Genomic DNA, 104118 nt, shown 5'->3' with positions numbered 1-104118 from the left:
CACACGTGCATGCACGTCGCTATATAAGTGCAATAATCTTGAACGCAACGTTAAACCCTATTTCACCTCAACTCATCTTCGGAGCAGGACCACTGTCCATCTCGGGAGGATAGGGAGGCTGCAGGCTAGTTTTTTTTAGAGAGTGAGCAAACTGCCATAACGCTTCATCAGTAACTTGACAGATAACTACGACTGTTTTTGTTTTATCGGCTCTTATCGATAGAAATACACGACCTCTGACATTGTAAACTGGCATTCATTCTTTATCAGGGTCAGCTGGGCGTCTCGCTGATCTGTTAAAAATCCACCAACCGGGCCCGTAAGTACCGTTATAAAGATTGATCCGAATATGTAGATGAACATCATTGTTTGTTTGTTTACACAGAGGTATCGATTAAACGTTATTGTTCATATTGTCTGTAATTGCTGGCTCTGTAATTTGTATTATTTTACTCGTAGATTGTTATGACATGCGACCTTTAGAACGGCGTTTCAAACGTGCAACTGTCCAAATGGGCCAATTTCGTATTCTATCACAAATTCGGAAAACTACAAATGACAACAAATCAGATCTAATCTCGATTATCTAGTCCATTTATTTTCATTTAATTTGGACAAATCAGCAAGACCCTTTCGTTTCGGAAGTGATCCCACCATTTCAGTTGATCTGTCGAGTTTCTGTCGGCCTCGAGTCGTGACATTCAACTTCTTTATTTCAATGACTGCGACATTTCGATGAAGATGCTATCACCGTTATCAAGCAAGTGATGATAAACATCAATTATCCACATGTATACAACCTCCCTACTTCACATATCTGTGAGTCACTTGCCTGATAAGGGTGTGAGTATCTACACCGAGATGTCGCGGTCATTGTGATGAAGAGGCTATGCATAACAAAATATTCAAAGAAATAAAGCATGACAGCTTGACCAAAGCTAAATAAAGTAATCTCTGTTACAATTAACGACGGAAGTATACTTTGTTATCTTATAAAATTCAGTGAGCTCCTTCTGTATGAGTGAGTGAGTGAGTTTGGTTTTACGCCACTTATAGCAATATTCCAGCAATATCACGGCTTCACACATCGTACCCATGTCGGGAATCGAACCCGGGTCTTCTGCGTGACGAGCGAACGCTTTAACCACTAGGCTACCCGACTGCATCCCCCCCCCTCTGTATGAATAGGAATGTTGGTGGATATTTCTTATCTCTAAAGTTGAAAATGATTCGTTTTGACAAATAATTATAAGGTTTAAAGGATTGTTATTTTCTATAAATAACCAAAAATAACTTTTTCTTTGTGAATTGTTACCGGGGTTTGCATTTTGTGCGATATCCAAGTTTCCATGTCTCGCCAGATTGTTCCTGTTCATGTTATTTTCGGGTGACTAATAACTGTGTGTTCTCCACCTGGATCGATGCATGCTACAGCACGGCGTCTTACTTATGTTGTCAGCCGCCCGGCCACGTCCTACAGTATTCTCCACCATTCCTCCTTGGTCTGTGATAAAATATAGGAGTTTACGACTGTCGTAAATCTATGTTAAAGTATTGCTGTAGAGATGCGACCTCTGTGTCAAACAAAGCCATAGGAAGCTCATCTATACTCTTCTCATAACGGTGTCTGAAGTAGAGCGGACGAGCTAATTCCGCCATTCCTCCTTGATCAATGATAAAATATAGGGGTTTACGACTGTCGTAAATCTCAGTTAAAGTATTGTTGCAGAGATGCGACCTCTGTGTCAAACAGGAAGCTTATCTATACTCTACCCATAACGGTGTCTGTAGCAGTGCGGACGAGGTAATTGAAACACGCGTGAGATGTTATTACATTTTTTAAAATGTACATTTGAACATTATTTAGGGACTGGTATTTTAGTTAAGGTGTGTGTGTGTGTGTGTGTGTGTGTGTGTGTGTGTGTGTGTGTGGTCCGGTGAGATTGTGTATGTGTGAGGATTGGGGTGGGGCGGGTTTTGTTGTTATGAAAAAAATCACCAAAGTATACATCTAAAGTCCATGCGGGACTTTGTGTTTTCTCTACTTGCTTCATCCTCGATTATCCAGTGTATTTTATCATCATTCTGTTTTGAGGAGTACCCAGGACCCATTCGCCACTATGCTTAGAAAGGAAGTGACGTCACCAACTGCGTCGATCCTATATCTAGCTCAGTACAGCGTTTCTTTCGCTCGTGAGTTTTATATTTTGATTGGAGTCCTGACATTCGAATCGGGCTCACCATGAAGCTATGGTTGCGAATAGGGCCATAGTATACAATGAATAATTTAGGATACGCTTCATTGTCATTCTTCGTAAACATTTGGTAAGGGAGCGGACATTTATAACAGTGGTGGATGGGTCAGTGTTTTTTTATGCACTAATGTACTGAAAATAATGACCCTCCTCTAATGCTTGTCATATTTTCTCATGCAAAAGCAGTTTACATTTTATTATCAAATGCCAATTTTCTCATGACCCTCCCCAAATATGTATATTAATTTTTATAACCCTCCCATAATATTATACTGTCAGTTTATTGTTGACCCTCCCCGATTACCTCTTACACCTACAGTGCCGTAGCCAGCCAGGGGGGCAGGGGGAAGAGAGGGGTGGGTGTGTGTGTGTGTGTGTGTGTGTGTGTGGGTGTGTGTGTGTGTGTGGGGGGGGGGGGGGGGGGGGGGAGGGGAGTTAACTACGGCCTTGACCTACCTTACTTTTGGAATGACCGGAGCATGAAACACACACATATATTGCTGAGCCTTAGACGACATATACCACCTTATTGGACAGTCTGAGATAGAAGACACACAAAAAACATAAAAATCTTAAAAATATTTGATAAATATTTACTCATACCGTTTGGCTTTGCTTCTAGGTTCGCTCACATTACGAATTATCAACTAAAATAACATTCCAATCTGCGCACAATGGCAGGAAACCGGGCTCCGTCTTGTCATCTGTGGTTCGATGACCGGGAGAAAGGCGACATCCTGATGCACGACGTGCATGTGCCTGGTCATGGGGTCACTCGGTGCACATATTACTGCTGCATGCAGTGGAATGGGGGTCGCAATGGTTTGGGTTATTGTGGTATTCAAGAACACCCGAATGGACAGTGCTACATCTTCTCAATCTGGGATCCTACAACAACCAACGAGGCCATAGAACCGGTTTACAGACATCCAGGAACCAAGACGGAAAAGTTTGGCGGAGAAGGAACCGGTCTGAAGTCGATGAATTTCAGCATCGGATGGAAGCCAGACCAGTGGTACACATTGGTTGCTAGGAGATGGGACTACAAAGAACACACCTACTTCGGGTTTTGGGCTCGGGACCAGATTGCCAACACGTGGTTCCATCTCGTTTCCATGGATTTCCCTGTGTCGGAAATATACTTTGAGACACCCACCGTGTGCTTCATCGAAGACTGGATTGGCAATGGGGACAAATACAGACGCGTCAACTTCAAGAATGGCTACAAGAGAACGACCGATGGTGCCTGGCTGCCCTTCCAGAAGGCGACGTTCAATGTGCTCCAAGAAGATGCTTGTAGGTTATACAACCACAATTATGACGGGGGGATAGACTGTAATGACTTCTTCATGCAGACTGGCAAGGGGACCACACCTTCTCCTATTTTGGCCACCGACCGGAAGTTCTCATGTCAATCCGCTGCAAGGTCAGAACCATCGAATGACCCCATTTACTTCACAATAGAGGAAGTGACGTCAAAAGAGGTCACGTGGTCCGTCCCAGAATCCTCGACACCCCAGTTCTCCTACAGGGTTATCGTTGATGGTGTAGATGTAGCTCGTGAAGTTGATCCAGGCAAAAGAAGCTGCATCATTAACGCAACTTGCAGGTCAGAGGTGAAGGTCGTTTTAGAGGACATCATTGGGAGAAGGCGATCGTCGACTGTGCGGGTTGAGTGACATTAGCCATGTGCGAAAAAAACACACATATCACACCTATTACTCCAGTGCAATTCTCAAGAAGTGTCCCTATCGAGAAGGATCTTAGTTGTAACAAAACTGTCTGAGGGTCAATAAACATAAACCCCAGAGTTCCTCACACATTGCCGAGCTAGGCACAATACAGTCTCATATAACCATAAGATCCGAGAAGATCCGGGGTAGAATAGGTCTTCAGCAACCCATGCTTGCCATAAAGGCGACTATGCTTGTCGTAAGAGGCGACTAACGGGATCGGGTCGTCAGGTGTGCTGACTTGGTTGATGCATGTCATCGATCCCAATTGCGTGGATCAATGCTCATGATATTAATCACTGGTTTGTCTGGTCCCGACCCGATTATTTACAGGGTCTGTTAGCTCAATAGCACAGTCCTCACTGACGTATTGTACTAATCAGGAATAACGGATACTCCTCATCGGCGATGTAACGAAAGGTTAATCCTCTTCAATAGTGAGATGAGGTGAACTGGGGTTTAACGTCAACATTATTTAACTGATCAAGCCGCATCGAACAAAACTGAAAGTACACATTCAATTGTCACTATTTTTTAAAGAGGTGAGGTGAGGAGAGAAGAGGCTGGTTGGTGTTTAACGTCGCGTTTATGATTATTTCACTTGCATACCGACGTGCATGTACGCGTGTGTGCGGTTGTTTTTTAACTCGGTGTTTTGCGTGTGTGATTCAACATTACAAGAGTACAGTAACCATGGTCCAGACACACAGTGTATGAAAATATGGTGTAGAAGTTGATTTAAATTGACATGTGAACACACATATATAACACATAATCACTGCGGCTAACACAATGTATATGCTGCAATCAAATTCACACTTACTTAAACGACAGACACACCAGGAACCAAGAGGCAATAATTATTCTTGTTGCTGGCCACACAGAGACAGACACACATTTCCCCAACACTTTGGTAGGATTGGTTGGTTGGTTTATTGTTTAACGCTTGGTGCAGAATAGTTCATGCAAAACAAGAAACTGTCACACTGTCCTGGTGGGAGATGACACAGACTTGCTCGTCCTCCCTCTTCATCATGTTAAAATGGAAGCACTTGACTTGTCCGGCCACCAGAACTCAAGCCAGCTTCAAGAAGGAATTATGTGCATGAAGCAATCAACGCTGCTGCTTGGCAGTGATGTATGTGTGCATGTGCTCTTTTTACATACAATGCTTGACTGTGAAACCACTCCTCGACTGTTTGGCTTGGGAAAGGGTCTAGCATTGAAGAATAATTCCTTGTTCTGTGATCAGGCTAAAACGTTCAGCCAAACAGAAGAAACAGGGGATGAAAAAAAGGTCATCCCTAAAGCAGGTAAACATGCAATAGTGTCTTATATGGCGGATGTAAGCAGGAAGGACTGGATAGCTTATGATACAAACGGTTTTTGGGGAAGGTGACTAAGATCCTATCACACGTAGAGCCAAAAACACTGCCACCATCCTCTGCAGCCACAAGATACCAAAGACCCCGTGTCTTCTACGAGATAATAGAGTGAAAAGGGTTCAATATGAATCCATTGGAGCGGGGATGGCACATGATAGATGGACGTCCCTTGCCAATACAGACAGATCAGCCTGCAGCACCTTCAGCACTCCAGGACATCATCTGATGTTATTTAAAAAAAGACTGTAACACACGAAGATGCACTTGCTGGAAATATGGTCTCGCTTGCAGTGTGGGGAATACCATGGTACAAGCTGTACCAATAAACAGTTGCCAGACTTCTCAGAGGATGCCAGACCTGTTGAGACTTTCGAGGTACATGAACATAATGAGCTTGCAACGTCAAGCTACAGCATTCACTTTGACAGTTCAATTGTTCATCACGTACTAATGATCATGAAGCACACCATTGTGTAACTGAATGAGCACTTTTTAGATTTATATTAAAATACCCGTGAAGATCCGGGGTAGAATAGGTCACAGCAACCCATGCTTGCCGCAAGCGGCAACTTACAGGATCGGGTGGCCAAGCCAGCTGACTTGGTTGATGCATGCCATCGTATCCCAATTGCGTGGATCGTTACTCATGATGTCAATCACTGGATTATCTGGTTCTGACTCGATTATTTACAGACCGTCGTCATAAAGGTGGAATATTGCTGAATGCGGCTTACCCAAATGTGTCCTTACCCATATCTATGTTTGGATGCGAGCTCTGGTCAGATTTAAATAAAAAGGAATTAATTGCTCTGAACGTGCTCAGAGATTCTCTGTAAAACTTGTTCAAGGCCTACCTAAAACAACGCGAACAGATATCTGTAACGCTCTGATAGGTTACTATCCAATTGAATCTTACATCGATGCTAAAAAGTTGCTGTTTCTGGGACAACTGTGTAATAACCCAACACACTACCTCAGCAGAACATTGTTCACCACACGCTTATTCCTGCTAAGAAATGGATGTTCCAAAATGTCTCGTGGCTTTGTACCAAACATTGTTCAGATTCTACAGAAGTACAACATGTTTGAGCATCTAACAGCATTCATGGACACAGGGCAGTTTTGCAAACCATCACTCTGGAAGAAAAAGGTCAAGAAGCAAATCGAAGAACATCATGACTCGGAGTGGCAACAGCGTCTACAAACAGACCCGGACCTACACCATTTTTCAAAAATACACAACAAAATCAAACAAAGCATGGAAAGTTGCTAAGCATTGGCCCTTACTAAAGGACTCCTGCAAATTTGTTGTGGACATGTGCGCACTCTGGCGGCCAGGAAAAGTACATGGTCACTGCAAACGTTGTGACAAAGGTTATAATGATCTTCTGGTCCATATGATATGCCACTGCAGAGCATCAGAATTCATCAGGGATCGTATGTGGTGTGAAATTGTCAACTGTTGTCCAGTTGAATTGAGTGTTACCTTACACTCTATGTGTGTCGTTGACCTAGTGTGCAGTCTGTTGTCATGCACACCTCCTGTACAAGCGAGTGACGAAGACAATGAACTGTTTGCAAGAACTGTGATCCAGAACATACACAAACGATGTTTGACACTATATCCTGACCCCTAACCTAATCTTGTTATTTCTCTTGTTAATATCTGTATAACCGTAATGAATTGCATGTAACTCTCCTATGGAGGAATAAAGATGATAATAATGCTTGCCGAAAGCGGCCAGACCTGTTGAGACTTTCGAGGACATCATGGACATCCAGGACATCATCTGATGTTATTTCAAAAAAGACTGTAACACACGAAGATGCACTTGCTGGAAATATGGTCTTTCTTGCAGTGTGGGGAATACCATGGTACAAGCTGTACCAATAAACAGTTGCCAGACTTCTCAGAGGATGCCAGACCTGTTGAGACTTTCGAGGTACATGTACATAATGAGCCTGCAACGTCAAGCTACAGCATTCACTTTGACAGTTGTTCCATTGTTCATCACGTACTAATGATCATGAATCACACCATTGTGTAACTGAATGAGCAATTTTTAGATTTATATTAAAATACCCGTGAAGATCCGGGGTAGAATAGCTCACATCAACCCATGCTTGCCGCAAAGGGCGACTTACGGGATCGGGTGGCCAAGCCAGCTGACTTGGTTGATGCATGCCATCGTACCCCAATTGCGTGGATCGTTACTCATGATGTCAATCACTGGATTGTCTGGTTCTGACTCGACAATTTACAGACCGTCGTCATATAGGTGGAATACTGCTGAATGCGGCTTTAAACAAATAAACAAACAATCAAATATTGGTATGTGGTGATTATATTGGATTTCCGCAAATGAACTTCAAGGGAGATGACTCATCCACTACTTGTGAAAAAAATGGTTTGGATTAATTCTGAGAGGACCTCATGTGGACACTGTTTTTCGAACTGGTATTTATATTAATGAAAACAAGTGTTTTATTAGTGTTCATTCCAGTGTTTATTGTCATGGTAATAAGGAGATACAGAAAATAACAATCAATATTGATATATTAATTCGCCAAAACATGTCATTTACGAGATATGTTGTGGTTATATTGATTTATGCAAATGATTGAGTAGTCTACATGCATCCTTGGGTCTGTTTACCCCAATGTAGAAGTTCAAATTACTCAAGTATGTCATCAGAGACCAACAGTGTATTGATATTTCATGTCTATGCAGCAATCTCTTGGTGGCAATCTTGGAATTTTTGGCCGTTAGGGGGTAATGGTGACAGAGTTCATTATCTAAAAGTGCAAACTACACTTCAGTGAGTTTGTGTGCCAAGTAATAATCATGCATATAAGTCCTATTACGCTGAGTTAAAGGTGAGGTGAAGTGAAATGAGGTTTAACGTCGCGTCCAAGATTATTGCACTTATATAGCGACGTGAATGCACGTGTGTTTGTGTGTGTGTGTGTGTGTGTGGCTGCTTGTACTAGTCCGACCAGTCCTTGTTTTAGCCCCTTAATGCCGAGCGCCAGACAGGGTAACAATAAGTATAATCTTTTAACGTCTTTTGATATGACCCGGACAGGGATCGAACCCCGGACCTTCCTCTAGGCACAATACAGTCTCATATAACCATAAGATCCGAGAAGATCCGGGGTAGAATAGGTCTTCAGCAACCCATGCTTGCCATAAAGGCGACTATGCTTGTCGTAAGAGGCGACTAACGGGATCGGGTCGTCAGGTGTGCTGACTTGGTTGATGCATGTCATCGATCCCAATTGCGTGGATCAATGCTCATGATATTAATCACTGGTTTGTCTGGTCCCGACCCGATTATTTACAGGGTCTGTTAGCTCAATAGCACAGTCCTCACTGACGTATTGTACTAATCAGGAATAACGGATACTCCTCATCGGCGATGTAACGAAAGGTTAATCCTCTTCAATAGTGAGATGGGGTGAACTGGGGTTTAACGTCAACATTATTTAACTGATCAAGCCGCATCGAACAAAACTGAAAGTACACATTCAATTGTCACTATTTTTTAAAGAGGTGAGGTGAGGAGAGAAGAGGCTGGGTGGTGTTTAACGTCGCGTTTATGATTATTTCACTTGCATACCGACGTGCATGTACGCGTGTGTGCCGTTGTTTTTTAACTCGGTGTTTTGCGTGTGTGATTCAACATTACAAGAGTACAGTAACCATGGTCCAGACATGGTCCATGGTGTATGAAAATATGGTGTAGAAGTTGATTTAAATTGACATGTGAACACACATATATAACACATAATCACTGTGGCTAACACAATGTATATGCTGCAATCAAATTCACACTTACTTAAACGACAGACACACCAGGAACCAAGAGGCAATAATTATTCTTGTTGCTGGCCACACAGAGACAGACACACATTTCCCCAACACTTTGGTAGGATTGGTTGGTTGGTTTATTGTTTAACGCCGCACTCAGCAATATTCCAGCTATATGACGGCGGTCTGTAAATAATCCAGTCTGGATGTCGCTTGATAAAGGTGTTAGGATCTACACCGAAACGTCGCACTAATTGTAATAAAAAAGTTGTTCATCCATAGAACTCGTCTTACTTCATCACACCAACTTCTAAATGCCACTGAAAGAAGATCACTTGTACCTTTAACTACTCAGCCCTTCCGTCTTACATCCGCCATATAAAGACCCAAGATAATGTTCGCCCGTTTTGCATGTACAGAACTACACCCGAGTCTATCCAGATTGTCACCCAGATGGGCAATAAAGATTGTTTTTGCGTTGTTCAAGAATGCTTCTTCGATCGTATGACCATTTCCTCCGTGAAATAAACTGTCACACCAGTATAGTACAAGATCTACCAGCACTGTTCATGTATGAACTTTGAAGTCACCCACCATCATTGTCTGAATCCTCCTCCCTTGCACTGCAGGCCAGTAAGGTAACCCTTGATGATGTTATCTGGGACACCATTCAAGTGAAAGAACGAGTACCTTCAAATGTCCAGAACTTTCGTTGTGGTAGTGCTTTACTTCACCGGCTACTCTGACCATGTTACGCATGTTAACTATATACCATCTATATGTTGTACATACATATGCTGCTGCTAACATTGTCTTTAATGGCCACAATGATGATCTATCAACGAAAGATGCAACACAGGGGCCTGTTCTGGCAAGACAGATTATTTCACGGGGGAAATGGTTATTCAATCGTAGAAGGAAGAACTCTAGAACAAAGCAAAACACAAACGGCGCTTTATTGCCTGCCTGGGTGACAGACCAGGGAGAGCTTGGTGCAGAATAGTTCATGCAAAACAAGAAACTGTCACACTGTCCTGGTGGGAGATGACACAGACTTGCTCGTCCTCCCTCTTCATCATGTTAAAATGGAAGCACTTGACTTGTCCGGCCACCAGAACTCAAGCCAGCTTCAAGAAGGAATTATGTGCATGAAGCAATCAACGCTGCTGCTTGGCAGTGATGTATGTGTGCATGTGCTCTTTTTACATACAATGCGTGGCTGTGAAACCACTCCTCGACTGTTTGGCTTGGGAAAGGGTCTAGCATTGAAGAATAATTCCTTGTTCTGTGATCAGGCTAAAACGTTCAGCCAAACAGAAGAAACAGGAGATGAAAAAAAGGTCATCCCGGAAGCAGGTAAACATGCAATAGTGTCTTATATGGCGGATGTAAGAAGGAAGGACTGGATAGCTTATGATACAAACGATTTTTGGGGAAGGTGACGAAGATCCTATCACACGTAGAGCCAAAAACACTGCCACCATCCTCTGCAGCCACAAGATACCAAAGACCCCGTGTCTTCTACGAGATAATAGAGTGAAAAGGGTTCAATATGAATCCATTGGAGCGGGGATGGCACATGATAGATGGACGTCCCTTGCCAATACAGACAGATCAGCCTGCAGCACCTTCAGCACTCCAGGACATCATCTGATGTTATTTCAAAAAAGACTGTAACACACGAAGATTCACTTGCTGGAAATATGGTCTCGCTTGCAGTGTGGGGAATACCATGGTACAAGCTGTACCAATAAACAGTTGCCAGACTTCTCAGAGGATGCCAGACCTGTTGAGACTTTCGAGGTACATGAACATAATGAGCCTGCAACGTCAAGCTACAGCATTCACTTTGACAGTTCAATTGTTCATCACGTACTAATGATCATGAATCACACCATTGTGTAACTGAATGAGCACTTTTTAGATTTATATTAAAATACCCGTGAAGATCCGGGGTAGAATAGGTCACAGCAACCCATGCTTGCCGCAAGCGGCAACTTACAGGATCGGGTGGCCAAGCCAGCTGACTTGGTTGATGCATGCCATCGTATCCCAATTGCGTGGATCGTTACTCATGATGTCAATCACTGGATTATCTGGTTCTGACTCGATTATTTACAGACCGTCGTCATATAGGTGGAATATTGCTGAATGCGGCTTACCCAAATGTGTCCTTACCCATATCTATGTTTGGATGCGAGCTCTGGTCAGATTTAAATAAAAAGGAATTAATTGCTCTAGAACGTGCTCAGAGATTCTCTGTAAAACTTGTTCAAGGCCTACCTAAAACAACGCGAACAGATATCTGTAACGCTCTGATAGGTTACTATCCAATTGAATCTTACATCGATGCTAAAAAGTTGCTGTTTCTGGGACAACTGTGTAATAACCCAACACACTACCTCAGCAGAACATTGTTCACCACACGCTTATTCCTGCTAAGAAATGGATGTTCCAAAATGTCTCGTGGCTTTGTACCAAACATTGTTCAGATTCTACAGAAGTACAACATGTTTGAGCATCTAACAGCATTCATGGACACAGGGCAGTTTTGCAAACCATCACTCTGGAAGAAAAAGGTCAAGAAGCAAATCGAAGAACATCTTGACTCGGAGTGGCAACAGCGTCTACAAACAGACCCGGACCTACACCATTTTTTCAAAAATACACAACAAAATCAAACAAAGCATGGAAAGTTGCTAAGCATTGGCCCTTACTAAACGACTCCTGCAAATTTGTTGTGGACATGTGCGCACTCTGGCGTCCAGGCAAAGTACATGGTCACTGCAAACGTTGTGACAAAGGTTATAATGATCTTCTGGTCCATATGATATGCCACTGCAGAGCATCAGAATTCATCAGGGATCGTATGTGGTGTGAAATTGTCAACTGTTGTCCAGTTGAATTGAGTGTTACCTTACACTCTATGTGTGTCGTTGACCTAGTGTGCAGTCTGTTGTCATGCACACCTCCTGTACAAGCGAGTGAAGAAGACAATGAACTGTTTGCAAGAACTGTGATCCAGAACATACACAAACTGTGTTTGACACTATATCCTGACCCTTAACCTAATCTTCTTATTTCTCTTGTTAATATCTGTATAACCGTAATGAACTGCATGTAACTCTCCTATGGAGGAATAAAGATGATAATCTGGTTCTGACTCGATTATTTACAGACCGTCGTCATATAGGTGGAATATTGCTGAATGCGGCTTTAAACAAATAAACAAACAATCAAATATTGGTATGTGGTGATTATATTGGATTTCCGCAAATGAACTTCAAGGGAGATGATTCATCCACTACTTGTGAAAAAAATGGTTTGGATTAATTCTGAGAGGACCTCATGTGGACATTGTTTTTCCAACTGGTATTTATATTAATGAAAACAAGTGTTTTATTAGTGTTCATTCCAGTGTTTATTGTCATGGTAATAAGGAGATACAGAAAATAACAATCAATATTGATATATTAATTCGCCAAAACATGTCATTTACGAGATATGTTGTGGTTATATTGATTTATGCAAATGATTGAGTATTCTACATGCATCCTTGGGTCTGTTTACCCAAATGTAGAAGTTCAAGTTACTCAAGTATGTCATCAGAGACCAACAGTGTATTGATATTTCATGTCTATGCAGCAATCTCTGGGGGGCAATCTTGGAATTTTTGGCCGTTAGGGGGTAATGGTGACAGAGTTCATTATCTAAAAGTGCAAACTACACTTCAGTGAGTTTGTGTGCCAAGTAATATTCTTGCATATAAGTCCTATTACGCTGAGTTAAAGGTGAGGTGAAGTGAAATGGGGTTTAACGTCGCGTCCAAGATTAATTGTTGACCCATCCGAATGTTATTGTGACGAAAGATATGAATGACGTCTCACTACAAACAACGTCATAGCCGAAGATTGACGTCATTCGACAATTCTGACACTCGTTTCGTAAAATCAGTATGTTTGTTGGTTTGTTTGTTGTTTAACGCCGCACTCAGCAATATTCCAGCTATATGACGGCGGTCCGTAAATGATCGAGCCTGAAACAGTCAATCCAGTGATTGACATCATGAGCATCGATCCACTCAATTGGGATCGATGAAATGCATCAACCAAGTCAGCGAGCCTGACCACCCGATCTCGTTAGTCGCCTCTTACGACAAGCATAATCGCCTTTTACGGCACGCAAGGGTTGCTGAAAGTCAGTATGACACACACACGAGTGGAATAATCTCTATATATGGTCTTTGACCTGTTTATCTTCGACAGAAAGACAGAACACGGGGTCCTCGAGATCTGCAGAAGCGACCCTAATTCTGACTCACTTACTCACTTTTTCCTTCAAACAATGCAGTATGTCCTTTTATAACAATTTTTATATCTGCCCCAATGATAAAATACAGTTTATGAATGTTTTATCTGCTATGGACAACATATTGACGTACAACACCAGAAGTGCAATCTCAGACGTTGTAACGTGTGATGTTAGCAATTATTAGTGGTGTCCCATGTAAGTAGCGATGCCAGAGTTACCCCCCTTATACTGTCCGCGTTTGCTGACGAGTCATTAGCTACAAACACGGAAGCCGCAAACGTGATACGTGGACGGTAAGGTTTTACTTTGATTATGCGTGTACTTCACGTGTAACTCGACTCCCCGGCACGCAAGACGAAGAAATAACCTCCAATTTTAAATTTCTCTTAACAAACTGTCAGGGACATCCGCTATAACGTATCATCGCGAGTGTCAGAGATTTTACATGAGCTTCCTACAGTTGAACAGTGGTAAATTCTCGATGTACATATTTACACAGTTACTCGAAGATAGCGTAAAAAGTAGGGCTTGGACGGGTAACTCGTGTACCCGGGTCGGGTGGGTACTGATCCATGAGTAGGACCTGGGTACCCATAGGACTACCCGGACTCGTGTTTAGTTACGTGATTATATTGTTTAATGGCAAAAATTATCTAGAACCCTATGGTTACACTATAAGTGATAAATGTTCACATTTCTTTCTGACTTTACACACATTCCTTCTGACTTTATATGTTTGCATAATGATAAGACATCAGTCAACTTCAGTGTATGCATGACCAGATCGGTTTATACGTGTATCTAAATTATTTGGACAGGAGTACGGTCAAACGTTTCTCAATCGGACATTTTGTACCTTTCTCTTGATACCTACAGCGGGTACCCGGGTAGGGTCGGGTAGTATCGGGGTCGGTACCCGGGTAGTAAATTTGGACTCGTCCCAGCCCTAGTAAAAAGCATAATATATTCGTATCGAAAACATATCACACCCCTCTATACATATAGACTATATGTATAGAGGGGTGTGATTTTTTTACGTATATGTTATGCTCTTCACGCTATCATCGAGTTCTTGTGCATACATAGGACTTTTCTATGAGGCAAAATAAGACGTACAAGGTAAGGCAAGACACTGGCGTATACGTGTGTGATGACGTGGATAGCCCATCCCAGTATTGTTAATGTTGTTTGCATGCAGATATCGATCATTGTCACGTTTGATTACACAGCCTGAGCAAGGCTTTACACCTGAATAAACATTTCATGATATCTCTATTCTCATCAAACTGTTTATGTATATGTGTTTTGGGGCCGTTATAAAATATTCTAACGGTTTTCCATGTGACAACTTGATTTTCTACGGTGTGTGGTTTTACGAAATACATTTCCGTGTGAAATTCCATGTGAAAATTGGGCAACAGCGGTACCTGATATTCAACTGATAGAAATGTCAGTGAAATGAGGTGAAATGTTATTGTACTTGTACGGCTACATGCATGCATGCGTGCGTGCGTGCGTGCGTGCGTGCGTGTGTGTGTGTGTTGTTTTTTTACAGAGCTAGCCCACTGAGATACAATGTCGCAGTTAAACATGATTACCCCACTCAGACACAGTATACTGAAAGCACGTCATTGCTTGTTTTATCCCTTGAATGCCGATCGCTAGGAAGGTAACAACAATCACCATCTTTTAACCTTCTATGGGATGACGCGACCACGGACCTTCCACTCTCCGGGCTGACGCTCGGAGGCTCGGAGGCGGTGTTTTGTTGATTCACATTTATAGGGTAGCTAGTAACAAGTGGGTTCGTACTGAGTAAGTTTGGTAAATAACGGAAGTGAGCTTTTAACAGTATAATAGTTGTATCACCGTTTGTCATGCTTATTGTTACAAAAAACAGCAAAAGGGACGCAAGTCATCGAGCTTTACCTCTTTGGAGACATTAACGAGCACAGGTCATAATCGCGATGGTATCACGACCAACGAATCCTTGCAGAACTCTAAAGAAGCCACACTTTGAAATATGAATAACGAAACCGGGCCCAAACTGGCAATATGACGACCTAAACTGGTTACATGACACTAACTGGTTACATGACGACCTAAACTGGTTACATGACGACCGAAACGGGTTACATGAAGACCGAAACTGGTTACATGACGACACTTCCTGGTTACTTGACGACCTAAACTGGTTACATGACGACCGAAACTGGTTACATAACGACCGAAACTGGTTACATGACGACCAACATTGGTTACATGACGATCGACCGAAACTGGTTACAGGATGACTGAAACTGGTTATATGACGACCGAAACTGGTTACATGACGACCGAAACTGATTACATAACGACCGAAACTGGTTACATGACGACCAAAATTGGTTACATGATGACCGAAACTGGTTACATGACGACCGAAACTGGTTACAGGATGACTGAAACTGGTTATATGACGACCGAAACTGGTTACATGACGATCGATGAAACTTGTTACATGACGAACCAAAGTGGTTACATGACGATTCAAACTGGTTAAATGACGACCGAAACTGGTTACATGACGACCATTCTGATATTAAGACGATCCAAACTGATACGTAACATAACGACCTAAATTGGTAACATAACGACTGAAACTAATGACATAACTACCCAATATGGTAACATGACGTCCAACTGAGTCCTCGTGTTATCGGTTTGTTTTGTCATGTTGTCATGCTACCCGTTTGACATGACAAAACACACAGATAATCCGACAACAGCACGAAGACACTTCGCTCTCAATGTCCAAATTATTCCTCAGTCATTTAATTTATGTTGTTGCAGTAGATAGTTTGTTGTTTCTTGTTGTTTAACATGAAGATCTTGTCCAGCGCTTTCATGACGCAAATTTTACTCCAAATTCTTCGTTATTCCTATTGATTATATAATCCCCTAATTATGTAAGATTTATGACCACAAAAAACACGTTCTGAACCCATGAAAAGATAACACAAACGCCATATATCAGCCATTCTATTGCCCAGAGAATGATCAAAGGCAGAAGGTCATAAATTACTGCAAGATGTGTCGTCGCAGAATCTTGCTATTTGTCTGAGACACAAGTTACAAGTTCACAGTTGTTTTGTGATGTGTTTGTGTCCACAGTGAAGATATAACATCCGTTGACGTTGTCCTTTAATGAAGGTAGTAACTTACGATCAGTAATATCGCCTGGTAGTAACGTGGGAGGGAATAAATGTTCGATCGTAGGATGTTCCAGGACACGAGCGACCCAGTCGGGAGTGCTGGACCCGACCATCGTGATTACGTGAGTGAGTAGGTTGAAATTTAACGTCGCATCGGCATTATTTCAGCAATATAGCGACCATCAGGATTACGATATTAAGATTCGTCCCAATTAAGATCCTAGGTTTGTCCGAATCACCATGTCTCGGGAATTTCCCTACTACTACTACTACTACTACTACTACTACTACTACTATTACTACTACTACTACTACTACTACTACTACTACTACTACTACTACTACTGACCAGTGAAGATCCCGTGATGATATCCGGGGTAGAATAGGTCTTCAGCAGCCCATACTTGTCGTAAGAGGCGACTAACGGGATCTGCTGGTCAGGCTCGCTGACTCGGTTGATGCATGTCACCGTTTCTCAATTGCGTGGATTGATGCTCAATCACTTGATTATGTACGGACCGCCGTCATATAGGTGGAATATTGCTGAGTGCGGCGTTAAACAACAAACAAACAAACTACTACTACTGCTACTACTACGACTTTTTTGTTGTTGTTTAACGCCGCTCTCAGCAATATTCCAGCTATAAGGCGGCGGTCTGTAAAAAGTCTTGTCTTGACCAGACAATCCAGTGATTGATCTTGTGAGCAAAGATCCACGCCGTCGGGTATGATGACACGCAATCAACCCCGTCAGGGTAGTAGCCGGGTAGTAGCCTGACCACCCGGGTAGTAGCCTGACCACCCGGGTAGTAGTCTGACCACCCGGGTAGTAGCCTGACCACCCGGGTAGTAGCCTGACCACCCGGGTAGTAGCCTAGCCACCCGGGTAGTAGCCTGACCACCCGGGTAGTAGCCTGACCACCCGGGTAGTAGTCTGACCACCCGGGCAGTAGTCTGACCACCCGGGCAGTAGCCTGACCACCCGGGTAGTAGCCTGACCACCCGGGTAGTAGTCTGACCACCCGGGTAGTAGCCTGACCACCCGGGTAGTAGCCTAGCCACCCGGGTAGTAGCCTGACCACCCGGGTAGTAGCCTGACCACCCGGGTAGTAGTCTGACCACCCGGGTAGTAGTCTGACCACCCGGGTAGTTTGAGATCGCAAGAACAACGGGTATGGATCCAGGGGTTAGTGGAAGTGTAACCTGGAGACTAGAGGATGCGTACATGTCATATCTTTAGTCAATTTCTCTTGCATGGATTCAAGTTCATACCTTGATGTGATTGGGGTTAGCAGCACATATTAAACAGTATTTCAGTTATATCACGTCAGGTTGATGCGAGGAGAGTGAAGTGATGCAGGTATTTGGTGAAACCCAAGAGCACAGGTATCGTTCTGAAAAATGTCATTTACATTATCGGGGCGACTCTGGGATTCGAACCCACGGCCATAGTTGTATGGCACGCCTAAGGGGGCAAGTCTGCACAGCGAATTTGAGCGCTTTGCCGACCTGATCCCTACTTTGATGTGAACTTGAGATAGCATTGTCACGGTATCTTAGTTTAATGCTAGCTCCAAGGGCTGAAATTTGACAGTAATAACCACAGCTGTGTCATTTAGCGCTTCAATTGTACCAGCAGTACTTTTGAGCTTACACACATTGAATGTGAACCACACTATACCCCCCAGATATATTTTTGATGCTTTCTGCCCAGTTGACACGAGGTATTGAATCTCAGATCAGAGATTTATTGCTGCACATCTAACCGGTCTTCGAAGGAGAAGACATCTAGAACATAACATCGATGTTGTGTTGAATTTTAAAAGCTTTTGCACTGAAGTCGATACCAGCTGGCGCCAGTAGACGAGCGTGCTAATAGCACTGAGGCTGTCTGGAATACATACAGCTCCATTCCGGCCACGACGTGCGGGCTAACATTGGTGAGTAGACGCATCTTACACGTACTTCCTATATTTATTGTCTCAATATGTTGTTAGTTTTAGGGAAATACTACATCATATGGGCTTTGTTCTTTGGAGGTGAGGTGAAATTGGGTTTAACGTCGCGTCCAAGATTATTGCTCTTATAAAGCGCCGTGCATGCACGTGTGTGTGTGGCTGCTTGTACGAGTCCGGACTGATGCCGATTTATAGTGCTAGCTCACTGAGATACCATGCCGCAGTTTAACATGAATACCCCACTCAGACACAGTATACTGACTCCGAGCCGACCAGTCCTTGTTTAAGCCCCTTAATGCCGAGCGCCAGACAGGGTAACAACAAGTACTATCTTTTAACGTCTTTTGGTATGACGCGGTCGGGAATCGGACCACGGACCTTCCGCTCTCCGGGCGGACGCTCTACCACTAGACCACGGAGGCAGTCCTTGTTCTTTGGAAGTGGTTTGCGTTTTTAGGCTGCTTTGAACAGTATTTCAGTTACATCACGGCGTGGTAGCTTGGTGTGACAATGGTAACTCATAGAGACTCAGATAGTAGACATTCTACATTTTGATGAAATCAGCGAGCACAGGTGATGCTCACAATCCAGGGATCATAATCGGCACGGATCTGGTATACAAACCTACGGTCAAACCATCTTTGCACTTCGCAATTTAATAACATATTTCTGAATAATGTAATGGAAGGCGTTTACAAAATAATCGTGAAACGGGTGCTACGACACCCCGTGCAGAGTTGTGGCCCTTATCTGTGACAGGATCCATTCATGTTCTTTTGAAACCCAGATCGTCTCGGTTATACTCCTTGGTCGTCAGTATCATACATGTACGTGTTGGTTTCATCAGCATGTAACCGTCTCCGAAATGAGTTTCCCTCTCACGTTCTGGAATAGTATTCAAAGGTGCGTCAAATCGAATTCGCTAATCGTAAGACAGACGTTTTTGACCTCTCCGACACTGAATTAGTAAGAAGCAATAATTTCTCTCTGTACCTTAGGCGGTGGGGTAACCTAGTGGTTAAAGCGTTCGCTCGTCACGCCAAAGACCCGGGTTAGATTCCACATATGTGTACAATGTGTGAAGCCCATTACTGGTGTCCCCCGCCGTGATATTGCTGAAATATTGCTTAAAACGGCGTAAAACCATACAAACTCACTTACTCTCTCTGCACCTGAACTCATTCGCGCCGTTTTTGTTTCAGATCGTTCATAATTCATTGCAAAGAGGATCAGGTGACGATGGCAGGAAAGAGAGCTCCGTCCTGTCACCTGACTTTTGACGACCACAAGAAAGGTGACATCCTGATGCACGACGTGCACGTGCCCGGTCACGGGGTCACAATGTACACTTATTACTGCTGCATGCAGTGGAACCCATGTCTGAACGGCGGAGGGTACTGTGGGATCCAAGAGCATCCAAACGGTCGGTGCTACATCTTCTCCATCTGGGACCCACAGACAACAAAGGAAGCCATTACACACGTGTATAAACACCCTGGAACTAAGGTGGAAAACTTTGGTGGAGAGGGTACGGGATTGAAGTCCATGAACTTCGACATTGGCTGGAAAGAAGACCAATGGTTCACGCTGGTCACAAGAAGGTGGGACTTCAGAGGGCATTCGTACTTCGGGTTTTGGGTCCGGAACCATTCCTGCGACAAGTGGGAGCATGTGGTTACCATGGATTTCCCGGTTCCGGGTATCTGGTTCCAGACAAGGACGAAATCTTTCATTGAAGATTGGAGAGGCAATGGGGAAAAATACAGGCGAGTCCATTTTCAGAATGGATACAAGAGAGGAGAAGACCAAACCTGGCACCCCTTTGCCAATGCCAAGTTCCACGTCGTGCAGGAAAAGGCATGCGAAATGTACAACCACAACTACGACGGAGGGCGTCACTGTGACGGCTTCTTCATGCAGACGGGGTGCGGAACGACTCCGTGTGCGGAGCTGGTTCAATGTCGTGACGTCTGCGGGGGTAAAGTGGCAGCGCCAGAGCCCTGTAACGCTCCTATTTCTTTCACACTAGCAGCGACGAGAGACAAGGTCACGTGGGTTGTGCCCGATTCAGCTACACCACAGTTTGCATACACTATCATTGTTGACGGCAAAGAAGTAGCGAGTGATGTTGATCCCGAAATGAGGTCACGTGACATCACAATTCCTGGAAAAGAGGTCGAGGTCATCCTTGAGGACATTCTCGGAAGGAAAACATCCTCGAAGGCTTCTGTGAAGGAAAGGTCCTCTTCAGATGACTCGTAGTAACCCTTGTCACAGTTTAGGCCCACGGAGAATTAGTTTCTGGTAGAAGTAAAAATATTTCAGATTTTCAGTGGAGACAGGACAGTTCAGTTGATAACATCCGATTCCTTTGAATGAAACATTTCACCGTACGCTGACGTGCTGACGAATAGACTGTTTTTTAAAAATTAATATTTTACACGTGTTAAATCTAAATCTTTATTCAGTACTTGTGTAGACCTACAGCCCATGGTACATTTGAGGGTCGACAGAAGACAGTATGACCAAACGGTGATTCATTGCGTGATGTACAACCATGGCTGTATTTCTAATTAAAGATTTTTCTCGGTTTGGCGTTAGAATATTGAACTCAGATAACGTTAGATGGACATGGAACCTTTCTGGAATACACTGCTGTCGAATGTAACCATATGCGTTATAAATCAACAAGAAAAGATATTCGTCCTCCACATACACGTGTTATAGGTCTTCATTCTCAGGATGCTTCAGACAGGAACGTCTTATTTATGTTTCTTCAAATTTAAATAAATACACTGGTTAGTTCCCGAGTCCAGGCTTCATGTTTTATTCAATTTTGCACTGCTGTACTGTTTATGTGATAATGTCTACACAACCACTATGATTGTTGTGTACAACATCAATATCATCGACAAATGTTTTCCACAAACGTATACAGTAGGAATATGCACAGCTGTCCTTTTGTCGTGTATCGAGTATAGTTTTATGACACGACCAGTCCGTTGTTAACATTGGCAGGACATCAATAACCGAAACTTGCCATGATTACTGACACGGGGCTCTGTCCGATGTAATACAAGACATTTACAGATAAATTTAGGTCGCCATTCATAGATGTTAGTCGCATTTTGCCACCACTACATCGAGGGCTGAGCGGACACTGTTCTCGGCAGTTTCATTGTTTTGGTAGAATAGGTCTTCAGCAACCCATGCTTGTCACAAAAAGGCGACTTTGCTTATCGTACGAGACGACTAACAGGATCGGGTGGTCAGGCTCGCTGACTTGCTTGATGCATGTCATCGTATCCCAATGGTGTGGATCGATGCTCATGATGTCAATCACTGGATTGTTTGGTCCAGACTCGATTGTTTACAGACCGCCGTCATGTAGCTGGAATATTGCTGAGTGCGGCGTTAAATAATAAACAAACAAACAAACAAACACATGCTTGTCGTAAGAGCGACCACATCAGAGATCTATTGGTAACTATGATTTTTATGCGTGCTTTTAATCACCGGTTTGTCTAGTCCAGATGCGCATACATCCACCCACATTATTCAGTACATAAGCCAGAGAGTGAGTGGGTGAGTTTGACTTTACGCCGTTTGTAGCAATATTCCAGCAATATCACGGCGGTGGACACCAGAAATGGTCTTCACACAATGTACCCATGTGGGGAATCGAATCCAGGCCTTCGGCGTGACGGGGGAACGCTTTAACCACTGAGCTACCCCACCGCCCCGTGAAGCCAGAGAACAATTATAATAACTCCATGAAATGTTTCGTATAATTAATATACTGCATTTCTAAAGAACATATCGTAATGTATAGAACACGTTGTTTTGTTCAAGCTCTTATTCTTGTGCACATTTACCTTTTAACCTATGAAAAAAGAGAAAGGGAATCAAGATTTTATCTTCATATCTTATATCACACGTATGTGTACCAGTATGACCGGGCAGAAAAGGGTCTAGATTGCTGGGCACTGAAAGTTAAAAATCTGTTATTTTCCTTTGGATATGGTGAAATTTGGAATAGACAATCAGTTTCTGGTATCCATTCATTTATATCCGCTTTTAGAACAAGATGTATTGATATTGATAACCAGTGTCTCTTGGAATCTTTGGACAAATTATCTTCATTATATTTGTATAAAACAATTAAGCTATCAAATGAATATGAAAATTATTTAAGTGTTGTGAATATTGCTGCATTTAGGATTATTCTCTCACAGTTTCGCACGTCGAGCAGTGATCTTATAGTATCACAGGGTAGAAAGTTAGGTATTCCAAAGTGTGAAAGACTTTGTCCATTTTGTATCATTCCAAGTGTAGAAACAGAATACCATGTTTGTTTAGTTTGTCCGTTTTATGACGATCTTAGAAGAAAAATTCTGCCAAGTTATTATTATACATCTCCATCAGAGCATAAATGTAAAGTTTTATTTACCACCAGTAATGCTTTCACAATCAATAATCTTGCCAAGTTTACATTCTTTGCTCTTAAAATGAGGAGCAATTAGTTGTCCATTATATAAACTACTAATTCTACCACCATATGTATATGGTCTCAGATACCCTTGTACTGATTAGTATTGATATTACTACATGCACTTGTGGCGCAACATGTTTGAATGCTTGAATATATATATTGTAAAATGGGCCTGTGGCCTGATTTACTGAAATAAACCACTACTGCTTCATAGTCAAAAGGATATCATTCTGAAATTTGGATATTGTAGTGCAGTGCTAATATTGATTAAACTGATAATTGCTACATATTTACTCATACCGCTTGTCTTTGCTTGCAGAGTAGCTTACTCTACGAACTGGTCAACTGAAATCAACTGGTCAACTGAAAATACGTTTTAATCTGCGCACAATGGCCGGAAACCGGGCTCCGTCTTGTCATCTGTGGTTCGATGACCGGGAGAAAGGCGACATCCTGATGCACGACGTGCATGTGCCTGGCCATGGGGTCACTCAGTGCACATATTACTGCTGCATGCAGTGGAATGGGGGCCGCAATGGCGGAGGGTACTGTGGTATCCAAGAGCACCCGGATGGACAGTGCTACATCTTCTCAATCTGGGATCCTACAACAACCAACGAGGCCATAGAACCGGTTTACAGACATCCAGGAACCAAGACGGAAAAGTTTGGCGGAGAAGGAACCGGTCTGAAGTCGATGAATTTCAGCATCGGATGGAAGCCAGATCAGTGGTACACATTGGTTGCTAGGAGATGGGACTACAAAGGACACACCTACTTCGGGTTTTGGGCCCGGGACCAGATTGCCAACACGTGGTTCCATCTCGTTTCCATGGATTTCCCTGTGTCGGAAATATACTTTGAGACACCCACCGTGTGCTTCATCGAAGACTGGATTGGCAATGGGGACAAATACAGACGCGTCAACTTCAAGAATGGCTACAAGAGAACGCCCGATGGTGCCTGGCTGCCCTTCCAGAAGGCGACGTTCAATGTGCTCCAAGAAGATGCTTGTAGGTTATACAACGACAATTACGATGGTGGTATAGACTGTGATGACTTCTTCATGCAGACTGGCAAGGGGACCACACCCAATCCCATTTTGGCCACTGACAGGCAATTCCCACGTTCATCTGCAGCTGAATCAGAACCGTCCAATTGTACCACGGACTTTACAATACAGGAAGTGACGTCAAAGAAAGTCACGTGGTCCGTCCCAGAATCCTCGACACCTCAGTTTGCGTTCAGGGTTTCTGTTGATGGCGCGGAAATAATTCGTGATATTGATCCCGAAATAAGAAGTTGTAAAATTGTAGCCACTCGGAGGTCAGAGGTGAAAGTTATTTTGGAGGACATTCTTGGGCGGGAGGTCACGCGGACTGCACGGGTTGAACGTAGATGTGGTTGCTGTGTATGTATGTAGGCTGGATATGACAATGCATATATGTATATATGAACGGTTCGGTTATCGACGGCGTATTTGTGTTGGGTTGATTGTTCAAAATGTTTTACGAGAATTTACATTCCATGGTTCGTGAATGTTTATTTAACAAAAGGGGCAGCTTTGAAAAGGCCACGTACAGATGATATTGATTCGAGGGGTTTTGTTCTATTTGACATTTACGTTAACGTTCTTGATGTATGACGCTATTAAATGTCATGTTATGGGAGACACGGTTTTGTTTTGATAAGCGAAATTCTGCAATTAATTAAGGTAATATGTAAGTCGATGCTGGATACAACTGACGCGTCTCACCTACGACAAAGGTGGCAGAAGGTGTCGATGTGCGATCATATTTGATGTCGATATTTGAGACTTATTTTCCCTCCGCAAAAATTATGCATTTATGCATTAGCCAATTTCCTTCCACTGATTTACTCACCTAAACTAGAAGTATCAGAGACCAATGAAACCGCCTCATCTGTTTCATATTTGGATCCATGCATCCCTCCACTGATTGTATGACAAGAGGGATGACTTAGCTTCAGTGACATCCCTTTATTTCGTGCAATGTCCCAGCAGCTCCAATCAAAACTCATATGCCTTGATTTCAGAGAGCGTCAAACGACTCTTGTTAAAAAGTTGTTTGATCAAAGTTGGAAAAAGCTTGCAAAACGTTTTATGGTAGAAATGTGGAGATTTGTTCCATATTTGACGCATCAGTAACAAAACTGATGTCCGAAGCAATTCCCTATTTTGACTAGTTGTACCATATGTTCCTGTGTTTTTTTTCAGGTGAACTATTGACTTGCCTTTGCATGTGTGTGTGTAATGGGTACAACCGGTGGGTCAGGATACGCTCACCTTTTCACGAACACGTGGTATCCTCATTACTTGACAGTGATTTATAAGCACATACGTATGATATAGTCGGCATCGTACAGTGAACCTTTTAGTAGATATCTCTTTTGATTCTGTTGACCGCCTCCGTGGTCTAGTGGTAGAGCGTCCGCCCGTTATGCCCAAACACACACACGTACATGCACGTCGCTATATAAGGGCAATAATCTTGGACGCGACGTTAAACCCCATTTCACCTCACCTGATTCTGCAAATGTTTTTTATCACTAGAGGCACTATGAATCGATCACATTGGTTCAATGTCTAAAGCCCTTTCAAGTTGATAGTGTTGAAAACGTAGCGAGACATATTATCAATATCCTACAGAAAACATAATGTGACGTCCGAGAGCTTTTTCTCACAGCACTAAAGCAAAAGCCGTGCTCTTCTTGTTCCTTAATTCAATCATCGGTCATTTGCGTCTCTCCTTAAATTACTTCACAAACGCATACCAATTCCTGCATAGCCATTTTTATGTAAAGTAATATAATTCATATATCTATTTAAACGCATTTCATATTCTATCAGGGGCGGTCGGGTAGCCTAGTGGTTAAAGCGTTCGCTAGTCACGCCGAAGACCCGGGCTAGATTCCCGACATGGATACAATGTGTGAAACCCATTTCTGGTGTAGGGGCGGTCGGGTAGCCTAGTGGTTAAAGCCTTCGCTCGTCACGCCGAAGACCCCGGTTCGATTCCCGACATGGGTACAATGTGTGAAGCCCATTTCTGGTGTCCCCCGCCGTGATATTGCTGGAATATTGCTAAAAGCGGCGTAAAACCATACTCACTCACTCACTCATTTCTGGTGTCCCCCCCGTGATATTGCTGGAATATTGCTAAAAGCGGCGTAAAACTGCACTCACTCACTCACTCATATTCTGTCAGTCAGTGCTGTCATACCTCACGAGGGCACATTATCGCACAGAGGTCAACAGTCTAACGCCCCCGGGGGTTCAGTCGTTCCTGTTTGGGTAACTTTTATCTGGAAAGTGTACAGGCGGTCAGACAAACAGGATGTTCTGTTTTAAACATACACCCACGATTGTAAAGATTTAGCAAACGCCTAGGATTACAACAAGCGTTGTAAGGCGTTGCTACGTCAGTCACATCGAGGGCGGCTGTGTTTGTATGTATGTACATATTTGGCGGTCATCGACTGGCGATATCATGCAGGGCGCTAACGACCCGGCGAACAACACTGGACTCCAGTAGACTTGGACCTGTCTCTGTGTCTATGATACAATAACCGAGGTGTGTGGTATGCCATTGGAATATTAAACATGAAATACTATTAAATTTTGGTCCATGCTTGTTTAATAATTATCTTGACTGTTTGAAACTGTTTGTCACTCAGAGAAAGATGTATCGTTTATCTGATCGAAATGTGTATATTTGAAACGATATTTATTTTGATAATATGAATTTAAATTCTGTTTTGGTTAGACACATTCCACTCAGTAAAGACCGTCCTTATCTTGTCAGTAGCCGGTTTTTAAGTTGTTTTCTAAACTTCTATTCTCTTTGTTGCTGATTTAAGATGTGGCATTAAACACAAACCTGCACCCCGTAGTCATGCTAGGATCCGCTTGTGATCGAATCCGAGACTGGCCTCACATGATTCTTGGTCGGGAGCACAGTGCTTGCGACCATGCTAATTTGTGTCTTTTGGTTGGAAATTTGCGAAAGGTCAGCAAAGCCCTCGTTTTACACAGTCGGCAATAAATGAGAATATATTTTTCATCATGCCTTTATGTGGCATTCAATATATTCAAGATACTTTGATTAATGCCATGTGTCAGTCGTTCACACATGGAATGACATGTAAATAGTGTGAATACGACTGTATTTCAACTTTGTTACAGACAAAGTAATAATAAAACTATGTTTGTAACACTACCTATGTGGCAAGTTTGCAGCTTATGGCTGAGATTGAAGGTCAAGGTAACTAGACCGGAAGTGAATATATCTTTCTTAGTAAGGTACATTCGTGACCAACTGGTGTTATTCCGGGACAAGCCGAATAGCGACTCGTGCCCCGCTCATGACTATTTTTACGACCGGGTTCCGTCTTAGCGCAAACGGGCATACCTAAAACAATTGTCAACTCGTTGCGTAATGGTTCACATATATTTCCCCATACATTATATATATTTCAGATGCAATTTAAAGCACATCAGGTCGTGCGGAATTATACAGTATGATTGAACACATGTAACTGTGTCTTGGGTGTATTTTTAGATGCAAGACGTATGTAAAATCAAAAATTATTTCTGAGGGATTCTTTGACGAAGAACTTGAAATCATGCGCGCATTCTGATTGGTTTGTCGTATTTTCGCACATAACATTCATCGATAGGGGGACGAGTCCTCTTGCAGGTTACGGAAAGGGGCGAGTGGTGACGAATGAGTAAGGTAGAAACTGGACTTCTATACTCAGTTACTTCCCTTGGCGCGGGAAGATGTGCATCAATAGACCAACAGTGCAAGTAACTTTCTTGTAAGGTTGTCTGCAACCATTTGACTATTTGTGGTATTAGGCAAGGCTTTACATTTGCAATAGTGTGACGTTCTATTTGATTAGCTTTGTATTATTTTGATCAACCTATTGTATAAACTGATATGTAACAGGAGGGATATCCTGAAAAGTAAAAGTTAAGGGTCATGCAGGAAAAGGTGATGATAGGGTTGCTTTCTTGTGTAACGCAAACATCGGAAATTATTTTGAAACAAAGTACAACAACACGCTAAGCTGATATACCAAATACTTTACATCATTATCAGTAAAAATGGCGGAGTTTGGGCTTGTTGGGTTACGAGTTAGAATAGGCCGCCAGTCACCGACGCTCGTCGACGTATTAAATCGGGTGGTCAGGTTCGGTGACTTGGTTGATTGCGCACTCCGACGACGTGGGACGTGCTCATGATATCAATCACTATTTTGTGGCGTTAAGCAACAAGCAAACGGGAAAATCTAACTCCGGTGTTAACGTGTTAAATTTCTGCTCAACGGTTTAGGAAAAGCGAGTAAGTTTGCGTAATATGTCAAGAAAAGATGCTTATATACCACATACACAATCCTCTACTTTTAGAAGAGGGCATTTCAATATGCATCAGACATAAAATGGAATGCGTTGTCATGACATTAAATCTTCGCAACATCTGACAATCGTCAAGAAGATAACGATAACTCTACTTTCAAAATATCATTTCCTAATTGATCACCACTGTCCTTCATATTATTATCTGTATCAAAAACTTACAAAACACAATGAGTGTGTTCATGTTGAGCTCTACAAATGAATTAATAACTATTATTTTATTACCATGTACAGATTAAAATACATTAATGCAGCAAAGAGGGTTTGGGTGATCCTGGCAAAGTCAGGCTGGTTAGGCTCATCATCACCTCAGTGCCCTTGCCCCCACTACACGCAGCCCAGACAACGAATAGGACTTCCGAGAACTTTTCGGAGCAAGTATAGACTCCCCCACACTGCAGCCTTCTGCATGACCCAGATTATCAGAAGGGCTGTATTCTTGGCGGTAAACCCGGGTACTGTCCCAATGTCAGACAACTGATTTGCGAGGTACCAAACCTAAAGGATTATATTGTCGCGGGTCAAGGACCTTTATTGCTCAAGAAATATCCAAGGGTAAGCTACTGATATGATCACGTTTTGATTTGAAACGACCAGTAAAACATCGTCACACATACAGACACACAAGCACACACAAGAACGCACACCAGCTAAAGGTTCAAGGTCTTCGACAGTGACATACGCTTGCGAAACAGGCAATGGCGTTTAGTCTTTCCTCAAAGTGATCTTATATCAGATGAGTGTATTGGAAGTGGACAAGGATAGTCTTGACACATTGTACATATGCGTGTTTCGAACTGACCTCCGGGCATCTACCCAACCTTACAATGAGATACCGAGGAACAGATATCCCATGAATGTGTGGCATGTATGGTAATACCGTCCTTATACTCCCATTAACGGCGATCCAGCTGATGTAGACTTTACCCCGTGAAGATACGCGTTACAATTGGGTTTCAGCAACCGATGCTTGTCGTAAGAGGCAACTGATTAACGGGATTGGGTGGTCAGGCTCGCTGACTTGGTTTACTGCATGTCATCGTATCCCAATAGCGTAGATCGATGCTAATGATGTCAATCACTGGATTGTCTGATCCAGACTCGATTATGTACAGACCGTAGGTAAAATACCTGGAATATTGCTGAGTGCGGCGTTAAACAACAAACAAATGTAGTGTGTGTTCATGCCCCGGTGAATTATCACACTTTGAACCCTGACAAGTTGCTATGGCCTCTCTGTGATACTGATAACGACCGCCTAAATCTGGTATCCTTTAGTTTGTTTGTGAGTGAGTGAGTGAGTGAGTGAGTGAGTAAGTGAGTGAATATAGAGAATCTCACCTGAGTGTCTTTTGATATCAAATATTTCAACACTAGTTGATAAAAGTGGAAAAATTCCGAGGCTTGCCGAAGATTTGTGCCACTTTTATCAACGATTGATGATATTGTTGATATCAAAAGACATGAGGGTGAGATTTTATTTATCATCCAACATCATTCTTCCAACTTTTTCAATTTGTAGACAGTAATTAGCAGTGTCTACACTGTAAAAAGTACTGCTAACAGCTTCAGTAGCAGAGCCATAGTGATGTCATTTGATTGTGACGTCATGGTAGCCATTGACGTCACAATGGCCTGCAAAGCATTGTGATGTAATTTCATTGCAGCGATATCTACAGTGTAGATATCGCTTGATCTCATCCAAGCGATATCTCCTGTGGGAGCCAGTTTTGGATGATAATGTGTTTTACGCCACCTTTAAAATATTCCAGTCATACAACCGCGGGATCGGCCCTGGGTGACGAGCGAACTCTTTCACCACTAGGCTTCCCCAACCACCCATCTATGTTTCAATAATAACACAATACATAATTATTTTCTATAAATGAGTTTCATGCGCTTTTTAGCTCAGGTTCAGTTCTAACCATTACAATATTGCAGAAATGATTCATACAAACAATTGCACCATCTGTATATGACCCAGTACTGTGCATGCCATTTGTAGATTGCAATGGAAATCTCCACATCGGAAAATTAAATACAATCTTTGGAAATGGATGACAAGACGTTTATTAGTGTTCTGCCAATCAAGCAGCGCCCACTGTCAAACATTTGTCCTTATAAGAACACGTCCAATTTAAGCATTTTTTCGTAGGTTTTCACTTGTATGATGGCTTCGTGGCGTGAGTCTCCGCTTGGACAAGTTCTACGAATGTTTGTCTTGCGTGTCCTGATTGGACGATACACTATGACGTCATGACGTGACTATTTTGTAGGAGAACCTGACGCCACTGTTCATGGTCCAGATTTCATCGGAATGGAAGTGTAGCAGGAGGGAGCTTGAGTTGTAGACGATCGGGTTCTTCACATACGTGCCGCAGTACCTAAACCAAAGCATGAGAGTGAGTGAGTATGGTTTTACGCAATATTCCAGCAATACCACGGCGGGGGACACCAGGAATTGGCTTCACACATTGTGCCCATGTCGGGAATCTAACGCGGGTCTTTGGCGTGACGAGCGAACTCTTTAAACACTAGGCTACCCGACCGCCTCCCAATGCATGAGAATAAGGTTGACTGTTTTATATGGCAGTGAGTGAGATACATTTAACGCCGCTTTAAACACAATTTCACTCGCCTTTAAACAGTTTGGATGCTTGATGCGGAATAAAAGCCCAAACTGATCTTAGACTTTTACTTTGGTAAAATCCACGAGCACGGGTATGGTGCTGACAAACCTAGAAACATCAGGGTGAATCTGGGATTCGAACCCACGATCATAGGTTTCTTGCACACCTAAGGGATGCAACTGTGCACAGCCTAGGACGACTGATTTGCGGTTTCTGATTTCTTTATCAGGTTGGTAGGTCTCAAAAGCATATATATCTCAACAAAGGAGATGTAATGACCAAGGAAAATCAATCCATATTTTTAAAAAAATTTCCACTCCAAATTGTTTTTTGGATGATGACAGCAAAAGCGACTTACCTTTGACCCACTTTGTTTAAGCCGTACACTTTGACCTCCAAATAGTCACAAGCACACCACTGGCAGTCCAATTCGTTGTCTGTGTCAAACGCGTCGAAGGTCAACACGATGTTGGAACGAGGAGGACCCTAAAATGACAGGAGATATTGACGTAGAGGATACTGTTATAGCATTGACATGAGGAAACATTATAAACATCCGGTGACGTCATCCCATTGTTCCCTACCGGGTTTTTCTCCTTTGAGCAAGTACCTGGACGGCGGGGGACATTGGCTTATCACTTTGTACCCATGGGGAATCGAACCCGGGTCTTCGGCGTGACGAGCGAACGCTTTAACCACTAGGCTACCCTGCCGCCCTGGAGCCACTTTGAATATACACTGGCAGGTTTCACCTTCCCATTAAGTCCTGATTTGAGGTTTAAGTAAAACCTAAGGTTTTACTTTGACTCACAATTTATTAGGTTTTACTATTATTAGGTGAACTATATCAATTAACTCGCATCGAATGTTGAGTTTTGAATGGTTGAAAGTCAAAATTTTGTCACACGAAAATCCACATTGTTTTTAACATATCTTTTTCAGGGTCTATTATCCCATTGCTACAAAAAAATCGAAGTTCAAAATTATCATCATGTTGGTTGATGTGTAAGATTGACATGAATAATAAAAAAAAATTCTCTTTGGTGCTACAACTATTCTTGCAGCGTATCAGCCCACATTCGAGGATAAAAAATCTGAACTTTTGACCTTGAATTTATAGGCTCACAGAAGTACTTCTTGAGCCAATGAAATCCATTCTTTCATAAACTCACCTGAATCAACCAATAGCAGTCAGCGTTTTGTGGATAATCCATAGGGTAGTCAGGTGTTTGAAGTGACCCGGATGTGGCGTTCAGCACGCCCCCACAATCTGCAATAGTAACAGGATTGAGTATACACACTTCACGTCGTCTATTCGTTCAAATGCCAAGAAATAGTCAATGGTCCTTTATATTTGAGCATTTACAAAACCTACGACGCACAGGGAACCAGACAGACACAAACCCCACTTGGTAATAACCTTGAATTTCAATGGTAAAGATATAACGGGACATTAAATAAGGGGTTCACACTTACAATGAAACAGGGTTACTTTTTTCGGTCATCAGGGAACCTATGTGTTAACTATTACAAACAATTAATCACGTGGTTAGGACATATTTTCGGCATATATATATAGCTATTTGCGTTAGCAGTCGCTCTATATATGCCAAAAATATGGATAAAATGTATCTGGCACCAGTGTTTACAAAATGTGCCTCCTTTGAAGGAGAGGCAGATCAATGACACACAATCACAACGCCTATTCAGTGAGAGATATACCTCTACACATTTAATTGCTATTACATACGTCGCTAAAAGGGTCGATAATTTGAATTATTTGGCTCTTCAGAGAATACACTGACTGAAAATATATCTGTCTCAGGCTGCCCAGGAATATTAGGTAGGCCCCTGTCATAAAAGAGTTTGTCCATTGTGTAATCTAGAGATAGAAAATGAAATTCATTTTGTGTTTGTCTGTCCATTTTACAATGATCTCCGAAAGAAATATATAAAAGATTATTTAATAGCAATGTCATCGATAAACGCCTTTGTAGTTATGCTGACGACAAAGAACGAATCACATATATTAAATCTTTCTCTTTATATTAAGCATGCATTAGCCAAAAGAAATGAATTAATCAAACAACGTGTATATCCCAATGTGTAACATTTATGATTGTATCTATATGCCTAACTCTTTCTTGTACCATGTTTTTGGGCGGGAGGCCTTTTTTACAATAAACTTCTTTTGACTTGACTCATACAGTCCAACCTGTCTAAACTGGAATCAGTCTAATCCGGATCTCTGTCAAGACGGTCCCGACTTATCTACGTTCATTTATTATCGATATTTTTAATACGATATTTAATAAATGTATGGAAAATCTGAATATAAAAAAAAGCAAAAATAATGAAAGCAATTTGTATTTATATTTTCAACTGACTTTTATCCGAGGCCATCAGCTGATCGCACGTGTCGCCGGTCAGTCCTTCTGGACACACGCACGTGCAGTCAGGACCCACGTAGCCATTATTGTTGCAGATCTTGTGGGTGGTGCAGTGGTCTGAAAAAACAATCCCGACTTATCAACATTTTGAGTTGGTGAATTTAACGCTTTGAATAGTATTCCGGACATAATGGGGAGTTATAGCATGGTAGAAAATCTGAAGATGACGTAGACATTACAACTTGATCAGTTAACTACTGTTTGTTTGTTTGTTGTTTAACTCAGCAATATTCCAGCTATATGACGGCGGTCTGTAAATAATCAAGTCTGGACCACACAATCCAGTGATTGACAGCATGAACATGGGTCCACGCAATTGGGATCGATGACGTGTAACAACCAAGTCAGCGAGCCTGACCACCCGATCCCGTTAGTCGCCTCTTACGACAAGCATAGGCACCTTTTACGGCAAGTATGGGTTGCTGAAGACCTATTCTACCCCGGAATCTTCACGGGTCAGTTAACTACTGAGTCTTTATTTCAACCATATTGTAACTTCAACTTTGGTAGAATCCACGAACAGGGTATCAGTGCGCTTCAATCAAGGAACTAAATTCAGGGCGAGTCTGGGATTGAAACCTGGTATCCTGGAACTCTTAAGGGACGCAACTCTGCACAGCGAATTGTTGCCCCATGGAGGATGGAGCTGTGGATTCAGGCGTACTCATCTATGTGTTAATTTGTTGTTTAACGCCGCACGCAGCATTATACCAGCTGTATGACGGCGGCATGCAAATAATCGAATCTGGACCAGACAATCAAGTGATTATCCAGTGAAAGTTCAATTTATGAGCAACCATCCACGCCGCCGGGGCACGACAACGCGCAATCGAGCCTGACCACCCGGTCCATTTACTCTGTTCTGTTAAAGGGGGCACGGGTGGCTCAGTCGTGTAAAGCGCCGCGATTCGCTGTGCAGAGTTGCGTCCCTTAGGCACGCCAGAAACCTATGATTGTGGGTTCGAATCCCGGTTCGCCCCGATTATGTTTCTAGGGTTGTCAGCACCATACCCGTGCTCGTGGGTTTCACCGAAGTGGTAAACGTCTGAGACCTGCATCACTTCGGGCTTTCCTCCCACATTAAGCTGACACGCCGCGATATAACTGGAATACTGTTAAAAGCGGCGTTAAATCAAACTCACTCATTCACTCACTATTCTGTTATACCACCAGCGAAGGCTGCAGGGGAGCAACTGTATCCCGGAATTTGTTGTATGTTCTTTGTATGGACAAACCCATAGAAGAAAGTGGGTGAGTGAGTGAGTTTAGTTGAATTCCAGTTATATCGCGGCTTGTCAGGTAAATGTGGGAGAAAAGCCCGAAGTGATGCAGGTCTTAGACGTTTACCACTTCGGTGAAACCCACGAGCACGCGTATGGTGCTGACAAACCTAGAAACAAAATCGGGGCGAACCAGGATTCGAACCAACAATCATAGGTTTCTGGCGTGCCAAAGGGACGCAATTCTGCACAGCGAATCGCGGCGCCTTACAAGACTGGGCCACCCGTGCCCCCCATAATAGAAAGCCCCGAAAGGATGTAGTGTTGACTTACCGTTACATTTATACAAGTCATTAGCCAGCTGCACGTCCAGGAAGCTAAGGTCCTTTCTCTGACCAATGACCATCTGTAGATGGGGGTCATGTGTCCGGACAGTCAATCCGCCATTCTTGGAGAACGCCTGCATAAAAAATGGCATTGAGATATTGAATCCCTAGTTGTCATGAAGGTGAATGAGTGAGTATGGTTTTACGCCGCTTTAGCAATATCACGGCGAGGGACAGCAGAAATTGGCTTCACACATTTTACCTATGTGGGTAATCGAACCCGGGCCTACGGCGTGACGAGCGAACGCTTTAACCACTAGGCTACCCAACCGCCTAGTTGTCATAGGAACCACGGTGATGCTGCAGTAGCATGTGGTTAAAAAACGCTTTAAAACCTGGAACCGCATGTTTATACCAAATATAAAATTACATGTGATAATGATTGTCACAAATCGCAAGATAGACGGCTGTGCCCAAAGAAACTGTTTCCTCGGTGTTAAATCCATGCACGTTCTCCGCTTCCTGGGGAGTGTACATTTGTGATCTGACCTCTAAATAATACAATCATGGACCTACTGCACGTATCTCATTATCATGATCATGATGGTTTTACAACGACAAGATACGAGAGGTGGAGCGTAAGGCATGGTGAATGACTTACGGAGCAGCTGTAGATATGAGAACTTGAGTAACAACTTACGATGGGTCTGTATGAGAGAGTAACAACTTACGATGGGTCTGTATGAGAGAGTAACAACTTACGATGGGTCTGTATGAAAAAGTAACAACGCAGATGGACGTGCATGAGATTAAAACGTATGCTGGAGTTGTATGAGTGAGTAACAACTTACGATGGCTCTCTATAAGGGATTACAACATTACGATGGCTCTATAGTAGAGAGATTGCCACATTACGATGGCTCTATAGTAGAGAGTAACAACTTGCGATGGTGCTGTATAAGAGAGTAAACACTTACGGTAACAACTTACAATGGCTCTGTATAAGCGTGTAACAACTTACGATGGCTCTGTATGAGAGAGTAACAACTTACGACGGCTCTGTAGGAGAGTAACAACTTACGATCGCTATGTAGAAAGAGAGTAACAACTTACGAAGGCTCTGCATGAGAAAGTAACAACTTACGATGGCTCTGTATGAGAGAATAACAACTTACGATCTCTATGTAAGAGAGAGTAACAACTTACGGTAGAGCTGTAATGCATTATGGAGCCATAGTCGTAAGGGAGGCCAAAGGTCCTGACCAGCTTGGACGTGTACTTCTTGAAGTCAGACTCTCTGGTGGGTATGATGTTGTTCTCGATGATGTCCACGTTAGCGTCACGGTCGGGTCGCGACTGTTCGTGAACGTAGCCTATCGTGTGACCCAACTCGTGCATGATCGAACCTTTCTGATATGTAAAAACGTAAAAAATAAATTTACACAGGGAGTTTACTTTTTTTTTTTTTTTGAGTCTAGGTGGCTCTAGATTATTATTTTGGGGGTCGCAGTGTGAATTAATTGCATGTATTCACAATATGTATGAGTAATACCCTGTTAAATATGAAATCCAACCATTTTATATCTTTTCTTTGATGATGTAAAAGCAGTTACTGTACAGTTTTAAATACGTTTATATAACTCGCTAGGCTAACACCAGTTAGGCAAAGATTATTATGATCTTATTAAACCTTCTCAGGTATGACATGATGCATCGTTTGAAAATTAACGTTGTAAATTGTATGCAATCCATTTCGTTTTGTTTTATTTGTTGTTTAACGCTACACTTAGTAATATTCTTGCAATATGACGGCGATCTAAAAATAACTAAATTTGTACCAGACAATCCAGTGACTGATATCAAGAGCATAATCTACGCAATTGGGATACGATATTGATCAACAAAGTCTGCGAGCCTGACCACCCGATCCCGTTAGTCGCCTCTTACGACAAGCATGGCTGCTGAAGATCAATTCTAACCCAGATCTTCACAGGGGTATCCGTTATGCTACTTACGCTGCACTGACCAACAGAAAGGTCTTGACCACCGGGTACCCTCCCAACCATTGTTCTACAGCTGGAAAGAAATCAACATATTTCAGGTCGTACATATAAATTACAAGAAATTGTGTAAATATTCTTGTCTTTAGAGCTAATTATTTTACAAAATAGAAGTAGAAGCTGACAAACATGTACAGTGAAGCTCGTGTTGGAAAAGCTAGGGTGCTTCCTTAAATAACAGACTGGTGAAAGTCAACTACTGTTTATGTGGCCAACTGATTGATGCCTGAAGGTGGCATTTTTGTGTGTGTGTCTCTTGCAATGAGAGACTAGAACTAGAAAGGAAGGACTACGCGGTTTCTTCCTGGACATGTTATATGGGGTTTAAGGCTGCCTTCAGGAATATGCTATCAATACCACTGCTGTGGACCCCAAAATGGGATTCACATATTGTACCAATGTGGAGAATCGAACTCAGGGTGCTCATGTACAAAATAACCTTATCACTACGACAGTCGTAAGTCTGCGTTAAGGTATGGGAGTTACGATCACCTTAGCGCTAAGATCGTTTCGTACAACAACGCCCTGGACCTCGGCGCGAGGAGGCAACACTTTAAGCATAAGGTGACCCCACCGCTGAGGACATTTTGTGACATATTGTATCGTATTGTGGCGTACCTGGAGCCGTTGGTGAAGCTGACGTAGTCGTCGTGTCCGAGCTGGGAGGCCAGGAGGGGTGACCTGGGGTAGAACCTGATACAGGTGCTGTTCTCCCACAGAGACATGGCATCTATCGCCCACTGGATCTGGTACTGCTCTGAAAAAGTAAGTAACTGAGTGAGTATGGTTTTACGCCGCTTTTAACAATATTCAAACAATAGCCTGTCATCCAGGTATTCTTTGCATCTAAGAACGCAAACCCCACAACGAGTTGGTCACCTATGCCTACGTCAGGGGTGAATGAAGAACATATACAGTAAAATGAGTGAGTGAGTTTGGTTTTACGCCCCTTTTAGCAATATTCCAGCAAAATATCATGCGGGGGCACCCATGTCGGGAATCGAATCCGGATCTTCGGCGTGACCAGCGAACGCTTTAACTTCTAGGCTACCCGACCGCCCCTACAGTAGACTGAGTATACAAATCATTTTGAGATAGCTGTGAGAGAGCATCATCAAGAATGGGCTTCACACATTGTACACATGTTGGAATTCGAATGCTTTGACCATGTACCAGCCTGCCCCGAGGTCAATACAGTGACACAGAGAATACACATGCGCCCTCCTCCAGGATATATGATACCGCCTCGGTGGTGATGCGGTTATATCTTGTGCCCGGTGAGCGGAATGTCGAAGGTTCGATTCCCGTCGGCGTCATAAAGACGGTGTTACACTGCCTGGCCCTCGGCATTCAGGGGATACCACAGGGACATCTTCCCGAGGCAAGAGAGTTAACTGACTATAAAAGTCCAGTTTCCACCCTTGCCGAACTAGGCTGGTATTATGGAGTTGCAAAGCATGTGCACCGCCAACTCGTTGTCAACATATATTTTCCCAATCTTTTAATGTTTTTAATCAAGGTGCTCACGTGATTTGATGCACTTGGCGATGTAAAACACGTTTCTTACACAATATAGATCTTGATTATCGATCAGATCGTCTTGACCGGGCGCCGCAATTTTTGTTTGAAGCAAATGCAAGTGGTACGAGAGGTGAAATCTGACTGGTCAATAGGAGAGGCATAGAAGGGACATAGCTCGTAATAGCCACTAGTGGCGCTACGATCGAGCCCAGGAATTCCAGCCAAGTTCGGTAAGGGTGGAAACTGGACTTTTAAAGTCAGTTAACTCTCTTACCTCGGGAAGATGCCACAGGAACTGCTCGACTTGAATCAGTTTTCTGTCTGAATGGTGTATTCATGTTAAACTGGGGCATGATATCTCAATGGGCTAGCACACACACACACGCACGCACGCACGCACGCAGGCACGCACGCACGCAGGCAAGCACGCACACACACACGCACGTGCATGCATGTCACTGTGTAAGTGCAATAATTGTAGACGTTAAGCCCCATTTCACCTCACTTCTCAGGACTATGTCAATACATGTCAATACGACTGTCCCAAACATCAACACTACATAGCGCTACATCTGTGACAATGTCATACAAATAAATGCGACTTGCTCTACGTACTGAGGCCCGATGTTATCTGGTACGGTACGGTGGCCTGCGGCCAGTGTCTCGTCACGTCAACGATGGCCTTCCGCTTCCACGCCTCACTGGGTTCCGTCTCGCCGGAATGAGTGGCGATGTACAAGCGCTGGAGCGGCGTCAGCACCATGTCAAACTCAAACTCAGGACTGTCCACATCAAGCTCCTCGTCTGGCTTCGGCAGACCATGTGAACTACGCAGTTGTAGGCGGGCAAGCGGGTCTCGCACATTCAGGGGCTGCGAAACAAAATGAACATCATAGTGAGTGAGTATGTTTTTACGCCGCTGTTAGCAATATTCCAGCAATATCACGGCGGGGAACACCAGAAATGGGCTTCACACAATGTACCAATGTCTGGAATCTAGCCCGGTCGACGAGCAAACGCGGCGTAAAACCATACTCACCCACTCAGTCATGTAAGCAGTGGCTTCAGCCACTACGCTTGTCGTATTTTGGGACTTGCGTAGATTCATTGTCATGATGTCAATCACTGGAGTGTCTGAACCAGACACAATTATTTACAGACCGCCGTCATATAGCTGGAATATTGCGTTAGACAACAAACAAACAAACAAACAAAAGAAATGGTCCGGAAGGAAGGTCTTCCGTACTGAAGGGGTCGCGAGTTTTACTTTATAAAATACTGTTACATTTACAATTAAAGCAACGTTTAACCGAATGTATTTGTCAGTCACCCCTTCACCTGTAAAATCGCCTAAGGATTCTCTAACACTATAAACTATACCGTAAACTACGGGTATAACGAACACAAAGGGACCATTAAGTTTAGTTCGTTATAACCGTAGCTCGTTATAAGCATATATACATCATATATACAGCAGATGTTGGACAAAAATAGGTTCGTTAAATCCGTCAGTTCGTTATAAACGTGTTCGTTATAAAAGTAGTTTACTGTATTCTAAAGATTTGCGGGTGAGTATGATTTAACGCTGCTTTAAAAGTATTTCAGTTACATGTATACCACGGCGCGCCAGCTTGATGTGGGAAATAAACAGACGTTTAACACTTCATTGAAACCAACAGCTGACAAACCAAGGATCATTATTAGGGCGAATGAGGGATTCGAATCTATAGTCATAGGATACTGGCACGCATAAGGGACAGAACTCTACACCGCGAATTGCTGTGCATTAGACGACTGGTCCATACTGAAACAAGGATGCTTTTAGTAGTGGTAAGATTGGTTGGTTGGTTGGTTGGTTGTTTAAAGCCGCACTCAGCAATATTCCAGCTATATGACGGCGGTCTGTAAATAATCGAGTCTGGGCCAGACAATCCAGTGATTAACATCATGAGCATCGATCCACGCAATTGGGATCGATGACATGCATCAACCAAGTCAGCGAGCTTGACCACCCGATCCCGTTAGTCGCCTCTTACGACAAGCATGGTCACCTTTTACGGCAAGCATGGGTTGCTGAAGATCTATTCTACCCCGGAATCTTCACGGGTCAGTGGTAAGAAGGAATATACACGCTGTTTACCTGGTTATATCTAGGAGCTCCCAACGTAGCAGAAACAAAACATACCAGAATCAACAATGTCATGCAAGTGTCCATAGTCCAGTCACAGCAGGAATAATCTCTCTTCAAATATTCAAACGCGGAAACCGCTTCTTCTCCAATATTTTCACCGACCAGGTTTAATGAACACTTAAATTCACAAACAAATCTCTTCTGTCACAAGTTCAATCAATGAGCCTTAATGTCTGCCTTTGAAATGTCGTAAACTGGACAAGAAACCAATATAATCTCTCTAATATCCGCCAAAGTGTTTCTTCCAGTATGAGGATAAGCTTCTTGCCAATGTGTTGTTCAATGTCGTGATGGGTTCGTCTACCGCTGTGGCAATGGCCCGGGTTTTTATACCTTCGTTATCGGGATTAGTTGCGTGGGGATGGAAAACAATCGATAAACTCGTAAAAATGCAAGGAATCTCATTAGAAGAATTCTTAACTTTCCAGAATAAATCATTGCATTGACGTAGTCCTGTGACGTTGGCTATTTATATCGTTTTCTTTATATTTGGAAACTACCTCTTACGCCTCATTCATTTTCACCTAGACACTGTGGCATTCTCTAATCGCCTTGTTAATCGGATTAGGTATTCGACTTAACATTAAAGAGATAGTCAACTAATTAATTATACTTTTTCGTCACTGTTTGCTCGGGATGGGACAGCTATGCCAACAGGTAAAGCGTCAAGGAGTGACGTAAATCCCCATGTTAAACTACCTGTCGTATCAGACAAGGTGCAGTCATACGCCCCTTTCTTTGTATGCTTCTGGAATAACCTAAGTCTATCGCTCATTTGCCATTGACAAATTGTGTGGAGCGTTTGACAGCAAGCTGTTAACAAAACTAATCGTCTCGATCTAATTAAAGTCAGATCTTTTATTTCTGTTGATACCTTTCTCCGTTAAGAGAGCGGTATCGAGTCGGAATAAAATATCTGATTATAATGAGATTGGCGATCGTCTGTATAACACCGAGTCATTCACGGAATTGTTCATGTATTTTATCATCATGTGTAAATTGACATTTTCAATGAATGTAAATCGAGAGTCACCGATAACAGTAAATGTTATTGATAGTAGCATTAGGTGCAAATCGATACGAAACAAACAGGTTTGGTTTCTTGTTCAAAGCCGCACTCAGCAATATTCCGGCTATATGACCGCGGCCTGTAAATAATCGAGTCTGGACCAGACAGTCCAGTGATTGATATCATGAGCATCGATCCACGCAATTGGGATCGATGACATGCATCAACCAAGTCAGCAAACCTGACCACCCGATCCCATTAGTCGCCTTTTACGACAAGCATAGTCGCCTTTTACGACAAGCATGGGTTGCTGAAGACCTTTTCTACCCCGGGATCTTAACGGGTCCAATCACATTTGAAATGGATGTTGTCGTGATTCGTATTTAATACATGACAATATATCAACAATGTATTCAAATGATAAGGAAGAGAATATATGGATGTCAACTTCTTTATTATTAGGAACACAGCGTTTCGGAGTTTATACTTACTCCTTCATCAGGTGAGTGAATGCCAAGAGGCAGAGAGCATATATATGTACAGGTAAGGACAACAAAATTAATAAGATAACAAAAGGTGGAAAATAACAAAGGGTAGAAACTAACTAGGGGAGCCAACGGGTGATTGACGCTGATAGGCGATTAACAATAGACAATGGAAGCCAACACTTTACAGTATTTAGCGCTGAAGGTATGGAAGCCAGTACTTAAATATCATAGATAAGTGATTCCAATGATGTGAAAAAATTATACATTATGCATTACAAATTTCTTTCTCGTATTTCTGCTCGATTTCGAATGTACCATGACAGATCATTTTTAAAAAGTGCATTTGCGTCAATGCATGTTCACATCTTGGAAACACCTGTTGAAAGAATAATTAATGTTATCAAATCCGGAATTCGTGTTGACAGAAATTGAACGGAACGCATAATTTATCTTGGTTTGCGTTTCCTCAAGTGAAAAGCAAGCTTAAGACTCGAGTGTTTCCAGCAGGTGTACTGATATTTTAGATATAGTGATTGACTGGTTTTGAGACCGTCTTTTACTTTTCAAGCAGTGCGCTGATTAGGAGACGGAAACCAGTAACATAAATCTTATTTGAAATCTCCGTTGCTGGGATCCGCGCATGTTGGAAATGCAGAACACTCGTGTTGTGGTTTCACCCTATTGAATTGAACAGGTGAGCTGGATGTCGATGCTTCAACTTTTCATATTTAAACTAATTTTACCATTATGAATGTTGCAGTACATCATAAAACATCTTCAACATGCCATGCTACAAGCATGTTAGGGAGTGTGTGTAGACCCGTGAATGTCCGGGTTAGGGTCGGTTTGTGGCTACCCATGCTTGCCGTAGGAGGGGTATCTGTTTGTCGTATGAGGCGACTAACGGGATCGGGTGGTCAGCGTCTCCACCTGCACCAATACTCCGCCATACAGAAAATGGTCGGAAAGTAACCGATTTACAAATTAGTGATGATTGGTAATGCCCTTAGTGATGTACATTTGTCTTCAGCAACCCGTGTGTTCGTAAGAGGCGACTAACGGGATCGGGTGGTCAGGTTCATTGAATTGTTCAATGCATGTCATCGTATCCAAACTGCGTAGATCGATGCTCATGATGTCAATCACTGGATTGTCTGGTTCATGCTCGATTATTTACAGACCACCGTCATATAGCTGGAATATTGTTGGGTGCGGTGTTAAACAACAAACAAACAAATAGTGAGTTGGGTTTAGCTCCGCGTTGAGCAGTATTCCAGTCTTTTCACGGCGAGTGTACATATACATATACTATAAATAAAAGAGACACAACAATTTCCACAATCATAAGAAATCTCTGCTAAAAGCAAACTCCATTGTACGATTCCGATTGTATCAGGAATATATGTTTATTAACCACTATCAAAGAGGGATGATGCCAGGCATTCGCGAAAAGGTGAGCGTGGAAGGACCACTTTTAAGAAAGACATTACTCATAAAACGTTAAGTTTCCTGAGTGATAACTGTTCTAACTGATGAGCAAGTTGATTTTCTTAAACGTACAGTAAACTACGGTCATAACTAACTCAAAGGGACCACTTATTTTAGTTCGTTATAAGCATATATACAGCATAACTACAGCAATTGTTAGAGACAAAAAAATCAGTTCGTTATATCCGTCAGTTCGTTATAAGCGTGTTCGTTATAAACGTAGTTGACTGTATCTTAAGTTAGAGATATTATATCCAAACAATGAACAGTGCTGGTTTCAGGCAGCACTCAAAGAATATACATGGTTTTATTTTTTTAAATATAATTTTATTTTAAGTTTTAAAAAATGATTCGCACAATACACAACTGTTGATTGGTTTCTTAGACATGTTAGCACACTGAGATACAGTATACTGACTCCGAGCCGACCAGTCCTTGTTTTAGCCCCTTAATGCCGAGCGCCAGACAGGGTAACAACAAATACCATCTTTTAACGTCTTTTGGTATGATGCGGCTGGAGATCGAACCCCGGACCTTCCGCTCTCCGGGCGGACGCTCTACCACTAGATCACGGAGGCGTTCCCAATCCTAATAAATATCCTCACACGCAAAAGTTTTAGCATGTAGTGAAGCCTGATGGTGTTATCAATATTTTTGGTTGCATTTTGGAAGCCCCAAGTAAAAACGCAACTTAAAAAATTAATCGCCAAAACGCACCATTTCAATGAATATGTGGGTATCATGCACCCATTTCTCGCGAAATCGAAAATGCACGAACTGTCACGAACTGTAGTGGGTATAAAACTGTGGCCGATTCTTGGACCTACCACTCCTTGGTCAACAATGCCACGCCTTACTCAAATTCAGAGAAACCAGGCTATCGGACGTTTGGAAGCTGGAGAGTCTGTCCAAGATGTTGCCCGTCATTTCAACGTTAACATAACCACAATTTACCGTCTCCTACATCGATACAATGCTACACAGACCACAGATGACCTTCCTCGGAGCGGTCGTCCTAGGGTCACCACACCTCGACAAGATCGGCAGATTACCCGTCAACGACAGCGACATCCGTTCCTAACTGCAAGTGAAAGTGCTCGACACACACAGGAACACATAATCGACACATTAGCCGGGACACTGTGATCCGACGTCTCCGTTCTAACAACCTCAGATGTCGCCGACCAGCACGTCGCCCTGTTCTCCAACCACGGCATCGACAAGCTCGACCTCAGTGGGCACAGGGTCATCGCAATTAGCGTCATCGTGAGTGGAGGCGTGTCATCTTCTCTGATGAAAGTCGCTTTTGTGTCTCCCATGCAGACGGAAGAGTCAGAATTTGGCGGCGTCGAGTGGATCGTTTCGCTGACAGAAACGTTGTGGAAAGGGATCCATGGGGTGGGCCTAGTGTCATGATATGGGCAGGGATTGGACTTAATGCGAGTCTTGGACCCATGTTCTTTCTGAATGTTGGTCAAGGTCGGGGACACGGCGTCACTGCTCAGCGGTATATCCACCAAGTGATCAGACCCCACGTTGTTCCATCTTTTGCACAACATCAACAACACATTTTCCAGCATCGTCCCCATGTTGCCAGAGCTACCATGGCCTTTCTGCAACAACACAACATCCGTGTTCTACCGTGGCCAGCCCTCAGCCCTGATCTGAACCCCATCGAACACTTGTGGGATGAGGTTCAAAGGCGTCTGCACAATGTGCGCGCAGTCCCTACAACTGCCGATGAACTACGCACAGCTGCTCTGGATGTGTGCACTCAATATACAGGAGATGTGTGACAGTGGTCACACCAGGTATTGACTGACTTTTTGGGTATTGACCCGAAACTGTGTAAGCCCTTAACATTTGAAAAAAATCAATTATGTCATCTGCCTTTTAATCCATTTAACTGTCTTCAGTCAAATTTTTGTTAATCTTGCCCTATTAGTATTTCTTGTCTTTACTGTTGAAAATAAATAACATGTATACTGCATACTCGACTTGCGTTTCGTTTGCGTGTGAGTATACATTAGGGACAATTTGCATGTGACTTACTTCAAAACAATTATTTGTATCGGCACCAGAATTAGGAAAGTTCCTTATATTCACCTACGACCTGTGTCCCAACCTCCTAGCATCTGATATGAGAGTGAGTGAGTAGTATTCCAGTTATATCACAGTGTGTCAGCTTAATGTGGGAGAAAAGCCCGAAGTGATGCAGGTCAATTGCGGCGCCTCAGACGACTGGGCCACCCGTGCCCCCGCATCTGATATGAAATTGAGTAGTCATAGAATGATTTTCAGGTATAGTCGACGATGCCACATATGTCATGAATTATCATCACAACTAACAGCACCATATTCGGGCTCATGGGTTTGTCCAAACTGGTGAATGTCGAAGACCACACATCAAGCTAACGCGCCGTCATTAACTGAAATACTGTTCAAAGCGGTGCTAAACTCACACACTTCTCACAAGGAAAGCGGTCCCATTCGAGAACAATGTCCGAGATCTGGATGCCGTACGACTCTACTATTGCTATATCATATAGCGCAGTGCACTCGTATTCCATACTTGACTTCTCGATGGAGCACAAACTATGTCGACGTGCTTCAGAATATTGAAAAAAAGTCTGCCACATGTCTTTAAAGTAGAAATTGAGCTACTTTGTTAGTAGCGCAATTGTGTGTGTTTGTTGTTTAACGCCACACTCGGCGTTATAGTCTGAATCGCACAATCGATTCTGATTTAAGCAGATATTTCATGTGGCTATGGTTTGTTTGATTGTTTGTTGTTTAACGCCACATTCAGCGATATTCTAGCTATATGACGGCATCCTGTAAATAATCGAGTCTGGACCAGACAATCCTGAGATTGACATCATGAGCATCATCTGCGCAATTGGGATACGATGGCATGCATCAACCACGTCAGCGAGCCTGACAACCCGATCCCGTTAGTCGCCTCTTACGACAAGCACGGTCGCCTTTTATGGCAAGCATGGGTTGCTGAAGACCTATTCTACCCCGGATCATCACGGCTTGTGAAGACGAATACGAGGCCAAATGGAAAGTAACTTAAGCCTCCTTTTTAAAGAGTTTAAGAAAATAGATAGAAGGTTTAACATACAGAACTCTTTATTAATTGTTCTATCCAGATTTTAAGGCACACAAATAGTAATATGATTGCCAATCATTATTGCATCATCATTGTCAGAAACAAACAACATGTTAGTTACGCATTATGTGAACCGTATTCTTTATTAAACACACTACACACTGTCCTGTGTCATCATGAAGTTTAAACCCCGGTGCTCCTTTAAAACATATATGTATTTTCGCATTTGATTAGAAATTGGTGAGCAGTATAAACAGATTAAACGATGGCCACTTCAACACTAGTTTACTAACATATCAAGGCAACTGGTATCTATATGATGGACTTTTCGCAATCCCGGAAGTGGTCTAATAAATATTCTGTGCCATCTGTGCCCGTCAGGAATATGTAAAGGTTTGAACATAAATGTTGCAAAATATATTTAAAGGCTCATGGTTTCACTTGAGAAATTAGATTTGATTTTGCAGATATAGCTGACAAGTATCCAGTCGCCATACACAATCCCAGCTCCCTCTACCCTATAATATATCAATTGGTGGGTCCTTTATGTATGTGTATTAAAGTATGTATCGTTAGCAACAACTAAATACAATATACAATGTACTAGACGATAGAACACGATACTTTCATGTGTCCAGGACAGCGACAAGAGACATCAGAGATCTTCACAGACCTCGCTTCGCAGCCACCCATAATGTCTTCAAGGGTTACCGTGACAACGTCTCCAGGATCACATCCGGTCAGTGCTTGACCCCTAACTTCAGGCTGGATGTCCGATGCAACTGTCCGACCTCCCACAGAGACGCTGAACCTGAATTGAGGTGTGGATGAAGATGGTACAGCCCATTCAACACCCGAAGGACTTGCCTTGGTGATGGCGAAGTCAATATACGGCTCTTTTGGCTCCCTCGCAGTTGACAGATGGAACGTATGGCTGGTACCAATTCCTGGCGTGGGTTTAATGTCACCACCGCTCGCCAGATAGAAGTAGTCCTTGATGGTACCAGCGTCGTAGTTGTGGGCGTGTTTGGCGCTGGGGGGTTCCATGACGACGCTGAAGGTGCCGACAGAGAAAGGGTACCATCCTTTTATTTGACGCTTGAATCCAGAGCGGTAGAATGCCCGTCTTGCGTTGTTCCCTGTCCCGACCCAGTCTTCAACAAAGCTGCCAGTGGATGTGCTGAATTGTACGTTGCTGTGCGGGAAATCCATAGTCACGACATGGCTCCACTTCTTCTGCGTTTCATCGTGTACCCAGAAACCGTAATACGTATGCTCCTTATATGGCCAGACTCTTGAGACAAGGGTATACCAGTTATCTGTCTGCCAACCCAACGATAGGTTGAAGGCATGCAGGCCTGTTCCCTCTCCACCAAAATGGCTGATTTCCGTTCCCTCTCCCGCGTATACAGCCGTTATAGGTTGTTTGGCTTGAGCAGGATCCCACAGAGAATAGATGAAGGCTTTACCTTGAGGGTGGTCCTGGATGCCACAGTATCCGCCTCCCAGCAGACCGGCATTCCACTGCATGCAGCAGTAGTAGGTATCTACGGTGGCGCCATCTTCCGGCACACATACGCTCTGCTGGATTATGTCCCCTGGGAAGTTGTCCTGATAATGGTACCAGATTGATGGCGCTCTCGACATGGTTGTACACCTACAAATGGGAAACAGGCGAGTGAGTGAGGTGAGGTGAAATAGGGTTTAACGTCGCGTCCAAGATTATTGCACTTATATAGCGACGTGCATGCACAGGTGTGTGTGTGTGTGGCTGCTTATACTAGTCCGGACTGATGCCGATTTATAATGCTAGCTCACTGAGATACCATGCCGCAGTTTAACATGAATACCCCACTCAGACACAGTATACTGACTCCGAGCCGACCAGTCCTTGTTTTAGCCCCTTAAAGCCGAGCGCCAGACAGGGCAACAACAAGTACCATCTTTTAACGTCTTTTGGTATGACGCGGCCGGGGATCGAACCCCGGACCTTCCGCTCTCCGGGTGGACGCTCTACCTATAGACCACGGAGGCGGTCGGCGAGTGAGTGAGTGAATGTGTGAGGAAAGGAGGAAGGGAAGGAGGGATGGGGAGCGAGGGGTTTATCAACGTTTGGCGATATCCCAGCCGTGTCTCATCGGAAGAGGGGCGGTCGGGTAGCCTAGTGGTTAAAGCGTTCCCTCGTCACGCCGAAGACCCGCGTTCGATTCCCGACATGGGTACAGTGTGTGAAGCCCATTTCTGGTGTCCCCCGCCGTGATATTGCTGGAATATTGCTAAAAGTGGCGTAAAATCAAACTCACTCACTCTTCGGAGAACACAGAGGGTCAGGGATGATAGATTATTGAAAGAATCCTCGATCAAGCACAGACCGGGAATGTATCCAGCATTCACTCATGTTATTAAACACATGTCCATAATGTTATTATAATCAAATTGCAACACAACAAAAACAGGATACCTGTACACTGTAATGCAATGACTGCTCCCTTGTTAAATGTGAGGTCAAATGGGGTTAACGTCCAAGAGTATTGCACTTATATAGCGACGTGAATGCACGTGCGTGCGTGCGCGCGCACGTGTGTGTGTGAGAGAGAGAGCGAGAGAGAGTGAGTGAGTTGGGTTTAACGCCGCTTTTAACATTACTCCAGTTATATCACAGTGTGTAGCTTAATGTGGGAGGAAAGCCCGAAGTGATGCAGGTGTCAGACGTTTACCACTTCGGTGAAACCCACGAGCACGGGTATGGTGCTGACAAACCTAGAAACCTAGAGAGAGAGAGAGAGAGAGAGAGAGAGAGAGAGAGAGAGAGAGAGAGAGAGAGAGAGAGAGAGAGAGAGAGAGAGAGAGAGAGAAAGAGAGAGAGAGAGAAAGAGTAGAGAGAGAGAGACACACACACACACACACACACACACACTCACGCACACACTCACATACACAACGAAACATCTTTTTTTATGTCAAGCTACCTAATATTTAACTAATAGTTGTCGGAAGAAGTTATGGGAATTATGAGTAATTGAATAGAACGTGCATGGATTTTTATTTTAAAACAATTATTTTAAAATAATTTGGTCTACTGCGGCTTAACCTAGTTTCGGTTTGAATACGCCAATGAGTGTGTGTGCTAGCCGGGACAGCTAACAACAAGTACCATCTTTTAACGGTTTTTTTTAATGACACGACCTGGGATCGCTCTGCCACTAGACCACAGCGGCGGTGCTTCCTTGTTAAATGCAAATTTGAAAAAAAAAATACACAAACCATGAAAGTTAAAGTCAGATTTTATTCCATTTACAATGCCTGTGCGTGGTGTGACGCACTGACGCTGTAGCAAGAGGATTAAACAGTCGATCAATAATTTCCCCAAAATGTTAATCAACACAGGCATGTTTAAAATGATATGAGTGAGTGAGTTTGATTTTACGCCGCTTTTAGCAATATTCCAGCAATATCACGGCGGGGGGCCATCAGAAATATTGTGTCTGAGTGGGGTATTCAAGTTAAACTGTGGCATGGTATCTCAGTGGGATAGCACTATAAATCGGCATCAGTCCGGACTAGTACAAACAGCCACACACACACATGCATGCACGTCGCTGTATAAGTGCAATAATCTTGGACGCGACGTTAAACCCCATTTTACCTCACCTTATCTTGAAAGAATTAGCGTGGTTTCACTCACCTGTATGTAAACGCAACAATATATTCAAGGTGTGAGTTTTACTTACCAGTACGCTTAATATGTATACTAAGAATAATCAGTGTACGCTGGTTATCATCTTAGAACAAAAATCCTGATAAACTCAGTTATCTTGTGTTATCATCTCGCAGTCTCTCCAGACAATACACCACAATGAAGATAAAGCTGACCGACGGAAACTACCGACTGTCCCATCGTGACCAACTCGGGCCATTCGTCACCACTCGCCCTTTTCCGTAACCTGCAAGAAGACTCGTCCCCCTATCGATGAATGTTATGTGCGAAAATACGACAAACCAATCAGAATGCGCGAATGATTTCAAATTCTTCGTCAAAGAATCCCTCAGAAATAATTTTTGATTTTACTTATGTCTTGCATCTAAAAATATACCCAAGACACAGTTAAATGTGTTCAATCATACTGTATAATTCCGCATGTCCAGATGTGCTTTAAATTGCATCTGAAATAAATATTATATATGGGGAAATATATGTGAACCGTTACTCAAAGAGTTGACAATTGTTTTAGGTAGGCCCGTTTGCGCTAAGACGGAACCCGGTCGCAAAAATGGCCATGAGAGGGGCACGAGTCGCTATTCGGCTTGTCCCGGAATAACACGAGTTGGTCACGAATGCAACTCGGGCATTTCGGAGCAATGACGAACTTCTTACAGGTTACGGAAATGGGCGAGTTGTGACGAATGCAGACAACCCTACCGGAGCAAAGGTCGGTCGGCTGTTCTCGGCTGATAATATTCTTAAAAGATAAAAATCAATTATTTATGACATCAAGAGCGGATACAGGTTTCTGAGTCACAAGTGTTATATACATACATGTACAAGCGCCAGATTAATGCAACTTATTCGTGAAGCTATTTTCGTATTAACTTTGTTGTCAGCATTTCAGATGATATAGTTATGCATGTTTATGTAATATGTTTACATATGGTCTACCAGAGCACCTATTAAACTTGCAAATCCTTGCTCAACACCTATTTCGTTATAAACAGAAGGTGCACCCCTATAGCTGTTTAGGGTGTGCCCCTATAGGAAGGTGGCTATCAAACATTATCAACAATAGATCGCTTACTGATGAGTATGTTTGACAAAACAAAAGCTCTTTTCACCCACGAATGACGTTTGTCATTCAAAGCAATCTCGTCATCTGTGGGAACGTAAAATCCTCCAGTGTCTGTGTAGGCCGACTCGATGCTGTGTTGTCCGGCTAACTCTAAGGGCAGACTGTTCCTGTTGTTAAACCCTGCAGTTATCTATATTCCATTTATATCACGGCGAGTCTGGGCCTGGCAAATCAATGACTGGAAACATTAGCATCGTCCCAGAACATTAGGGCACAATGACGTGCAATCAGTCACATCGCCGGGCTATCCGATCCCATGAGTGAGACGTTATGGCATGATTTAACGTCCAGCTCAAGATTGGTACGTATATAGCGGCGTGCATCATTCGTGCGCGCGCGTGTGTGTGTGTGTGTGTGTGTGTGTGTGTGTGTGTGTGTGTGTGTGTGTGTGTGTGTGTGTGTGTGTGTGTGTGTGCGTGCGTGTGTGTGAGTGAGTGTGTGGTTGCTTGTACTAGTCAGGATTAAACGACCTTCTTCTCTCTGGACAGACGCCCTATCCACGAGACCTCGGAGGCGATCTCCTATCCCAAGAACTGCCCGGAACACGTGAAGATCCGGGTAGAGATCCGGGTCTTTAGCAATCATGCTTGCTGTAAGAGGAGACTACGCTTGTCGTAAGAGGTAGCTAACGGGATCGGGTGGTCAGACTCCCTGACTTGGTTGATGCATGTTATCGTATCCCAGATGCGTAGATGTCAATCACTGAATTGTCTGATCCAGACTCGATTATTTACAGACCGCCGTCATGTAGCTGGAAAATTGCTGAGCGCGGCGTCCAACAACAAACAAAGTGGTAGGGAACCCCATACTAATCCAGTCTCCGCGGGATCTGGATGTGACAGCTTTTATGAATATTCCATCCACACCTCTGCAGGAGAACAACAGACTAGGCTTCATACACTGTACCTATGAGGGGAATCGAAACTGAGCATTCGGCGTGACGAGCACCAAGGCCACCATAAACAGACGGGACAGTAGCCTGTTAATGAGGGGGGCACGGGTGGCCCAGTCGTCTAAGGCGCCGTGATTCGCTGTGCAGAGTTGTGTCCCTTGGGCACGCCGGAAACCTATGATTGTGGGTTCGAATCCCGGTTCGCCCCAATTATGTTTCTAGGTTTGTCAGCACCATACCCGTGCACGTGGGTTTCACCGAAGTGGTAAACGTCTGAGACCTGCATCACTTCGGGCTTTCCTCCCACATTAAGCTGACACGCCGTGATATAACTGGAATACTGTTAAAAGCGGCGTAAAACCCAACTCACTCACTCACTCACTCATGTTAATGAGATACTCTACCGTTAGATATATTGCGGTTTACGTGGGGTTTGGTAACGTGGTAACGATATGACGATATGTTAACGTTGTACAGGTAGCGTACATAAGTATCACCTCATATAGTAAGGTATTATTTTGACAGAAACATATCAGTTGGTAGGCCTTTATTGCAAGCTTCATGACATTTCAGAGCCATACATATAAAGTGAATGCATACATGGAAACTGTCAGGCAAAAGATAGTACACACTTGGAAACTGACCAAAAAGCTACAAACGTTATGAAAACGTTACTATGCTGAAACCAGTCGCCGAAAAACTGCAAGTCTATCGTTGAAAATAGTTATGATACTAGTATCAAATACATCACCACCGAATAGCAACAATGTCTTCTTTGTTTCATGTCCGGCCACCATCAAATATGGGTGTGCAGTCATCCATTTCTATTATTTCGTTATTATGCATGCATCAAGGTAACGCAACTTGAATGCTATGACAAAATGGATATCATTATTTATGATATCAGTATGAAAAGGACATACTTGTCATAAGCTACGTGTCAATGCAGGACTGCAGGACTGTATACTGTGCTGGTGGCGAATTCAATACAGCTTGATGTGATCGAGTTTATCACATGCCTAAACACAAAGCTAAACATTTTAAAATTGATACATTTTGTCATCTAAAAAGATCGTTTCCTTTGATTAAATTCCTTTGTTGATCCGAGCCACTGAAACATAACTACTATGCTTTGATGAGTAGGAAATCCCAATGACGTACTGTACAAACTAGACTTTGATTAGGAGAAATTCCCAATAAAGTACTGTCCTAACTAGACTTTGATTGAAGAAATTCCCAATAACGTACTGTCCTAACTAGACTTTGATTAGGAGAAACTCCCAACAACGTACTGTCTAAACTAGACTTTGATTTGGAGAAATTCCCAATAACGTAGTGTCCAAACTAGACTTTGATTGTAGAAATTCCCAATAACGTTCTGTCCTAACTAGACTTTGATTTGGAGAAATTCCCAATAACGAACTGTCCAAACTAGACTTTGATTGAAGAAATTCCCAATAACGTTCTGTCCTAACTAGACTTTGATTAGGAGAAATTCCCAATAACGTACCGTCCAAACTAGACTTTGATTTGGACAAATTCCCAATAACGAACTGTCCAAACTAGACTTTGATTGAAGAAATTCCCAATAACGTACCGTCCAAACTAGACTTTGATTGAAGAAATGCCCAATAACGTACTGTCCTAACTAGACTTTGATTTGGAGAAATTCCGAATAACGCACTGTCCTAAATAGACTTTGATTAGGAGAAATTCCAATAACGCACTGTACAAACTAGACTTTGATTAGGAGAAATTCCCAACGACGTACTGTCTAAACTAGACTTTGATTTGCAGAAATTCCCAATAACGTACTGTCCAAACTAGACTTTAACTGAAGAAATTCCCAATAACGAACTGTCCAAACTAGACTTTGATTGAAGAAATTCCCAATAACGTTCTGTCCTAACTAGACTTTGATGAGGAGAAATTCCCAATAACGTACTGCCCTAACTAGACTTTGATTTGGACAAATTCCCAATAACGAACTGTCCAAACTAGTCTTTGATTGAAGAAATTCCCAATAACGTACCGTCCAAACTAGACTTTGATTGAAGAAATGCCCAATAACGTACTGTCCTAACTAGACCTTGATTTCGAGAAATTCCCAATAACGCACTGTCCTAAATAGACTTTGATTAGGAGAAATTCCAATAACGCACTGTACAAACTAGACTTTGATTAAGAGAAATTCCCAACGACGTACTGTCTAAACTAGACTTTGATTTGCAGAAATTCCCAATAACGTACTGTCCAAACTAGACTTTAACTGAAGAAATTCCCAATAACGTACTGTCTTTACTAGACTTTGATTAGGAGAAATGCAAAATGCTAAATCGGATCCCTGATTAAATGTTCATAGCTATATGAAATACACTATACAGTTTTAGGATTATAATCTTTAGGATTAGAAACTGCAGTAACATATTGCGACCATTTACTGGTCGTCTGTGACTGTGGCCGTCTTGGTCGTGACTCTACCCAGTATGTCCTCGATGGTGACCTTGACCATGTTCCCCACGAGCGCCCCGGACACCACGTGAGACCTGACCTGTGTCGCGATGTCCATGGTCACGAGATGATCACCGACAAAGATGGTGTATTTGAACTGTGGCGTTGAAGACGCAGGTACTGTCCACGTTACCAGTTTCGGTGTTGCCAAGGTTATTGTGAAGTCAATAGGGTTTTCCGTCGGCTCCTTTTGGGTTGTGACATCGAACGTCTTGGAGGTGGTGCCCAACCCTGGAGAGGGTTGTATGGTGCCTCCACTTACCAAATAGTAATGGTCCTGGTTGCTACCACCGTCAAAGTTGTTGTTGTGGTTCAGGGTGCCTGTCCCTCTGACGACGTCAAACTTTCCCGAGTCAAAGGCGAACCATGTGCCGTCTGATCTTCTCTTGAACCCGTTACGGTAGAGAGCTTTGCGCTGGTTGTCCCCTGTTCCTGCCCAGTCTTCCACAAAGCTTCCCGTATTGGTGTTAAACAGCACGGACTTCACAGGAAAGTCCATGGTGATGACATGAGTCCACTGTTTGTCCGTCTCGTCGTGGACCCAGAAGCCAAAATAAGTATGGCTACCGTAGTTCCACATCCGACTTACAAGGGTATACCATCGGTCCGGCTGCCAACCAATAGCAAAGTTCATGCTTTTGAATCCGGTGCCTTCGCTTCCGAAGTTCGCTGTCTCCGTCCACATTCCGGTGAAAGCTGGTTTAATGGGAATGTTTGATTTGATTGGATCCCAGACTGAATAGATGAAGGCCTTCCCTCTTGGATGGTCCTGTATCCCACAGTACCCGCCCCCCTCGCCACCGGTGTTCCACTGCATGCAGCAGTAGTAGGTGTCCAATGTGACGCCGTCTTTGGGGACTAAGATGCTCTGATGGATAATGTCCCCAGGGAAATAGTCCTCGTAATGAAACCAGACGGAAGGCGCTCTTGCCATGTTGAAATGTTTGCAAAAGCTGTAATGAAATTTAAAAAATATCAGATAATGAGTCGTTTGTTTGTTTATTGTTAAACGCCGCACCAGGCATATTTCAGCTCTATGACGGCGGTTAGTAAATAATCGGGCGTTTACCAGACAATCCGTGATTGATATCATGAGCATCGATCCACGCAATGGACGACATGCATCAATTATGTCAGCAAGCCTGACCACCCGATCCCGTTGGTCGCTTCTTACGCATGGGTTGCTGAAGACCTAGTCTAACCCGGTACATGTTCCCGAGGCAAGCATGTCTACTAGCTTGTATCAAAGTCTAGTTTTTACACGACCAAGAACATGTTAATATATCACTCAGCTTTGAGAGGAATCAGGGTCTATTTCATGTCGTTTAATAACTGGAGTACAGCAACTGGTGTTCGTGAACTGTATTTTTATTAATTTTAAATGAAGCTGAACATGCTCCATGGCAATATGGGATGCTGTTTGAATGACATCATCTCCAAGCAACCCATCACACATATTCAGATCCCACGTGGACACCCAGAATATCGACTCCACAATAGGTCTCCAGCAACCCATGCTTGCCATAAAAGGCGGCTATGCTTGTCGTAAGAGGTGACTAACGGGATCCGGTGGTCAGGCCTGCTGATTTGGTTGATGCATGTCATCGTATCCCAATTGCATAGATCGATGCTTATGATGTCAATCACTGGATTGTCTGGTCCAGACTCGATTATTTACAGACCGCCGTCATATATCTGGAATATTGCTGAGTGCGGTGTTACACAACAAACAACCAAACAAACATCTCTTTGATGTATTCAGTAGTTTAAATTCAAAACTTCTTATATTAAATGGAGACAGTATTCGATTCCAACCAGGGGTACAATGTGTGAAGCTCATTTCTGGTGTCCCCGCCGTGATATTGTTGGAATATTGCTAAAAGCGGCGTAAAACCAAACTCACTCACTCACTGATATTGTTGGAATATTTCTTAAAGTGGCGTAACCCCATACTCACTCACTCACGCTCTTCAACAGCGTACAATACGTTGTGAACATATCATTTGACACTATATGAACCAATATATGTACTTACATTTCAGTGATTCATTCATATAATCGTCACCTCTGTTTTGCCCTGCACACTCAATGGAATCTGTTTTGGCGGACAATCGAGACTGGTTATTCTCTGGCGTTGACTTTTATATTTACTCGCTCGGTCCAACTAAGTTTGAATGAATGCTACTGTGTATATATACATATTCACCCTTTTATACGTATTATATACGCTGAAAATAAATATTGCCACGTCATGGTAGATCCACGTGATGTGTGTTATGTTATATGAGATAAATAACACGACTTACTTGGATGATAATAGCTATGAAATATACATGGGGATCAGCTGTCATCGTAACATGCAGAACACATGGCCTGCAGTGTTATCGACATGTCATGAACATCTTAAATCTTTTAGTTGCAAAAAAATGATGAAAATATGGAAGCAGTAATATTGTGATATATAAGCCAAATATTACATATTCTACTACCATATCATCATTAGATAAGTAGCTGGGTCATGTAATGTATTTATTTAATATCGATTCTATACAAGCATACAATAATCTCACTGGCTCCGACTTTCATACAGTTTGGCACTCGCTCTATGAAGGTTCCCAAATGAAGAGAGAGAGCGAGAGAGAGAGAGAGAGAGAGAGAGAGGGGGAGGGAGGGGAGAAAGAGGGGGAGGGGAGAGAAAGAGAGAGGGAGAGAGAGAGAGAGAGGGGTGGGTGGGTGGGAGAATCTGATTGTTTGTTGTTTAACGCCGCACTCAGCATTATTCCAGCTATAAGACGTCGGTCTGTAGAAAAATCGAGTATGGACCAGACAATCCAGTGATGGACATTATGAGCATCGATCTACGCAATTGGAATACGATGACATCGAAGAGAAAGACATTTCTAAAAGTATTATTGTCGGGTTCGACAATCACTTACCTATTATTTGTAAATTTTTATTTTCAGAAAGTGAATTTCATTTTTAGAACCATTTCCAGAACAGAAGGTGACGGTTTGTTTCTTTTGTGAGATGCCATGTATGTCAACAAATTCCTTCATTGAGACATTTCTTTTCTCACCTGGTTGATACACATCGTCCAAATATATATTCAACAAAACATTAGCTAATGACTTCAAGACTTCATAATTTGCCCGCAGCCTCCATAGGGAGATTTCTTTCACAAAGGGGTACCGCAATCATGGATCTATGTTCATCAATATAAATGTCTGTTCTGCGGTGTTCTCTTATTAATAGGTACTGTCTTATTGTTAGTTATTTTAATGCATTAATGGAAATTGTAACAATTTTATGCCAATATTTCATTTTTTCCAACGTTTTCCATGTCATTATAGTCTTTATTACCTCGGTAAAGAGAATATTAGCAGTACCTGACGTGATGGACGCAAATAGGCCTCAATAAAACCCAAGCCTATTTCTACATCTACCATAGTAATATGTGCCTCACCATAAAATCACCGCAAATAACTTGTTTTCGTTAAAGGTGTCCTACGAACAATAATGTATTCTTGCTTGCTATAAATCATTCTGCTTGAACCCCACCCTTGCCCATAGGCATAAGAGTTTAAGTATTCGACCCATTCAGATCATCTCGGCTTTTTCCGTTCCTTAAATATTTCCTCGAGAAACAACGGTGTAATGATATAACATGCTTTGACTGTATACCGCATACCTTTGAGAAAAGCTGTATTTATGGTAAATGTAAATTAGGTACATGTGTATAATTTGATATGGAGAATGTTTATCATGATTATGACTCCATATATGTCATGGCCATGACTGCCGCCATGTTGTATAGTTCAATGTGATCGTCACGTTAACGAGTGACACTCGTGATCCCGCTTCCAGTACGTATTCGTCCTATTGCCAATCAAGGTGAAACTGGACCGCCTCCGTGGTCTAGTGGTAGAGCGTCTGCCCGGAGAGCGGAAGGTCCGCGGTTCGATCCCCGGCCGAGTCATACCAAAAGACGTTAAAAGATGGTACTTGTTGTTACCCTGTCTGGCGCTCGGCTCAGAGTCAGTATACTGTGTCTGAGTGGGGTATTCATGTTAAACTGTGGCAGGATATCTCAGTGAGCTAGCACTATAGATCGGCATCAGTCCGGGCCAGTACAAGCAGCCACACACACACACACACACACACACCTGTGCATGCACGTCGCTATATAAGTGCAATAATCTTGGACGCGACGTTAAACCCCATTTCGCCTCACCTCACCTCACCTCACCTCACCTCACCTCACCTCACCTCACCTCAAGATGAGCTGTGGTAGGGCGGTGAGCAGCCTGTACTCAACACTGGGCATGTTTTCTGTGGAGGTCAACACTCTGGGTATTTTCTGGGTTTTGTGTTGAGGTGCAGTGCGTGGGATTCAACGTGGTTTACAAAGTTTACTGTCACGCCAGTCCTGGTTTTGTCCTCTTAATGCCGGGCGCCAGGCAAGGTAACAATACGTACCATCTCTAAACGTCTTTTGATATGACGCGGCCAAGAAATCGAACCACCGACCTTCTCCGTCCGGACCCTCTATCCACTAGGCCACAGATACGTTACATTGGACGCTGGCGGTGAGAATAAATGGCCCCGTGCGCCAGTTCCCGACCTTGACTCAAGTACCCGACGATAGTACGCCACGCTTATTTGTGCACGAGTATTGGAGAGGGGAACATTTTGATTATCTCGCCTGGTCGGGCACGGCCCAAGCTCCTTCCCAGCGCGTGACACCTTCGTTACACTCTCGGTAACATCGCTGCCACCAGTGTGGGCGCGGCCATTACAAGAATCTTGAAATTTGCCCTCTAACCCCATATGTAGTATCGTTTATAACTTTTATTTATGTCTTTGGGAATGCCATCATATTTCATTTTGAAAAAGTTTATGACTGACCATATTTTCCGGATGAATTTACTTTGTTGTTTTAATAATCAGATTGGTTCGAGATTGCAGATTAACGGAAAATCAACCAGCTTCTCCCTTACATTCTTACGATATCAATTAAAGATGATACTTTTATTGAAATAGAAATTCAAACTGACAAACAAAGAAAGTAATTTATCAGCGGTAAGTGTATTCGGCGTGACGACAGTCGTCACTTGTTTGTAAACATAACGGTCATTCGGTTGCGAGTTCAACTCCAAGCATGGTTGGGGCCACCTATCACAGTGGGGAGTTTTGACTGGTGGCAGCGATAGTTTAGAGAGCTCCGCCAACGGACTATCGCTGTGAGGAGCTTGGGCACGGCCAAGTGGTCTGAAGCGCCGCGAATCGCTGTGCAGAGTTGCGTCCCTTGGGCACGCCAGAAACCTATGGTTGTGGGTTCGAATCCCGGTTCGCCCCGATTATGTTTCTAGGTTTGTCAGCACCATACCCGTGCTCATGGGTTTCACGGAATGTGTAAACGTCTGAGACCTGCATCATTTCGGGCTTTCCTCCGAAATTAAGCTGACACGCCGTGATATAACTGGAATACTGTTAAAAGTGGCGTTCAACCCAACTCACTCACACACTCACTCCAGTATTCGAATAACGTCTGGACCCTATATCTAAATATCACTGAAATTCTAAAACTGCTTAACACAGTCCTTGATAATGCTAAAAGTACATGGCCTAATGAAAATGATGTAGTGTATAGTACAGATGCCACCAGATTGAGTGTCAGCAATAACTATAGCAAGGTAGACACGCGGGATGCGGGGACTGTGTCAAGGCTAAACTCATCAGCGGCTAAAATAGCATGTACCTGAACACACGGGACGCCTGACAGGGGATGTAGCGACGTCAGATATGACCAACATGCTCCGTGATTTAGTAACTGATGGAAATAGATATACGAGGGACGTTCAATAAGTTTTGCAACTTCAATATAAGACCAAGTCGCAGAATATCTTTTGCATTTTTATTTTTCAATATAATCTCCATTCACCTCAATACACTTATTCCATTTGTCCTTCAAGCTTTTGATACCACTTTTGTAGAAATCCGCAGATTGGCCCTCTATCCACGCCTCTGTGGCAGCCTTTATGCCCTCGTCATCCTGGAAGCGTCTTCCACGTAGGGCAGATAACATTTGCCGGAACAGGAAATAGTCACTGGGGGCTAAGTCTGGGCTGTAGGGTGGGTGATTTAACTGTACAGCCAAGACTAAGCCCCAAGTGACTATTCTTGTTCCGGCAAATGAAACCTGCCCTACGTGGAGGATGCTTCCAGGATGCTTATTGAACCCCCTTGTATGTGGCGTATTAAGTAAAGTGAAGTCAACTTTTATTTTGCTTTCAAGACCATTATGACCTATAATGCATGTACAGGGAAATATTTATACATGTAGTTTTGAACTAAATATCATATAATGTTATACATTTTCTCTTGAGTGGAGTATTGAATACACACATTTTGATATTGCTAACATTACTTCCTATTTTCTCAGTAATGTATTTAAATGTATGGATCATAGGGTGGGAAACCAAATACACTACCGGGCAAACAAAACTTTACACCCATAAAAATACCAGGCCAAAAATGACACAGAAGACATGGTCATTCGATAGTGATGTATTTGATACAGGTGTCATAGTGTTTTTTGACCTTACGTTTGCAGTGTTTCAGCGACTCTTTTCAGCCTTGTAGCGTTTTGAGTGAGTGAGTGAGTATGGTTCCACGCCGCTTTTATCAATATTCCAGCAATATCACGGCGGGGGACACCATAAATGGGCTTTACACTTGTAGCGTTTTGAAACCGTTGTTTCTCACATGTACACTTACTTTTGTCCGGCAGTTTGGTACATGGTTTTCAGTCTCAGGTACTGAACATATTGGGCTGCTGAATCGTTGAAAGTTAAACAGTTTCTTTACGTGCACATATTTCAATTCTTATATCTATGTTTTGAAAAGCTTAACATCTAAAGGGACCGCCTCAGTGGTCTAGTGGTAGAGCGTCCGCCCGGAGAGCGGAAGGTCTGGGGTTCGATCCCCGGCAGCGTTTGTAATTTAGCTTATTTGAACCCGTGTCGAGGGTTTGTATAATCCTTGTGGGGTACAGGTGGCAAGTCGTCTAAAGCCCTGTTATTGATCAATTATTAATCATTGAAGGTCATAGGCCCACATATAAAAACAAGTATGGAAGGGGTATTGTTTATAAAACACTTTGTTCTTTCATAAGCATGATACATAAACATGTATTATGATTTGATTTTTTCATGGACGTTCGTGGCAACAATCATTTTAAATATAGGCATATTCACACTAGTGGTGGTAAAGGTTCCTGGACGTTCTTGGCATCAATCATTTTAAATATAGGCATATTCACACTAGTGGTGGTAAAGGTTCATGGACGTTCGTGGCAAAAATCATTTTAAATATAGGCATATTCACATTAGTGGTGGTAAAGGTTCATGGACGTTCGTGGCAACAATCATTTTAAATATAGGCATATTCACATTAGTGGTGGTAAAGGTTCATGGACGTTCGTGGCAACAATCATTTTAAATATAGGCATATTCACATTAGTGGTGGTAAAGGTTCATGGACGTTCGTGGCAACAATCATTTTAAATATAGGCATCTTCACATTAGTGGTGGTAAAGGTTCATGGACGTTCTTGGCAACAATCATTTTAAATATAGGCATATTCACATTAGTGGTGGTAAAGGTTCATGGACGTTCGTGGCAAAAATCATTTTAAATATAGGCATATTCACATTAGTGGTGGTAAAGGTTCATGGACGTTCGTGGCAACAATCATTTTAAATATAGGCATATTCACATTAGTGGTGGTAAAGGTTCATGGACGTTCGTGGCAACAATCATTTTAAATATAGGCATATTCACATTAGTGGTGGTAAAGGTTCATGGACGTTCTTGGCAACAATCATTTTAAATATAGGCATATTCACACTGGTGGTGGTAAAGGTTCATGGACGTTCTTGGCAACAATCATTTTAAATGTAGGCATATTCACATTAGTGATGGTAAATATTTAATTCTACTTGCCAAAAGTAGCACATACAAGTAAAAAATGATATTCATCCTCTAAATCTAGATCACATAAAGGTCAGTTTTTTGCCTGTACAGAATGTATCACACACAAAAAATTAAAAATAAGCACACAGACTATACATTTTTAAACTGCATTGTCCCCAATAGTCAGAGGCTTTTTAAAGTGAAAATTATCTTGTGATGCGAAGCTTTTAAAAACCAAATAGACGACAGGAAGCCATATTTTGGGGCTAAAGTCAAACCCACTGTTAAACATTTTTTGTGTCTGTCAAAATACTATAATGTTTTGGGTAACACTTTCTTAGTATAGTACAGATGCTAGTTTCTGCTAGCCTCACTCTGGGAGTGTGGTTTCGAATCTCGGATGGGTCTCAACCCCCCAAAAGTACTAGAATCTGTATTTTACTTATAAAGTGTTGCCGAAATATAATATTTATTACATTTGATCACTTTCTAAATGACATTGTGTATGCTATCTAAATTCTTTTCCATTTACACTGGAATCAGATAAGTTGACTTCGCATCGACCAATAAAGACGAAAGTGTGGAACAAACGTGTTCAAAAGTAGGTTAATTGACTCATGATGTTGAATTTAGGACAAGTCTCTACATTCGAAGCCTGTGTGTCCACGTCATATCATATTGCCTGTGATAGTGTAAACAAATTAGTCGCTGACCAGTGGATTAATGTATGGGAGAGGCGATTGGCCGATATTTAATTTGATTCTGTCATATCGGCCTGATCAAGCAATTTCAGGGCCTATAAATGTAGGATTTCAATAGCGTATCATCCAGCTCGTATCTCACGGTACAACCAACCACAGCATCAGCGTATACAGCGGACAAGGTAATATATATGTTAGCAGGAGTAGCTCTTGGATGTGTGATGTATTGATACATTGTATACATTGTAAGATCTCTGTCTCTCTCTCTCTCTCTCTCTCTCTCTCTCTCTCTCTCTCTCTCTCTGTGTCTCCTCTGTACTGTCTGTCTCCCTCTCACTCTCTCTCTTTCTCTCTCTTTCTCTCTCTTTCTCTCACCTGTCTGTCTTTCTACCTCTCTTTTCCCATCTCGCCTATCTGTTGTCTGTCTCTCTACCTCTCTTTCCCTATCTCGCCTCTCTGTTGTCTGTCTGTCTCTCTCTCTATCTCTCTTTCTCTCGCCTGTCTGTTGTCTGCCTGTCTCTCTACCTCTCTTTCTCTTGCCTGTCTGTTGTCTATCTGTCTGTCTCTCTACCTCTCTTTCTCTTGGCTGTCTGTTGTCTGTCTGTCTGTCTCTCTACCTCTCTTTCTCTTGGCTATCTGTTGTCTATCTGTCTGTCTCTCTACCTCTCTTTTTCTTGCCTGTCTGTCTGTCTGTCTCTCTACCTCTCTTTCTCTCGCCTGTCTGTTGTCTGTCTGTCTCTCTACCTCTCTTTCTCTTGCCTATCTGTTGTCTGTCTGTCTCTCTACCTCTCTTTCTCTCTCTCGCCTGTCTGTTCTCAGTCTGTCTCTCTACCTGTCTCTCTCCCTCTCCCTCTTTCTCACTCTCTCCCTTTGTCTGTACTGTTTCTTTCTGTCTGTCTCTCTCTCTCACTAACCCTCTCTCTCTCACGCAATCTGTTTGTACTCTGTCTTTCTGTCTCTTCATCTCTTTTTCTCTCGCTCACACCCCTCTTTATGTACTCTCTCTGTGTCTCTCTGTCTCGATCTCTGTTTCTTTGCCTGCCTCTGCCTTTCTGTCTGTCTGTCTCTCTCTGTGCCTGATTGTCTGTCTGTCTGTCTATATGAACATCGTATGTACATAAGAGTGAGTGAGTGAGTATTTTACGCCGCTTTTAGCAATGTTCCGCCAATATCACTCCGTGAGACACCGGAAATGGACTTCACACATTGTACCCATGTCGGGAATCGACCCCGGGTCTTCGGCGTGACGAACGAACGCTTTAACCACTAAGCTAACCGACCGCCCCATGTACATAAGAAGAGAGTATTTCAAGTGATATTTCGTAGCATATCCATTTAACATTTAATAAACTATATTGAAACTTAACACAGGTACAGTTTGTGAACATACTGTTGTGTCCCCCGCTTTGCATACCCCCCCCCCCCCCCCCCCCCCCCCCGGCACTGCTGTAATATTAACGACCTTACTCACACAACCAACACATCACTGACCATCGCATTTATCATATATACAATGAGATTGTGTTTCTGCAGTTTCAGTATGGCTCGAGCCCCTTCAGTCTGGATGCATTTCAAAGATGCGTTCCCTGGAGACATCATTCGCAACGAGATTCTTGTTCCTAAAGATGGTTTTGTACTTGATACTTACTACTGCACCATGAGCTGGAATGGCGGGATGGAAGGTGGAGGCTATTGTGGTCTTCAGGATCACCCGAAGGGAAAAGCGTTCATCTACTCAATTTGGGACCCAAAACAAACCAAGTCCATTCCTATCAAAGCAGCCTACAAGGGACTGTGGACCGAGGTGGCCAATTTTGGTGGAGAGGGAACTGGACTCCGATCCCTTAACTTCTCCATTGGTTGGAAGCCGGATCAGTGGTATACCCTGGTGTCCAGAGTGTGGGACGTCAATGGCCATACCTTCTTTGGCTTCTGGATCCATGACCAGACCGATCACCACTGGTCACACATGATCACCATGGATTTCCCTGTGAAGCAGGTCAGGTTCAATTCTGACACGAGCCTTTTCCTAGAAGACTGGGTGGGGACTGGACAGAACGCGCGCAAAGGTCACTACCGTCAGGGTTTCAAGAGGAAAGTCGACGGCAGCTGGTTCCCCTTCACAAAGACGAGTTTCAGTGTCGTCGTTGAATCATCCACTCACAACCACGCCAACAACTATGACGCTGGGGTGGAGAAGGACTATTTGTACATGGCTAGCGGAGGTCACGTCCATACGTCGCCAGGAATCGGTCTTCACGCCAATTTAGAACTACCAAGTCATCATGCTTCCCCTCCTGATCCTCCGATCAGCTTCAGCATCACCAAGGCAAAGCCAGATGTCGTGGAGTGGCAGGTCCTAGCGTCGTCCACGCCGCAGTTTCACTACAGCATTGTCCGGAACGGCACACAGATTGCATCGGGGACTGACACGGAGAGGAGAAGTCACCCAATACATGGAGCTCGAGCTGGGGACACCCTTGAGATTCACCTTGAGGACATCCTGGGTAAGACATCCACCAAGTCTGTGAAGATCTCGGCTTAGACAGGCATGCTTGGGACCACATTGGGGACAGTTTTGGGAAGACATCCACCAAGTCTGTGAAGATATCGGCTTAGACAGGCATGCTTGGGACCACATTGGGGACAGTTTGGGGAAGACATCCACCAAGTCTGTGAAGAGCTCGGCTTAGACAGGCATGCTTGGGACCACATTGGGGACAGTTTGGGGAAGGCATCCACCAAGTCTGTGAAGATCTCGGCATAGACAGGTATGCTTGGGACCACATTGGGGACAGTTTGGGGAAGACATCCACCAAGTCTGTGAAGATCTCGGCTTAGACAGGCATGCTTGGGACCACATTGGGGACAGTTTGGGGAAGACATCCACCAAGTCTGTGAAGATCTCGGCATAGACAGGTATGCTTGGGACCACATTGGGGACAGTTTGGGGAAGACATCCACCAAGTCTGTGAAGAGCTCGGCTTAGACAGGTATGCTTGGGACCACATTGGGGACAATTTGGGGAGGACATCTACCAGGTATGTTCAGAACGAGTCCTAAACACGCTTCACATTGAGGACATCTTGGATGACATCGAGCAAGACTGTGAAAATCTCAAACAGGTTCTATTAACTACCAATGATTTCTTAATTATGCATTGATATCCTTCATGACTTGGACATGTATCTTAATTGTATCCTTATAGTTTCATGTAACTCCATTCCTTTGTTTCAACGTTGTTGCTTAGATTAGTATATATACTATTTAAATGGGTAAAGATAATTTAGACCATCATCACCTCCCTAAAACTTCTGCTTCAAAATGAATAGCTTGAACGGTGATCAAATATCATATTTTATATATTGTGTATGGTCTGTGATCTGAAGTGTATCGACTCATAATAATATATGTAATAAGAAAGTCATTGTATACACATGATAAAACTAATTGTTTGATTATGAAGATTGTGTATAAAATATTAATAACACAATGACATGTAGTGAATATATGTAAGCAGTATTATACATTTACGTTTGAATAAAAACTACCTTTATTGATAGTAATTGAATGCACGTTAATTGAAATATTATTGACAGAAATGAGGCAATAGTTAAATATTGATAATGTTGCAAGCACGATGTTTGATTTCGACTAATAGAATCTTTAATAAAATAGATAGAAATACCATGTAAAAATATTGTTAAATAATGAAAATATAAGTTTAAAAAATGTCGATGACCATCGCGATACGGAGGAAGGTAACCTTTGTGTTTATAAATTTCATATATATCTTTCGGATGATTCCATTCAAATGTTGTTGTTTTTCCATACTTAAGAAGCCACATGCCCTGGGGTCAGACCATCTGATATTGTGTGGGTGGCTGGGAAGGGGGGTAGGGGCTGGGCTGGTATTTCATCGAAAGAAATTGTTCAAAAAGATGTTTGAAAAAAGTTATTATGCTTCAGACTATTAAAAAAAAGAAATTGTCTGCCACAAAATTGACGTTGTGATTTAAAAAATAAATATTTAGGCTCAAAGTTATTATTAAAAAATATATGTTTTTGCATCTGTAGCGGAAAAAGAATGTTTCTTTACATTAATGCATTAGAACGTTTTAAATTCTGTTTTAATCTACACAATATTCAGATAGTATTTATATGGTACAGCATGTACTTAATTCTTAGTTGAAAATAGAAAGGACATACCAGGAGAACATGATACTCATATTCAAAAACTAATAAGGTTACACAGTGAACAATGGGGTTATTCCATCTTAAACATTTAATGAATGTCTCCTATCTCAATTCCGACTTCTCTGTTTTCGCCGCCACAGAATATTCTTTCTAAAGATATACCAATACACATGTTCAGCTGCACGTTCATCATGTTGTATCTATAGTGTTCAGGATATGTTTGTTACCCTTTTTTATATAATCATTATGTACAATTACTTTCTTTTAATAAAAAGCTCAATTAATTGCATTGTGTTTCCATTCTGTAAATGTAAGAGTGAGTGAGTGAGTGAGTGGGTATGGTTTTACGCCGCTTTCAGCAATGTCCCAGCAATATATCGTCGGGGGACAGCAGAAATAGGCTTCACACATTGCACCCATGTGGGGAATCGAATCCGGGCCTTCGGCGTGACGAGCGAACGCTTTACCCGCTTGGCTACCACACCGTCCCTGTAAATATAGCCGATATTATAATATCTTATCGATGACATACTTGTCTTGATGCTTCGTCATCATACCTACTCCCTGTGGGGGGTCAGGTTGCCATGTCCCCTAAGGCGCAACAATTGGCTATGCAGATTTGCTTCCCTCAGCCGAGCCAGGATCGGCTTGTTAGGGTCAAATCCAAAATAAAATCCCGTGAGGTTGAGTTTGACCAAAGTGTTCAAAGCGGTGTTATATCCAGCTGACTCCACCACTCCTGCTTATGTGTGTGTGTGTGTGTGTGTGTGTGTGTGTGTGTGTGTGTGTGAGACACAAGCTCCTCCAGGATCTTTTGGAGCCGCTCAGCGTAGCCGTGTGTACGGTGGACAGTGCTGCGTCCAGCTGGCAATACTTTCGTATTATTGTGTTACATGTGTCATCAAAGGGATGTGTGGTATTTTACGAGCTGAATGCGTCTGTACAGGCAGGGCGTGGCCGAGGATTATATCGGAGCACAGGAATCATCACTATCACTGACATTGAAACTACTACTACTACTACTACTACTACTACTACTACTACTACTACTACTACTTCTACTACTACTACTACTACTACTACTACTATAACTAACACCAACACCAACACCAATACCAACACTAACACTAACACTAACACTAACACTAACACTAACACTAACACTAACCTGACACTGACACCAACACTAACACTAACCTGACACTGACACCAACACTAACACTAACCTGACACTGACACCAACACTAACACTAACCTGACACTGACACCAACACTAACACTAACCTGACACTGACACCAACACTGACACTAACACTTATACTAACACTACTACTACCACCATCACAAACACCAACACTAACACTAACACTGACAATACTACCATCACTAACACCAGCACTAACACAAACACTTTTACTGACACTACTACTAATACATCACTAACACCAACAGTAACGCTGACACTTATACCAACACTACTACTACCATCACTAACACCAACACCAACACCAACACTTCTACTAACACTACTACTGTCATCACTAACACAAACACTAACACCAACAGTAACACTAACACCAACACTGACACAAACACTACCATCAACTCTTAAACTACCACTACCACTACTACTACCATCACTAACACCAACACTAACACCAACAGTAACACTAACACCAACACTGACACAAGCACTAACACCAACTCTTATACTAACACTACCAGTACTACTACCATCACTAACACCAACACTAACACTAACACTAACACCAACACTAACACTAACACTAACACTAACACAAACACTTTTACTGACACTACTACTAATACATCACTAACACCAACAGTAACGCTGACACTTATACCAACACCACTACTACCATCACTAACACCAACACCAACACTTCTACTAACACTACTACTGTCATCACTAACACAAACACTAACACCAACAGTAACACTAACACCAACACTGACACAAACACTACCATCAACTCTTAAACTACCACTACCACTACCACTACCATCACTAACACCAACACTAACACCAACAGTAACACTAACACCAACACTGACAAAAGCACTAACACCAACTCTTATACTAACACTACTACTACTACTACCATCACTAACACCAACACTAACACTTATACTAACACTACTACTACCACCATCACTAACACCAACAGTAACACTAACACCAACACTGACACAAACACTAACACCAACTCTTATACTAACACGACTACTACTACTACCATCACTAACACCAACACTAACACTAACACTAACACTGACAATACTACCATCACTAACACCACCACTAACACCAACAGTAACACTAACACCAACACTGACACAAACACTAACACCAACTCTTATACTAACACGACTACTACTACTACCATCACTAACACCAACACTAACACTTATACTAACACTACTACTACCACCATCCCTAACACCAACACCAACACCACCACTACTACTACTACTACTACTACTGGTGATGGTGTCGTAGCCTAGTGGTTAAAGCGTTCGCTCGTCACGCCGAAGACCCGGGTTCGATTCCCAACATGGGTACAAAGTGTGAAACCCATTTCTGCTGTCCCACGCCGCGATATTGTTAGTACATGTATATTGCTAAAAGATGCGTAAAACCATATTCACACACCACTCACTGAGGGAATATATCAGGTATAAACATTAGTCACATGCATGGGAAAATGTGAAAGTAAAAGGTCAACGTAATTGTACCCTTACATGTGTTTATCTATTTAAACACACGTGAATGTATGTTTTATATGTTTCAAGAACTCGCATCTTATCTATCCGCCCAAGACGATTTCCAGTTAGCCTAGGCACCGCGGTATGGGGCAATTGGTGAGCAGTCGCTCCACACCGTCATGTCGCCTAGGCCGATGATGGCGGGGGTAGCTGTGTGCCTCATGGGGGTCGTGCTGGGGGTGGCCGGCAAGGGGATGCTCTATCCGCGGGAGTCTGAGAGTAGAAACATGAAGAACCTGGACGGGATGTGGAACTTCCGCGCCGATGCGTCACCTTCCAGGAACCAAGGGTTTGACCAACAGTGGTTTAAGTCGCCTTTGTCTCAGGTTAGTCCTCGACTGAAGCACACGCTAGTTTGTACAGTTCAAACGCATGGCAGTAAACACAGTAATTATTGTATCAATGGGATATCACTGCAATTCTTTTTCCAACCTATCATTCACCATATTGAGACTTCAGTGTAACCCCATTAATAAGGACTTAATTAATCCAGACGATGCGATGTCAATTTTTAATTAACTCACTCGTTAATCCTGACGACCTTGTCTGAAAATTCAACCTACCGCAATCGACGTAATAAGCGCCCCGCTCTAATAAGCGCCCACGGCGATATTTGCTAATATGTTGGCCAGTGAACAATCTCAATTAGCACCCCTTCCGATTATTCAATGTACACAAGTCTTATTTATTCGCGTATAATACGCACTCATGTGTTATGTGCATACTTAATTAAGGGCAATTAAATTCTGGAAAAATATGTCTGTCGTACATAAACATTTCAGGCTGTCAGCATAAACCACGATATTTATCTTTCCACTCTGCTTTTTTCACTAAAATATGTTCCAAAAAGCCCCCTATTTCTAATTTTGAGAGCGCCCTGGGCGCTTACTACGTCGAATGTGAAGGACGTTTTCCGGAGCAATGATTCATAATTTGGAAGTTGTCGAAACCGGACAATTTTGCTGGAAACAGTTTCGTCCGGATTAGCGAGATTTAAGTGTATAAAGGGATATTAATCGACTACAATAGGAGACAATCGGATGTAGGTGAAGAAGTGATATAACGACCAAGTGTTTTGAACATGAACATGTTCATGTTAGAAATTCATACGAGATAAAAGGGAATGGTTATGAAAGGCACCACTGTGCCCTGATACCGAGTTTACATGCTATTCCTAGTTTTATATGATACCATGAAGCGACTTGAATGAGGGGCGGTCGTTAGCCTAGTGGTTTAAGAGTTCGCTCGTCACGCCGAAGACCCGGGTTCGATTCCCGACATGGGTACAATCTGTGAAGCCCATTTCTGGTGTCCCCCGCCGTGATATTGCTGGAATATTGGTAACAGCGGCGTAAAACCATACTCACTCACTCACTTGAATGATTAATCATTTATTTAACAATTTGACAATATCTATCTACATCCAATCCTCGATTACTTGGTAACATGGGCACACATCTACGAAGCCATCAATGTGTCAAAACCAATATCAGTAAAATTTAAATATAATCTCCGCTGTAATCATTTACGTTAAAGAGTGATTGTTTGTTTTATTTAACGCCACACGCAGCAATAGTTCAGCTATATGACAGCGGTCTGTAGATAATCGAGTCTGGACCACACAATCCAGTGATTGACATCATGAGCATTGATCTTGGCAACTGGGATACGATGACATACATCAACTACGTCAGCGAGCCTGACCACCCGATCTCGTTAGTCGCCTCTTACGACAAGCATAGCTGAGTGGTTGCTATAGGTAGGCGACTGAATAATATTTTGTGCCGCAGTGAGCAATATACAAGTTAAGTCACAGCGGCCAGTAAATAATCGAATCTGGCTCCAGGCATACAAGTGACATCAACAACGGCATCAACAACGAACTACGCCGTTGTGGACTACGGCACACAACCAGCTAGCTAGGTCACATCAGGGTCCTCATTAACTGTGCCTGACACCCAGATGCAAGGGTACTGGAGAACTGCATGTGGGGGTCAGGCCCAGGTAATGAACACCAGGATGTGACCTATCTAGCTGGTTGTGTGTCGTAGCGTCACAACGGTGTGGTTCGTTGTTGATGCATGCAAGGGTACTGAAGAACTGGACCCGTGAAGATCCGGGGTATAATAGGTCTCCAGCAACCCTGCTTGCCATTAAAGACGACTATGTTTGTCGTAAGAGGCGACTAACGGGATCGGGTGGTCAGGATCGTTGACTTGGTCTATGCATGTCATCGCATTCCAGTTGCGTAGATCGATGCTCATGATGTCAATCCCTGGATAGTCTGGTTCAGACTCGATTATTTACAGACCGCTGTCATATAGCTGGAATATTGCTGAGTGCGGCGTTAAACAACAAACAAACAAATAAACAACAAACAAACAACACAAAGAAAGTGAAATAGGAAATTGTGACATCCCTAATAAACATGGAAACAGAAACAAATAATAAATAATGTTCTTATTACGGATCATTTCATTCTCAATTGTTTATTTGAAGCAAATTTGTATACTGGAGGTGATATAAAAAAATCCCTACTTTATGGAGTGAGTGAGTGAGTTGGGTTTAACGCCGCTTTTAACATTATTACAGTTATATCACGGCGTGTCAGCTTAATGTGGGAGAAAAAAAGCCCGAAGTGATGCAAGTTTAAGACGTTTACCACTTCGGTGAAACCCTCGAGCACGGGTATGGTGCTGACAAACCTTGAAACATAATCGGGGCGAACCGGGATTCGAACCCACAATCATATGTTTCTGGCGTTCCCAAGGGACGCAACTCTGCACAGCGAATCGCGGCGCCTTAGACGACTGGGCCACCCGATTATCTTTGTAGAGGTGTACTAGGATACGATGATTATGGTTTCCAATGCCTTTGTTCATCCCCCACATTAATCTGTCACACCGTTATATAACTGAAGTACGAACCAAAGTGACGTTAAACTCACTCACTCACTCACTCACTCACTCACTCACTCACTCACTCACTCACTCACTCACTCACTCACTCACTCAAAGCCTAGAAAATAGAACCCATTAATATTTCAATCAACTAACACACAAACAAAGCCATATGAAGTAGTGTTCTCACAATGCTTCCTGAAAATCCAACAAGCCTTACTGATGCGGTAGTTCCCATGTCATATATTGAGACAGGGCCTGTGATCCCGATGCCCGTCCCATCCAGCTTCAACGACATCACCCAGGAGAAGGCGTTGAGGGACTACGTAGGCTGGGTGTGGTACGACAAAGAGTTCTTCGTCTCAACGGACTGGCGCAAACACAGGGTTGTCCTCAGATTTGACAGCGCCCACTACTACTCAGTTGTTGTGAGTAGTCGTGACGTTTATATCCTGGGATATGTGTAATTACTCATATGCGATGGAATCAACAATAATGTCCTTACTTTCACCATCAATACAGACCGCCTCCGTGGTCCACTGGCAGAGCGTCCGCCAGGAAGGTCCGGGGTTCGAGCCCCGGCAGGGTCATACCAAAAGACGTTAAAAGATGGTACTTGTTATTACCCTGTCTGGCGCTCGGCATTAAGGGGCTAAAACAAGGACTGGACGGCTCGGAGTCAGTTTAATGTGTCTAAGTGGGGTGTTCATGTTAAACTGCGGAATGGTATCTGAGTGTGCTAGCACTATAAATCGGCATCAGTCCGACTAGTACAAGCAGCCACACACACACACACACGTGCATGCACGTTTCATATGGCTATAGTTAATTTGTCACGATATGACAAAATCTGGTTTTCTTAACTTCTTTTGAGTGTTATATGCAGTTGAAGTGAGGCGAAATGGGATTTAAGGTCGTGTTCAAGATTGTTGCACTTACACTCTTCAAAAAGAGAAACGCACAGGTAGATTTTTAGTATATTTATTGTACCTTTTAAAGTCGATATATATAATTTGATATCATAGATACAAATATGATTTTTTTAGCTCGATAGTCACATGTTATCGTTGTACAAAGTCATTGAAAACTGTTCATTGTCATGTCACATAAGGCCACAAGGTTGCGCTGAACTCAGTATCTCGTGTGACCGCACCAGGCAGCAATCACGGCTCTGCATCTCCTCGGCACTGACTGAATATGTGTAGGAATTCTGTTCTGCGGAATTCAGCGCCATTCTGTTTGTAACGCGTTGGCCAGTTGTGGGCGTTCTGCGGAGTGTTCTGACGTTGACGTACACGTCGATCGAGTTCATCCCAGAGGTGTTTGATTGGGTTGAGATCCACTAAGTCACGTAGGCGGTCTCATCTGTATGGTAGTGATGTAACTGTATATATGTAGGCAGTCCTGTGATTGTTATGGCGTGGCAGGAAGAAATATTTCATGTACCTGTTCACAGTGGGTCAACTCGCAGGAGGTGATGCGTCACGACGGGGGGCACCTGCCCTTCGAGGAGAACATCAACTCCTTCCTCACGTTTGGCGGGAGTAACCGCGTGACAATCGCAGTGAACAACACCCTGACTCCCCACACCCTTCCGCCCGGCTCTGTCACCTACAAGACAGACACCACGAGGTAACACGTCCTGTGTAGTTGGAATGAGTGAGTGAGTGGGTATGTGTGTGTGTGAGTGAGTGGGTTTGTGAGTGAGCAAGCTGGGAGATCATTCTACAATCATGGCATATCAGGCCCTCTGATTGACAGGTCAGCTTTTAATATTCTCCAATACCATGCTATACCCATTCTATACCATATTGACCGCCTCCGTGGTCCAGTGGTAGAGCGTCCGCCCGGAGAGGGGAAGGTCCGGGGCTTATACCCGGCCGCGTCATACCAAAAGACGTTGAAAGATGGTCTGGCGCTCGGCATTATGCACGTCGCTATATAAGTGCAATAATCTTGGACGCGAGGTTAAACCCCATTTCACCTCACCTCTATGCTGTGCTATGCTTTGCTATGCTGTGCTATGCTAACGCTCTAAGTATCATACTGGAAATTCTGAACCAAGACAAGCTACTTTGTCAGTTCACTTGCCAGGTTCACCTCCAACTTAATGTTTCAATGCTCCAGATATCCAGCCGGTTACTTTGTGCAGAATGTACAGATGGATTCTCAACTATGGAGGGATACATCGCCATGTACGACTCTACACGACACCAAACACATACGTCGACGACATCACGATCACCACAGATATCGCTGCGTCAAAAGGTGGCTACACTAATACTGTATACAACCAAAATATTCTGAATATTACCCACCCATACACTGCTGGGCAAAAGAAAGTATACGCCCTTGTTAGATGGTGGCTAAAACTGAAACAAACAAGAAATGGTTATCCGATGGTGATGTATTTTATCACGGGCGATAGTACATGCGTCATATCAGTAAGTATCTCATGAAAGGTCAGCCTATTAACGTTTCATAAAGTTTGTACGTTTGTGAGCAAATTCCATTTTCAAGTGTATCCTTTTTGTTGCCCCGCAGTTTACATGCATAAACACGCCACAGGTGATTAATACAGGTAAGACAAATGATTTGACAGTTGATTGTTACGACTGTCTTCATGGAGGATGTAACAAGTCAAGAGTCTCATTTATAACATCCTGCAGAAAAGTATTACATGTGAAGTTACGTTGATCATGATGCTAGACAGACAGACAATGTATTTTAGTAACAGGCCAGCGTCCCATAATACATTAATATAGCATGATAAATCAGACATGCCGGAGTAAAATACAAATAATAATTTCATTCATGACAAAAATGTATTAGGTATTTCTTAATTTGTAGGTTTCTGCTAAGTATAAACTCATATTACGAAGGACAGGATTATCACCTGTTTGCAATTTTATAAGAGATGGATGATTAATAAACCCGCAATAAGAAAGCATCTGTTGTGTCCTAGGCGTGGTCAACTTCAATGTTGACAGTGGAGGTAGTCCCGGTGCCACCAGTGTCAAGGTGGAAGTAGTGGACAAGGCAGGGAATGTCGTGGGCAGTGCAGACCGCATGAGTGGCGTGATCACGGTCACAAACCCCCATCTCTGGTACCCTTATACCATGGCAACCGGCACGCCTGCATATCTGTATGTATTGAAGGTGGGATTGTGTGTGAATCGGCTCATGTTTAGAACATTAATATGAAAGAGACCCATAGCAAAAAAGTAACCATAGCCCTAACCTTTGCCCCTGCCCTTGCTATTGGTATCTCTAACCCTTACCTAAACGATTATACTTGCTCTTTCCTTTTCCCTAACCCCTTCGCTACACCTATCTTAAACCCTTGTCCTTACCCTAGCTCTAACACTTACACATATCCTTATCCTTACCTAGCTCTAGCTCTAATCCTATTCTTTGCCCTCTGTCTACCCCTAACCTAAACAATGCCCTTGGCCTTGTCCTAACCTCAACCCTTGCCCTTGTCCTAACATCAACCCTTGCCCTTGCCCTTGTCCTTACCTCAACCCTTGCCGTTGTCCTTACCTCAACCCTAGCCCTTGCCATTGCCTATGTCCTTACCTCAACCCCTGCCCTTACCCTTGTCCTTGTCCTTACCTCAACCCTTGCCATTGCCTATGTCCTAACATCAACCCTTGCTTTGCCCTTGCCCTTGCCCTTGTCCTTACCTCAACCCTTGCCCTTGCCATTGCCTATGTCCTAACATCAACCCTTGCTCTGCCCTTGCCCTTGTCCTTACCTCAACCCTTGCCCTTGCCCTTGTCCTCACCTCAACCTTTGCCCTTGTCCGTGTCCTAACCTCAACCTTTGCCCTTGTCCTAACCCCAACATTACCCTTGCCCTTGTCCTAACCTCAACCCTTGCTTTGCCCTTCTCCGTGTCCTAACCTCAACCCTTGCCCTTGCCCTTGCCCTTGTCCTAACCTCAACCCTTGCCCTTACCCTTGTCCATGTTCTTACCTCAATCCTTACCCTTGCCAATGTCCTAACCTCAACCCTTGCTTTGCCTTTCTCCTTGTCCTAACCTCGAGCTCAACCCTTGCTTTGCCCTTACCCTTGTCCTTACCTTAACCTCAGCTTTGCCCTTCTCCTTGTCCTAACCTCAACCCTTGCCCTTGTCCGTGTCCTAACCTCAACCTTTGCCCTTGTCCTAACCTCAACCCTTGCCCTTGTCTTAACCTCAACCCTTGCCCTTACCCTTGCCCATGTCCTTACCTCAACCCTTACCCTTGCCCTTGTCCTAACCTCAACCCTTGCCCTTGTCCTTGTCCTAACCTCAACCTTTACCCTTGCCCTAACATCAACCCTTGCCCTTGTCCATGTCCTTACCTTAATCCTTACCCTTGCCAATCTCCTAACCTCAACCCTTGCTTTGCCTTTCTCCTTGTTCTAACCTCGAGCTCAACCCTTGCTTTGCCCTTCTCCTTGTCCTTACCTTAACCTCAGCTTTGCCCTTCTCCTTGTCCTAACCTCAACCCTTGCCCTTGTCCGTGTCCTAACCTCAACCTTTGCCCTTGTCCTAACCTCAACCCTTGCCCTTGTCCGTGTCCTAACCTCAACCTTTGCCCTTGTCCTAACCTCAACCCTTGCCCTTGCCCTTGTCCTAACCTCAACCCTTGCCCTTGTCCTTGTCCTAACCTCAACCTTTACCCTTGCCCTAACCACAACCCTTGCTTTGCCCTTCTCCTTGTCCTAACCTCAACCCTTGCCCATGTCCTAACCTCAATCCTTGATTTGCCCTTCTCCTTGTCCTAACCTCAACCCTTGCCCGTGTCCTAACCTCAACCCTTGCTTTGCCCTTCTCCTTGTCCTAACCTCAACCCTTGCCCATGTCCTAACCTCAACCCTTGCTTTGACCTTGCCCTTGTGATTGCCCTGACCTCAAACCTTGCCCCTGCCCTCTATGATGTTCTCCTGTAAGAAGTAAAGAGTGTATATGGTTGTTACTTCTATTGTGGATGAATTCTGTTACACGCTGCATGTGAAGGACGTCAGATTGCTACATTACAATAATTTTGTATGTTGGTTTGATTGTTGTTTAACACCGCACTCAGCAATATTCCAGCTCTATGACGGCGGTCTATGAATAATCGAGCTTGGACCAGACAATCCTGTGCCTGATATTGTGAACAACGATCAACGGAGACGAGTTACGATGACACGCCATCAATCTCGATCCATTTGGTCGGCTCTTACGACCAGCATAAGTTTTTGGGGGTCAATTCGAAGCAGGGATACCCGCGGATTTAAAAGTGAGATATTTCACTGTATTACGCTAACCACGGAGATTTTTCAGTCCAGTTTTTAAGAGAATAATTCTTTCAGGTGAGCCTAGTGTCCTCGACTGGGACAGACATCTATCGTCTGCCTTTTGGGATCCGCACCGTCCGTGTTACCGACTCCCAGATACTGATCAACAACAAACCCTTCTACTGTCAGGGCGTGGCGAAACACGAGGACTCGGGTGTAAGCATACCGCAGTCAACACGACACCGACTGTACCGCCATATCGGTTTTAACAAACTTTTTTCTTATCTGCGTCCTAACGTTATAGTCCAAGCGGTAACAAACGAGAGATTATATTCAGGGTCATTAATATCTTCCTAGAAGCCAACCATGTTATATTCTGGTGGCGACCTTGGATTTAAAAACAATCTGCTCTTGAAATAATAAAAAATAAATGGGACTTTAACATAAACATAAACACACTTTAACATAAAATACATTCTCTGGTTTCGCTATTTCTTTCAGAGAAAAGAAAGAGTTTTGTCTTAAAACGCTGCCTGAATGAAACCTTAAAACAAGTCAATAAGTTATTCAACATCAACCTATGTTCATTGATTTTAAATACCACTTAAAGAGAGCAGGACAGGAAGGAGAAGTTAATAAAGGCAAATCAGTTCCTGGTATATAAGAGAACATAAACCTAAACAGCCAGGCAAATGGAAGTATAGCCTCTCTTACTTGTTAGCAACAACAACGTTCAATGTAAAAGATAAGATTCACCAGTCTTAAGATGAGTATATTCATAAGCACGGTAATATGCAAAGTAATTAAACTGCCAGGCACAAGAAAGTATAAACTTGAAAACTAGATTGACCGAACATTGACAAACGTTATCAAAACGTTATTAAGCTACCGGACACTTACCAAAACACTGTAAACTTAAAAGGTCAAAAACACAACTCTGATATCCGAATAAACTACATCACCATGGGATAACAACCCGTTTTTTCTTTCATTTTTTAGTCACCATCATCAAACGGTGGTGTTAATTACTTTTGCCCAGCAGTTTAGTGAAAGCAATTAAGCATGTCTTAGCTGGAAGAACACTTAGAGAAAGTACGCCAAGGCTTGGTGATTGAGCGTGTCATCGTACACGATTACACTGGGCAGCTCTCAATCTAGTTCTACCAAACTAACAGCGATCGCTATAGTACAACCACTGAATTTAGCCATGCTGAGCGCAGGGTGGTGCGGCTGGTGTAAACACACTGAAGCACTTGTAGCAGATGTGGTTTCTCCTTGGGCAAGTGAATTTGTTCGAAATATGCCTGAGTCTGTTCGCTGCACACGTGAATGGGTACCCGCTAGCGCGAGATGGGAATGTGACTGTTTACCCTCTAGTTTAGGTAGTACACTCCCCGGGGAGATGAGAATGAACATCGAGTGACCGGGGTAATAATGTAGCACCTTGGGAATGCTCTTGGGTGTGGATTATTATTATTATCATCATCATCATCATCATCATCATCATCATCATCATCATCATCATCATTTTATTTTTATTATTATTATTATCATTATTATTGTTATTGTTATTATTTTACATGCTCGTGTTCTGTAGATAAGAGGTAAAGGCCTGGACTACGCCCTGATCGCCAAGGACTTCAACCTGCTCAAGTGGCTGGGGGTCAACTGTTTCCGGACCTCCCACTACCCGTACGCCGAGGAGATCATGGACCAGGCAGACCAGCAGGGCATCATGGTCATTGATGAGAGCCCGGGGGTCGGGATTGATGAGTGGGTCATCCTTAATCGTGTGCTCAATGTAACTCGATGTTCTGGAAGGCAATGCAACTAAACAATATTCGCACGAATCTCTGCTTCAAAATGAAGGGGGCACGGGTGGCCCAGTCGTCTGGGGCTCCGCCATTCGCTGTGCAGAGTTGCGTTCCTTGGGCATGCCAGAAACCTATGATTGTGGGTTCAGTCCCGGTTCGCCCCATTTATGTTTCTAGGTTTGTCAGCACCATACCCATGCTCGTGGTTTTCACCGATGGGGTAAACGTCCGAGACCTGCATCACTTCGGGCTTTCCTCCCACATTAAGCTGATACGCCGTGATATAACTGGAATACTGTTGGGGCGAACCAGGATTCGAACCCACAATCATAGGTTTCTGGCGTGCCAGAGGGACGCAACTCTGCACAGCGAATCGCGGCGCCTTAGACGACTAGGCCGCCCGTGTCCCCTCGATTATGATCCTTGGTCTCCCAGCACATTACCAGTGCACCCGGATTCCTCAAAGCGGAAAACCTGTACGTCCTTTGCCATTTTGGGCTTTCACAGTAGGCTTAGACGTCGTGATATAAATGAAATACTGTTCAAATAGGTGTTAAACTGAAATCACACCCAGTTTACGCCGTCCATTTTAATGGACAGTGTATAGTGGATATTTGCCATAATGTGTTACAGATAGAGGTTCAGGAATCGTAATTTCTAGGTTATGCATTTACTTGAAGTCCTGGGGACCATCGACATTTAATCGTAGTTTGAATCAAGAGTGTCGTTATAAGACTATAGTCCGGCTGTGAGAACGCTGTCGGCTGTGACTGGATGCTATTGTGTGAGAATAATACGTTTTTAAAATATACGTCCACCCAGTAAGTAAAACTGACCATGTGTTTTCAATATTTAGTCCTGGTTTTTAACATGTACATGTGTTAGCTAATGACTGCTTAAACGTTACTATAAAAGTCTATGGGAAAATATTTTAGTTGTGTGTAACCTTGACAAAGCGCGTGTCTCCTGTGCGACCCACTAGTGGCAACAATGGTCTGTTCCAGAGATGAGAACTTCAGCAACATCTCCCTTCTGCATCACATGGAGGTGATGAGTGTATCAGTGTGTATCAGTATCTATCAGTATGTATCAGTATGCATCAGTACGTATCAGTATGTATCAGTACGTATCAGTACGTATCAGTGTGTACCAGTACGTATCAGTATGTATCAGTGTGTATAGGTACGTATCAGTACATATCAGTGTGTATCATTGTGTATCAGTACGTATCAGTGTGTATCAGTACGTATCAGTGTGTATCAGTATGTATCAGTGTGTATCAGTATGTATCAGTATGTATCAGTATGTATCAGTACGTATCTTTGTGTATCATTGTGTATCAGTACGTATCAGTATGTATATGTACGTATCAGTATGTATCAGTACGTATCAGTATGTATCAGTACGTTTCAGTGTGTATCAATACGTATCAGTATGTATCAGCATGTATCAGTACGGATCAGTATGTATCAGTTCGTATCAGTATGTATCAGTACGTATTTGTGTGTATCATTATGTATCAATATGTATCAGTATGTATCAGTACGTATCAGTGTGTATCAGTATGTATCAGTGTGTATCCGTATGTTGAAGTGAGTATCAGTATGTATCAGTGTGCCAGTATGTATCAGTGTGTATAGGTACGTATCAGTATGTATCAGTGTCTATCAGTGTGTATCAGTGTGCATCAGTGTGCCAGTATGTATCAGTGTGTATCAGTATGTATCAGTTTGTATCAGTGTGCCAGTATGTATCAGTATGTATCAGTACGTATTAGTGTGTATCAGTATGTATCAATATGTATCAGTACGTATCAGTGTGTATCAGAATGTATCAGTGTGTATCAGTATGTATAAGTGTGTATCAGTATGTATCAGTGTGCCAGTATGTATCAGAGTGTATAGGTACGTATCAGTATGTATCAGTATGTATCACTGTGTATCAGTACGTATCAGTGTGTATCAGTGTGTATAGGTACGTATCAGTATGTATCAGTATGTATCAGTATGTATCAGTATGTATCAATGTTTATAGGTACGTATCAGTATGTATTAGTATGTATCAGTATGTATCAGTACGTATCAGTATGTATCAGTGTGTATCAGTATGTATCAGTTCGTATCAGTATGTATCAGTATTTATCAGTGTGTATCAGTATGTATCAGTGTGTATCAGCGTCTATCAATGTGTATCAGTGTGCATCAGTGTGCCAGTATGTATCAGTATGTATCAGTGTGTATCAGTATGTATCAGTGTGCCAGTATGTTTCAGTGTGTATCAGTACGTATCAGTATGTATCAGTACGTATCAGTATGTATCAGTGAGTATAGGTACGTATCAGTGTGTATCAGTATGTATCAGTACGTATCAGTACGTATCAGTGTGTATCAGTGTGTATCAGTTTGTATCAGTATGTATCAGTACGTAGCAGTGTGTATCAGTACGTATCAGTATGTATCAATGTGTATCAATGTGTATCAGTATGTATCAGTGTTGATCAGAAATATCAGTATATATCAGTATGTATCAATGTGTATCAGTACGTATCAGTATGTATTAATGTGTATCAGTATGTATCAGTGTGTATCCGTATGTAGCAGTATATATCAGTACGTACCAGTATGTATTAATGTGTATCAGTACGTATCAGTATGTATTAATGTGTATCAGTATGTATCAGTGTGTATCCGTATGTAGCAGTATATATCAGTACGTATCAGTATGTATCAATGTGTATCAGTACGTATCAGTATGTATCAATGTGTATCAGTACGTATCAGTATGTATTAATGTGTATCAGTATGTATCAGTATGTATCTGTGTGTATCAGTATGTATCAATGTGTATCAGTATGTATCTGTGTATCAGTATGTAGCAGTGTGTATCAGTACGTATCAGTATGTATCAATGTGTATCAGTATGTATCAATGTGTATCAGTATGTATCAATGTGTATCAGTATGTTGCAGTGTGTATCAGTACGTATCAGTGTGCCAGTATGTATCAATGTGTATCAGTATGTATCAATGTGTATCAGTATGTATCAATGTGTATCAGTACGTATCAGTATGTATCAATGTGTATCAGTACGTATCAGTATGTATCAATGTATATCAGTATGTATCAGTATATATCAGTATGTATCAGTATGTATCAATGTGTATCAGTACGTATCAGTGGGTAAGAGTACGCATCAGTATGTATCAATGTGTATCAGTATGTATCAGTGTGCATCAGTATGTATCAATGTGTATCAGTATGTATCAATGTGTATCAGTATGTATCAATGTGTATCAGTATGTATCAGTATGTATAACCACAAAGAACAAGAGAACCCAGTTAAAGGTATGTTCATCTCCTACCAGGATCCCTCTGTCTCGTTCACCGAAGAGTACCAGGTGGAATTCCTAGAGGAGTATCACAAACTCTTCGATGCCAAGATTGGCAAGTACCTGGTTGGTGAAATGGTTTGGAACTTCGCCGACTTCATGACAGTACAAGGTAACTCCAGCGTCTGTGCACCAAACCCTAATCAACACACAAGTCACAAACCGAGTCATTATGTGCAAGTCACGGATGTGTCAAGGAACACGTGTTGTACGCACTTCAACGAGTCCGACTCAGCAGATACCATGTTCCAATTCCAGATTCGTCCGCGTAATGATCAGACCGGTGAAGATCCGGGATAGAATAGGTCTTCAGCAACCCATGCTTGCCGTAAAAGGCGACTTTGCTTGTCGTAAGAGGCGACTAACGGGATCAGGTGTCAAGCTCGCTGACTTTGTTTGAAGCATGTCATCGTATCCCAATTGCGTGGATTGATGTGCGTGATGTCCGTCACTGGATTGTCTGGTCAAGACTCGATTATTTACAGACTGCCGTCATATATATGGAATATTGCTGAGTGCGGCGTTAAACAACAAACAAACAAACAAACATGTAATAATCATGAATCTGTCAGCACCACACCAATCCTCCTGGATTTCACCAAAGTGATTGCTTGCCGTAAAAGGCGACTAACGGGTTTCGGGTGGTCAGGCTCGCTGACTTGGTTGATGCATGTCATCATATCCCAATTGTGTTGATCGGTGCTCATGATGTCGATCACTAAACGGTCTGGTCCAGACTCGATAATTTACAGACCGCCGTCACATAGCTTGTATATTGCTAAGTGCGGCGTTAAACAACAACAAAAACAAAACAAAAAACTACTACTACTACTACTACCACTGCTGTTGCTGCTGCTACTGCTGCTACCACTGTTGCTGTTGTTGTTACTACTACTACTACTACTACTACTACTACTACTACTACTACTACCCATCCTTCATGACGCATCATGACAACAGCCACAGAGTGTCTTGACAATATGTCAAGGACGCCATTTGCCTTCAGTTGCAGTTTGTGGACGTCATCTGCTACAACCGCTACTACGGCTGGTACAGCGACCTCGGCCACACGGAGCTGATACAGCTGCAGCTGGGCACCGACCTTGACGCCACAAGGGTCAAATACAGGAAGCCCATCATCATCACGGAATATGGAGCGGACACCATCCCAGGACTACATGGGGTTCGTGGGACATCTCACAGTACCTATTTTAACATCGCCGCCGACAATCACTCATACTGCATTTCACTCTCTCCAATTGAACCTCTTTGGTGTTAATGTCTGTTTATGTCCGAGGAGTACAATTGCATTACCCTCGAGCATCGGATTCAACAGGTATTACTGTTCAAGAAACTGATCCAATCTTATTTTGTAAAAGATAAGCCAGCAAATGGACAACTTTCTGGAATGTAACCGTAGGTCTGAAATACATTTACATCATGTGTACTATAATTGTATCAGTGAGTGAGTTAAAATTTAACGTCACATTGGCATTATTTCAGCCATATCGTGACTATAATTGTATCAGTGTGTATCAGTGTGCCAGTATGTATAAGTGTGTATAGGTACGTATCAGTGTGTATCAGTATCTATCAGTATGTATCAGTATGCATCAGTACGTATCAGTATGTATCAGTACGTATCAGTACGTATCAGTGTGTACCAGTACGTATCAGTATGTATCAGTGTGTATAGGTACGTATCAGTACATATCAGTATGTATCATTGTGTATCAGTACGTATCAGTGTGTATCAGTACGTATCAGTGTGTATCAGTATGTATCAGTGTGTATCAGTATGTATCAGTATGCATCAGTATGTATCAGTATGTATCAGTACGTATCTTTGTGTATCATTGTGTATCAGTACGTATCAGTATATATCAGTATGTATATGTACGTATCAGTATGTATCAGTACGTATCAGTATGTATCAGTACGTATCAGTGTGTATCAATACGTATCAGTATGTATCAGCATGTATCAGTACGGATCAGTATGTATCAGTTCGTATCAGTATGTATCAGTACGTATTTGTGTGTATCATTATGTATCAATATGTATCAGTATGTATCAGTACGTATCAGTGTGTATCAGTATGTATCAGTGTGTATCCGTATGTTTAAGTGTGTATCAGTATGTATCAGTGTGCCAGTATGTATCAGTGTGTATAGGTACGTATCAGTATGTATCAGTGTCTATCAGTGTGTATCAGTGTGCATCAGTGTGCCAGTATGTATCAGTGTGTATCAGTATGTATCAGTTTGTATCAGTGTGCCAGTATGTATCAGTATGTATCAGTACGTATTAGTGTGTATCAGTATGTATCAATATGTATCAGTACGTATCAGTGTGTATCAGAATGTATCAGTGTGTATCAGTATGTATAAGTGTGTATCAGTATGTATCAGTGTGCCAGTATGTATCAGAGTGTATAGGTACGTATCAGTATGTATCAGTATGTATCACTGTGTATCAGTACGTATCAGTGTGTATCAGTGTGTATAGGTACGTATCAGTATGTATCAGTATGTATCAGTACGTATCAGTATGTATCAATGTTTATAGGTACGTATCAGTATGTATCAGTATGTATCAGTATGTATCAGTACGTATCAGTATGTATCAGTGTGTATCAGTACGTATCAGTATGTATCAGTGTGTATCAGTATGTATCAGTTCGTATCAGTATGTATCAGTATTTATCAGTGTGTATCAGTATGTATCAGTGTGTATCAGCGTCTATCAATGTGTATCAGTGTGCATCAGTGTGCCAGTATGTGTCAGTGTGTTTCAGTGTGTATCAGTATGTATCAGTGTGTATCAGTATGTATCAGTGTGTATCAGTATGTATCAGTGTGTATCAGCGTCTATCAATGTGTATCAGTGTGCATCAGTGTGCCAGTATGTTTCAGTGTGTATCAGTACGTATCAGTATGTATCAGTGAGTATAGGTACGTATCAGTGTGTATCAGTATGTATCAGTACGTATCAGTACGTATCAGTGTGTATCAGTGTGTATCAGTACGTATCAGTATGTATCAATGTGTATCAATGTGTATCAGTATGTATCAGTGTTGATTAGAAATATCAGTATATATCAGTATGTATTAATGTGTATCAGTATGTATCAATGTGTATCAGTATGTATCAGTATGTATCAGTGTGTATCAGTATGTATCAATGTGTATCAGTATGTATCAATGTGTATCAGTATGTATCAGTATGTATCAGTGTGTATCAGTATGTATCTGTGTATCAGTATGTATCTGTGTATCAGTATGTATCAGTATGTATCAGTACGTATCAGTATGTATCAATGTGTATCAGTATGTATCAATGTGTATCAGTATGTATCAGTGTGTATCAGTATGTATCTGTGTATCAGTATGTATCAGTATGTATCAGTACGTATCAGTATGTATCAATGTGTATCAGTATGTATCAATGTGTATCAGTATGTATCAATGTGTATCAGTACGTATCAGTATGTATCAATGTGTATCAGAACGTATCAGTATGTATCAATGTGTATCAGTATATATCAGTATATATCAGTAAGTATCAGTGTGTGTATCAGTACGTATCAGTGGGTAAGAGTACGCATCAGTATGTATCAATGTGTATCAGTATGTATCAGTATGTATCAGTGTGCATCAGTATGTATCAATGTGTATCAGTATGTATCAGTGTGCATCAGTATGTATCAATGTGTATCAGTATGTATCAGTGTGCATCAGTATGTATCAATGTGTATCAGTATGTATCAATGTGTATCAGTATGTATCAATGTGTATCAGTATGTATCAGTATGTATCACCACAAAGAACAAGAGAACCCAGTTAAAGGTATGTTCATCTCCTACCAGGATCCCTCTGTCTCGTTCACCGAAGAGTACCAGGTGGAATTCCTAGAGGAGTATCACAAACTCTTCGATGCCAAGATTGGCAAGTACCTGGTTGGTGAAATGGTTTGGAACTTCGCCGACTTCATGACAGTACAAGGTAACTCCAGCGTCTGTGCACCAAACCCTAATCAACACACAAGTCACAAACCGAGTCATTATGTGCAAGTCACGGATGTGTCAAGGAACACGTGTTGTACGCACTTCAACGAGTCCGACTCAGCAGATACCATGTTCCAATTCCAGATTCGTCCGCGTAATGATCAGACCGGTGAAGATCCGGGATAGAATAGGTCTTCAGCAACCCATGCTTGCCGTAAAAGGCGACTTTGCTTGTCGTAAGAGGCGACTAACGGGATCAGGTGTCAAGCTCGCTGACTTTGTTTGAAGCATGTCATCGTATCCCAATTGCGTGGATTGATGTGCATGATGTCCGTCACTGGATTGTCTGGTCAAGACTCGATTATTTACAGACTGCCGTCATATATATGGAATATTGCTGAGTGCGGCGTTAAACAACAAACAAACAAACAAAAATGTAATAATCATGAATCTGTCAGCACCACACCAATCCTCCTGGATTTCACCAAAGTGATTGGTGTCTACGACCTGAATAGAAAAAACCCCAAATAAATTAATCAAACTTAAGGCTGCATAGTTCTGTGCTACCTATAATGCTCCGAGTCAGGTCAATGACCATACAACGAGTGTCTATGTCGGTTCCACTGTTGCAGGACTCCAGAGGGTGGTTGGTAACAAGAAAGGGCTGCTGACTAGGCAACGACAACCCAAACGCGCAGCCTTTACCCTGCGCAGCAGATATCTGGCCATGGGGAATATAACCAGTCCCACGCCCTCCGTACCAGTTTTACCAGTCATCGGCTAGTGACCACAAGTTGCCGTAAAACAAACATGTAAAGAAATTGTTGTACATAATAAAAGATAATATGAAGAACAGCTCCAGTCGTTCCTGTTCCCAACAAAGAGAGTGAGTGAGTGAGTATGGTTTTACGCCGCTTTTAGCAATATTCCTATTCCAGCAATATCACGGAGGAGGACACCAGAAATGGGCTTCACACATTGTACCCATGTCGGGAATCGAACCCGGGTCTTCGGCGTGTCGAGCGAACGCTTTAACAACTAGGCTACCCGGCCGCCCCCCAACAAAGAGAGACTGTTCACAAGTTAAATACCACATGCAGTATATGTAATTTTATACTTTACCGGCCGTTTTGTTTAGTTAATGTTATTTATTCGTTGTTTCGTCTTATCTGGTTTGATGAATACAGGGTGTGTGTTGAAAGTACATCATACCACAATAGAGACGGGTTGTGTCAACATGATATAACCGGGTAATGTAGGAATAAAAAATGTACGTCTAGCTGGATCAAATTCATCTTGTACGGTCTACACGTTGTACACCATGAACGTGAGACAACCTGTATAAAAAAAATATATAGACAAAATAGATAAGACTATACAATCAGCAAGCTAGTAGTGTCGTTTAATTACATTTAGCGCGCAACAACGAGGTAGTCACGTCACCCTGCATTGACTATAACGCTGAAGGCAGCCGGATTTGTTAAAATGTTTTATTGGAAATATATGTCGAAGCAGGTTTATTCATAGCTAATGTATAGCAGAGAGACTAAGCGACCGACCGCCCATAACAATGTCAACATACCCCGGCCTTACAATTAATGTTAACATACCAGCCTCGCCTGAAGCTTCCCATTCATAAATTGTGTGACCAGTGTCCCGTATTTATGATATGTTAGGGAAGATGTGTTGTACATTTGTTATTTAAAAAGGGAGTTATTTCAGAGAGGATATATATGGGTATTCCCCTCATTAAACCTTTCTTTCGTTGGTGTCTATTAAACGTATCCGGTATTAATACATTTGAATGATGTAGGAAAGTATGTGCGTGTAGATGTTGTACCTATATCCGAACACGAATGTATGACACCTTTCAATAGATCAATTACGGTTCTAACCACGACACGCAACATGACTATGAGCGTGGTTACCAGTTCATATTTATAAACACATCGTAAATGACAGATTTCTGATGAATGAACTCGCCCGCACACATGTCTATAGGGTTATGTTCGCCCGAACTGTAAACAGTGACACATTGATAACAGGAAGGGTGTGTGGAATGCACTCGTCCTTGTAAGGGTAAAATACGCGTTTAAACTCACCATTTAAATGATGACATTACTTTTTAGATGTATTGGTATCAGTGAGTGAATGAATTTAGTTTTACGCCACACTCGGCATTATTCCAGCTCTAGGACGGTGGTCTGTCAATAAACGAGCTTGGACCAGACAATCCTGTGATCAACAGCATGAGCAGCGATCTGTGCAACTAGGAACCGATGGCACGTGTCATCCGAGTCGGCGAGACTGACCAACCGATCCCCGTCAGTCGCCGATAAGCATGGGTTACTGAAGGTCGATTCTATAACCCGGACCTTCACGGGTGTAGTATGACGAAGACTATATACTAATATGATCGCTTTTTTAACATACTCACAAGTGTGCTGTGAAGATAAGAGTGTCTTCCAAGATTCCCTGCACGTGTAAGACAGTATAAACTCTACAGTAGTGTAGCCCGACATACAGTTTTACTCTCGCCAGCAAACGGATTGGACGTGAACAACATGAAGAAAGCATCAGAGATTAGACTTGACCCTAGAGATATATTTAGGAAGACTACATTGAGAAAATCACAACAGAGAAAGAAACCACAAGCAGCCAAGAAGTCGACGCTGAAGACAAAGAAGAGACAGGTAACACTTAAAATGAAAACGATGACAACCAAACAGGGATCGAAGACAACACCCCAACCCGTGAAAATACAACATGTGTCGGAGGTGAAGGCTGTGGTGGAACGGGCACTTGCTGCCTTGAAGCGTCAACAGAGTCAAGGGTATAAAAGAAAGCTTCATACCCTCTAATCGCACACCGTATTGGATCACCATGGGGGTTGCCACCTGTCCGGACTGTGAAAAAATGTTTTCAAGGAGAGATGTCATGTTACGACACAGGAGAAATAAACATAGCATACCGCCGCCGTTAGAAGCCCACCCGCCGCCGCAAGTCCACTCGCCATTACAAGCCCACCCGCTAACGCCGCCGCCGCAAGTCCACCCACCGCCGCCGCAAATCCACCCGCCATTACAAGCCCACCCGCTAACGCCGCCGCCGCCGCAAGTCCACCCACCGCCGCCGCTGCGTCAAGCCAACCCGCCGTTACAAGCACATCCGCCGCCGCCGCCGCCGCCGCCATCGCAAGTCCACTCGTGGCTGCCTCATTTACCATGTATATCTGATCTTCGAGAACAATTCAAGTTCCTGATTCCCTCAAATGTGCTCGTTGTGGGACCCAGTGGTTGTGGAAAGTCTGTGTTTACCTCTCATGTACTCCGGCATGGCCTGATCCAACCCCAACCTACCCGCATCGTTTGGTGTTATACTCAATGGCAGCCATTATATCAGGACCTCGGTGAGCAGCTGCCTCAGCTGACCTTTGTATAAGGAATTCCCTACGATATCTTGGACGAGGATTACTTTGATGCTCGTCAACAGAACGTGTTGGTACTGGATGATTTCCTGGCCGAAGCAAAGCACGACAAGCGTATTTCGCGGCTGTTTACTCAAACCTCACATCACAAGAATGTATTGATCTTTCTCTTGATACAAAATCTGTTTCCGAGAGGTAAGGAATCGAGAGACATTGCTTTGAACGCGCATTATGTCACCCTGTTTCATTCCCCCATAGATAAACAGCAAATCAAACTCTTCGCTCGTAGAATTTTCCCCGAACATATGGATCACTTTATGGCTATGTATGAAAAAGGTTGCTGAAACACACTATGGACAACTCACCATCGATCTAAAACCTACCACCAAAGATAAGGATCGACTGCATGTTAACCTCATAAATGAGGAAAACAGGAGAACAACAGCACAGTCTGAACCTGATCTGCGTAGGGAGAAGTTGACTACAACAGAATCTCTGGATAGTCCTCTGACACAAGAAGAGAGATTGCACGCTATACACATAGCTCTATTCATAACCCTTTACTTTTGTTTTCTTATGAATTCTTTTCTGCCTTATAAACACACACCTTTCTCCCCCCCCCCCCCCCCCCCCCCCCCTTTTCCGACGCGTTGTTGATGCATGAGTCATCCTATCCGATCACGTGACTTGGATCAGCCAATCACCTTCCTATTTTCCCTCAACCTCCCTTAACCAAAATGGCCTTCTGCGGACTTAGACTATACTACTGACGTGAATGCAGTACATATAGGTACATGGAGCCAAAGGTCTGATAGCTGCTCTACACAGTTTTACAATACGGATTTGAAAGAGAAATATAATGTTCACAAAAATAAATGTTTCTCGGGCACATGTTTCTCAAAAACGAGGAAGGCAAACTTGAGGTTTTTATGAAAACCCCAGTGATGAGAGGAACAATTTACATGTTTAGTTCCCTACCAAGAACATCAACAAACACAAGTGGGCAGGCATTGAACTCGTCCCTTTGATACACCGATAATTGTCAAGCATGGACAACAGAGTCTGCTTAGTATGACTCGGGAAATTTGAAAACTATTTTCAGTGGCAATTACTAGTTTTAAAGTGATCATAACACGAAAGTGAAAGAGAAACATTTTCATTGTTTAGCCTGCATACGTGTCGTGAATTATATGCTGGTATGACTTGCTTTATATATATATATGCGTTACACCGGTGGGGATTCGCACTCCCCCTTTCTCGAACAACTGGTATCATCACTCTTTGATAGTGATTCATAAACACATGTTTATCATTTAGTTGGACTCCGCGTTTGGCAGAGATTCCTTGTGAGTGAGTGAGTATGGATTTACGCCGCTTTTAGCAATATTCCAGCAATATCACGGCGGGGGACACCAGAAATGGGCTTCACACATTGTATCCATGTCGGGAATCGAACCCGGATCTTCGGCGTGACGAGCCAACGCTTTAACCACTAGGCTACCCGACCGCCCCAGATTCCTTGTGAATGTGGGAATGGGTTTGTCGCTTTTATTTACATTCTTGACAGAAAGATAACAGCTGTTGTGTTCCGAAGGTACATGTTTTTGGGAAATGGTTCGAATCTGGTTCAGTCCCGCGAGCGCGGGTTATTTGAAACGACGAGGCCACGTGAGTTGTCAAGCGCGCTCAATTCAAACTGGGCTGACGGGTACGGTCTGTCTATTTAGGGCAGCACGCTATACACATAGCTCTATTCATAACCCTTTACTTTTGTTTTCTTATGAATTCTTTTCTGCCTTATAAACACACACCTTTCATTCCCCCTCACCTGTGACGTGCTGTTGATGCATGAGTCCGATCACGTGACTTGGATCAGCCAATCACCTTCCCTATTTTCCCTCAACCTCCCTCAACCAAAATGGCCTTCTGCGGACTAAGACTATACTACTCACGTCCCTGTGACGTACTGTCTTTCATGGCCCAGTCGTCTTAGGCGCCGCAATTCGCTGCGCAGAGTTGCGTCCCTTGGGCACGTCGGAAACCTATGATTGTGGGTTCGAATCCCGGTTCGCCCCGAATGTGTTTGTAGGTTTGTCAGTACCATGCCCGTGCTCGTGGGTTTCACCGAAGTAGTAAACGTCTAAGACCTGCATCACGTCGGGCTTTCCTCCCACATTAAGCTGACACGCCGTGATATAACTGGAATACTGTTAAAAGCGGCGTTAAACACAACTCACTCGCTCACTCACTCACTACTGTCTTTCAGTCCTAAAAGTTTCCCTCCAGAATATGGACCGTCTCCGTGGTTTAGTGGTAGAGCGTCCGCCCGGACAGCGGAAGGTCCGGGGTTCGATGCCCGGCCGCGTCATACCAAAAGACGTTAAAAGATGGTACTTATTGTTACCCTGTCTTGCGCTCGGCATTAATGGGCTAAAACAAGGACTTGTCGGCTCGGAGTCAGTATACTGTGTCTGGGTGGGGTATTCATGTTAAACTGCGGCATGGTATCTCAGTGTGCTAACACTATAAATCGGCATCAGACCGGATTAGTACAAGCAGACACACACACACACACACACACACCTGTGCATGCACGTCGCTATATAAGTGCAATAATCTTGGACGCGACGTTAAACCCCATTTCACCTCACGTCACCTCAAGATGAGCTGTGGTAGGGCGGTGAGGAGCCTGTACTCAACACTGAGCATGTTTTCTGTGGAGGTCAACACTGGGTATTTTCTGGGTTTTGAGTTTAGGTGCAGTGCGTGGGATTCAACGTGGTTTACAAAGTTTACTGACACGCCAGTCCTGGTTTTGTCCTCTTAATGCCGGGCGCCAGGCAAGGTAACAATACGTACCATCTCTTAACGTCTTTTGATATGACGCGGCCAAGAAATCGAACCACCGACCTTCTCCGTCCGGACCCTCTATCCACTAGGCCACAAATACGTTACATTGGACGCTGGCGGTGAGAATAAATGGCCCCGTGCGCCAGTTCCCGACCTTGACTCAAGTACCCGACGATAGTACGCCACGCTTATTTGTGCACGAGTATTGGAGAGGTGAACATGTGGATTATCTCGCCTGGTCGGGCACGGCCCAAGCTCCTTCCCAGCGCGTGACACCCTCGTTACACTCTCGGTAACATCGCTGCCACCAGTGTGGGCGCGGCCATTACAAGAATCTTGAAATTTGCCCTCTAACCCCATATGTAGTATCGTTTATTACTTTTATTTATGTCTTTGGGAATGTCATCATATTTCATTTTGAAAAGGTTTATGACTGACCATGTTTTCCAGATGAATTTACTTTGTTGTTTTAATAATCAGATTGGTTCGAGATTGCAGATTAACGGAAAATCAACCAGCTTCTCCCTTACATTCTTACGATATCAATTAAAGATGATACTTTTATTGAAATAGAAATTCAAATTGACAAACAAAGAAAGTAATTTATCAGCGGTAAGTGTATTCGGCGTGACGACAGTCGTCACTTGTTTGTAAACATAACGGTCATTCGGTTGCGAGTTCAACTCCAAGCATGGTTGGGGCCACCTATCACAGTGGGGAGTTTTGACTTGTGGCAGCGATAGTTTAGAGAGCTCCGCCAACGGACTATCGCTGTGAGGAGCTTGGGCACGGCCCAGTCGTCTGAAGCGCCGCGAATCGCTGTGCGGAGTTGCGTCCCTTGGGCACGCCAGAAACCTATGGTTGCGGGTTCGAATCCCGGTTCGCCCCGATTATGTTTCTAGGTTTGTCAGCACCATACCCGTGCTCATGGGTTTCACGGAATGTGTAAACGTCTGAGACCTGCATCATTTCGGGCTTTCCTCCGAAATTAAAGCTGACACGCCGTGATATAACTGGAATACTGTTAAAAGTGGCGTTCAAACCAACTCACTCACACACTCATCCCCCTGGTCGAATTCAATCGTCCTTCAAACACGACATATGCGCCAGCATTCGGATATCGTCTGGACCCTATATCTAAATATCACTGAAATTCTAAAACTGCTTAACACAGTCCTTGATAATGCTAAAAGTACATGGCCTACTGAAAATGATGTAGTGTATAGTACAGATGCCACCAGATGGAGTGTCAGCAATAACTATAGCAAGGTAGACACGCGGGATGCGGGGACTGTGTCAAGGCTAAACTCATCAGCGGCTAAAATAGCATGTCCCTGAACACACGGGACGCCTGACAGGGGATGTAGCGACGTCAGATATGACCAACATGCTCCGTGATTTAGTAACTGATGGAAATAGATATACGAGGGACGTTCAATAAGTTTTGCAACTTCAATATGAGACAAAGTCGCAGAATATCTTTTGCACTTTTATTTTTCAATATAATCTCCATTCACCTCAATACACTTATTCCATTTGTCCTTCAAGCTTTTGATACCACTTTTGTAGAAATCCGCAGATCCCTCTAACCACGCCTCTGTGGCAGCCTTTATGCCCTCGTCATCCTGGAAGCGTCTTCCATGTAGGGCTGATTTCATTTGCCGGAACAGGAAATAGTCACTGGGGGCTAAGTCTGGGCTGTAGGGTGGGTGCTTTAACTGTACAGCCAAGACTAAGCCCCAAGTGACTATTCTTGTTCCGGCAAATGAAACCTGCCCTACGTGGAAGACGCTTCCAGGATGCTTATTGAACCCCCTTGTATGTGGCGTATTAAGTAAGGTGAAGTCAACTTTTATTTTGCTTTCAAGACCATTATGACCTATTATGCATGTACAGGGAAATATTTATACATGTAGTTTTGAATTAAATATCATATAATGTTATACATTTTCTCTTGAGTGGAGTATTGAATACACACATTTTGATATTGCTAACATCACTTCCTATTTTCTCAGTAATGTATTTAAATGTATGGATCATAGGGTGGGAAACCAAATACACCACCGGGCAAACAAAACTTTACACCCATAAAAATACCAGGCCAAAAATGACACAGAAGATATGGTCATTCGATAGTAATGTATTTGATACAGGTGTCATAGTGTTTTTTGACCTTACGTTTGCAGTGTTTCAGCGACTCTTTTCAGCCTTGTAGCGTTTTGAGTGAGTGAGTGAGTATGGTTCCACGCCGCTTTTATCAATATTCCAGCAATATCACGGCGGGGGACACCATAAATGGGCTTTACACTTGTAGCGTTTTGAAACCGTTGTTTCTCACATGTACACTTACTTTTGTCCGGCAGTTTGGTACATGGTTTTCAGTCTCAGGTACTGAACATATTGGGCTGCTGAATCGTTGAAAGTTAAACAGTTTCTTTACGTGCACATATTTCAATTCTTATATCTATGTTTTGAAAAGCTTAACATCTAAAGGGACCGCCTCAGTGGTCTAGTGGTAGAGCGTCCGCCCGGAGAGCGGAAGGTCTGGGGTTCGATCCCCGGCAGCGTTTGTAATTTAGCTTATTTGAACCCGTGTCGAGGGTTTGTATAATCCTTGTGGGGTACAGGTGGCTATGTCGTCTAAAGCCCTGTTATTGATCAATTATTAATCATTGAAGGTCATAGGCCCACATATAAAAACAAGTATGGAAGGGGTATTGTTTATAAAACACTTTGTTCTTTCATAAGCATGATACATAAACATGTATTATGATTTGATTTTTTCATGGACGTTCGTGGCAACAATCATTTTAAATATAGGCATATTCACACTAGTGGTGGTAAAGGTTCATGGACGTTCTTGGCATCAATCATTTTAAATATAGGCATATTCACACTAGTGGTGGTAAAGGTTCATGGACGTTCTTGGCAACAATCATTTTAAATATAGGCATATTCACATTAGTGGTGGTAAAGGTTCATGGACGTTCGTGGCAACAATCATTTTAAATATAGGCATATTCACATTAGTGGTGGTAAAGGTTCATGGACGTTCGTGGCAACAATCATTTTAAATATAGGCATATTCACATTAGTGGTGGTAAAGGTGCATGGACGTTCGTGGCAACAATCATTTTAAATATAGGCATCTTCACATTAGTGGTGGTAAAGGTTCATGGACGTTCTTGGCAACAATCATTTTAAATATAGGCATATTCACATTAGTGGTGGTAAAGGTTCATGGACGTTCGTGGCAACAATCATTTTAAATATAGGCATATTCACATTAGTGGTGGTAAAGGTTCATGGACGTTCGTGGCAACAATCATTTTAAATATAGGCATATTCACATTAGTGGTGGTAAAGGTTCATGGACGTTCTTGGCAACAATCATTTTAAATGTAGGCATATTCACATTAGTGATGGTAAATATTTAATTCTACTTGCCAAAAGTAGCACATACAAGTAAAAAATGATATTCATCCTCTAAATCTAGATCACATAAAGGTCAGTTTTTTGCCTGTACAGAATGTATCACACACAAAAATAAAAATAAGCACACAGACTATACATTTTTAAACTGCATTGTCCCCAATAGTCAGAGGCTTTTTAAAGTGAAAATTATCTTGTGATGCGAAGCTTTTAAAAACCAAATAAACGACAGGAAGCCATATTTTGGGGCTAAAGTCAAACCCACTTTTAAACATTTTTTGTGTCTGTCAAAATACTATAATGTTTTGGGTAACACTTTCTTAGTATAGTACAGATGCTAGTTTCTGCTAGCCTCACTCTGGGAGTGTGGTTTCGAATCTCGGATGGGTCTCAACCCCCCAAAAGTACTAGAATCTGTATTTTACTTATAAAGTGTTGCCGAAATATAATATTTATTACATTTGATCACTTTCTAAATGACATTGTGTATGCTATCTAAATTCTTTTCCATTTACACTGGAATCAGATAAGTTGACTTCGCATCGACCAATAAAGACGAAAGTGTGGAACAAACGTGTTCAAAAGTAGGTTAATTGACTCATGATGTTGAATTTAGGACAAGTCTCTACATTCGAAGCCTGTGTGTCCACGTCATATCATATTGCCTGTGATAGTGTAAACAAATTAGTCGCTGACCAGTGGATTAATGTATGGGAGAGGCGATTGGCCGATATTTAATTTGATTCTGTCATATCGGCCTGATCAAGCAATTTCAGGGCCTATAAATGTAGGATTTCAATAGCGTATCATCCAGCTCGTATCTCACGGTACAACCAACCACAGCATCAGCGTATACAGCGGACAAGGTAATATATATGTTAGCAGGAGTAGCTCTTGGATGTGTGATGTATTGATACATTGTATACATTGTAAGATCTCTCTCTCTCTCTCTCTCTCTCTCTCTCTCTCTCTCTCTGTGTCTCCTCTGTACTGTCTGTCTCCCTCTCACTCTCTCTCTCTTTCTCTCGCTTTCTCTCACCTGTCTGTCTGTCTGTCTTTCTACCTCTCTTTCCCCATCTCGCCTATCTGTTGTCTGTCTCTCTACCTCTCTTTCCCTATCTCGCCTCTCTGTTGTCTGCCTGTCTCTCTACCTCTCTTTCTCTCTCTCGCCTGTCTGTTCCCTGTCTGTCTGTCTCTCTACCTCTCTTTCTCTCTCTCGCCTGTCTGTTCCCTGTCTGTCTGTCTTTCTACCTCTCTTTCCCCATCTCGCCTATCTGTTGTCTGTCTCTCTACCTCTCTTTCCCTATCTCGCCTCTCTGTTGTCTGTCTGTCTCTCTCTCTATCTCTCTTTCTCTCGCCTGTCTGTTGTCTGCCTGTCTCTCTACCTCTCTTTCTCTTGCCTGTCTGTTGTCTATCTGTCTGTCTCTCTACCTCTCTTTCTCTTGGCTGTCTGTTGTCTGTCTGTCTGTCTCTCTACCTCTCTTTCTCTTGGCTATCTGTTGTCTATCTGTCTGTCTCTCTACCTCTCTTTTTCTTGCCTGTCTGTTGTCTGTCTGTCTCTCTACCTCTCTTTCTCTTGCCTATCTGTTGTCTGTCTGTCTCTCTACCTCTCTTTCTCTCTCTCGCCTGTCTGTTCTCAGTCTGTCTCTCTACCTGTCTCTCTCCCTCTCCCTCTTTCTCACTCTCTCCCTTTGTCTGTACTGTTTCTTTCTGTCTGTCTCTCTCTCTCACTCACCCTCTCTCTCTCACGCAATCTGTTTGTACTCTGTCTTTCTGTCTCTTCATCTCTTTTTCTCTCGCTCACACCCCTCTTTATGCACTCTCTCTGTGTCTCTCTGTCTCGATCTCTGTTTCTTTGCCTGCCTCTGCCTTTCTGTCTGTCTGTCTCTCTCTGTGCCTGATTGTCTGTCTGTCTGTCTATATGAACATCGTATGTACATAAGAGTGAGTGAGTGAGTATTTTACGCCGCTTTTAGCAATGTTCCGCCAATATCACTCCGTGAGACACCGGAAATGGACTTCACACATTGTACCCATGTCGGGAATCGACCCCGGGTCTTCGGCGTGACGAACGAACGCTTTAACCACTAAGCTAACCGACCGCCCCATGTACATAAGAAGAGAGTATTTCAAGTGATATTTCGTAGCATATCCATTTAACATTTAATAAACTATATTGAAACTTAACACGGGTACAGTTTGTGAACATACTGTTGTGTCCCCCGCTTTGCATACCCCCCACACCCCCTTGGCACTGCTGTAATATTAACGACCTTACTCACACAACCAACACATCACTGACCATCGCATTTATCATATATACAATGAGATTGTGTTTCTGCAGTTTCAGTATGGCTCGAGCCCCTTCAGTCTGGATGCATTTCAAAGATGCGTTCCCTGGAGACATCATTCGCAACGAGATTCTTGTTCCTAAAGATGGTTTTGTACTTGATACTTACTACTGCACCATGAGCTGGAATGGCGGGATGGAAGGTGGAGGCTATTGTGGTCTTCAGGATCACCCGAAGGGAAAAGCGTTCATCTACTCAATTTGGGACCCAAAACAAACCAAGTCCATTCCTATCAAAGCAGCCTACAAGGGACTGTGGACCGAGGTGGCCAATTTTGGTGGAGAGGGAACTGGACTCCGATCCTTAAACTTCTCCATTGGTTGGAAGCCGGATCAGTGGTATACCCTGGTGTCCAGAGTGTGGGACGTCAATGGCCATACCTTCTTTGGCTTCTGGATCCATGACCAGACCGATCACCACTGGTCACACATGATCACCATGGATTTCCCCGTGAAGCAGGTCAGGTTCAATTCTGACACGAGCCTTTTCCTAGAAGACTGGGCGGGGACTGGACAGAACGCGCGCAAAGGTCACTACCGTCAGGGTTTCAAGAGGAAAGTCGACGGCAGCTGGTTCCCCTTCACAAAGACGAGTTTCAGTGTCGTCGTTGAATCATCCACTCACAACCACGCCAACAACTATGACGCTGGGGTGGAGAAGGACTATTTGTACATGGCTAGCGGAGGTCAGGTCCATACGTCGCCAGGAATCGGACTTCACGCCAATTTAGAACTACCAAGTCATCATGCTTCCCCTCCTGATCCTCCGATCAGCTTCAGCATCACCAAGGCAAAGCCAGATGTCGTGGAGTGGCAGGTCCTAGCGTCGTCCACGCCGCAGTTTCACTACAGCATTGTCCGGAACGGCACACAGATTGCATCGGGGACTGACACGGAGAGGAGAAGTCACCCAATACATGGAGCTCGAGCTGGGGACACCCTTGAGATTCACCTTGAGGACATCCTGGGTAAGACATCCACCAAGTCTGTGAAGATCTCGGCTTAGACAGGCATGCTTGGGACCACATTGGGGACAGTTTTGGGAAGACATCCACCAAGCCTGTGAAGATATCGGCTTAGACAGGCATGCTTGGGACCACATTGGGGACAGTTTTGGGAAGACATCCACCAAGTCTGTGAAGAGCTCGGCTTAGACAGGCATGCTTGGGACCACATTGGGGACAGTTTGGGGAAGGCATCCACCAAGTCTGTGAAGATCTCGGCATAGACAGGTATGCTTGGGACCACATTGGGGACAGTTTGGGGAAGACATCCACCAAGTCTGTGAAGATCTCGGCTTAGACAGGTATGCTTGGGACCACATTGGGGACAGTTTGGGGAAGACATCCACCAAGTCTGTGAAGATCTCGGCATAGACAGGTATGCTTGGGACCACATTGGGGACAGTTTGGGGAAGACATCCACCAAGTCTGTGAAGATCTCGGCTTAGACAGGTATGCTTGGGACCACATTGGGGACAGTTTGGGGAAGACATCCACCAAGTCTGTGAAGATCTCGGCATAGACAGGTATGCTTGGGACCACATTGGGGACAATTTGGGGAGGACATCTACCAGGTATGTTCAGAACGAGTCCTAAACACGCTTCACATTGAGGACATCTTGGATGACATCGAGCAAGACTGTGAAAATCTCAAACAGGTTCTATTAACTACCAATGATTTCTTAATTATGCATTGATATCCTTCATGACTTGGACATGTATCTTAATTGTATCCTTATAGTTTCATGTAACTCCATTCCTTTGTTTCAACGTTGTTGCTTAGATTAGTATATATACTATTTAAATGGGTAAAGATAATTTAGACCATCATCACCTCCCTAAAACTTCTGCTTCAAAATGAATAGCTTGAACTGTGATCAAATATCATATTTTATATATTGTGTATGGTCTGTGATCTGAAGTGTATCGACTCATAATAATATATGTAATAAGAAAGTCATTGTATACACATGATAAAACTAATTGTTTGATTATGAAGATTGTGTATAAAATATTAATAACACAATGACATGTAGTGAATATATGTAAGCAGTATTATACATTTACGTTTGAATAAAAACTACCTTTATTGATAGTAATTGAATGCACGTTAATTGAAATATTATTGACAGAAATGAGGCAATAGTTAAATATTGATAATGTTGCAAGCACGATGTTTGATTTCGACTAATAGAATCTTTAATAAAATAGATAGAAATACCATGTAAAAATATTGTTAAATAATGAAAATATAAGTTTAAAACATGTCGATGACCATCGCGATACGGAGGAAGGTAACCTTTGTGTTTATAAATTCCATATATATCTTTCGGATGATTCCATTCAAATGTTGTTGTTTTTCCATACTTACGAAGCCACATGCCCTGGGGTCAGACCATCTGATATTGTGTGGGTGGCTGGGAAGGGGGGTAGGGGCTGGGCTGGTATTTCATCGAAAGAAATTGTTCAAAAAGATGTTTGAAAAAAGTTATTATGCTTCAGACTATTAAAAAAAAGAAATTGTCTGCCACAAAATTGACGTTGTGATTTAAAAAATAAATATTTAGGCTCAAAGTTATTATTAAAAAATATATGTTTTTGCATCTGTAGCGGAAAAAGAATGTTTCTTTACATTAATGCATTAGAACGTTTTAAATTCTGTTTTAATCTACACAATATTCAGATAGTATTTATATGGTACAGCATGTACTTAATTCTTAGTTGAAAATAGAAAGGACATACCAGGAGAACATGATACTCATATTCAAAAACTAATAAGGTTACACAGTGAACAATGGGGTTATTCCATCTTAAACATTTAATGAATGTCTCCTATCTCAATTCCGACTTCTTTGTTTTCGCCGCCACAGAATATTCCTTCTAAAGATATACCAATACACATGTTCAGCTGCACGTTCATCATGTTGTATCTATAGTGTTCAGGATATGTTTGTTACCCTTTTTTATATAATCATTATGTACAATTACTTTCTTTTAATAAAAAGCTCAATTAATTGCATTGTGTTTCCATTCTGTAAATGTAAGAGTGAGTGAGTGAGTGAGTGGGTATGGTTTTACGCCGCTTTCAGCAATGTCCCAGCAATATATCGTCGGGGGACAGCAGAAATAGGCTTCACACATTGCACCCATGTGGGGAATCGAATCCGGGCCTTCGGCGTGACGAGCGAACGCTTTACCCGCTTGGCTACCACACCGTCCCTGTAAATATAGCCGATATTATAATATCTTATCGATGACATACTTGTCTTGATGCTTCGTCCCTTGCTACTCCCTGTGGGGGGTCAGGTTGCCATGTCCCATAAGGCGCAACAATTGGCTATGCAGATTTGCTTCCCTCAGCCGAGCCAGGATCGGCTTGTTAGGGTCAAATCCAAAATAAAATCCCGTGAGGTTGAGTTTGACCAAAGTGTTCAAAGCGGTGTTATATCCAGCTGACTCCACCACTCCTGCTTATGTGTGTGTGTGTGTGTGTGTGTGTGTGTGTGTGTGTGTGTGTGTGTGTGTGTGTGTGTGTGTGTGTGTGTGTGTGTGAGACACAAGCTCCTCCAGGATCTTTCGGAGCCGCTCAGCGTAGCCGTGTGTACGGTGGACAGTGCTGCGTCCAGCTGGCAATACTTTCGTATTATTGTGTTACATGTGTCATCAAAGGGATGTGTGGTATTTTACGAGCTGAATGCGTC

At 42.9% G+C, this 104118-nt stretch overlaps 8 protein-coding genes and 1 pseudogene across 9 annotated transcripts; 6 read left to right on the top strand and 3 right to left on the bottom strand.

The window, feature by feature from the left end:
* The first annotated feature begins 1717 nt into the window (after positions 1-1717).
* LOC124150992 lies at positions 1718-5028 on the top strand. Of its 2 annotated transcripts, none has more exons than XM_046523209.2 (2): positions 1718-1804; positions 2878-5028. In XM_046523209.2, the coding sequence occupies exon 2, from the start codon at positions 2930-2932 to the stop codon at positions 3932-3934; it is 1005 nt and encodes a 334-aa protein (XP_046379165.2). In that variant the 5' UTR covers positions 1718-1804; positions 2878-2929; the 3' UTR covers positions 3935-5028. The 2 variants fall into 2 exon arrangements, with proteins under 2 accessions (XP_046379165.2, XP_048252312.1); XM_048396355.1 differs by lacking the exon at positions 1718-1804 and adding an exon at positions 2093-2193.
* Positions 5029-13725: 8697 nt separating this feature from the next.
* On the top strand, positions 13726-24756 carry LOC124150991. The gene is made up of 2 exons (XM_046523208.2): positions 13726-13788; positions 23459-24756. The coding sequence occupies exon 2, from the start codon at positions 23530-23532 to the stop codon at positions 24559-24561; it is 1032 nt and encodes a 343-aa protein (XP_046379164.2). The 5' UTR covers positions 13726-13788; positions 23459-23529; the 3' UTR covers positions 24562-24756.
* LOC125380096 lies at positions 18349-21457 on the top strand. The gene is made up of 2 exons (XM_048396354.1): positions 18349-18629; positions 19850-21457. Exon 2 carries the CDS (start codon positions 19887-19889, stop codon positions 20907-20909), a length of 1023 nt encoding a protein of 340 aa, XP_048252311.1. The 5' UTR covers positions 18349-18629; positions 19850-19886; the 3' UTR covers positions 20910-21457.
* A 5868-nt stretch (positions 24757-30624) lies between the features above and the next one.
* On the bottom strand, positions 30625-41433 carry LOC124150973 (blastula protease 10-like). The gene is made up of 10 exons (XM_046523185.2): positions 40926-41433; positions 39401-39656; positions 37883-38021; positions 37220-37280; positions 36411-36614; positions 35212-35338; positions 33596-33715; positions 32381-32478; positions 31567-31694; positions 30625-30962 (listed from the first exon to the last, which is right to left on the bottom strand). Exons 1-10 carry the CDS (start codon positions 40998-41000, stop codon positions 30833-30835), a joined length of 1338 nt encoding a protein of 445 aa, XP_046379141.2. The 5' UTR covers positions 41001-41433; the 3' UTR covers positions 30625-30832.
* A 5660-nt stretch (positions 41434-47093) lies between these two features.
* Positions 47094-50798, bottom strand: LOC124150972. Its single transcript, XM_046523184.2, has 2 exons — positions 50762-50798; positions 47094-48733 (listed from the first exon to the last, which is right to left on the bottom strand). Exon 2 carries the CDS (start codon positions 48721-48723, stop codon positions 47680-47682), a length of 1044 nt encoding a protein of 347 aa, XP_046379140.2. The 5' UTR covers positions 48724-48733; positions 50762-50798; the 3' UTR covers positions 47094-47679.
* A 2546-nt stretch (positions 50799-53344) lies between these two features.
* Positions 53345-57490, bottom strand: LOC124150971. The gene is made up of 2 exons (XM_046523183.2): positions 57359-57490; positions 53345-56276 (listed from the first exon to the last, which is right to left on the bottom strand). Exon 2 carries the CDS (start codon positions 56255-56257, stop codon positions 55250-55252), a length of 1008 nt encoding a protein of 335 aa, XP_046379139.2. The 5' UTR covers positions 56258-56276; positions 57359-57490; the 3' UTR covers positions 53345-55249.
* Positions 57491-64081: 6591 nt separating this feature from the next.
* LOC124150990 lies at positions 64082-68479 on the top strand. Its single transcript, XM_048396352.1, has 3 exons — positions 64082-64179; positions 65531-66504; positions 66579-68479. Exons 2-3 carry the CDS (start codon positions 65538-65540, stop codon positions 66614-66616), a joined length of 1005 nt encoding a protein of 334 aa, XP_048252309.1. The 5' UTR covers positions 64082-64179; positions 65531-65537; the 3' UTR covers positions 66617-68479.
* A 2575-nt stretch (positions 68480-71054) lies between these two features.
* On the top strand, positions 71055-89213 carry LOC124151020 (annotated as a pseudogene).
* Positions 89214-98833: 9620 nt separating this feature from the next.
* LOC124150989 lies at positions 98834-102781 on the top strand. The gene is made up of 2 exons (XM_046523206.2): positions 98834-98931; positions 100410-102781. The coding sequence occupies exon 2, from the start codon at positions 100417-100419 to the stop codon at positions 101419-101421; it is 1005 nt and encodes a 334-aa protein (XP_046379162.2). The 5' UTR covers positions 98834-98931; positions 100410-100416; the 3' UTR covers positions 101422-102781.
* Positions 102782-104118: the final 1337 nt, after the last annotated feature.

The sequence above is a fragment of the Haliotis rufescens genome, unplaced genomic scaffold, assembly GCF_023055435.1.
Source record: "Haliotis rufescens isolate VD_foot unplaced genomic scaffold, xgHalRufe1.0.p SCAF_15, whole genome shotgun sequence".
NCBI lineage: Eukaryota > Metazoa > Mollusca > Gastropoda > Lepetellida > Haliotidae > Haliotis > Haliotis rufescens.
This window is presented reverse-complemented; position numbering and strand designations above follow the sequence as displayed.

What these genes read in the sequence shown, in the direction of transcription:
- LOC124150992 (XM_046523209.2), top strand. Translation starts at nt 2,930, where the DNA reads ATGGCAGGAAACCGGGCTCCGTCTTGTCATCTGTGGTTCGATGACCGG.
- LOC125380096 (XM_048396354.1), top strand. Translation starts at nt 19,887, where the DNA reads ATGGCAGGAAAGAGAGCTCCGTCCTGTCACCTGACTTTTGACGACCAC.
- LOC124150991 (XM_046523208.2), top strand. Translation starts at nt 23,530, where the DNA reads ATGGCCGGAAACCGGGCTCCGTCTTGTCATCTGTGGTTCGATGACCGG.
- LOC124150973 (XM_046523185.2), bottom strand. Translation starts at nt 41,000, where the DNA reads ATGGACACTTGCATGACATTGTTGATTCTGGTATGTTTTGTTTCTGCT. An exon ending in GAGCTCCTAGATATAACCAG is followed by an intron (nt 39,657 to 40,925) that starts GTAAACAGCGTG and finishes TTTGTTTCGCAG; the next exon opens with CCCCTGAATGTGCGAGACCC. An exon ending in ACTGCTATTGGTTGATTCAG is followed by an intron (nt 31,695 to 32,380) that starts GTGAGTTTATGA and finishes CTGTCATTTTAG; the next exon opens with GGTCCTCCTCGTTCCAACAT.
- LOC124150972 (XM_046523184.2), bottom strand. Translation starts at nt 48,723, where the DNA reads ATGTCGAGAGCGCCATCAATCTGGTACCATTATCAGGACAACTTCCCA.
- LOC124150971 (XM_046523183.2), bottom strand. Translation starts at nt 56,257, where the DNA reads ATGGCAAGAGCGCCTTCCGTCTGGTTTCATTACGAGGACTATTTCCCT.
- LOC124150990 (XM_048396352.1), top strand. Translation starts at nt 65,538, where the DNA reads ATGGCTCGAGCCCCTTCAGTCTGGATGCATTTCAAAGATGCGTTCCCT. An exon ending in TCACCTTGAGGACATCCTGG is followed by an intron (nt 66,505 to 66,578) that starts GTAAGACATCCA and finishes GGGACAGTTTTG; the next exon opens with GGAAGACATCCACCAAGTCT.
- LOC124150989 (XM_046523206.2), top strand. Translation starts at nt 100,417, where the DNA reads ATGGCTCGAGCCCCTTCAGTCTGGATGCATTTCAAAGATGCGTTCCCT.